The sequence below is a fragment of the Euleptes europaea genome, chromosome 14 (assembly GCF_029931775.1).
Source record: "Euleptes europaea isolate rEulEur1 chromosome 14, rEulEur1.hap1, whole genome shotgun sequence".
Classification (NCBI taxonomy): domain Eukaryota; kingdom Metazoa; phylum Chordata; class Lepidosauria; order Squamata; family Sphaerodactylidae; genus Euleptes; species Euleptes europaea.
This window is the reverse complement of record NC_079325.1, coordinates 7,057,393-7,201,571: the sequence shown is the minus strand read 5'-3', so window position 1 is coordinate 7,201,571 and position 144,179 is coordinate 7,057,393. Positions and strand designations below refer to the sequence as shown.

Sequence of the window (144,179 nt, the reverse complement as noted above, 5' to 3'; positions counted from 1 at the left end):
AAAAGAACTCCAACATTCTCTTTAAATTTTGCTTTAGGCAAAATTTTAATGGTCAGATGTAGAAAACTGAAAATATGCTAGATTATCATGCAGTGATAGTCACAATTTGGATGGTGTATATCTTGGAGAAAAATTCTATAGAATTGATTCAGCCCATTCTGCATTGTTGACTGAAGATGTGGGATGTCATCCAAAGACTCTAAAGACTGTTATTACCAATTATGAATGGCTATGTCTCTCGATCTGCCTTTCTTCCTCAAATACGCTTCTCAAAGTTTAGCTTCCTTCAAAATCTCCAGAGCTGACCAAGTAATGGCCTTGACTTGTCATATTTAGTCACATCCATCACACACTGCAACATGATATATCAGTCATAGAAATGCAAAAAGAAGCAGCTTTCTGTCTGTTCTGATTTGCCAGTGAGAGGAAAGCAATGCTTTTGGAGAGAAAATACCCATATCTTAAAATCTCCGGATTACATGCTGCCAATATATTCTTACTCTCCAAGGGAAAAAATAAATTCTGCCTAAAACCTAATCCAAGATGAAATTTACAGTTCTTCTAATGCACAGTTGAATGTCCTTTCATTCCACACTAATGTAGCAAAACCTACATTACACATATTGCAATGTACCAACTATTGGTGGACACGCTTCCCCTCCTCTTGTAAGCTTAAAATACATGTTAACTGTGCTTGCGAGCGCACACATATATTTACACTGTATAATAGGTTTTGTAGTTGGAATACTGTGCATAGTTAACATGTATCTTAAGCATACAAGTGGAGAAGCATGCACACCAATAGCTAGTACATTATATATAAGATACAAGATGTATACACAGCAATTGTAGACTACAAAATCCACACTGTGATGTAAACTAAGCCCATAATAACATCCCAAGCATTTAACTGAGCAATCATAAATATAAAAAGAATGGCTGCTTTGGTGGATGGACTGTAAAGGATTATACCCTACTGAGGTCCCTCCCCCTCCCAAACCCCGCCCTCCTTAGGATCCACCCCCAAATCTGCCAGAATTTCCAATACAGGGTTAGGAATCCTAGGGTAGGGTGATTTTCAACAACTCCCTACTGTCACCACAACCCCCTCTCTTCAACTGCCATGATATTTTTGCAAGTCATGGGGGTACCATTTTCAGGGGGCATGGAGGACTGGAGCTTAAGCAGGGAGGCAGGACAGTTGCTGTTTACACAGCACAACTCTGGATGCTCCAAGCTGTAATGTCTACGCTGTTTTTAAATAATACTGCAGAGTTCTTCAAATAATCTTGTCCCAAGCCTAGTCTAGTCTTCTAATGGGTCACTGACATGACATTCTCAGGAACAACACCAGATGCTAATTTTCTGATAAGTAGGGTTGCCAACCTCCAGGTAATAGCTGGTGAACTCCTGCTATTACAACTGATCTCCAGCTGAAAGAGATCAGTCTACCTGGGGAAAATGGCCGCTTTGGCCATTGGACTCTATGGCATTGAAGTCCCTCCCCTCCCCAAACCCCGCCCTCCTCAGGCTTCACCCCCAAAACCTCCCTCCAGTTGTGAAGAGGGACCTGGCAACCCTACTGATAAGGTTTGGTCTTTGTTGAAGCGGTCAATGGCGTGCTTGCTCATCTTAAAGGTAAAGGTCCCCTGTGCAAGCACCGGGTCATTCCTGACCCATGGGGTGACATCACATCCCGACGTTTTCTAGGCAGACTTTGTTTACGGGGTGGTTTGCCAGTGCCTTCCCCAGTCATCTTCCCTTTACCCCCCAGCAAACTGGGTACTCATTTGACCGACCTCGGAAGGATGGAAGGCTGCGTCAACCTTGAGCCGGCTACCTGAACCCGACTTCCGTCAGGATCGAACTCAGGTCGTGAGCAGAGCTTGGACTGCAGTACCACAGCATACCACTCTGCGCCACGGGGCTGTGCAACGGGGTTGCTCACCTTACCAGTCTTTTAAGATGGGACGGCACTCAAGAATTCTCTTGGTTATGCCATCCAAATGCCAAGTCGGTGTAACGAGGCTATGGGGAGAGGAATTTCGAGCAACTTCCCCAAAGATATGTGAAACTCATTTGCGAAAGGCTGCATTTTCTCTGGTCAGAAACCCATATTTCTGTGCATAACTGTCTTCTTGAATTTTGATCAGTTCACTTTGCAATGGTATTTTCTCCAGCAGAACTGGAGATCGGTTGTCATTCCAGGAGATCTCCAGGCCCCACCTGGAGATTGGCAACTCTTGCCCACTTCTACAACAGGAAGTGCCTTCCACGAGCAAAAAGGAAATTAGGATTCAGACCTATAAGTTATGAGAATTTTCATTTACTCTTTCAACCAGCAAACAAAATCACATTGACTTCTTGGGGAAAGGGTGCAGCTGGTTGACTTGTTCTCTTCTCAATACTAAGCAGTAACTTACAAAGCCACCCTGTGATGTATGTTGAGTCCTTGGCCAAGTAAGAACTAAAAATCTTCCATCCCGAAGTCATGCATGGATTGCCATGTCTGTATTCATTATCTTTCTTCAAGTACGCATTACTGGAGGGCAGGGCTTCTGAAAGTCCCATTGAACATGTAATATTAGCAGCCGGTCTGGGAACTGTTACCCTGAGAAGCAGAGATTGAATGTGTTTCAATTTTCTAACAGAGTGGTTCCTCAGTGGAACAGGCTTCCTCGGGAGGGGGTAAGCTCTCCTTCTCTGGAGGTTTTTAAGAAGAGGTTAGATGGCCATCTGTCTACAATGCTGATTCTATGACGTTAGGCAGATGATGAGAGGGGAGGGCACCTTGGCCATCTTCTGGGCATGGAGTAGGGGTCACTAGTGACAGGTGGGGGGGAAGGTAGTTGTGAATTTCCTGCATTGTGCAGGGGGCTGGGCTAGATGACCCTGGTGGTCCCTTCCAACTCTATGATTCGAAGGTCCTATTACGCAACAGCTGGGCCAGCTGATGTCTATGATGGTAATAATCAATATGCCACATCTAAAATGTGCCTGCAATCTGCACAGAAGCGCGCCAGCCAGGTCGTGTTCAAATATGCTCATTGTTATTTTTTAAAAAAACAAACAAACCAAACGCACCATTCTTTCAGATGGTTTCATGTTCCTCACACGCTTTCCACAGCAAACGACTGCGGCCAACTAATATCACAGGAAATGAAAAGCTGACAATTGGATTGACAGAAAGTGCGAGACGATTTCATTAACCAGCAATTCTGGGTTTTGAAAAATAATGCCACCTCACCCCGCTTGGAGCCGGGCCAAAGGCTGCCGCTGGCAACTTCTATTTCTTAGTTTTATTTTCTAGAGCCGTGCATACGTACCTGAAGCCTCTTCATGGCGGTGTGCAGGGAGGAACAAATGTTTTGTTTCTTTTTATATCCATTTTTATTTTTTTGGCTAACATTTTCACATCACTGCTTTTAGCTGTTGGGGCTGAAGATTTGTTTGTATACCTGTTTTCATATGTAACGTTTTTGTTTACTGGGTATGTCATTTGTAGATATGAAGGGTGTAAAATGTATAATGTTGATTTATGGATTTGTTCAAACCCACTGAATAGAGTGTACAGTTTATGGGGGGTGGGGGAGTTGGGTGATGATGAAATAGGAAAATAGCTTCAATTTGCACAAGAGACAAAAACAAAACTGGGATTTTCAAGCCAAAATAACAGAGATGAGAACTTTGAAATCATCGAATCACAGAGTTGGAAGGGACAACCAGGATCATTTAGTCCAACCCTCTGCACAATGCAAAAAATTCACAACTACCTCCCCCCACACACCACCAGTATGGTTGCCAACCACCAGGTGGTGACTGGAGATCTCCCGCTATTACAGTTTCCCAATCTGGAACCGGCAACCCTAACCCCCAGTGACCCCTACTCCACGCCCTTTCCTCTGAATATGAATCCTTGTGGGTTGATGTTCATTCTTCCTTTGCAGTGAACAGATATCAAATCCACTGCTTCTTCCGCCTCTTTGGAAGGAACAAAATCTTTCTGCGGGAAACACATGACCAGATTCTGCTTTTAAATAAATAAATTAATAAATGGTGTGCTCTTTCACTTCGAGCCTCCCTTCGGGTGCACAAGCCATGGTCTCCTCCACCACCTCCCATGCCAGACCAAGCGCTCTGAATTTTTATTGGGAAAGTATAAAAGAGCCCCGCATTCTTACCTCTCTTTCAAGACCTCCTACGTGAAACAGGAAAGGTAAACATAAAAGCTTTAAATTAGTCGAGGGGGCCTATTTTCTCTCTCCTCCCCCCCCCCACTATAGTGAAACAGCTATTTTTCAGAAGGCACACAAAGACTTGAATTTCAATACACTGGAATAACAGACACATGGTTTTAATGTACAGTCGCGGGTCCCCTCTACCGTCGTCACCCCCTCCTTTCCCCCTGCATATGAATCCTATAAGCAAAATGTGTTGCTACAACGAATCCCACCGGGAGAGTCTGGACTAAAGTCGAGAAACAGCTGGACAGCTACGGTCCACAAACGTCTGCTCCTGACACTGATATGAATTATTGGTTTAGTCATAGAAATACTACGTTGCCCCCCCCCCCAAAGGCAATCACATACAGCACTTGGGAAGAACTAAAAACCCTCGCTTCACTTCTGGCCAGGAATGGTTAAACGAAGACTCGTATATTTTTCCTTTCCTACCCTTCCCCCCACTTTCCACTGCCTGCTTGTCCATCCTTATTTTAATTTCCCTTCCAAACTGGACATCAAAATCCCTTCCTCTCAAAATAATCTCACCTTCCTCGTTTCTGTTCAAAGCAACCACAGAGCTACCAAGAAGAGAGAACAAGGAAGGAAGCGTCAGTATAAGGGCACATAATCCATGCGGCTTATGCACAACAAACCCTGCTTTTAGGGTTGCCAGGTCCGTCTTCATCACCAACAAGAGGTTTTGGGGGTGGAGCCTGAGGAGGGAGGGGTTTGGGGAGGGGAGGGACTTCAGTGCCATAGAGTCCAATTGCCAAAGCAGCCATTTTCTCCAGGTGAACTGATCTCTATCGGTTGGAGATCAGTTGTAATAGCAGGAGATTGCCAGCTAGAGCCTGGAGGTTGGCAACCCTACCTGTTTTGCTATTGGCATTGGGATAACTACACATCCAAATCTGGGAGATCGTGATCCCAGACTTATTCTTCTGAGATCCCCAGACTGCAAAAAGAAAAAGAAAAAAGACAACTAAATCAACTTCCTTTAGCTGACTATCTTGGGGTCATTCAAGGGCCACTGTGTTTCCCTACAGAACTCCACACTCCACCCACCAGAAAAATATCTTTCACACACACAGCTATTTCAGAGCAGAAGAAAAGTAAGCCAAAGCATGCTGCTTAGGGTGGTTGAGCAGAAAGCTTTCTTGTATCCTCTATAGCAGTGTCAAGGAACTTCAGCAGGTGCCCATGTGATGATCAGTATTGGCCAAAATCCTTTCCTCTGGTGGTGGCCAGCTGACTTATGGTGACCCCATAGGGTTTTCAAGGCAAGAGACATTCAGAGGTGGTTTGCCATTGCCTGCCTCTGCGTAGAACCCTGGACATCCAAGGAGGCCTCCCAACCAAATTCTAGACAGGGACGACCCCGCTTAGCTTCTGAGATCTGAGAAATAAGGACCCTTGGGCTGGATCTAAACTGGCCACCGATTCCCCCGTTTCCACTTCAGACCTCCCTCACATCTTTCCTCAGAGTCCGCTATAACCTAGGAGCAGTATCTCGAGGAGATCAGAGAGCCACAATGAGAGGGATGAGGCAGGCAAGTTCCATTCTGCCATTGGAAAGTTTAGTCTAGATGCAAATTCTTGCCTCCTTTGCATCTGGTCATCCTGCCTCTGGGCTTGTCGGGGTTGACTCTTTTTAACTCCCTTCAGCTTTGGATTCACCAACATTGAATGCGGAAGTAATAAAAAAATATATAACCAGAAGAGTCCCATGACATGGGGATGGCTGTTGGTTGAGATGTTTATTCCAAAAATAGCAAACGGATGTGATTTCCAATCCATTTATGAGGTCCACTTTGTACTCCCAGCCATTTCGAGGCTTTTAAAAACAAAATCTTGGACCTGCAACCAATGCTGCTTTATCTCATTATCTCCTGCTTTGCATTTTAATGTGCCTCGGTCTAAAAAAAAAAAAAACCTCATTGGTATTCTGTTCCAGCATGTGTTTGTTTGTATCTCTTGGGGAAATTTGCTACAGTTATTACTAAGTCAAAAGTACACCCAGCTTTCTTAGCTTCTTTGTAATTTCTCTCTCTTATGGAAAACAATCCAATATTTCATGCTGGGGTGGGGGAGAGAAGAGAAGGATGAGTGACTGCCCTGGGATATGTACATCTCTTGCTCTTTTGCAACAGCAGAAGTCAGAGATGGGTAGGAAGTGGGTGACCCTGGGCAGAAACCTGGGCATGGTTGAGGGATTTCTTTCCAGTGAGTATCATTGGGATTTCTGTAGCATAGATTTTAAATGGAGCTGCAAGTTTGAATTGGTCTTCAAACGTGTTAATGACCATTATTCATCCAGGTTTACTGCAGAGGCTATCTTCAGTAGCAATAAATCTCCCCAGCACTGAATACCAAGCTGGGAATCATAGAATCATAGAGCTGTAAGGGACCACCAGGGTCATCTAGTCCAACCCCCTGCACAATGCAGGAAATTCACAACTACCTCCCCCACACACACCCAGCGACCCCTACTCCATGCCCAGAACATGGCCAAGATGCCCTCCCTCTCATGAACTGACTAAGGTCACAGAATCAGCATTGCTGACAGATGGCCATCTAGCCTCTGCTTAAAAACCTCCAGGGAAGGAGAGCTTGCCACCTCCCGAGGAAGCCTGTTCCACTGAGGAACTGCTCTAACTGTTAGAAAATTCTTCCTAATGTCTAGATGGAAACTCTTCTGATTTAATTTCAGCCTGTTGGTTCTAGTCCAACCTTCTGGGGCAACAGAAAACAACTCGGCGCCATTCTCTATATGACAGCCCTTCAAGTACTTGAAGATGGTTATCATATCCCCTCTCAGTCTTCTCATCTTCAGACTAAACATACCCAGCTCCTTCAAGCTTTCCTCATAGGACTTGGTCTCCAGACCCCTCATCATCTTTGTTGCCCTCCTCTGGACACGTTCCAGTTTGTCTACATCTTTCTTAAATTGAGGTGCCCAAAACTGAACACAGTACTCTAGGTGAGGTCTAACTAGAGCAAAGTGATACCATCACTTCACGTGATCTGGACACTATATGTCTGTTAATGGAGGTCAGGAATGGTAGGGGGAAATAGCCCAGACTACTCTAAGCTTGGAAACTAAGGATTGGCTATGGTCAGTACTTGGATGAGAGACTATCAAGGAAACCATGCTGAGGAAGGCAATGGCAAACCATCTCTGCTCATCGCATGCTTAGAAACCCACACGAGGGGTTTCCATAAGTCAATTGTGACTTGATGGCACTTGATTATTATAATTATGAAGCTGCCACAGACTGTGGGACCATCTAGCTGGCTGTGGTTCTCCAGCGTCTTTATTGAAGAAAGGTCTTTCCAGCACCTGATATCCTTGTATTGGCAACATCAAGGATTGAACCTGAGAACCTCTGCAGGCAAAGTATACCTCAGAGCCACACTCAGCAGGCACAGCTGTTACCATGTCTACATGCAAGAATTTTGAAGGGAGCAAAAAGCATCTTGATAAAGCTCGCAATTTTTCTCAGGAAGGCTTCTGCACAATTCCAGTTTTAATACACACTCAGGAGATGCATCCAGATGTTCATTGTGTTCCTGGTTTCTCCACCATGATAACTTGCACCATGCAAACTCATAGTAAATCCTTCCTGTAGGACCCATTGCACTGCCTACAAATTCTTGCTTTTGCGCAGCAAACTCTATGACCAGTTCTTCTAATTTAATGGCCTCTTCTACACCTTTGCATGCCAAATAATTTATAGTCTTCCAGATGAGACAGCTGGACAATCTGACTTGTCACATTATCATTGTGCTGGAGAGCCAGCATGGTGTAGTGGTTAGGAGTGACGGACTCTAATCTGGTGAACTGGGTTGGTTTCCCCACTTCTCCGTATGAAGCTTGCTGGGTGACCTTGGTCTAGTCACAGCTCTCTTTGAGCTCTCTCAGCCCCACCTACTTCTCATAGGGTTGCCAGGCCTGGGGTGGGAAATACCTGGATATTTTGGGGGCAGAGCCTGAGGAGAGCAGGGTTTGGAGAGGGAGTTCAATGCTATAGAGTCCAATTGCCAAAGTGGCCATTTTCTCCACATGAACTGATCTCTATCAGCTGGAGATCAGTTGTAATAGTGGGAGATCTCCAGCCATCACCTGGAGGTTGACAACCCTAACCTCACAAGGTGTCTGTTGTGGGGAGGGGAAGAGAAGGTGATTGTAAGCTGGTTTGAGACTCCTTAAAGGTAGAGAAAATCAGGGTATGAGCACCAGCTCTTCTTCTTCCTCCTCCTCTTCTTCCAAGGCACTCGGGGTAGCTGTTATAGTTCTCCCCTTTTCCATTTTATCCTCACAACAACCTTGTGAGGTGGGATAGGCTGAGAGACAGTTTACCTAAGGAGATTTATGGCTGGGGGGGATGAGTCCAGACCTTCCCCTGTCCTATTCCCAAATGCTAACCACTAGGGTTGCCAGGTCCCTCTTCCCCACCGGCAGGGGTTTTTTGGGTTGGAGCCTGAGGAGAGCAGGCTTTGGGGAGGGGAGGTACTTCAATGCCATAGAGTCCAATGGCCAAAGCTGCCATTTTCTCCAGCTGAACTGATCTCTGTCAGCTGGAGATCAGTTGTAATAGCAGATCTCCAGCTAGTACCTGGACATTGGCAACTCTACTAGCCACTGAACCTCTTCCCATTGCATCAGGTGCAACCCTTCTGTTCCTCTTCAGAAAGGACATCAAAAGGTAGTTACCTCTCCCTGTTCCCTATAGTAGGCCAGTACTCCATGGTGTATACCTAAGGCATACAGCCCATCAGAGAGCTCACACATGACTGGAGGTGCTGGATTGTTGGTGTAATCGGGGGAAGAAGAACAGGGAGCTACAGTTTGTAGCAGAGGTGCCCATGATAGGGGCAAGTGGAAAGAGATGTAATGGAGGGGCCCATTCACCACCTGTGCCCATAAAAATCCACAGCTATCCCCTCCTCCTTTCTGGCCTTTCAGACTAAAGAGCCCTCTGATGGGCATCTCTTCATTCCACTTCTCGAAAAAGCCTGGACCATCATCTATCTCCTGTGAGCTTGCCCAGCTCTGACAACGGGCATCCCTTTTGTTATATTTCTGGAAGATACAGTGGATTTTCCCCTATTCTTTTGACCTTTGTATAGGGTTGCCTCTTTACCACTAGCGGGAGGTTTTTGGGGTGGAGCCTGAGGAGGGCAGGGTTTGGGGAGGGCGGGACTTCAATACCATAGAGACCAATTGTCAAAGCGGTCATTTTCTCCAGGGGAACCGATCTCTATCGGCTGGAGATCAGTTGTAATAGCAGGAGATCTCCAGCTAGTACCTGGAGGTTGGCAACCCTAGCTTTGTAACATTTTTATAGTTGAAGCTTTGGCTCAACAGTGGAATCGGAGACAAAGAAATGCAACAGGCAGGCAGTCTTAAACCTTTTTGGCCATGATTACCTTGATTGTCTTAAGCAAACTTCAAATCCCTCTGATTACCTTGCTTAAGACAATGTAAATATATGCCATGCATGTTTAGGAGTGTTTAAAGCTTAAATTAGAAGCAGATTGAAGCTGTGTGTTTTCTTGTTTATTTTCTGTCGCTATTCATGCCAATCCAGACCACCACACACACGAACATGCTTCTTCCTTCACAATGAATGGAGATGGCCCAGCTGATGTGCCGATGAGAGATGGAAGCTCCGAACAATGTGCTTAAAAGCGCTGTTGCCCACCCCAAGCCCTTTGACGGTAAAAGCTAAAATCTGCCACGTTGATCTCACAGATAGTCATGGATAGCTATATTGTTCAACAGCTGGTGGCTTGAGATGAAGAGATGTGTCCAAACTAGGGTTGCCAGGTCCCTCTTCGCCACTGGCAGGAGGTTTTTGGGGTGGAGCCTGAGGAGGGCGGGGTTTGGGGAGTGGAGGGACTTCAATGCCATAGAATCCAATTACCAAAGCGGCCATTTTCTCCAGGAAAACTGATCCCTATTGGCTGGAGATTAGTTATAATAGCTGGAGATCTCCAGCTACCACTTGGAGGCTGCCAACCCCAGTCATATACCATAAGCACTGTTGACTCTGCACTATAGCACTACTCACGACTAAAGTCTCACATTGAGCCCTGGAGTGTCACAATACAGGGTTGCCAATTCTTGGTTGAGAAATTCCTGGAGTTTAAGGGGTGGAGCCTGGGGAGGGTGGGGCATGATTCCATAGAGTCTGCCCTCCGAAGCTGGCACTTTCTCCAGGGGAACTGATCGTTGTAGTCTGGAGATCAGTTATATCTCTGGAGGATCTTCAGGGCCCATCTGGAGGCTGGCAATATGCATTCTTAAGGGGGGGGGTTGCATTTAGCCACGTCAGGATTATGATTTGCAGTGTTTTAAAAAATCGACATTGATTTCCATGCTTTAGATTGGTGGTGAGGGAATATTGCAAACAGGGGTGGAGGCTTCAAGGTCAGGGGGAGGAGCTTAAAAGCTGCAGGATTTTGTGAAGCTGGCAGATACCTGGTTTGGGGCCAAGTGTCAAAATTCTCCCTCTCACAGGGCAAAAACCCCAGCCAGGCTCTTACCCACTGCAACTGTATTCCTCTTGAGTGACTGTAGAAAGGGGCCAGATGATGGAGTCTTTTTCTTTCTTTCTTTCTTTCTTTCTTTCTTTCTTTCTTTCTTTCTTTCTTTCTTTCTTTCTTTCTTTCTTTCTTTCTTTCTTTCTTTCTTTCTTTCTTTCTTTCTCATATCCCGTGGTGCCAGAGTAAAATTGCAGCCAGTCTATTTTCAGAGGCCTTGGTGAGGGAATGTGGTGTGTGTTTTTTTCAAACTGCAGATACAATGACCGTCGTCCTGTGGCCTGCAGTTCCCATGCTGGTGCTGCCAGGACCTTATGAAAGCAAGCTTTATGAGTTGCTCTCGCAGGTGTCCGCAGGAGGTGGGGGTATGTGTGGTGTGCGCGCGCATGTAATCATTAGTGAATAGTCGAGAGAGAGAGAAACTCTAGGCAGGCTCTGGCACACAGAGCTAGACCAAACCTTTATCCTTCTGTGAAAAAAAACTGTGTTTCCTTTTCTCTCTCTCCCTTTCTCTGCATATGGTCATGCCCACAACTCACCCAGCCTCTGCTTTGTGCTGGGTAGTCACCGGCTCCTGCTAGTATGATGGGCTCCAAGCCTCCGATAGATGTTTTGTGGCCAAAAAGGATGTTGAGGTCTGTGGCTGGAACTTGGAAGTGAACGGCAGAATAGCAGAGGGGATTATGAAAAGCACTGAAGGGGTTATGCTGGGGACATTGTGCATGCGTTGGTCCTTCTGACTGTCTCTCATGCTGGTATGTTTCTGAGAAGTTATTAAAAAAGCATATAGCTTGTTGGAGGAGGAGGAGGAGGAAGAGGAAGAAGAAGAAAAAGAAAGAGTTGGTTTTTACATGCCGACTTTCTCTACCACTTAAGGAAGAATCAAACTGGCTTACAGTCCCCTTCCCTTCCTCTCCCCACAACAGACACCCTGTGAGGTAGGTGGGGCTGAGAGTGTGTGACTAGCCCAAGGACACCCAGCTGGCTTCATAGTAGGAAACCAGCTTGGTTCAGTAGATTAACCTCGGCCGCTCATGTGGATGAGTGGGGAATCAAACCCAGTTCTCCAGATCAGACTCCACTGCTCCAAACCACCACTTTTAACCACTACACCATGCTGGCTCCCCACTAGAAGGTTTGCCATTTGCCCTCCTATGGCCAGCAAGCACCTGCTGGCGTTGCCTGTCCCTTGTGCTCACTCAGCGGAGCGACGGGGGGAAATGGGTGGGGGATGACATCACCTCATTAAGTGACTCTTAAAGAATCCCCCCACTCTCTACCATCTTTACCATAGAGAATGAGGACATTGCTAGAGCGCCACTTCACACAGTGATATCACTTCCAGGTTTTCATTCAAAAGTGATGTCACCACATTGCGTGATGCTTCTCCCTCCCCACCAAGCCTCCCGCTACTGCCTGGCAACCCTAACCAGAAGTGATACATAGGCTTGCCAATTGCCTGGTGGGGGCAGGCAAAAGCCCATCAATCCACCGGGCTACCCGCTGACCAGCTGAGGGTCAGCAGGCAAAAGAGAGCCAGATAGAAGGGGAGGAGCATGATGTGCAAGTGTGCGACTCACGACGTAGACGCTCTAGCAATCTCCATTGAAATTCTATGAAACTCTATGAAAACTCCATTGAAACTCTATGAAACTCTATGAAAACCACAGAGTTTCAGCTGAGATTGCTAGAGTGTCTGTGTCGCTTCCAGGAAAACCTGGAAGTGTTGCTGTGTCGTGTGGTGTGTGTGTGTGTGTGTGTGTGTGTGTGTGTACATGCGTGCAAAGCTCATGCTGGTGGAGCAAAGAGACCTGGCAACCCTAGTGATACTACACATGAATATGGAAAGCCTGTGTTCATAGTAGGGCCGCCAAGCCAGGTCCTGTTGCTTGCCACCACTAGAAGTGGCAGCAGGAGAAAAATTAAAAAGAAAAATAAGGCTTCATCTGCTTATAGGAAGTTCCTACCATAGAGTTTCTGGCAATTCCTAGAGCTACCTAGAAGTGGAAAGGGAAGCTCTAGGAGTTGTCAGAAACTCTCTGGTAATAACTTCTCATATTACTGTAGAATTTCCGATGTCTAGAACGATCATTTTCACTTCTGGGTAGCTCTAGGAATCAACTCTATGGCAAGAACTTCCCGTAAGCAGATAAGGTCTTCTTCTTGTTTTTAATTTTTCTGTCAGGATTCTGCCCCCCACCCAACCCTCCTGCAAGGTAGCTCATATAGATCCACGGGCAGAAGGTTCTGGGCTCACTCTTTGACATCGTTAATTAAAATGCCACTGGGCTAGGAGAGGCCCTTGGCAAGCAGCTTCCAATCAGAATAAGTTGCACTAGGCTAGACGGACCAATGGCCAGACTTGGTGTAAGGCAACCTCCCGTGTTCCCTTGCTCATTAATTTATTAACAGTTTTCTAGGCTGCCTTTCCCCCATTAAAGTGTGAGCTCATTTTACAATATAAAAATCAATACGAGCCATAAAACACTACATAAATTTCAATAACCATATACTACATTTCCACATCAGAAAGTTTAAAACAGCAGTAAAACAGCAATAAACTCCAGCCACTCTTAGAAATTCAGCTATATCGACTGTGCTTAGCTACAGAGCACTTTCATGCTGAACTTCAAGGGGTTATAGGAATCCCGGTGGATCTGTGTATGGGAAGGGATGCATGTCAAAAGATTTTTTTTCTAAACCGTTGTATAAAAACAGCCCCCCCCCCAAGCCCCGGAAAGATTCCCCATAGGATAACATGGAGCCGTTCCCTTTAAAAGTTTAAAAGGTACAGCTCCTATGTTAGTTAATAGGAAAACATTGTGGGGCTGTGGGGGAGATTTTTAAGGTAGAGACGGGGCAGCTATGCTGCAAAAAAAACACCTTACAAAAACCCCTGAGTTTGGTGAGGTTTGGGCCAGAGGATCCAATTTTATGGGCCCCCAATTTTTTCTCTATTGTTTCCAGTGGAGGATGGATAGGGCACCCTCTTTGGGGGCACATAAAATTGGACCCCCCCCCCGATCCAATCTTCACAAAATTTGGGGGTTATTGTAAGAAGAGTCACCTGAAGCTATGCTGCAAAAAACCATCCCCTTTGAGCCCCGCAAAGATAATGGATCTAAAAAGCACCCCCCCCCCAAATTTTAATCAATTTTTTTTTCAGCTTTGCCTTTTCGGCTCCATTAAAACTGTGTTTCTTTTTTTTTTTTCAGCCGAAAAAAGCCAAAATGGCTTTTTCGGCTTTTTGGGTTCGGCATATCCAAATGCACACCCGCTAGTATCCTAGCCCAAAACAACCAAGGTTGTTTATGCATGGGTACTTTCACTCACCTTCTCCCCTGGTCTGTCTCGGTTGTTCCTTGGAGTTATGCATGAGTCTTCTGTCCATTAGAGATGACCTTATGCCCAGCCTTCGCAATGTCTGGGTCTTCCCATTCCTCTATTAACCCTACTCTTCCATCTTTCCTGAGCAAAGCCCAGGTGGAATCCCCATGTGTAAAGCAAAGTACAGGGCACACAAGCTTGGTTTTGCTCACAGCCAATTACAAAGCAGCATGTCCAGAGGTGGGAATTGAAATACTTCCTGCTTCCTTGGAGCTCTTCGAGCAGAAGAAAAGTTTTTTAAAACCAAGGCTTGGATTTCTCCCCCATCCCCTCCTTTCAGATTGCTCCATTTTTGTTGTTGTTCTTAAAATGCTTTTTATGCGGCAATTGGGTTTATGGGGGGGGGATTTTCTCTCTCAGTGAGCAGTATAGTAAGCCAATTACAAAGCAGCATTTAAAGGGCCGGGGACTTGATTCGAGCTTGGAGACTGCTGGTGCAGAGATTCCCAACAGAAAAGCATGGGTCCAGCGAGCAACAAACCTCAGGTAAAACTCCCATGCATAAACGGCCCAAGTTGCTCTATGTGTGCAGTTTGTTAACCTTCTCCTCAGAGAGTTCCCGCTCAGATTTTTCAGTTTGGTTATTCAGAGACCATGAGACACTCACAGGGCAAATGATCTGAGGTTGTTATCAGAGGTGTCCCTATCAGGAAAAATCTGGGTTCTGGATCAAAATACCACACTTGGATTTTCAGAAGTTGGCAGGTATGCTGGTAGGGGATGGAGATTTGTTTTGTGACTTCTGGCAAAGATGGACTCTGCACATTTTTAGTTCCCTACGAGGCTGCACTGCTCAATCCGTGGTGTAGTGTGGTGTAGTGGTTAAGAGCAGTGGTTTGGAGCGGTGGATTCTTATCTGGAGAACTGGGTTTGATTTCCCCACTCCTCCACATGAGCGGCGGAGGCTAATCTGGTGAACTGGATTTGTTTCCCCACTCCTACACATGAAGCCAGCTGGGTGACCTTGGGCTAGTCACAGCTCTCTTAGAGCTCTCTCAGCCCTACCCACCTCACAGGGTGTCTGTTGTGGGGAGGGGAAGGGAAGGTGATTGTAAGCCAGTTTGAGTCTCCCTTAAGTGGTAGAGAAAGTCAGCATATAAAAACCAACTCTTCTTCTTCAATCCAAAGGCCTGTCCCAGAATCTCAATGCTCAGTCACATGATAGAGTACAAACCCCACAAATCGTGTAGAGTAACATGCTCCCTTAAGGTTGCACCTCTGTGACATTGAGAAAGGTGATCTGGCACATCTCTCAGACTGTGCATTCAGGGGCATGAACATAATGCTCTCACCGCTTCCCCCCCCACACACACACACATTATTCCGTGTGCAGTTGGGCAGACTCAGGGCCCAAGGTATACGCAATGATTTCCTGTTCGCAATCTAGTTAGCAATCTCTCCTTTCTCAGTGTTGCTTTCCCATCAAACAAATAAACAGAGCATCACATCCTTTTATTTAATAAAGAGCTTTATTGAAGCCAGATGGTATGAGGACAACAACAGTCTTGGTGTATTACTGGATAAACCTTTGCACAACTGCTCAATGTGAATGTAACTTCCCTGGCCTCTTGATTGAAAGGTGGCCTCTGGCTCTCACCTTCTCAGTAATTTGGCTCCTAAGAACATAAGGAAGGCCATGCGGGATCAGACCAAAGCCCATCAAGTCCAGCAGTCTGTTCACACAGTGGCCTACCAGGTGCCTCTAGGAAGCCCACAAACAAGACGGCTGCAGCAGCACCGTCCTGCCTGTGTTCAACAGCACCCAAGATAATAGGCATGCTCCTCTGATCCTGGAGAGAATAGGTATGCATCATGACTAATATTCATTTTTACTAGTAGCAATGAATAGCCCTCTCCTCCATAAATATGTCCACTCCCCTCTTCAAGCCTTCCAAGTTGGCAGCGATCACCACATCCTGAGGCAGGGAGTTCCACAATTTAACTATGCGTTGTGTGAAGAAATACTTCCTTTTGTGTGTTTTGAATCTCTCACCCTTCAGCTTCAGCAGATGACCCCACGTTCTAGTATTATGAGAGAGGGAGAAAAGCTTCTCCCTGTCTACTCTCTCCATACCATGATATCCATGCTCTATGCTATCTTTTCCATTTCTGTGTGGTGGAAAGTCCTGCAAAGTCACAGCCGATTTATGATGACCCTGTAGGGTTTTCAAGGCAAGAGACAAAAAGAGGTGGTTTGCCATTGCCTGCTTCTATGTAGCAACCCTGGATTCCCTTGGTGGTCTCTCATCCAAGTACTAATCAGGGCTGACCCTGCTTAGCTTCTGAGCTTACTTGAGGCATCCTAGTCAGGGCTTTCCATTTCTGGCCAATCCCATGGAGGCTATAACCTTTATCCACCATTCAAGGTGGTGGTGGCTGAAAGACTGAGCTGAGCACCTAAGAGCTTGCCTTTCCCATCCCAAAGCTCCTTGCCTCTATTTCCTTCCTCCACCAAGCCTTATCGAGTCATGCCTATTCTCTCCAGGATCAGAGGAGCATGCCTATTATCTTGGGTGCTGTGGAACACTGGCAGGATGGTGCTGCTGCAGTCGTCTTGTTTGGGGGCTTCCTAGAAGCACCTGGTTGGCCACGGTGTGAACAGACTGCTGGACTTGATGGGCCTTGGCCTGATCCAGCAGGGCTTTTTCTTGTCTTTTGCATTATTACCATTATTATGATCACTGGCACAAAGTAGAGAGGCGGAACCTCCAACCTTACTCCCAGCTAGGGTTGCCGACCTCCAGGTACTAGCTGTAGATCTCCTGCTATTATAACTGATCTCCGGCTGATAGAGATCAGTTCACCTGCAGAAAATGGCCACTTTGGCAATTGAACTCTATAGCATTGAAGTTCCTCCACTCCCCAAACCCCACCCTCCTCAGGCTCCACCCAAAAAATCTCCAGGTATTTCCCAACCTGGAGCTGGCAACCTTACTCCCAGCCCCTGGTACATTCCAAGGCAGAAAAGAAAGTTGGAACTGAGGCACTCAGGCAAGTATTTTGCTGCATCAGGAGGTGCCATCAGTCCAAATGCTCGGCACAATAACGGAAGGGAACTTGATGGAGAACTGCACGTAAGATGGATCTGTAGCTCAGAGCACTCATGTGACTGCAGACTCCAGTGAAGATCCATAAATGCAACCTTTTTGCTCAAGGCCTGGCTCTGTGTGCGTCTGTGTGTGTGTGTATGTGTGTGTGTGTGAGAGAGAGAGAGAGAGAGAGAGCGAAAGCTAGCACTTTCTCCTCCCTGTACATTCAAAGATGAGAGTGATATTAGAGACCCTCCAGAGGTCACAATGGGTACTGGCATCAGTTCCTCCCTACAGCAACAATTCTTTGTATCTTGCATTCTGCAGAGGGTCTCCCCCCACCCTTTCAGTCAGAAAACACAAGATGGCACATCTAGTTCAAATTGCAAGAATGATTCTTCAAGGGTTCTTATCTTGTTGCAATGACTAAAATCAAATACAAGTAGATTTCCCCCTTCTGATTTGCACGACATTTCTTTACAGTGAACAGTTTAAACCTCACTACATCTGGCAACGTTTCCTTTGTCCCAACTTAACACCTTTGCAGCTGGCTGCGATCCTCTTGCCTACTAATATACCATGAATCCTAAGCTCCAGGATGATGTATGGTCAGTCAAGGCTCTCTCCTTAAACTGTCTCCTTTTAAAGAGGGAGGAGAAGGCAGCACTATCTTTCTCTCTCTCTCTCTCTTTGGCATTGCTATAATAAAATCTTTGCTGATCCCAGCCTTTCCCCCTCCTTTCGGAAAGTACAATGCAAATAGGCGGGGTGGGGGGAGCGATTCTCCACAGCTCTACCGGCAGCTCTGCCTTCATTAATAAAAAATGATACCCGGGAAAGGAAGGGAAAGAGTTTGATCTTCGTCTCCAGAAGCCGTGTGCAACCTGTGTCAAACCTCCCGGTGACTGATTTAAGACTGTTGTGCACACAGAGCAACCTTTACCAATCAATTCCTCCTTCCACAATATGTGAGGCAGAGCCAGAGCAAATTACAAGGCAGAAGCAAGTACCACAAATAAAGATCTTTTTGTAATTTTAGCTCGATCTTCCTTCCTGTCCCACCCCTCCCCTGATCAGTGTTTAACCATTCCTTGGGCTTGTCTATTCCATTTTTATCCCAGCCAAGACCGAGGTATGTCTGGGAAAGGGCTAACCAAATGCATAAGGTGTGAATGCAGATTTTGTTGCAAGCAAAGTAGGAGAGAGGCAGTACAGATCAGCAACCATTTCAGGGCTGTATTGCTTTAAGAATCTAGACGGAAACACCTTAAATGAACTCTGCAGCAGACAGATTTTTTTTTAATGTCTTGGCCCTTGTTGCTTGGCTTTTATTCATGATGTAATTTTTCAGGTGTCAGTTTGCTAGAGAAGGATTGGAACAGGGCTTGTTGCTAGGACATGAATGGCAAAGACCGTCCTTATTGGTTCTCGGGGATTTCTTGCGAGCCAATCGTGGAGCAAAAGTTGGAATAGAAATGAGAAGCAGAGAAGCTTGGCTGGCTTTTACAATTAGTGCTTTTTGCAGCGTCAAAAGCAAATTGTAGAACAAAGTGATGGATGCTTCAAAAAATCCTTAGGAAAAAAAATGAACCATCTTTGCCCAATGTCAATAGATGATGAAGCCTTACTGGAAAAAAGTAATTAAAATATGTACAGTCATATGCTGAAGTACACGATCAGAGGCAAAGACAAGTGCAGGGAAAAGCTATATACCACAGAGCATTATATAACACTTTTTTTACCTTTTTATTTTTGCTCCAATGGTGCAGATTCGTTCTGTGCTGGCTGCCTTGTAATTCATGCATGTGGCTTTCTTTCTTCCTCTCCGGTCTTCACCGGGAAACTGTAAAATACTAAGAAGCTGCCACCAATGAAAACTCCCTCTCCGGTTCTAAAATGGTGTCGGCAAAAGCATTTATTCACCCTGGTCTGGTTTCCCGTCGTTTTGCGACTGTAAGGTTTAAAAAGGGTGGAGATGGTGGTGGATGAACAGGGCAGAAGGTCGAAGGAGGGGGATAGGACAAGACTGAAAAGGGAAGCCAACCGGAATTTTCCCTGCAAAGATACAGTATTTGATGTATAAGAGCGTTGTGCTTTAAAAAGAGACACTGCTCAAGTTTATGCTATTTCTGTTTCCAAGAGGGCTATAAAAAGCTCTCTCACTTCAGCTGGTACACAAATGAGGCTGCCTTGACAGACGAATATCACTGCGGTACGCCCATCGTCCTTAATTGTTAGATTGCAGTGAATTTCTCTCATAATATACAAGAGAAAATGGTGGATTTAGTGTCATAGATGTGGGTGAAAACAGATGACCTACAAAGATAAATGTACGGTGTATCAGTTCGATGGGTGAACCATTTTTACCATGCTGTGTGGAAAGTTTTGCCACATTTCTGCTCTCGATTGGGTTAAACATAGGGCGAAAACGCATGGTCGCTTTAGCCTCCTTTATTCCCTGTCTCAGACAGGATTCAGCCAGGATCGAACGCATGGGTTTCGCTGAATGTGCGTTCGATCCTGGATGCATCCTGGCTGAAACAGGAAATAAAGAAGGCTAAAGTGACCATGCGTTTTCGCCCACAGAAAAAATATACCCCACAACAACTGCCATACCATTGGCCCAATTACTCGAGGGTGAGATCTTGGTCATCCTGTAGGGTGGAGATACCACATATCAACCACAGGTGTACAGTAGATCCTAAGGTAAAATGATCAATTGAGTGGTAATTTACCACAGTGTGCAGGTAGCCTGTTGGTAGGGTGGTTGATGGTCTAGATATGGATGATAATTTCTGACACATTCAAACCCATCTGCACATGATACGTTGTAAAGTTCTCCCTTGATGGGGTGATAGAAATGGAAAAAAAAAACTGACTTATAGGGAGAAAGCTCACGTTAGTTGGTGTGGTCACCTTCATGGCCTTCCTGTAAACTCATGACAAGAGGTGAGGCAAATTTGTTCACACATCCATGCCTGCTCAGACACCGAAGAGAGCCAGGGAGGAAGGAGTGGTAAAATTCTCCTAATCGCTTAGCAGGCCATCAGTAAATCTTAATGACTGCCTTTACCAAGGTGGGACACATGAACACTGTGTTAAGTAACCACTTAGAAAGACATTTGATGCATTTATGTAAGAAATATAAAGACACAGGAGAATGGTAAAATTCTGCTCATGCCTTGGCAAAAGATGGCCCATGGTTCCACAGTTCAGTATAGAAGAAGAACAGATGGTTTTTATACCCCACTTTTCTCTACCTTAAAGGAGTCTCAAAGTGGCTTACAATCACCTTCCCTTCATCTCCAGCATGGTGTAGTGGTTAAGAGCGGTGGTTTGGAGCGGTGGACTCTGATCTGGATGACCGGGTTTGATTGCCCACTCCTCCACATGAGCGATGGACACTAATCTGGTGGACCGGGTTGGTTTCCCCACCCCTCCTCATGAAGCCAGCTGGGTGACCTTGGGCTAGTCACACTCTCAGTCCCATCTACCTCACAGGGTGTCTGTTGTGGGGAGAGGAAGGGAAGGAGATTGTAAGCCGGTTTGAGTCTCCTTAAAAGATAGAGAAAATCAGCATATGAAAACCAACTCTTCTTCTTCTCTCCCCATAACAGACACCTTGTTCACCAAATTAAGAGTCCGCTGCTCTTACACGGAGCTCCCAACTGTTTTATCGCATATTCTGCCACACATATTCTCATAGCATGCTAGATGCTATATGGTACATTTCCTTAGAGCAAATCAAGCCTGAACTGACCCTAGAAGCTTAAATGACTAAACTGAGGCTATCGTATTTTGGTCACATTATGAAAAGTCAAGAGTCACTGGAAAAGACCATCATGCTAGCAAAAGTTGAGGGCAGCAGGAAAAGAGGAAGACCCAACAAGAGATGGATTGACTCAATAAAGGAAGCCACAGCCGCCAATTTGCAAGATCTGAGCAAGGCTGTCAAAATTAGGACATTGTGGAGGACTTTGATTCATAGGGTCGCCATCAGTCAGAAGCGACTTGGTGGCACTTAACACACACACACACACACACACACATTTCCTTATCACTTGGGAAGAATAATATTGAAAAACAACCTACCATGGCAGGGGTCTTGAACCTTGTGAAGCCTGTGGGCACTTTTTAAATATTTGAGAAAAGGTAGTGGGTACCACCACAAAACGGCCACCGTGGGATGCAGGACCAGTAAAATCGGGTATGCGGCCCACCCCAGGGTAGCTTGGTCATCGGTTGTGGTTCACTGGAAGAAGTTATCACTTGGTAAAGGGTCCTTCCAGAGGGGTGCGACCTATCTGTTCACTCTCGTGTGCTGTATAGCCTGCAATGGAATATATCTGACCTGCATAATTTTTATTTACAGTGTACAAAGATTAAGTTTGATATTTGTTTGAACAAAAAAGTAGTCAACGCAATCCTTTAGGCCATTTATAAAACCAGCCTTTATAGTAACATCAAGCAGCCAATGTGGGGCCCTAAGCTTATACAAATCCAAGATTCAGATTGCTTGGTTGGGTGGCTTTACGCCAAAGGAATTCATTCCTCTTTGTAACTGGAGCACATCCTCAAACCGCAGGCAGTTGAGTCCTTTTACGATCCCTTCTTCTGACAAAAGATGCATTGCACTGCCCCTGTGTTTATGTAAAGATCCCAAACGGACCTGGAACACTCGGAAACTCAGTTCCCTTTTTGCCAGGGGCCTACTGGGGGCCAGATGAAGCCTCCTTCTGTCCCAAAGCTACAGCCTTTTCTTCACCGCCAAGACTGCAGTTCCTTCCCAGTTAGCAAGAGCTATATAACCAATAGGACCACCTGCTATTGTCAAGTGGGGAAATAGCCGTGCAATGCACCTCAGGATTGTGCAATTATCTCCAGTGCACTTGTATAAAGCTAAGACTGTACAGAAGAAGAAGAAGAAGAGGAAGAGGAGGAGTAGGAGTTGGTTTTTATATGCTGACTTTCTCTACCTTTTTTAAGGAGAATCAAACTGGCTTACAATCTCCTCTCCCCACAACAGACACCTTGTGAGGTAGGTGGGGCTGAGAGAGCTCATCACCCAGACCCTTTTCAGAGTCTCATATAGAGGCATTTCATACCACCTTTGGGCCTGATCCTTTTACGTTGAGATGCCTGGTAATGAACCCCGGATCTTCAGTGTGCAAAGCAGATTTTCTACCACTGAGCCAATGCTGGAAGGTGGGATAGCACAGACAATTGGGGCAGCACCTTCTCTAAACTCAGAACTACCTGCAAGTTTTGTTGCTATGCAAAGTTCCACAGGTACACAATAATTAAGAAACCAAGCTTGGAGTTCGAGAATGACCAGGGGGTGGGGGGCAGCAAATGGAAGGACTGCTGTACTTGGGAACAAAATACTTGAATTCATGTTTTCAAACTTTATATACATAGAAGAGAATTCCAGCCTATAATGGCACCTTTTCTATTTCTATCCTGCCTCCCTTCTCTTGTGGACCCCAAGGTGGTGTGGGGGCAGGGGTGGTCTTAGTGATTCTGGGACCCTGGGCAGAATTCCAGGATGGGGCCCCAGAATCACTGCCACCACCACATCACCACTGCCCCCCACTCTGAGGCCAAGCAAAGACTGGTCCCCATCCCATGTGAGGCCACCAGAAGGTGGCTCCAGAGGGCTATTGCTGTGAGCAGGTAGCCAGAGTCCCAGACAGGTTGGGTGACAGCGCTAGCGGGAGGAGCCTGCTCATTTGCTTCTTTTTTCTTGCGAGGGGGGGTTATGGGTAGTTGACACCCCCCCCCCAAGCATGGGGTATGGGGCAGCTGGCTCTGTTCCTTCGTGGTATCTGACAAAGGGAGCTTTGACTCTCAAATAGGATGGCCAGCTCCGGGTTGGGAAATACCTGGAGATTTTTGGGGTGGGGCCTGAGGAGGGCGGGGTTTGAGGAGGGGAGGGACTTCAATGCCATAGAGTCCAATTTCCCAAGTGGCCATTTTCTCCAGGTGAACTGATCCCTATCAGCTGAAGATCAGTTGTAATAGCAGGAGATCTCCAGCTAGTACCTGGAGGTTGGCAACCCTACTCTCGAAAGCTTATACTATAGGAAATCCTGTTTGTCTTTAAGGGGCTACTGGACTTGAATCTGGATCTCCTACTGCAGACAAACATGGCTAACCCACCTGAGACTAACTTCTGATTAGCTACCCTGGAAGGCAAAGAAAGAGTCAGGGCAGATTTCCAGCATATGATGACTTCAGAAGGGCAAAACTGGACCCAGGTGGGGGAAACTGAAATGTAAAGGCTCAGAAAGAGACAAGATTTTCTACCGCCAGTTGGGAAATGAGCGAGGGCATTTATGGCATGACATTATTATCACAGCCCTGTCATTATAGCATAGAAAAGGGAAGCGTGCTCGGTTTGGGCACAAGAGGCAGAGAGAGCCACGTTTGGGATCGGTCCCATTTCTAGCCTTGACCTCAGGTCAGTCCCTTCCTTCTGCTTGGCCTTTGGTTTCGTTCTCTTGAAGGAAGGGAGATGTTTTTTACTTGAGAAGGAGAGACCCATCATAAGAGCACTTGAAAAGCACACAAAGTTCTTCCTGCATGCCTATTCTCTCAGGTTTACATGTGCAGCCCAATGAAGCCTGACACCCATGGCATCTCTTTGTTTGGGTGGTTTATTAATCTAAGGACCAGTTGGCATGGCTTCAGGCACTCTCTCACTTCCATTTTTAAAAATATCAATCATGTGCAGAATGGGAGACTGGTTTGGAGGTAGGGTTGCAACCTCCAGGTGGTGGCTGGAGATCTCCTGCTATTATGACTGATCTCCGGGCAAAAAAGATCCGTTCCCCTGCAGAAAATGGCCTCTTTGGCAATTGGACTCTATGGCATTGAAGTCCCTACCCTCCCCAAACTCCACCCTCCTCAGGCTCCACCCCCAAAATGTCCAGGTGTTTCCCAACCCAGAGCTGGCAACCCTATTTGGAGGGGCAACCGAATAGTAGCCCGTTATGAAAGTTATGGCATGGAATCTGGAAAAAAATAGGCAGGAAACCAGTGGGATGACACCACTCTAGAATAAAAACATGATTTCCAGACACACTAACCTCCACACCCCATTTACAACACCATGCACATATTTATATTGATGAATGAATGAAGAAGAAGAGTTGGGGGTTTTTCTCTTCCTTTAAGGAGTCTCAGACCAGCTTACAATCATCTTCCCTTCCTCTCCCCACAACAGACACCTTGTGAGGCAGGTGTGGCTGAGAGAGTTTGTAGAGAGCTGTAACTATCCCATGGTCACCCAGCAGGCTTCATGTGTAGGCGTGGGGAAACCAACCTGGTTCACCAGATTAGAGTCTGCCGCTCATGTGGAGGAGTGGGGAACCAAACCCAGTTCTCCAGATTAGAGTCCACCGCCCTTAATCACTACACCTCGCTGGCTCTATACATACCTAGCAACATTCACAGGAACACACAGACAGACATGCCTCACAAACACAGCTCAAACACTGCAACGAGGACACTCTAGCAATCTCTGCCAAAACCATATGGAAACCATAGGGTCTCTTCTAAATAGCAGTAACTGTCCAAGTTCTCAGGCAGAGCAGTCTTCCCTAACATCCCTCAAACTGGAGATACCGGAGATTGCTAGGGTTGCCAGGTCTCTCTTAGCCACCAGCGGGAGATTTTTGGGGCGGAGACTGAGGAGGGTGGGGTTTGGGGAGAGGAAGGACTTCAATGCCATAGGGTCCAAAGGCCAAAGCAACCATTTTCTCCAGGTGAATTGATCGCTATCGGCTGGAGAACAGTTGTAATAGCAGGCAATCTCTAGCTAGTACCTGGAGGTTGGCAACCCTAGAGATCGCTCATGAGATGTTCTTCACGCAAAGCAGATGCTCTACCATGAAGCCATGTCCTTCAATCCTCCTTCAAATCTGAATTTTTTTTGCATCATTCCTGCCAGCATTTGTCCAGCCCAAGAAGTAGGCAATTATCAATCACTAGTGACAATCCCTTATGCCTTTTGGCATTAGAGTAACTACAGAGGGGGTCGCTGTGTTAGACTGTTGCAGCAAAAATAAACAGAAATCCTATTAGGCTTTGGCTTTGCCCACCAGCAGTGAGCAATCCCCCACCCTCAATTATTTGAAGAGCATTGAGAAAAAATGTGGGGGAAGGAATAGTTGGTGATGCTCTAGGAACTTCCCTGATGGTCTTTACCATGGAGATTAGAGATTAGAGGGTATTTCCAGAGCATCACGCAGAAGTGGCATTGTATCCTCCTGGAACTCCACCATCCCCAGGAACTGGCACAAAAATTTCCCCGCATTTGCTAGCGCAAAGCTGGGAATTCTAAATTTTGTGACTCCGAAGACTAACAAAATTATATTCCAGCATAATCTATACAAATTAATGAACACATGAACACATGAAGCTGCCTTATACTGAATCAGACCCTTGGTCCATCAAAGTCAGATTTGTCTCCTCTGGCTGAGGTCTTTCGCATCACCCACTCGCCTAGTCCCATTAACTGGAGATGCTGTGGATTGAACCTGGGACCTTCTGTATGCCAAGCAGATGCTCTACCATTGAGCCACAGCCCCTCCCTGACAGTTAGATTCGAGTCACATGAACACATGAAGCTGCCTTACAATTAATCATACCCTAGGTCCATTAAAGTCAGTATTGTCTACTCAGACCGGCAGCAGCTCTCCGGGTTCTCAGGCAGGGGTCTTTCACATCACCTACTTGCCAGGTCTCTTTACCTAGAGATGCCGGGGATTGAACCTGGGACCTTCTGCATGCCAAGAAGATGCTCTACCACTGAGCCACAGCCCCTCCTCAAAATACTGGTATACTGGTATATAATACAGGTATAATGTTTGTTGCAGGCACCGTGTGACTCCTGTTTTTATTATTATTATTATTATTTTGCTGTCAAGGGATTTGTGCCATGAAACTCATGAGCCAGTTATCAGCAACAACATTCGCCAACTTGCTGCATCAAAGGTACACCTGATAGAAGTTCGCTGCAAACACAATTCCCCCGAGCACAAAACCCGGCGAAAGGAGTTCCACTTGGCTGCCTTGCGCCTGTATAATTGTGTGTAGGATTACAATATGTGTGTGGTTTCTATACACACATATACCACAGCAGCCCCAAGGCTATGTTGCACTCTGGTAGCAAATCAATGCCAAACAGCGGAACAAAGGAGACTGCAAAGGCGCAGGGGGGAGGAACAAGGAAGATGGAGAGGTGGAACCCTGATAAAGTAGTAACGGCTAAAACAATGCTGGGAAAAGAAGCACGAAAGAGCACAGCCGGTGTTCATCATTCCGCTGGCATTGCCTACAAGGAGACTGGCAAAATGTATTACTGCATTAGGTAGAGGCGCAGGGATGGCTGACAGCCCTTGCTAGGGAGGAGCTGTGCTTTGCATGCAGAAGGTCCCAGGTTCAAGCCCGGGCATCTCCAGCTGAAAGGTTCAGGCAGGAGGTGATGTGAAAGGCCTCCACCTGAGACCCTGGAGAACTGCTGCCAGTCTGAACAGCTACATTCAAGTCCAGGAGCACCTTAGAGACCAACAAGATTTTCAGGGTATGAGCTTTTGAGAGTCAAAGCTCCCTTCATCAGATACCCTTTGAGCTTTGACTCGCAAAAGCTCATATTCCAAAAATCTTGTTGGTCTTTAAGATGCTACTGGATTCTAATCTACCTGTTCTACTGCCAACCAACATGGCTACTCTCTGAAACTGCCAGTCTAAGGTGCTAGTAGACTCAAATCTAGCTCTTCTAGGAATCCACTTTCCACTTTCTCCAGGGGAACTGATCCCAGAAGGTCCCAGGTTCAATCCCCGGCATCTCCAGTTAAAGGGGCTAGGCAAGTAGGTGATGTGAAAGACCTCTGCCTGAGACCATGGAGAGCTGCTGCCAGTCTGAGGAGACAATACTGACTTTGATGGCCCAAGGGTCTGATTCAGTAGAAGGCAGCTTCATGTGTTCATGTATGTTCATGTGAGATCTCCAGGTCCCTCCTGGAGATGACCAGGCAATTGCATAGAGGAAGGGGGTGGTGCCAGCTTGCTTGTGCCCACTGTTCCTCCCTGCCCTTCAGCGAATCTGTGGGGCTGTCATGAGTACTAGGCTTGTTTGCTTATATGAGTCAGGCCTAGAGTTATTGAATTTTCGCCTAAAGTTAAATTTGAAAGTGATTTGAACGTTCCTGCTCAGGAGAAACATCTGAGAGCTGAAACTCATGTGATGCTGGCCAAACACTTTCCCCTACAAATATTCCATGCTCCAGACTCTTCAAAGCCTCTTTACCTTGGCCTGCTCGCATGTAGTGTTATTATTCTAGCGATCAGCAGCTTGGGTGAGTGTTTGCTAGCATACTAGAACTTCATTCAAATGGGCTAGTTGCCTATAAGAACATTTCAGCATGGTACAAAGAACATTTCCACAAGTGACGGCCGTGCTCTTAGTCCACCCGCTATCTTCTTTTTTTTCTGGAGTAGCCAAAGAAGGTTCAAAGAGATGAGCACATTCATTAAGGAGATTCCTAGTCATATCCTTTGTCAAACTTATTCAATCCAACCCCTCTATCCTGCAATTCATAAGAACATATGAACATAAGAAAGGCCATGCTGGATCAGACCAAGCCCCATCAAGCCCAGAAGTCTGTTCACACAGTGGCCAACCAGGTGCCTCTAGGAAGCCCACAAGCAAGACAGCTGCAGCAGCATTGTCCTGCCTGTGTTCCACAGCACCTAGTATAATAGGCATGCATTTTTATTACAGAATTCCTTTATTACAGAATGCATCAAATTCTCCAACTGGGGAATCCCACCGGTTTCAGACCTCATACAATAATCAGTGATTTCTGCCAAAAGAATTTATTTTAAATATAAAAGAAAATAAAACCTGAGAGAACGAGGGAACTGAAACAGTACAAATGCTCTCTGTGTGTGCAGTTCTAGCCCTTGTTTCTCGTAGAAAGCAGAAAGACAGCCTTGAAAGCAGACAAAAAAGAGAAAGGTGAACTCGGTGAAAGCCAAGTGTGTGGTCACAGTCGAAAGGCAGCCGCACAATAGCGGCGGACGTGACTCCCCGCACCCCGTCCTCATAAGACGGACTGTCCCCCTGCTTTGACTTAGTAGCGCTAATCTTCAAAGAGAAACCCAAGCCAGGGAATCCTGGTTCAATATGTACAGTCAGTTCCACTCCGGTAATATCCCTGCCACAAAGTGCCATTGTTATGGCCGGCTACATATCCTCCATGCTCAAAAAGCTGAGCGGCTTTTCCCCCTCGCCCGAATGCAAACTGAAAACAGTTGGCCCTTTAAGAACCGAGGCACTAGTATATGAAAAACTCAATATCTGTCCTCGCGCCGACTTCGCTCAGAGTGGGTCGGGTTAAACCAAATATTACAACAGCAAGAACTCATCTGGAACAAATAATTTTGCGGAGGCCACCAGAAGTATTACCAAAAATGAAAGAAAGAAAGGAAAACCTACTTTTGGTCTGGCCTGCTAAAACATAAGGTCGACACTGCCACCTGTCGCACCTGAGGAGTTCTGCAACAATAGGAATCTCCCTTTTAGTATTTTCGTTTGGGGAAGGTCCTGCTGATGCAGCCCTAATAGCCCAGACTATGCCCATCTCATCACAGCTTGGATGCTCAGCAGAGTTGGTAGTACTTGGATGGGAGACCGCCAAGGAAGCCTGGGGCTGCTATGCAGAGAAAAGCAATGGCAAACCACCTCCGTGCCAGCGTGGTGTGGTGGTTAGGAGCAGTGGACTCTAATCTGGAGAGCCGGGTTTGTTTCCCCACTCCTACACGTGAAGCCAGCTGGGTGACCTTGGGTTAGTCACAGTTCTCTTCGAGCTCTCTCTCAGCCTCACCCACCTCACAAGGTGTCTGTTGTGGGGAGGGGAAGGGAAGGAGATTGTAAACTGATTTGATTCTCCTTAAAAGGTAGAGAAAATCAGCATATAAAACCCAATTCCTCCTCCTCCTCCTCTTCTTCTCCGCACATCTCTTGCCTTGAAAACCCCATTAGGTGGAACTTCATGGGGTCGCCATGGGTTGGTTGCTATTCTGTGGCACACGTTACCTTATTTTCATTTGGGGTGGGTAGTGGAGCATAACTGGAGGCTAGGGAAGTGGGGTGGCGCAGTCCACTTTAGCACAATTTGACTGAACCGACAGAATCATCTACTAACTGGTTTATTTCCCACACAATCCATCATACACAATTCGATTGCTTGCTGTTTGATAGCCCTGCTATGACAAAGAAAGTTTTCCAAAAATTTCCTGCTTATTTCAGAGGGTCTTTGGAGTACCACATTGAGGTGTGAGTTACAAGCGTTGTGTCTCGTTCTCCTGCTGTAATGTTTAATTGTAGCTTGGTTTTACATGTCCGACCTTCTTAAAACCATGGATTGGTTTCTATTTTTCATTGAATAAACGAGTTGCTGGAGCCATCATGCAGACTGTCGATTAAATAATAACAAAAACTGCTTATTCCAGCTCATTTATTGATTGTTGCTGTTATTAATTTTGTTACATGCTTGCATCAGCGTGCAAGGCATTTTGACAAAGTAGCGCACTAGCAGAGGTAGGTTCCTCATCACAAAGGGCTTACAGTCCAAATCTCAACAGTTGGGGAGGGGGGATCCATGAGAGAAGAAAGAGTAACAGTTTCTAGAGAGGGGATAGAAAGGGGGGGGGTAGGTAAAGAAGAATGAACGAGACCAAATACAGCCAGGCCTATCAAGGCTTTGTTTCAGTTGGGGATAAGAATAAAAACCAGGGAGACAAAGTCATTGTGCTTGTCTGGGGGGGGGGGGCACTGCTTGTACCTCCCCCCCCCCAACATTGGGGAGAGCTTGGACTTTAATTTAGGAAATGCAAACCAAAGCTCTAGGCGATTGGCAAAGAGCTGAAGGGGGGCCACATCTGGTTTTTGTCATTCACGGGACACGCTGGATGTCTTCGCTTGCTCTTCGGCGCCACCTGCTGAAAGGCAATCCCGAACAGCCCTGTCAGCCAAACAATGAAGTCAGCCTGCCTCTTTGTGAGGATGGAGTTCAGCAAGTGGGGATTGCATTTATCACTCCCCGCAGTCAATAGAGTTAGTTATGATCATCATTGCCATTAGTTCCGTGTTTGGTCATGTAGTGACCAGGATTTCTACATAGCCACTGGGCTCCTATCCATCTCGAAGGCGATGGCTCGCTGCAGTATATTTAGTGGCAAAAGACGTGAGCTGCATACAAAGCGCGTTTCCATGGCGTGTTGCATTTGGCAGGTTAAAAAGCTTCCCCTCTCAGACGACTTCTCCTTTTTATCACAGCTTGCAAAACGTCCTTGCTTTGACTCGCAGCTGGAAATTACTTGCTCATAATTTAACAATTAGACTTTTCCTTACGCTTGTAGGATTTGTTATAGCCAGGATACTTATTGATAGGGTTGCCAACCTCCAGGTGGGGCCTGGAGATCTCCAGAAGTTACAACTGATCTTCAGACTACAGAGATCAGTTCCCCTGGAGAAAATGGCTGGAGGATGAACTCCGTGGCATTATATCCCACTGAGCCTTCTCTCCAGCGTGGTGTAGTGGTTAAGAGCAGTGGACACTAATCTGGGGAAGTGAGTTTGATTCCCCACTCCTCCACATGAGTGGCAGACTCTAATCTGGGGAAGCGGGTTTGATTCCCCCACCCCTACACATGAAGCCTGCTGGGTGACCTTGGTCTAGTCACAGCTCTTGGTCTAGTCACAACTCTCTCAGCCCCACCTACCTCACAAGGTTCCTGTTGTGGGGTGGGAAAGGGAAGGCAATTTTAAGACTCTTTAAAGGTAGAGGGAAAAGTGGGGTATGAAAACCAACTCTTCCTGTTCTTCTTCCTCCCCAAACCCCACCTTCCTCAGGCTTCATCCCCAAATCTCCAGGAATTTCCCAACCTGGAGTTGGCAAACCTACTTATTGGTGACACATAATACCCAAACTGGCTGGCCAGCTCTCCTCCACTTCAGGTCTTGGTTTCTATTTGTGATATTCTATGCACATCACAAGGGACTGTTAAAGTATTCATTATTGTGCACTGGGAGCTGCCGTGTTCACACAAATGCAAGCCATGTTAGTGATGTTTGCAGTAATTACATCCTTGTCCTATGATCCATTATGGAAATATTCGAGAACCGATGCTAAGCTGTCTGCACCCAGGCATGTTGTGTGTTGTGGTACTACGCCAATACTGAAAATATTCAGCAGGCTATTCAAGGCAAGCCCTGACCTAGATAGGCCAGGCTAGCCTGCCTGATCTTGCCAGATCTTGGAAGCTAAGCAGTGTCAGCACTGGTTAGTAATTGGATGGGAGGCCACCAAGGAATGTCAAGGCCTCTATGCAGAAGCTGGCAATAGCAAACCACTTCTGAAGTCTCTTGCCTTTAAAAACCCTATGGGGTCACCAAGAGTCAGCTGTAACTCCACCACCACTCAAGGCAATGCTGCTGCATTAATAGGAGTCGAGCGTTGTCAAGGAACTGTAACGGTGCGGAAATGAAAGGTAAGCAGTGTTGGGTGCTATTCTATCAATGGGGCAAGAGAACTAGAACTAGCGCTGCCAGTGGGGTTGCCAGCTCCGTGTTAGGAAATACCAGGAGATTTTTGGGGTGGAGCCTGAGGAGGGCGGGGTTTGAGAAGGGGAGGGATTTCAATGCCATAGAGTCCAGTTTCCAAAGCAGCCATTTTCTCCAAGAGAACTGATCTCTATCGGTTGGAGATCAGTTGTAATAGGGGGAGATCTCCAGTTACTACCTGGAGGTTGGCAACCCTAGTTGCCAGGACTCTGCCCTCAGCACCAAGGTGCTTTTGGGGGAGGCGCATGGGAAAGGGAAACATTGATTGTCATCTATGAAGTCTCTGAAACTCTATGGTTTTACCATAGATCTGACAAGATCTGACAGTATGGTTTTACCATAGAGTTTGGGGGGATTCTGACGGAATTGTAATACCTATCGAAATCCCCCCTTCCAGTCATTTGAGCACCAGCGGGGGACAGGGCAGCCTGGGCAAGAGTTTACCCAGGAGAACTGGGCAAATGGTAAGCCCAGCCAGGACCAGGTCAGAACATTATCATCGAGTGGCAGAATGGGGATTAGGGTAGGATGCAGACTAGTATGTAGGCCCAGAAAGCTTGCTGAAATTTGCAGTCTTAACCTGTTGTTTTGCCCTGACCTGGAGGGCCCACGTTGGCCCAATCTCTTCTGATCTTGGAAGGTAATCACTTGATTTGGAGACCACCAAGGAAGTCCAGGATCATTATGCAGAGGCAGGCAATGGCAAACCACCTCTGAACAGCTCTTGCCTTGGAAACCCTACAGGGTTCTTAGTAAATCAGCTGTGACTTGAAAGCACTTTCCACCACCACCAATCTCCAAAAATGTTGCACCCAACTGTCAATTATCTGGGGTCGTTTGCAGGTCAGTGAGTGCTTGCAATGAATTCTGGTGCATTAATTGTGGTATCAGTATCAGCACTGAAAACCACATCAGAAATATTTGCCATCACATAGGACACACAGTCAAGAAAAGGTTAAGCAAGTTACCCTCCCCATAATGCCTTTGCTTTAAAATATGGGTCCAAATCAAAGACTGGCCATGCGTCTTCAGTGAAATCCCTTGGCCAAAGATAAACCTCAGGCAGGTAAAATGCCTCTGATTATCCAGGGGCTCTTTTTCCCCTGGAATTAATCCATGATTCTAGGGAGGGAAGGGGTTATCATCAAAGGATAGCATGAAGTAAATAAGCGCTACGTGCATACCTAAAGGGCTTGTGAATATTACCAATACGTTCATGCTACTGGGATTTTCAAAACTGTGGCAGCAGGACTACCACAACACTGATAGAGAAAATAATGAAGTCTTTGTTCAAGAAACAGGTTTTTAAAAAAAAGAATAAAAAGGTTCATTTTAAATGTAGCCCCAAGCAAAACATTAATGAACTGCAGCATCCCACCCAGGAGGCCTGCCTGGCGGAATTAGTTATGTCTACCTTGCTCTTGTGTTGCCTTCCCGATTATGTTGGCTGTGAACACACATTCGCGAAGTTTGCTCCCTCCTCATTATCTCGGATCTGTGGGGAATACCTCGGTGCTCTTCCTTCAAACTGTGTGGGTGTCTGGCGCATTTGCATACAGTAAATTACATCTCAAGCGCCGGCAACGAGAACCCTCGGTGCAAGCAAGCAAGCTAGAGGCTCAATGGTTGGCTGCAGAATGCAGCAGAAACTCATTAGGAAGGGAGGGAAGGCACAATTAACAGCCTGGTTGTGCAAGCTCCGGTACTGGCCAAGGGGTGTTTACCAGCAGACTTTGATGGCAGAAGCAACATCGGGGGTGCCACGTTGCAGCCACTTTTGCCAAAAGCAGAAGGCTAGGAGAGCCAGAGTGGTGTAGTGGTTAAGAGTGGTGGTTTGGAGTGGGTGGACTCTAATCTGGAAATCCGGGTTTTATTCCCCACTCCTCTACATGAGCGGCGGAGGCTATCTGGTGAACCAAGTTGGTTTCCCCACTCCTACACATGAAGCCAGCTGGGTGACCTTGGGCTAGTCACAGCTCTCTTAGAGCTCTCCCAGACCCACCTACTTCATAGGGTGTCTTGTTGTGGGGAGGGGAAGGGAAGGTGATTGTAAGCCGGTTTGATTCTCCCTTAAGTGGTAGAGAAAGTCGGCATGTAAAAACCAACTCTTCTTTTTCTTCTTCTTCTAGGAGCACATAAAGGCAATACACGGTGGAACATTCGTCAGATAAAAAGTGTTACCCACCTGGTTCTTGAAGACACATGAAGCCGCCTTATACTGAAGCAGGCCATGGGTCCATCAAGGTCAGTATTGTCTTAAGACTGGCAGGAGCCCTCCAGGGTCTCGGGGGGGGGGTCGTCTTTTGCATCCCCTAGTACTTGATCCTTTAAAATGGAGATCCTAAGGATTGAGCCTAGGACCTTCCGCATGCCAAGCAGAGGCTCTTCCAGTAAGCCGCAGCTGCTCCTTCTGCTTGTTTAGATTTGGGACTCAGCAAATTGTGCACCTGAAGCATATCAGGAAGGGCATTCACCAGTGCAGTGCCTTGGAGGTCATGGAGCAGTCTGCCCAAATCGAAGCAGGCCGGATCTTCCGATGTGCTAAGAGGGTCTTATGTCTGCAGGGGGTGCCAAGTCAGGCTTATGACTTTGGCAACAAGGAGGAGGTCCCTTGTAGCTGCCTGCCCCTGTAGAGCCAGCATAGTGTAGTGGTTAAGAGGGGTGGTTTGGAGCAGTGGACTCTGATCTGGTGAACTGGATTTGTTTCCCCACTCTTACACATGAAGCCAGCTGGGTGATCTTGGGCTAGTCACAGCTCTCTCAGCCCCACCTACCTCACAGGGTGTCTGTTGTGGGGAGGGGAGGGGAAGGTGATTGTAAGCCAGCTTGAGTCTCCCTTAAGTGGTAGAGAAAGTCGGCCTTCTTCTTCTTCTTCTTGGGCAGACAGTGCCTCATGCCCCTTTCCACCTAACACCGCCCCCCCTTATGCTTCCCTTTCCACCCAACATGGGGGTCCCCCACCTTACTGAGCATCTTCCCTTGTTCACCAGCCCTCCAGCTAGCTGTTCCACCAGCGCCAGATTTATGCCCTTTCCCCTTTAGCACTGGCTGATGCATACAACTAGTAGTGCTGTCTCTGTGCACCACCCACATGTACCTCCCCATTAGTGCTGGGAAGCATGGGTCCTGGATCACTTGCAAGCAAATGGGCAGTGACGGCACATGGACAGGTGTTAGGGCAGGTGCACAGGTAGGGGGTCAGAAACACCAGGCCCCACCAGAATCCCTTGACCCTGCAGCTGCCCCACCTGAGGGAATTCCAACGCCAGCCCTGATCACTATTTTTGGGGGACAAAGCTGTAATGGAAAGTCCAGTTCTTGTACTAACCCCTAAGGAACCAATACACACAGACCCCATTTTGTTAACACAAAGTCAAAATGCTAGTCAACTAAATTTCATGAAACTGAAACCATGGCACTGAAAACTCAACAGCCATAATTATTTTTTGCAAGTCTAAATTTCCATGGCCAGATTTAGCAGGCATCCAAAAATTAAGATCTGAAGGTTCCTAGAGAAAAGTGCTTGCCTTAAATGTTTTTACTTTTTTTTTTCTTAGTAACAGGCAAAAGATTTATACGATCTGAATGGAAACCAGAGTATTGGCTAGGAACTGTAAAATTAAAGGAAGGAATTTTTTCTTGGATCTACACTGGACTAGCTGTTTTTCAAACAATGCAAAATCAATAATATTAACATTCCCATAAGATGTTCTCAAGTGTCTCAACTTGATTTTTGCACGCTTCAAAATTAATTGACGTGTGCACACGTTCAATTTGTTTGGCCTTGTTTTATATCAGATTCCATTAGTTGATAGTCAGGTGACCACAGAAGACAAGAACCGTTAAACAGGAATATTTCCCGTTGTAAATTTTATTAAGACATTTCCTCCTCCAACATTTTAGTTTTTCATTAGCTTTCCTTGATTCAAATGAAAGTTAGTACAGTTGTTTCAATAGTTCTTTGAAAACGGAGAAGAGTTGTCCGTACCACATATTTCTAATTTTGTTCCCAGGCAGAAGAGCAGTTTAGCTAAGGCTGTTCCCCTGCTTCAGCCCAGGACACGAGATGAGGGTGATGACAGAGAAACAGCATCAGATTGAGAATTCCTGCGGTCATCTTTCCTGCGGTCATCTTTTTTTGTTGCCTCAAATTCCTTCCCAGTCCCAAAGAGCTGGAGACGACAGGTGCCACGGCAAAGAAGAAAACTCGCTGGGTCAGAACAAACCAGCAAGGGGAGACAACACTGGATTCCAGCTACCATGAGACCGAATCTGGACCTCATGTTGTTGACTGCCCTCCGCAATTCTGAAAAATGGCCCATGGGACCTGCGTGTTAGAAGGACCATTTCCTTCCATATGTCCCTGTGCGCCAGCGGCAGTCTTCAGGCAGCCATCTGTTATCTATCCCACGTCTTACAGCGACCTATCTGGCATCGACCAGAGCCCCGGCCTTTTCCATCGTGGCTCCCGCTCTGTGGAATGGTCTCCCTGAAGAGGCGAGGGAGGCCCCTCCTTGGAGATCTTCAAGAGGCGCTGCAGGGCTTGTCTGTTTGCCAGGGCTTTTCGGGAGGTTTGAACGGCAGGCATCTTTTAAAGTGGAGAGGGAGGTATTTGGGGTTTGCTATTTCACTCTGGTTTGAACTGGAATGTTTTTAAAACTACTATCATAAGCCGCCTTGAACCATGAGGAAGAAGGCAGGATATAAATGTTTTAATAAATAAATAAATTTGCTCTGCCATTTTGCATTGGCCTGATTCCACTAGCAGCCATGGTCAACAATCCAAGATTACAGCATTGCTATCTGACCTACCACTTCTTGTACTCAATCTTTGGTCATTTATGCATGGGTACTTTCATTCAAGTTCACCCCCCATCTGTCTCAGTTGTTCCTTGGAGTTATGCATGAGTTATGCAATAATATCCATTAGAGATGACCTCGCTGCCAGCCCTCACAAATCCTGGACCTTCCCGTTCCTCTGTTAACCCAATTCTTCCCTAAGCTCAGCCCGGGTGAAATCCCCACGCATAAGGCAAAGTGCAGGACACAAAAGCTTGGTTTCGCTCACAACCCTTTACAAAGCAGCATGTCCACAGGTGGGGACCGAAATACTTCCTGCTTCCCGGGAGCTCTTTCTGAGCAGAAGAAAGACTTTTTAAAACCAAGGCTTGGATTTCTCCCTACCTCCCCTTCAGATTGCTCCACTTTTTGTTTTTTGTTCTTAAAATGCTTTTTTATGCGGCAACTGGGTTTGGGGGGGAGGGAACTTTTCTCTCACTACAGCCAATTACAAAGCAGCATTTCAAGGGGCGGGGATTCAAATACTTCCTGATTTGAGCTTGGGGACTGCTGGTGCACACACTCCCAACAGGAAAGTGTGGCTGCAGCGAGCAACAAACCTCAGGTAAAACTCCCATGCATAAACGACCCTTGTCTTCCTACAGGTTATCTTGGGGTTCCAGGCCTCAGCTAGTGCTTAGACTAGACTGCTGCTACTCTCTAACTGGACTTGGTGTTGGGCCCCACTGGTATCGGTGTCTTGCCACACCTGAGAGCCTGCTGTAGATGTACCCTCCCCATCGAACTGGCTCCTAACAGGACCAGTCTGGAAAATGAAGTGAACTGCCCCGTCTCCTCATGCCCTTACTGGAATTGGGGGTTCAGAACACCACCCACCAGACTACCTCCCACTTTTTGAAGTGATTTATAGCTGGTCATCTCTAAACTAAAGCTTCCGACAGCTTCCCATGGAACATTTCCCAAAGCTTATGTCATGTTTCCAAAACTATAGACACGGAACAGAAACAGGCATCTGGTATATTTACAAAAACAAACACATACAAACCCAACAGGGACTCTCTTCCTTCAGTTTTGTGCTTCAGACGTCCATTAAAATATACAATTTACCCAAAACGGCATCCATCCCACTCAACATGTCAAAAGCTGAGAATGCCAGTCTTTATATAAAATGAACTAGCCCTGTAAGGAATCTTCTCACAGTGGGTTTTTTTTTTTTTTTGCATAAAGTGTGTGAGTGTGTGTGTGTGTGTGTATCTTTAATGGGTTCAGGGAGTCTGTTTGGCATAGTATTAAATCACAAGGAGCAAAATTGGGAATCAGTGCTGAGGACTCTATTGAAACCTTCTGAGATCTTCCTCTAGCCAAGCAATTCTTAAAGTAGGTTCTGGGGTCCTCAGGAGACTTATTAGGGGCTCCACAAAACCAGTAGTAGAACACAAGGTCCCCTGAACAACAACTTATCCACCACAACTGATGTATCACATTGCAGTGTCCAGCCACAGTGTACATGTGTGTGCACTGCTTACTGTATCCTAGGGTGTCTCCTGATGACATCGGTTGGACCAATGTGGCCACCCCACCCCCTGCTTCAGTTATACAGGAGGAGCTGCCTCATACTTGCTCAGTCCATCGGTCCATCTAGCTCAACAGTGTCTGCTCTGACTGGCAGTGCTCTCCAGGGTCTCTCTTTCCCATAATCTCTGACCTGATCCTTGTAACTGGGGTTGCCGGGGATTGAACCAGGGACCTTCTGCACACAAAGCCTGTGCTCTACCACGGAGCCACGGCGCCTCCTTAACTCACTCTGAGACCTAACAGCATCGACCAACATTCTTTGCAATGACTACAGGACAGATGTCCAGGCTTTCCTTGAAGGATGAGTCATTGAGGAAAGGGTTTGCTGGAGGTAGGAAATCTGAAAACCAATGCTCTGACATGAGAAATACACAGATGACATTAAACCACAGTGCATAACTGAGGCATGGCCGACCATACCTTTGAGCCTATCTATGGCAATGTAGGATTGAACAGAAAAGGAACACAGATATACAGAGTCTTCCACACTCTTTCCAGTGTAACTATTATGGGAATTCATTTGCTTGGAAAAATCAAAGGCAGAAAAAGGGCATCAGCAAGAAATCACAGAAAGTCTTCGCTGTCAATGAAACCACCACCAATTACTGGCAGAGAGGGATGGGAGCAGCAGAGACCATTACCAATAGTATATCGTAGCTATGCTTGGCCCCTTCGCATGAACACATGAAGCTGCCTTATACTGAATCAGACCATTGGTCCATCAACGTCAGCATTGTCTACTCAGACCAGCAGTGGCTCTCCAGGGTCTCAGGCAGAGATCTTTCGCATCACCTACTTGCCTCTTGGAAATGCCGGGGACTGAACCTGGAACCTTCTGCATGCCAAGCAGATGCGCTACCACTGAGCCCCTTTGATTTATACTCCAAGAAGACTTAAGTTACCAAGCACAGAGATACTTTTGGTTTCAAATCAGTAAAAATACTTGCATCATAAGAACATAAGAAAACATCGAGAGAACATGAAGATTTGAATTTTACCGATGTGGAGCAACGAGGTTTGCATATACAGGAATATTGGTAAGCAGGAGGATAAGGCTATCCACAGCAGTTCTGGAGGCCTCAATTCAAAAAAGGTGTGGACAGAATGGAGTGGGTGCAGAAGAGAGGATGATCAGGGGCCTGGAGACAGAGCCCTAGGAGTAAAGCTGAGGGAGTTGGGAACATTTAGTCTGGAGAAGAGGAGGTTGAGGGGGGACATGGTTGCTCTCTTTAAGGGCCATCACTTAGAGGAGGGCAGGGAGCTGTTCCTGTTGGCAGCAGAGGATAGGACTCGCAATAATGTCACTCCATTCTATCTTTTCTCTCTCTCAAAACACAGAAAAATATTCAATAATTGTGTTATTTGTTTTTGTTTGTTTACTATGTTAATACCTGATTTGATCACAGGACAAGGAAAAAAAATCCACTCGATTATGTTGCAAGAAGATAAAAGTGGCACACCCTCCCACGCAACAAGTGTGCATACATGACTGAGAATTTTGGAACTCTGACCCAAAGCAGACTTCCCAATAAATTAATCAAGCAAACAAAAGGTGGGGGGAGAGATCCTCATGGGAAACAAAATCCAAAGAAGTCTTTAAGTCAATGTAAAACCTTCAGGAACTAATCTCTCTTTTCATATATATTTGTAATTTCCTGAATATTTTTTAAATAAAAATTTTCTCTTAGAAAAAAAAATTTAAAAAAAGAAGAGCCAGTTTCGACTCTGATCTTGAGAGAACCGGTCCTTTTCGGGGTCTTGCATACCACTGCACACAAGAGCCCCCAAAGCGAGAGGGTTATAGCAGCAGCAACTGGGGGGATATCCTTGGGGAAATCCATGGCCTAGCATCTCCCCTCCTCCTCCCATTTTCAAACCCCTCCTCCACTGTTTGCCTTCACATAATGAAGGTGAGAAAAGGACCACAGCTTCCTCTCAACTTGCATCCATCCATGGATAGATATAGACACTGCTAAGCACTGCCACAGAAAATGGCAACCCCGTGTCGAGAATCGTCTTCTCTATCCCATTACTCTCCTCACCCAACCGAGTGGGAATGCCTAGCCTGATGGCGTCACTTCACACCCTTTCCATTCATGAGCGTTATGGGGGTTTAAGAGGATGCGACTGTCCGAGGATTGTTAATTTCGCAGGTAGCCCTGCATTCTCCATCTTGACTAGTTAGAACAGAGCTGGAACCAGGACCCAAAGGGGGGTTCCTTAAGCGCTCACGAGTTCTCTGAAGATCGGAGTCACAGTCAACAGAAGACATCTCACAGACTTAAAAGCATGCCCAGCAAGCACAGCCTTGTAAGACTAAATTAAAGTGTTAAAAAAAAACATTAACAGAGATTGTAACTAAATCAACCTGGTTTGAATGTTCACAGCTGTGTACTACAAAGTGTAATAACTGTTTCTTCTTCTTTTTTTATCGGCCCATACAAAAATAACATATTGCAACTCAAAAGTGCATTTTTTGTTTTTTTGTTTTTTGTTTGTTTCTTTTAAAATAAACAGTTGGCTATTTTTATCAAATAAAATATTTACACCATTTTGGTTTCCAGAGTCGGGAGCGCTCTTCATGCTATCACCATGGGGACGTCGTCTGAAAAACCCGTGATCATGGGCGCTTCGTCATCCTCGTCTCCTGGGAAATAAACGTACAGTGCTAAAGAGACAGGGCTTTCGCAGTGGCGGCCCCTTGTTTAGGGAATGCCTCCACAGGGAGAAATCTGCTTGGTGCTTTAGAATTTGATACAGTTTAGGAAGCAGGTCTTTCAGTTCAGCTGGACTTTTGGCTAACCCTGTTTTAAATTCTTGTTATTGAGAAACGATTGCAGTCCATCTTATTGCTCTTTGTTATGATGCCATTCTGATCATTTATGCCATTTCTAATCCATTTTATATTTTTACAAGGTTGCTCTGATGCCATTCTTTTGTATGCTGCTTTTGATTGGATGTTTTGTTTTGCTTTTTGTCACCTGCAATTTTATGGTTGGGATATTTTAGCGATCTTTATCTCTTTCATTGATCGATGTCTTACTGCGTAACTGCTTTGAGCACGATACATAACCAAGCGGCTAATAAACAATATAAATAAATAATGCTCTGGGACAGTGATAGATTCCTTACATTCCCATGCACGCACCAAGCTCTTGCTTGCGCAGGCTGTGCCATTCATTTTCAATGCGCATGAGGGAATCTTGCAGTGGATTCATTTTCTCCACTAGAACCGTCAGTACCAACATGGGTATCCAGAAGAATAGGATATACAACCCACAAGCAGAAAGAGGTTCATCCAAATGGGACCTTCACTTGATCCCAGAAAGGTCCCTGATGCACCTGGAAATCTGACCTATGTGCCTTTAAACTAGAATCAGTGGGGAAACAAGATTTTCCAATGGCATTATCTCCTATGCTAGAGGAAAACATAACTTTGTATGGTGTTGCTTGTGCAGCCAGCGTCTCTACTTGCAGAAAGATATTACGACGACACTGGCCATTTTATGTTCACTTTCTAATAAACTGTATCTTGGAATTTGCCTTGTTCATCATCCCTGTACACTGAGCTGATGTTTTCATTAAGTGCAACATCTGCACCAGCTGTCTGAAATTTTAGATTGTTTATATTAGTGTGTGGATGTTTTTTAATTACTTCACTAATTACTGATTGTCATAAAATGGTCTTGGGCACAGGAAGAAGGGGAAATTTGTATTTCTAAATATAAGTAAGTACCTTCAGTGTTTTCCAGGTGGAAAACTTGACAGGGAGAAGAAGTACAATAACTTCCCGGACAACCACAACCACCTGTATTTTGTGAATGTTTAGAGTGGGCCATAAGAAGATCGAGTAAACATATTACTTCCACTCCCTTCCTCGGTGCAAATGTATAAGGGTGCTGGGTACTGAAAGATCTGATTGCTGAAAACAAAACGCCCGCCCCCCAGCAAACTGTGATTTCTGCAGCATAATACAACCCTGCCATAGAGTGCTCTGACAATAAAAAAAATAAAATCGGAGTCTTAAGGACATGGCAACACTTACCCAAATCGTCGCCTGACGAGAATATGGCTGACCCCAGCCGGGAATTGTAATGGCTGTTGGCAAAGGCCGTGAAGCTATTCTGCAACCGTCTGTGCCTCATGTACAAAACGACAAACCCTACGCCCACAGTCACCAGCAAGACAAATAATATGGGAACCACTATGGCAGCAACATCCGTAGACTTGCCCCTTTTAGAAGCAGCAGGATCTTCATCTGCGGGATGAAGAGGAGGATAAAGGAAAAAGGAAGACACACAACCGGAAGTGATAGAGACGGTTTCCTGACATATACTCGGCTGTTAAAGGAATCAAATTGGATTGGGATCATAGGGTTGGATCCAGACTAAATTTTCTGCTAACCAAAGCGGTGGGGTCATTCCCACCAATTCCCTCTTCCTGCTGCAGAACCTTGATTTGCCTCTCATAATATTCATGAGGGTCCCCTGCCCCACAAGAGCAGGAGGAGATCAGTGGGCTGAAATGGGAGGGAGGGAGAGGAGGAGAGTTGGTTTTCATATGCCAACTTTCTCTACCACTTAAGGAAGAATCAAACTGGCTTACAATCACCTTCCCTTCCCCTCCCCACAACAGACACCCTGTGAGGGAGGTGGGGCTGAGAGAGCTGTGACTAGCCCAAGGTCACCCAGCTGGCTTTGTGTGTAGGAGTGGGGAAACAAACCGAGTTCACCAGATTAGCCTCCACTGCTCACGTGGAGGAGTGGGGAATCAAACCCAGTTCTCCAGATCAGAGTCCACCGCTCTAAACCACCGCTTTTAACCACTACACCACGCAGGATTGTCCTTCTCCACTGACCAAAATGCCTTGCATGAACAGAAAAACTGGTCTGGATCCAACCCACGCAAGGCAATTCTTAATACAGTGATATGCTGTTTGACATAGCCCCTGTGAGATGTCTTTGACCTCCGTTCCCCGATGTGGCACCTGCCCCGTGTTTCAGGAAAGCGGGCAAGGGCCTTGCCCAGTGGAGTTGCGGCTGGCAGGTGGTTCTCACCTTGAAACTGCCAGCGGCAGCAGAACAGGTAAGCTGCAGCCTTTCCTGAGGTACAGGCCTCCTGCCAAGGATCAAATTCAATGTGGCTCTTTTGGTTGACGGTAACTGCCAGCGTAGCTATTCCTAAGCTGCAGAGTGACTACCCGTCTTATTTTTATTATCCACCTGCACATGGATTGTGCCTTCACAGAGTACTCCTCCATGTATCTTTTGCAGTAACAGAAGAACCACTTTTCTTTTGCTCCTTCCTATACTGACAAGCCCAGAAGCAACCTATCAGGTCTCCAACTCATGCGGGGCTTTCCAACTTCACACAACACATAGTTAAACTGTGGAACTCCCTGCCCCGGGATGTGGTGATGGCTGCCAACTTGGAAGGCTTTAAGAGGGGAGTGGACATGTTCATGGAGGAGAGGGCTATTGATGGCTGCTAGTAAAAATGGGTACTAGTCACGATGCATACCTATTCTCTCCAGGATCAGATGAGCATGCCTATTATATGAGGTGCTGTGGGACACAGGCAGGATGCTGCTGCTGCAGTGATCTTGTTTTTGGGCTACCTAGAGGTACCTGGTTGGCCACGGACTGCTGGACCTTGGCCTGATCCAGCATGGCCTTTCTTATGTTCTTATGATCATCAGTTGGCCAGAACGGAAGGAGACCAGTCAACAGGAAGGATCCATGTGACTGGCCTGGCCAAGCATTTCCAGGGAGTGTGGCAAAAAAGCCATGGGGAAGCAAACATAACCTACGAGAAGACCCTGAACTGGAAGGAGTACATGTTTTCCTTACCCGTTCCTAGGCTCGGGTTCAGTAGCACCTTAAAGACCTACAAGATTTCCAAGGGACTGTCAAAAGCTCATCCCCCAAAAAATGTGGTTGGTCTCCAAGGTGCTACTGGGCTCGAAACTAGATCTTCTACCTCAGACCAATACAGCTAACCTCTGAAACTTACCCATCCCTAGTTCATCGTAAAGTAGCGTAGCAGGCTCCCCGCACATCTGTCCACTGTACAGGCATCTGGCTTGGACAGTGAAGGAGTAATTATGGCCTATTTTCAGGTTGGAAACTTTGAAGACTGTCTCTGTCGTGTTCCCCAGGTAGGCGGTGACATTCATCATTCTGTCAAACATATGTATTTCATACCCCTGATATCGAAAAGAGAGCAAGTCATTTCAGCTGCTTAAAAAAATAGTTATTTAAAACATTGGTAGTCTGCCTTCTCAGCTCTCTCAAGGCAGATTGCAACAACACAACATAAAATATATGCTCATGCCCAGGAGATTAGAGGGGGTGGTCCTCCTGACTGTCCCATCAATCAAAAAGAAAGTGCAGAAAAGAACAACCAAAATGATGAGGGGACTACAGCAACTGCCCTATGAAGAGCAGTTAAAACACTTAGGGCTGTTTAGCTTGGAAAGAAGGCAATTAAGGGGACACATGATAGAGGTCTCTAAAATTATGCAAGATATGGAGAGAGTGGACAGGGAGAAGCTTTTCTCCCTCTCTCATAATACCAGAACACAGGGTCATCTGCTGATGCTGGAGGGTGAGAGATTCAAAACAGATAAAAGGAAGTATTTCTTCACACAACACATAATTAAACTGTGGAACTCCCTGCCCCAGGATGGGGTGATGGCTGCCAACTTGGAAGGCTTTAAGAGGGGAGTGGACATGTTCATAGAGGAGTATTAATGGCTACTAGCAAAAACGGATTCTAGTCATGATGCATACCTATTCTCTCCAGGATCAGAGGAGCATGCCTATTATATTAGGTGCTTTGAAACACAGGCAGGAACATGGTCATCTTGTTTGTGGGCTTCCTAGAGGCACCTGGTTGGCCACTGTGTGAATGGACTGCTGGACTTGATGGACCTTGGTCTGATCCAGCATGGCCTTTCTTCTTAAAGAAGCTCCCTTGATGGGTACACGAGGAAAAGCCTTTTTGGTAGCAGCCCTACAATTATGGAACAACCGTGCCAATGAGATGCGCCTGGCCCTCTCACTTCAGGAGGCAGCTGAAGATGGTTTTATTGAGGAGTACATTTGATTTAAAAAGCTGGTTTTATGTATGCTGTTTTATGTATTTTTATTTATGTTGTAAGCCTTGAGCTCTGTAAGGAAGAAAGGCAGCTAATAAATGTTTTAAATAATTAAATAAAAGAGTAAGAATAATAAAGCCCACAGTTAACACATACTGGATGAAAGTCGTGGCAGTTGTCCTTAGGTTTAGGGCCCACTGCAAATTTTATCTGCGTGGCCCTCTGTTTTTATTCTTGCTATTTTAACTGCTATCGTCTTAAAGAAATCACCCTTAGTTTTCAAGAAAAAACGATTTTTAAAAAAATGCCATGCAAACAAGATGCTAACTTACCCGACTTTCGCTGAAATGACTTTCTTTTAAGGCTAAACTCTTCCAAAACAGCAAAATGTGATCATTTTCTGGGATAATCTTTAAGGCTTCTGGGGCAGCCAGGGAAACTGCAAAAAGAGTGAGGGGGGAAGGAGCGGAAATGTTTTGATAAACCTGTTTTTTCTTATCTGGTGTATTCCCCCCCACACACACTTCTTCCATGGAGCTCAGAGTGGTGGACATCATTCTCTCCCTTCCCCACCAATGTTACCTGCACCACAAGATCACCCATTAAGCTGCATGCCCACTAAACTGCAACATTAGATAGTGGACCAAAGCTCCCCCTGAACAGCTCAAAGCCACTAAGAACTGCAGTGTGGAAGAGGGGACCACATTTGGGTCTCCACAAGCTTTTGAGGCTCCAGGTCGGATGCCAGAGCCTCCTGTATCCAGCGCTGGCAGCAGGAAGAGCCAATACCCAACCCAGAGTCCTCAAAGGTGGGCGGAGACTCATTTGTGACCCTTGAGCTGAAAAATTTGCCCCTCTCCATTCTTGATGCTTCTCTGCAGCAGACAGCTGCTGCCCCCCCCCACCCACCCCTCGTGACACCCAACACCACAGGCTTACCTGTGCTAACCTTCAAGCTCGCTTCTTTGCTCATGTTTACAAGTTGGACGATGATGTGGTATTTCCCCCCTGGCTCCAGCTTCTTGATGGTATATTCCACCGTGTTGTTCCGCGTTTTCACCTTGTAGTTCCTGTCTGTTTTTCTGATCAAATCTTTCACTGAAACAGCATATAGCTGAGGAAGAACAAAAAATTATACACAGAGTGCCCAGAGATCATCATCCCCCAACAACCCGCTTCTCTCATTAGGAGTCTCAAATGCACGTCTGAGTATCCAGTTTGGAGCTCGGAGCTCGTTCAAGGTATGCGCCTTGAAGACTTTCTGCTATGCTAGCAATCTGGCCCATGCTGGCATCCTATTCTTAGCCAAGAGCCTCTGGCAAGTAACTATCCAAGACAATCAGTTAACGCTCACGTGCCTTGAGCGATCAGACCAATCGATTAACTGATCCAACATTCTGCTCCCGGCCATGGCTGGATACACCTATATATAGGGTTGCCAGCCTCTAGGTGGTTAGCAGAAAAACGAACAGGCACTGATAGCAATGGTCATTTATGGAAAGCAATAGAATCAAGCAAAACACAAAGACATTAATACAACGTCATGTCCCGAAAATCAACAAACAACTATCAGGCATGCCGGGTGAAAAATCAGTTCACCTGGAGAAAATGGCCACTTTGGAAGGTGGAATCTATGGCATATACCCCATTGAAGTCCGTCCTCTTCCTAAACCCCGCCCTCCTCAGGCTCCACCCCCAAAATCTCCAGGTATTTCCCAACCCAGAGCTGGCAACCCTACCTATATATGAGAAACTGGCTGCCATCTTCTTGTGTTTGCCCACAGACCCTGGCAGTTAGAGGTATGCTGCCTTTAAATAAGCATGTTATGTTTAGCTATCTGTCTGACATACACTGATAGGACTACCCTCTGTGAATGTGCCGTTTTGACAGAATCCTAAAGACTATGTGATCACATGTGATTACGTAAATGCTCATTGAACCAAGTATGCCTATTTCAGAAAACCACCGGTCACTGTTATTAACAGTCCTTCCTTCATCACTAATTGTTTTATTGGTGTTCTTTATCATGTATTATTATGGCTACTGTTATTATTATCTATAATTATTGTTCATGATTAAATAGAATTAAAAGAAATTCTAATTTATTCATGAGATTGTTCGATCTGGAGATAGCAAGGACTGAACCTGGGACCTCCTACCTAAAAAACACATGGTCTTGTCACGTAGGCATGGAAAGAGACTGGGACCCTTGCCGATGCAAGCACAGACACATATAATGGGAAAGCTGCATGTTTAAGCATTGTTGTGTAACGCACATACAGTGGTACAGCGCACTAGCATTATATCACTGGACAGAAGCAAAACAGTCCACGTCACTGCTATCAAGAAACAGGCTTTTAAAAAACTCAGGTTCACATCAAATATACAGAAGGAACCAAATTTTGCATTAGAAACATCAGCGCCATTCTAATTTTGGATCCCCCCATTTTTGCCATCAAGTCCCATCTGACTTATGGTGACCCCAGTGGGGTTTTTAAGGCAAGAGACGTTCAGAGGTGGTTTGCCATTGTCTGCTTCCATGTCATGACCCTGGTATTCCTTGGAGGTCTCCCATCCAAATACTTGCCAGGGTCAACCCTGCTTAGCTTCTGAGATCTGATGAGATCTGGATAGCCTGAGCCATCCAGATCAGGGCATGATAACATATATGCTTCCACACAAATTATTTTCTTAATAAATGCTGCTTTGAGAATAGCTAGTTTTTTATTAACCCTTTGGTTTCTTCATTTATGAGGTTTCGACTAGAAAGCAGCTTGTGAAATCTTCCATAATATCCATGCCTGTGCTTTTCAACCAAAGAAATCCATGCTTGAAACTGCACAATAAACTTACCAAATCTTGGTCGGGAGAATCGTACGGTGACTCCCATTTAATGACAGCAAACGTTTTCCCCATGTGCACAGTGTGAAGGTGCCGTGGAGGGAGACGATTGTCAGGAATCATCTTCACAACAATGTAGTCGGAAGGCGGTCCTTGGTACGGAGACACGACGCGTACCTTGAAAAGAACAATCACTTCTTTATTTGTCATCTGTACTGAACTGTACTGGTATTATTAGCTAATTAGCTGTTTTGCAGCAGCATGCAATGCCAAAACACAAAAATAAAAACATTACAGTATCATGAAATGCACACTCAATCAGTGGTGGATCTGCATTTTTGGGACCCTGGCTTAAACTGTTACAGAGCCCCCTTTGCAACCAGCAACAATAGGGCAACATCCAACAAGGTCCAAAGGGCCTTGTTGCCCTTGTAAGGACCTTGAGGCCCAAATGGCAAAGAACAGGCTGGTGGGGTGGAGTCCTTGAAAACGGGCCATAGAGAGAGCCCCTTCCCACCAGCAACAAGGTCTGGGTAACCATTGTTATCTTCTTCAGTGGGGTTGTTCTAATAGAGAGGTAAAAGGTCATCAGAAGGGGCTCATTAGGATAAAGAAGTGAAAAACTGATTTTTGGTGTTAAAATGCACAAGCGTGACGAGTGCAGCCTAAATTGAGAATTCAGAAGTCATTTTATGGTTCCAGTTGGCTGTAGCTTAAGGGCTGAGCTACAGAACTATTAAGCCGTACTCCAATGAACGATTCAAGGATCTAGCTGCCAAAATGTAGGCTATGACTAGATTCTAGCAAGCTCAGCGAGCCTATACAGCTGGGAGTTTGGGAGCTGCAAGCCCCCGAGAAAATTTTGAACTTTGACCAATTACAGGGACTATTTGAGGCTATATGAAATGGGTATTAGAGCATATTCTAAGGTCAGTATTAAGTACTTCAACCCATTGGCTTATGTTTCTATTACTAAAATAGCCTTATTTTAATAACACACACTTTAAAAAAACTCCGTTGATTTTGTTGAAAAATTCATTCATTTTAAAAAAAAAGTTGCTTCTGGGCCCCTCCAGGATTAGGGGCCCTGAAGCTTAAGCTTCATTAGTTTCATATTGGATCCACCACTTCACTCAATAGAAGGTTCCCAAAGAACAGCCTTAAAACCGCTCTGATCAGAGGTGCCCGTGTCAGCGCCGATTTTTGTTTAGAAAAAAATAGCTCTTTATCCTAGCAACAGGAACATCATCACACACCCAACCAGAGATGTGAACAGTAGCACAAACAAATGCTAAGTTTGAGGGGGGGGGGGGAGAAGGAGAAGGAGGAGAAGAAGAAGAGTTGGTTTTTATATGCCGACTTTCTCTACCACTTAGGGGAGACTCAAACCGGCTTACAATCACCTTCCCTTCCCTCCCCACAACAGACACCCTGTGAGGTAGGTGGGGCTGAGAGAGCTCTAACAGAGTTGTAACTTTGCCCAAGGTCACCCAGCTGGCTTTGTGTGTAGGAACAGGGAAACAAATCCAGTTCACCAGATTAGCCTCCGCCGCTCATGGGGATGAGCAGGGAATCAAACCCGGTTCTCCAGATCTGAGTCTGCCGCTCCAAACCACTGCTTTTAACCACTACATCACATTTTGATCCCCCTTCCTGCCCCATTTTCAAGTCAGGAAATATTCTTCTCTACCCGAATATAAAACCCCATGTAAGAGAATTGCTGTGGTATAGGAAAGTTTTCACTTGGTAATGAAAGCTGCGGATCTTATTTGGGAGCTAATTCCCCAAGATGGGTGCCATGACAGAAAAGGCCCTTCTCCTTGGCCTCTAAAATGGAAAAAATGGAAGACAAGAGCAGACCCTCTCCAGCAGATATTGGGGGCATAAAAGAGGTCATAATTTATGGGGCACCATAGGGCACAGACTGAGGGGGGAAAGGCAGGCACCTGCCCCAAGGAACTTAAAACACAGGTGCGGGATCAAATCAACGATCGCCAGAGCTATATTTGTTTGGGGGAAGGAAAGAAAATGAAAAGTAACATCCCTACCAAAAATAAGTATTGCTCATCTCTGTTGACAATGACGGTGATGTTGTGTAGAGTGGTGTTAGCACTGCGGGGGTTCCTGTACAACTCTAGGAAAGATGTGGCATAGAACACACCATACACCTGCCAAGAAGAAAAAGCAAGAGAGAGAAGCAAGTTTATTTTATGCCTAGTTTAATTTATATCCTGCATATCTCCCTTATAACATTGTTTTCCCCTTCTCCACTTTTTCCTCACAGCAACCAACTTATGAGGTAGGTTAACCTGAGACTGTCATAGGCCCAGGGTTCCCCAGTGAGCTTCCATGGCAGAGTGAAGATTTGAACCTGCTTATCCCAAGTCCTAGCTGGTTTCCACACAGGGAATAGGGTTTTGTGGTTTCCCCGTTGCCGGTGTGGCTGCTGATAACAGCAAAGAGGCTTCCACATAGCAAGTCCCCCCCAAACCCTCGTTTCTTTGCACCAGTTCCCAAGCAGTGGCAACCCCCTCCCATTCCCTGGTCTGTTTTTTTTTTTAAAAAAAAAATCTCAACTAGAATATCATTATAGCAACATAACATTATAACAATAGGTGTAACAGGTTTTCTGAACTCTCAGATTTCTTTCATTTTTTAAAAAGTAAGTCTCTATCTCCTTCCATTGCAGGGAGGTCTCGTTTCCCTTATATAATAATAATACATATTATTAGCCCCCTTTTTTTTTACAATGAAGAAGTCTTGATAGTTGAATCTGTGGTATCCTTCTCACACAGTTATGTCACCACAAATATTCTGTAATGGAACAAAATTTCGTCTTTAACAAGTTTTGCATGAGAAGATGAGAACAGAATCCTTACAACGTTCCTTGGGCCAGTCCAGTTACACTCAACAGCAGTCTGATTGACTGGTTTGGCTTTCAAACTGGGAGGGGGTGGTCTTGTACCGCTGGTCACCACATGTGCGAAAGACAGAGGACTGTCACCCAGTTCGGTCTTGGCCCAAGCTGAAATCTCGTATGGTGTCTGAGCAGTCAAGTTACTCACTAAAGAAGAAGAAGAAAAAAATTGGCTAAGAATGGATGACTGGAACTCCCTTCCCCCAAAAGCACCCCCCCAGCAAAAATTATTCGTGCTTATTTAAAATACAAGAAAAATGGTTCCATCAGGAACCTCCAGATTTGCCTCATAATTTCATATGAATTATTATAACACTTCATAGCTGAAAGCTCTCAAACTGGTGTACAAAAGAGAACACAGACTAAAATGCATATTAGTCATTAAAAAAATCTATTGAGATCAGTACAAACAATAAAACTAACAACAATCAATGCACATAGAGAAGTTTAGCAATAACAGCCACAACAATAAATTTCTAAAATGCAATATAGCGTTTAAAATAATATGTTATAAAAAGCAATCAATAAAACAGAAAAAAAAGTTAATAGCAGACAAATGCAGAAAAACTTCTAGGTTAGATCAAAATGTTGGCAGCGCATAAAACAATCAATCAGAACAGAATCAAGCTGGTGGCTGGTTCCCTCAAACAACAGTTTTAAATGCCATATTAAATGACCAATACCAAATGAATAAAAAATTTTAACTGGCCACTTGATATGCTACTAGAGTTGCCAACTCCAGGTGTGACCTGGAGATCTCCTGGAATTACAACTGATTCACAAACGACAGAGATAACTTTCCTGGGAAAAAATGGCTGCTATGGCATTATATTCTGCTAGGGTCACTCCCCTTCCCAAACCCTGCTCTATCCAAGCTCCACTCCAGGAAATTCCCAACCTGGAGTTGGCAACCTTATATGCCAATGGTATTCCTTGGAGGTCTCCCATCGAAATACTTGCCAGGGTCAACCCTGCTTAGCTTCTGAGATCTGACAAGATCAAGCTACCCTGGGCTATCCAGATCAGAGCCTGTCTTAACTAGGAAGCCTGAATTCCTGTTTAACTGGAGACACCAGAGACTGAACTGGGTTGCTTCTGCAGGCAAAGCAAGGGAACTATCGCTAAACAATGACCCCCTCCCAACCAGGGCCAAGGTGGCACCCCCCTCTGACCCCTCACCCCCCCTAGATCTGTCCCTGCTCCTGACCCTGCCATAATTCTAGGTCAAGAGCCAGCCTGTGGCTACTGAGAAATGGCTGACTCAACAGGAAAAATGTCTCAGCAAAGCTCTCCTGAAACCCAGGTTCCCACACCTTATGAGATGACCGCATCTTGTATGGGATACTCTCAGCTAAAAGGTTATCTTGTCAACAAGACTCACCTGTTTGAACAGACTTCCCCCCATCTATGAACAAAATTCTTTTTTCTTGTCTGTGTGTGTCGAAGGTCCAGAAAATGTTCACAACGTAACCATACACCTGTCATCCAAAAGAACAGAAATAATAATAATAGCAACAACAACAGCAGCAATAGTAGCGCTAAAAAAAAGAGCGTAAGAAGAGATGAGGCCTGACCACAGGCTGTATGAAAATAAAACCCACTAGGAGGAAAGGGCCCTGACCTGGATGGCCCAGGCGAGCCTGATCTCATCAGATCTCAGAAGCTAAGCAGGGTCAGCCCTGGTTAGTATTTGGATGGGAGACCACCAAGGAATACCAGGGTTGCTGTGCAGAGGAAGGCACTGGCAAACCACCTCTGTTAGTCTCTTGCCATGAAAACCCCAAAAAGTCGGCTGCAACTTGACGGCACACACAGGAGGAAAGGGGCACAAAAGGAAGGACGGAAAAGGAGAGGCAGAAATTAGAGGCCATGGTACCTGAATATCAGCTTCCATTTTTAGGGTGAAAGTTATGGAATCTTCATGATAACTCTCAATATGGACTGTAGGTGGTGGAATCACTGAGATGGCGAAGAAAGAAAGAGAAAAGGCATCAGAAGCATGACTAAAGTCAGCACTGAACTGCTTCACTGAAGACTTCCACAACAAAATTCTCTTGCCACTTTAATTCACTCTGTGGGACTGTCATTGTTGACCATACTACAAATATGCCCAAGGACACCAGTCTAAAATTGAGGATGGGGTTGTGAGCCATAAATAGGCTTTAGTAGTATTGCTCCACCTTTCTTTTAAAGAACAGGGTCTGGTGCACACAATACATCAGTTGCTCCTGAACCATGGTTAAAAGACTGGAAAGAGACTCTGGGATCTCCCCACAGCGCCCTTCACATACATGATGTGAAATCATAATTAAAAGATGGAAATCTGTACCTAGGGTTAATCATAGAAAAGAGCCAGAGTCCAGTAGCACCTTAAAGACTAACAAATTTTTTTGGCAGGGTATGACCTTGTGTGAGTCACAGCTCACTTCTTCAGATACCAATCATGTATCTGAAGATATAAGATTAACCATGATTTGCTAGTGTTTGAAAACGGGCGTTCCGAGGTTAGATCTAACCATGGTTGACCTCACTGTAAATGAGATTCTGAACCATAGTTAAAGAAGGCAAACAACAGGAGAGACTGGGGGGTGGCTGGGAATAGTGCACTCCCTCCACAGAAAAAAAACAGACAGATAAGAAGGGGAAAGGAAGACATGCATGGCAAAAAGTTAAGTGTGTACCCCACATTACAAGCCAGAATTAAACTACAAGGTCTTGCAATCTTTTGGGAAAGCTAAGGGAAGAGCTGCCCTGACCTGGATGGCCCAGGCTAGTCTGATCTTGTCAGATCTCAGAAGCTAAGCAGGGTCAGCCCTGGTTAGTAATTGGATGGGAGACCACCCTGGAAGTCCAGGGTCGCTGTGCAGAGGAAGGCACTGGCAAACCACCTCTGTTAGTCTCTTGCCATGAAAACCCCAAAAGGGGTCGTCATAAGTCAGCTGCGACTTGACAGCACTTTACACACACACAAAGGAAGAGCTAGTCCATAAGGCACTCTTTAATTGTATTGCCTTGCAATTACTTCTCCTATCTGTTGATGATACTGCTCACATAAGGGTGAGGCAAATAGGGCTTTTACACGGAAGGTGTGCAATGGTACAGGGGTTCATAAACGGAGAGGTATGCTGGTCTTGAAGCTTATACACCACAATCTTGCACGGGACCCCCCCCCAAAAAGCAGAAGTACCCACAAATCTGGTTGAATACACATGAAACTGCTTTATACTGAATCAGACCCTCGGTCCATTAAAGTCAGTACTGTCTACTCAAGACTGTCAGTGGCTCTCCAGGGTCTTGGGCGGAGATCTTTCACATGGTCCTTTCAACTAAAAATACCAGGGATTGAATTATGGACCTTCTGCATGCCACGCAGATGCTCTACCGCTGAGCCACGGCCCGTTGGTTGCAAGACCTTTCCAAGACTTTCATTTCCTCCCAATTCCAGTAATCTGGGCAGGAAGCAGCCAGGCCCTATTCTGCCCAGACTGTGCTCCCCCCGACAAACACACTTTTTTGTAGCAATAATTGTTTTACCTTTTTAACAACACAAATTGCTTTTGCACAGTAGTGTACAAATGCAATAAATCTCCAAGCAAATGTTGCTCTGGCAGTGTAGATGGTTTTGTAACCGGGGCAATGTTCCCCAGGGGAACATGATGAATATCCCAAAGCCGGCCAAAGAGCTTGTCAGTATTAAAAACGGCAAAGGCGAGTGATTCGTGAATCTGTTATTAATGCTCAGCTTTATGGATTTGGGGTTGGTGGTTTCTTGCTTTAAGCAACAGCAAACAAGAGAAATTAATCACTGGTTTACCTTTGCCTCTTACGGTCTGTATAGATTTGGAATCGCTCCAGTTTCCCACTCCCCGGCTAGTTACTGCGGCAACCTTTTCAAATCAGAAGAGAAGCACGGCGTCAAAATGGCTTTTAAAATGAAAACGAAGCAGGTTTAAAAGGGGATGGCTGGAAAAATAACGGTGCTCAGGGCAAGGCAAGGAATGCTTCATCACTCCAGGTGGTTGGTAAAGAAGAAGGACAGCACGAGGTTCACAGTGAATAAATTCTAAAACACTGTAATAATGCAATTCAAATATACAAATTAATAATAATTGCTCACAATTCAAATATACAAATCATGAAATTGAAACTTAGAACAAATCATCTAAAGTCCATAACAAATGGTCAGTCAAATCTACGTTTGTGTAGCTGTGTACTTGCTGTAAGGCAGACTTTGCTGGGACCTGCCCAGCTGCCCGGAGGGCTCTGCTCCCCATTTCTGGCTACTTACCTGCTGTGATCTGCCCAGCTGAATGGAGGACTCCGCTCCCAGCTTCTGGCCAGTCGGGTTCACGCCCGATTTTTTGCCTCCATTGTGTTTCTCATCACACCAGCTGAGCTTTGTGCGCCGCACTGCTGCCGCCCGGAGCTTCATGACTGTTAAGAACTTCTCCGTTTGGTCTCGTCTGCCTTACAGCAAGTACACAGATACACAAACGTAGATTTGACTCGGTTCTTGTAGGTTATCCAGGCTGTGTGACCGTGGTCTTGGTATTTTCTTTCCTGACGTTTCGCCAGCAGCTGTGGCAGGCATCTTCAGAGGAGTAACACTGTCAGAAGATGGCCAAGGTGCCCTCCCTCTCGTGATCTGCCTAAGGTCATAGAATCAGAATTGCTGACAGATGGCCATCTAGCCTCTGCTTAAAAACCTTCAGAGAAGGAGAGCTTACCACCTCCCGAGGAAGCCTGTTCCACTGAGGAACCGCTCTAACTGTTAGAAAGTTCTTCCTAATGTCTAGACGGAAACTCTTTTGATTTAATTTTAACCCATTGGTTCTGGTCCGATTTTCTGGAGCAACAGAAAACAGCTCGGCACCATCCTCTATATGATAGCCCTTAAAGTACTTGAAGATGGTTATCATATCACCTAGTGCTATTATATCACCTGTAGTCAGGAGATCAGCTATAATTCCGGGAGATCTCCAGATCCCAACTGGAGGTTGGCAAGCTCATCTACATGGCCCTGGTTCAAGCTCTGCAGTGTCCAAATGTCTTTCCCACTGACCATCCCAAGCCTTAATAGTGAGGTTCTGCACACACTTATGGGTGGCCTTCTACTCACGCATGCTGCCCCATTCATTTCAATGGCTGCAAAGGACTCCATGAGTAGCCCCATCGTTGAAGTGAATGGAGAAGCCATTGTGGGTGAGGAATTTAGAGCCCTTGTACCTGCATACTCAATCTGCTGGATGAGGGGAGGGAGGGGACTGCCAGGAGTATGATAAAGCAATCTGGAAAGGAATACTCACTCTGAAAGTATACAATGTGTTGACCTCTAACCTCTCGATTTCCGAATAGTTGCTGGTGGCTCTCACAGATGACCATTCCTTGGAACCGGTTCTGCTGTACTCCACCTGATGGGGCAGAAAGCAAGTGATTCCAAGCACAGTGCTGAAGCTGAAGTCATTGAAACTGCTAAGACCTTCCAAAGTGGAAAGAGAAGGAGCTTGGCAAGGCTGTGCATGCCCAGGGCAAATGCCCAGCTCTTTGGCATCCCAGATAAACAAGCTAGGGAAGACTGTTGGCACTCTCAATAAAGAAGTACGTAATGTGGGGGGGGGGGCTCTCCAAAGGGCAGAAGAAGATGTGTAGCAAACAGATTTTCTTTTTCCAACCCGGCCAAAATCAGAGAGAATGGCCATACGCATGCCTTTCAGGAATTTGCTCTCAGGCAGGATGGAACACGGACTCCCCAAACCATTTCTTGTATTTGTTTTGAGGCATAGTTGCCCCATGGTCAGGCTAGAAGCTGCACTGAAAACATACAAAATGGAGAGACCACGGATAAGAGACAACCAGGAGAAGCCAAAACACGTATGGTCCTGTATTGGTCATGCATATTGAATGTGTATCAACTGTGTATGATATTTTTGTAATTGATGTTTTTTATATGTAGCCTATATTACAGGCCCTGTGTGTCAAATTTTTTTTATAATGTACATATTGTAATAAATATAATTATTTTGTTATAGTTCAAAGTTTTCAGCTCAACCTTTGAGGCTCCCTGTACTTTTCTGGTTGAGTTTTCCCCCCTTTTTTTCTGTTGTCCTACAATTAGTTTCCCTGGAAAGTTTGCAAGACCTCTGCATTTTGCTGCCCCCAGACACCTCTCTTTTCATGAAAGAGGCAGGCCCGGCTGTTTCCATACAGGTAAGAAGTTTCTGCCCACAGTGGCCCCCTACTAAGCCACCGTGGGCCGGCTTCCACAGAGTGTACCCGACTGCCCAATGTATTCATTTATGGAAATATTTACACCCCACATTTCTTCCCGCCAATTGGCGGCGCAAGGCAGCTGAGAAGGGCATGTACCTTTCCCCAAGACCCGCACTGCACTTTGAGACCAAACTGGGAACACATGACCCACCACATAATTGGAGGACACAGAGCTGGGCTTCCCAGCAATGCTGTCGTAACTTCCTCTGCATTTGCAGAGGTCTCTCGCTGGGGATGGCATCAGAAAGCAGCTTAATGATACCTACAACATATTCTCTTATCAGGCCATGGGTATTTGCTGGCGGTGCCCACTGGCAAACTATGACATCTTCAGCTTCTCTCTTTGGCGACAATTGAAGATGCTGGGGAGGATCCGGCACTGGCAAAAAGAGTTTGGGAGAGATATTAGTGGTCAGCTCAACATCTTCCCCATTTAAATCTGCACACAGATTTATTTCCTGGACCAGAAAATCCTGCAGCAATCTGGGCTTTGAATTTTCCATTCATCACATCTGTAATCCAGTTGCTTCCAATGTATCCAAAACATCACCATAGCCAGACACAGACAATTGCTGAGGATATGGCACAATACAGTGCAACCTAGATTCACAACAATATGCTCCCTGTACAGATGTTGGTTTTTACGTTACCAAGACCAAAAGAAAGTATGCAGTTATACTAGCAATTACCAAGGAGGATGCTCATTAGCTAAGAATTTGCAAAATCTGAGATGGTTTCATTGTGACAGCCTGTGATATTACAAACTGAACCTGGATTTCTTACAGTATGCTACCAGATCCCCTATGTTTTGTGACTTACGTCCTTCTGGGGTCCGCAGGGTGATGATGTCATTGGTGTTGTACCCCTTGGTCAGGCACTGGACCTGAACTTTGACTTGATATGTGCAGTCTGGCTTCAGTACTTTCAAGATGCTGCTGGTTTTGTTACTGTGGGTTTCTAAAGATTTCCACAAGCTCTCTCCAACCATCCTGGGTTTAGGAATTCGAAAAGACAAGAACAACAAGGCTTTGCAATTGGGACAGAAGAAGAAGAAGAGTTGGTTTTTATATGCCGACTTTCTCTACCACTTAAGGAAGACACAAACCAACTTATAGTCACCTTCCCTTCCCCTCCCCACATCAGACACCTTGTGAAGCAGGTGGGGCTAAGAGAGTGTGACTAGCCCAGATGGCTTCATGGGGAGGAGTGGGGAAACAAATGCAGTTCACCAGATTAGCTTCTGCCACTCATGCGAGGGCGTGGGGAATCAAACCCGGTTCTCCAGATCAGAGTCCATTGCTCCAAACCACTGCTCTTAACCACTACGCCACACTGGTGTCACCTGGATAGCTCAAATTCTGAAACGGGCTTCAGCAGCCAACGACAGTCATTTGTTGAGACCCATTCACTTCTATAGTTTTCAACAATGACATCCATATAGAAGTTTAGCAAGAGTTCAATAGCACCTTAAAGACTAACAAAATTTCTGGCAGGGTATGAGTTTTTGTGAACCACAGCAAATTATGAAAGCCACAGCAAATCACTAAATCACAAAAACCACAGCTCACGAAAGCTCATACCCTGCCAGAAATTAGGTGCTACTGGACTATTGCTCTTTTCTACTGCCATTGACAGACTAACACAGCTACCCATCGTGATCTATCTCCTTCTACGTGATTTGCAAATGCTGACATGAAGAGGACGAGTCTTAATTACGCTGTCCTGTGGACACCTAAACCTTTTGATGATTTTGGACCCTAGCCAATCCTTCCTTTGGGAAACTCAGAGTTCCTTACAAAGGTCGCGCTCATGGTCTCCCATCCAAGCACTGACAAGGCTGAGACCTGCTTGTCTCTAACAACCTCAGCATGATGTGCCCTCAGACCTTTCTGGACACCCTTGGGATGTTATGTTGTTCTTCCATTGAGTCATGGCTCCACCTCAATAACCCAACAATACCTTCCACTAATGAAATGCTACAGACATGCTCACAAGCTCTTACTGTGGGACACACAAAGCTCTAACCCTTCATTAAAACAGTGGTGAACAAACAGGTTTGCAGGGAAGCCAATCTAGGGCAGGGAGCAAAAGCAAGAGAATCTTGAGATAGGGCTATGGCTCAGTGGCAGAGCCTCTGTTTTGCATGCACAAGGTCCCAAGTTCAATCCCCGGCTTCTCCAATCAAAAGAATCAGTTAGTAAATAATAAGAAAGACCTCTTCCTGACGTTCTGGAGACCCACTGCCAATCAGAGTAGACAATACTGATCTTGATAGACTAATGGCTTACTTCAGTATAAGACTGCTCCATGTTCTCTTATTATCCTTGCTTTTCATCTCCCTTCTGCTACTTCTCACCACTATCTAAATTTCAGCTTTTTGGGTTTTAGTCGTTACTTGTGTGTGTGTGTAAAGTGCCTTCAAGTCGCAGCCGACTTATGGGGACCCCTTTTGGGGTTTTCATGGCAAGAGACTAACAGAGGTGGTTTGCCAGTGCCTTCCTCTGCACAGAAACCCTGGTATTCCTTGGTGGTCTCCCATCCAAATACTAACCAGGGCTGACCCTGCTTAGCTTCTGAGATCTGACGAGATCAGGCTAGCCTGGGCCATCCAGGTCAGGGCAGTCGTTACTTAAGCTACTGTAATTTGCCATATACACTGATGGTGCCATAGTAATTACTGACATTTGCCACTCAAATAGTTGTTCATACACATGTGGCCTGATTTTAAATACAAGATCGATCAAAGCAGAAATCAGGGCTACTGGAATGCTAAAACTGGCCAGGCTACCTGTAATGGATATTGTAGACACAGGATCCAACTGGCATCTTTTTAGGCCGAGTCCATGTTAGGCTGATATCCCCCGAGAAGTCGGCTGTCCACTGGAGGTTCTGCACTTTATAGACCAAGGTATCATCTAGGGAACAGAATATGAAAAATATTAATTTGGGGAGGGGATTGGAAACACAAAATCACAGCTGCAAAGACATGCAGTGTACTCCAAGCCAACCAAAAGTCACACCAATGGTTCCACAGATCAACTCTGATGTTAAGTCCCCTGGCATGAGTTTCAGCAACCCGGCAGTACAAAAATCCTCACTCTTTATTTCAAGCTGCTTTGCGCTCATGCCCTGAAAATCTCGTTGGTCTCTAAGGTGCTACTGGAATCAAATCTAGCTGTTCCCCTGCAGACTAACACAGCTACCCTATGAAACTCAAAAATCTTGTTGGTGTCTAAGACACTAATGGATTCAAATGTAGCTCTTCCTTTTAACTGAGTCTTCTATGCCTCTTGGAACATGCTCAATCCACCTTAGGCCATTTTGGGTTGGTTTCTTTTTTCCTGCTTTCTTTTGGTTACATACAAAATCGTAAGTTCCTGATTATGTAGAAATCCCGATGTTGACTTTTGTTTTGTTGTTGTTGCTTTTGTGAAGGTCCCATAGCCACATCATTATATTATTCAAAGAAATGATGATATGAAGTAAGAAAAAAACACCCTAATAATCTATAGATGCAGGTAAATCATGTGGTACAGGTGAAAGAAGGCATAGAATCACAGAATCGGAAGGTACCACCAGGGTCATCTAGTCCAACCCCCTGCACAATGCAGGAAATTCACAACTACCTCCCCACCCCCACAGCCCCTGTGACCCCTACTCCATGCCCAGAAGATGCCCAAGATGCCCTCCCATTTTCATCTGCTTAAGTTCATAGAATCAGCATTGCTGACAGATGGCCATCTAACCTCTTCTTAAAAACCTCCGGGGAAGGAGAGCTTACCACCTCCCAAGGAAGCCTCTTCCACTGAGGAACCGCTCTAACTGTTAGAAAATTCTTCCTAATGTCTATCATGTTTGATTATTCCCCCACATTCAAATATCATACTCGCGGCACGTAGAAAATTAAGCTGAAGTATAAAATATTTCCCTAACATACTAGTTTTCTAGGGACGAGATTTTGATGCAGGAAGGAGTGAAACACTCAAGCATGCAGTCTTCCCAGTACTGTTCCTGAAATTTTGTGTTGTGTGATTTACCTGCTCTGCAGATAACTCTTTCCAAACCTCAGGGAAGGTAGCAAAGTACCAAAAGGTACACCTATCCACCCTGAAAGAACCACACTTCTCTTTAGAATTCTGGCCAGGATGGTAAGTCGCGGTGGTCTGGTGAACAGAACGTGGGCAGTCTCCCCAGATCAATATTTAATTAAAGAACTAAAAAGTGATTGATGTTCAGCAGCCTCTGCGCTTTAGAAGAAAATGGTTGAATCCCAAGGCACCAGGATGGGGGTGGGGGGGAGCGATCGATTGCTATTAGTGTTGTCATTATCTAAGCTGGAATGAATCAAGGGCCTGGAATTTCGCTGACAAAATGGCATTTTGTCTGTAAGGCTAATACCGGGAGGATGGGAGAAAGAAAAAGTTGGAAAAACAGCATCCAAACACATCTCTCTGAAAGACCTGTGACTCGCGGTGCAGAACCTGAACAATGGGGTCGGGGCACAAAACCAAATGCAGCTTGCCAGCTATGTATTGTGGCTTGTAGGGATCTTGATAAAAGTTCCATTTTTGCTGCCTGCCTGGGACTTAAGGAGGTGAGAAAAGCCCTGCTGGATCAGACCAAGGCCCATCAAGTCCAGCAGTCTGTTCACACAGTGGCCAACCAGGTACCTCCAGGAAGCCCACAAACAAGACAACTACAGCAGCATTGTCCTGCCTGTATTCCACAGCACCTAATATAATAAGCATGCTCATCAGACCCTGGAGAGAATAGGTATACATCATGACTAGTATCTATTTTGACTAGTAGCCATGGATAGCCCTCTCCTCCATGAACATGCCCACTCCCCTCTTAAAGCCTTCCAAGTTGGCAGCCATCACCACATCCTGGGGCAGGGAGTTCCACAATTTAACTATGTGTTGCATGAAGAAATACTTCCTTTTATCTGTATTAAATCACTCAACCTCCAACTTCAGCAGATGACCTTGCATTCTGGTATTAAGAGAGAGCGAGAAAAGCTTCTCCCTGTCCGCTCTCTCCATGTCATGCATAATTTTATAGCCCTCTATCATATCTCCCCTTAACAGCCTTCTTTCCAAACTAAACAGCCCTAAGTGTTTTAACTACTCCTCATAGGGCAGTTGCTCTGTTTGCATCTGAAGAAGTTCCTATTTGTATCTGAAGAAGGGAGCGTTGACTCATGAAAGCTTACACCCTGGGAAAAGTGTACATTGCTAGTAGACTTGAATTTTGTTCCATTACTACAAACTAACACAGCTACTCACCAGAATACCAAATGTTGCTGTTCAAGGGGAACATAAGATCAAAAGGACTGAAGAGGTGAGATATACATTTTCACAGAAATGTATACATAAAAGAGAAAGAAAAATTAAACTGGAAGGAAAAGTAAGACCCCTGCAAGTGCAAAAGAAAATGGGCATTTATAGATGCTCTCCTCTGCCTACGAGATATGCAACTCCACATAAACACACGAGATAATTCAGGTAGATTTGAATTTTCTGTGGCTGCACACTAACTTACCAGTACAATTTCTCTCATCACTGCTATCTGAGCAATCCAGGAAACCGTCACACCGCTCCGCCATCTTGAAGCAAGTCTCCCCATCTTCGCATTTAAACCCGCTAGGGCATGTCAAGGTACTGTGCGTAGCTGGAGGACAAAAAGAAAATATAATGCTTCCTGATGCCATCAAACCCCTGGTTCATCCAACCCTACTGTCTAATCTGAGTGGTAGCAGCTCCCCAAGGTCTTAGTCTGGGGGTGGGGGTTGTGCCTCAGAGATACTACCTGAGGTCCTTCAACTGTGGATTGCACTAGCATGAACACATGAAGCTGCCTTCTACTGAATCAGACCCTTGGTCCATCAAGGTTAGTATCGTCTACTCAGGCTGGTAGCAGCTCTCACGGGTCTCAGGCAGGGGTATTTCACATCACTTAATTGCCTAGTCCCTTTAACTGGAGAGGCCGGGGATTGAACCTGGGACCTTCTGCATGCTAGGCAGATGCTCTACCACTGAGTCACAGCCCCTTTGTGCATCAACGAAAGAAGGCAAAACAGAATCATCATAATGGTCCTCCCTGACTCCTACACTATGAAACTAACACTCCAACCCAGAGATCAAATACATGCCTACATCACTAAGACAACACATTAGAAATGCAAAAGATTCATTGCCCTTCATCTCAAACACATGCAGATAAATATCCATAAGTCTCTATCGCAACAGAACCATATACATCTGGACTAGTTTTCACCTCAATTGCTATTTCCAAGTCTGCATTTAGCTGCAGAAAAACCACCAGATCAGTGTCAAGTGACTTGGGGCCCACTCTCCATGTTGCTGGGTAACTGCCAGAGCTGGGTTGATAGTTACACACAGCACAAAGAACCAAACAAACTGGGATTCCAACTATGTCTTCCATATCACCTGGTCCTTTTAACTGGAGATGCCAGGGATTGAACCTGGGACCTTTGGCATGCAAAGCAGAAGCCCTTCCATTGAGCCATCACCCCAATTTAAGCTGCCATATATTAAGTTAGACCCTTGGTCCATCCAAGTCAGTACTGTCTACTCAGACTGGCAGCGGCTCTCCAGGATCTCAGGCTGAGGTCATTCACATCACCTACTTGCCTGGTCCTTTTTAACTGGAGATGCTGGGGATTGAACCTGAGACCTTCTGCATCCCAAGAGGCTCTCCCACTGAGCCACAGCCACTCTCCATGGTCTCAATGCAAAGCACATATTTGACCCTTGGCCTACACGCTCCCTTGTAAAAAAAATTCAATGGACAGGCTCCTGCTTGTCTTTGGCAAGGAAGAGGAACAAATGTCAACTTTCAACTCTGCAAGCACAGTCCTAACAAAAACAGCATTCTCCAGCATTGCGTAACGGTTCAAGGATCAGAGTCTGGGTATTCCACATCCTTCTGTCAGGCTTCTGCCACAGCCAAATTTAATATGCCAATAACTTGCTTTTAAAGAAGAAGAGTTGGTTTTTATATGCCGACTTTCTCTACCACTTAAGAGAGACTCAAACTGGCTTACTTCCCTTCCTCTACCCACAACAGACACCCTGTGAGGTAGGTGAGGCTGAGAGAGCGTGACTAGCCTAAGGTCACCCAGCTGGCTTCATGTCCAGGAGTGGAGAAGCAAATCCAGTTCACCAGATTAGCCTCCACCGCTCATGTGGAGGAGTGGGGAATCAAACCTGATTCTCCAGATCTGAGTCCACTGCTCCAAACCACTGCTCTTAACAACTACACCACGCTGGATATAGCCTGAGAGCTTCTAGATGCAGTAACCCGGCAGCACAGTAACTCCTACCCAACGTTTTGGGAGTCCAGTCCTTCTTTACCGGTCTGCCACAACAACATAAAATCTTCCAGATTCTGCCAAAGGGGGCCAACCCACTGGAATAGCAGCCATATAAGACTTCCAATCTCAAAACTGGGTCTTTTAAAGTATAGAACTCCAAATTGTCAGCACAGATGAATGAACGCGTTCACCGATGACACCAACCTATTATAATTTGCACAGCAGCAGCTCCAATATGCCCATTGGAGATGTCTTGAAAATTTGGGGCTGCCCATTTCACCAGCAAAAACAGTTTCTCTGTATTTGTATGGGAGGGGGGCATGTTGTTGTTGTGTGATCCACATTGGCTTTTAAAGGAAAAAAAGAGGAGGTGGAAAATGGAATGCCCTTGACCCAGGGAACAGGGGTATGTGTTGGGGTGTGTGTGAGCAGGATAATGTCCCTACTCACAGGTTATCCATATTGCAATCCCTACGTCAAATATGAACACATGTGAAACTGCCTTATACTGAATCAGACTCTTCTCCATCAAAGCCAGTATTGCCTACTGAGACGGGCAATGGCTCTCCAGGGTCTCAGAATGAAGTCTTTCTCATCACCTACTTGCCTAGTCCCTTTAACTGAAGATGCCGGGGATTGAACCTGTGACCTTCTGCATGTAAAGCAGAGGCTCTTCCACTGAGCAACAACCCCTCCCTAAAAGGGGACAATTGTTCCTAGCCTGCACAGAAATATGAACTGTGGCTTGGATACCTGCGAACAACCACTGCTAACGTGAAGGAAGGCATGAACAGCCAGAGAGATAAAGTGGCAGCAGACACATCTTATGGTCTTGTTCACTGATCTGATGGATGGGCAGGGATGGTTCATGGAGGAGCAACTGAAGGCGACCGCTGTTATTCCACTTACGGCAATTCAGCTCGTCCGTGCCATCCTGGCAATCTTTCAAGCCATCGCAGCGCTTCCAATTGGGGACGCACTTCTTCATCTGCTGGCACTCAAACTCGAATCGACTGCAATGGCCGACGGAGCTGGCTGACGTAGAAGATGCGCCGATTGCTGGGCAGCAGGAAGAGAAAGCCGTTACAAAGGATTCATTGCTTGATGCAAAACTGGATACACAGTCAGACTTTATTCACAGTCATAGACCATCAAGTCTCCAGACAAATCAAAGTTAAATACGTACATACATACATACATACATACATACATACATTCCTCCAGTATACATAATCAGGGAATAATAATATACATGAACACACAAAGCTGCCTTCTACTGAATCAGACCCATGGTTCATCAAAGTCAGTATTGTCTACTCAGACCGGCAGCAGCTCTCTAGGGTCTCAGGCAGGGGTCTTTCACATCACCTACTTGCCTGGTCCCTTTAACCGGAGATGCTAGGGATTGACCCTGGGACTTTCTGCATGCCAAGCAGATGCTCTACCACTGAGCCACGGCCCCTCCCCAAAATATAATATAAATAATAAAAATATAGTAGAAATTAAAACTGGGGTAAAAAGATAAAATCCTCCAAAATACACACAAAACAGTACAAATTCTAATCACAGATTGATTATTCCAGAGTCTTAAGCATGTTTTGTCTTATTTTAGTTGCCAGCCAGGCAAATCTGGCCATACTAACAGATAAATTTAGTATTGTATCTGACAAAAGGAGCGCTAGCCAATGTTTTCTGAGATGTCTGGGGCAATCCACTAACAAAGGAATCAAAAAGCCTGTGCGTATATGATCGTATAACATGCACTCAAAAAAAACGTGTTCAGTAGTTTCTAACACGTCCTGGTTGCATATACATTTTCGTGCATCCATTGGCCATTTATTATATATCCCTTCGAGAAACTTAGAGGGAAGAGCATTATATCGAAGAAGCATAAAAGCCCTACGGTATTCATGGTTTGTAGTATGTGTTTGCACAGAGCTGTACCTCTTTTCTGAAAAATTTTGCAGTTTTCGTCCCCTTTTTCCGAAAATTTTGCCACCAGAGGGCAGCCTCAGCCTGAGCATGAGACGAGGAAGCCCACGGCAGGCTCAGAATACTGAGCAAACTCTTCCTCTGTCCTTTCCTGATGATTTGCTTTAAAAGGCTGAAGTGCAGGAAAGCTTCTGATCTGCTATTTTAGTCCAGCAGGACCCAACAGTAGCTTGGTTCAAATGGTAAATGAAACCAGGGTTTAAACAAACAATCCGAATAATTTCTGACCATCCAAATACAGGCCACCCCACTAACTACGGTTAGTTGGGGGGGGTCCAGTGAACCAGGATTTGAAGCTGTGGTCTGAATATATTAACCAACGCCAGACTTAATGACAGCTTTGCATCATGTTCAAACCTGAACATGCTGGCTTGTTCCAGGATGTCATACTCCCCTGGCTACAGATACCTGTTGAGAATCAGAGTGAAACCTAAATTGGGTTAGCTAGATTAGAGGGGAAACCTAGATTGGGATAGCTAGATTAGAGTCAAGTATCACCTTAGAGACCAACAACGTTTTCAGGGTATGAACTTCTGAGAGTCAAGGCTCCTTTTGCTTTGACTCTCCAGAGTTCATATCTGGAAAATCTTGTTGGTCTCGAAGGTGCTACTGGACTCGAATCTAGGCGTTCTACTGCAGACCAACATGGCTACACTCTGAAAACTTTGTGGCACAATAAATATATGAGACAGCAAGGACCAAAATACACCTTATCGGGAGGGGGGGCTGTGAATGGACCTCCAAATGTGTCATTTAGGCCATAAAAAGCAGCTACCGGAGAAGCCGAAATGAATTGGGGGTATTGGACTGGGAAGGATTGGGAAAGATTTACTCTCCGCTTCAGGCTGTTTCCCAGATCAAAACTGTTCCTTCCACCAAAGGTGGCTTTTAGGTGTGTGTGTGTGTGTGTGGGGAAATTAACACAATTTTATTCAGGGCTTCCCCTCGATTCTATACTCCCATAATTGTTTGTCAGTGCTGTTGAATGAGTTTGACTTATAGCTGTTCTCTAAATCAACAAGAGCTTAAGTATCAAAGGGGGCAAACTGGAAATTATTCTGGTCACCTGGCTAATACAGTCCACATCAAAATTCAGTGTAGGACAAGCTATTACAGATAAGAGCTGAAGTACCATATGCAATCTTTGTGGATTTGAGTGATGGACTACAAGCCAAAACTTGGTTTCACAAATGAACCATAGTCCAAAATAAACCACAGGTTCATGTTACATTTGAACTGAGCCAGAGAGAAGGAAGGTAAACCAGCATTTGTTGAGGCAAACCTGGATGACTGATCATCTGTGAGGCAAATCCTGGTTTCACTAACAATCCGTAATTAAAACCAACTGTGGCTTTGCATTGTCTCCAAATTCAGCTAGAATCATTTCCTCTGTTACCACCCAACTCTCCCCAAAGCAACACAACACAATGTTGAATTCATTAGCTTCAGGGATCCCTTTCCACACCACTCTGTCTGTCAAGGGACCTCTGAGAGTAGCAGAAGATTCTGGAAAGTGTTCTAGATAGATGCTCACTCAGTTGCTAGAGTGGGAGGGTGCGGACTAGGAGTACTTGCTTAAAAGCGCATCCCAGAATATCCCAAGCACACCCCTAAAAGAGACAGCAGCAGTCAATCAACAGATACTTCAGGCATGCTGATAATTCACAGTGGGTAGCCGTGTTAGCCTGTCTGCAGTAGTAGAAAAGAGCAAGAGTCCAGTAGCACCTTAAAGACTAACAAAAAAATTTTCTGGCAGGGTATGAGCTTTCGTGAGCCACAGCTCACTTCTTCAGATACCTGAAGAAGTATCTGAAGAAGTGAGCTGTGGCTCACGAAAGCTCATACCCTGCCAGAAAATATTTTTGTTAGTCTTTAAGGTGCTACTGGACTCTTGCTCTTTTCTACTTCAGGCATGCTGGTCTGCTGTTATTAATCTTTGTACAGGCAAATCCCACATAAGTTTCTGATCAACCCCAAGACTCCCCAGAATCATACCCGAAGCCACCTTGTGGCTTCCTAGAGGCACCTGGTTGGCCACTGTGTGAGCAGACTGCTGGATTTGATGAGCCTTGGTCTGATCCAGCAGGGCCTTTCTTACGTTCTTATGCACCTTAGCTGCAAACCTCTGACCTCTCTCTGCACCTTAAATGTACATCCAACCCAGTGTAGAATGTAAGCCCTCCAGGGCACACCACCTAATGCACAGATGGAGTTTTATAAAGACTGCAACGGGGAATCGAATCAGCAGCTAGCAGCGGAGTCTTACAAGCAGTGGGGCAGGCTTCCTCGTCCGAGCCGTCCGTGCAGTCCCGGTACCCGTCGCAAGCCCAGCTGTTCATGATGCAAGCCCCGCTGTTACACCGGAAGTGGTTAGGCGAACACGTGGCAGGAACCGATGTAGTGACAGGAACGATTTCGGAACCTTGGAATGAAGCCAACAAGATTGGGTTGTGTTAAGAATGCATTAAGGATGCCCTGATCTGGACGGCCCAGGCTAGCCTGATCTCATCAGATCATAGAATCATAGAGTTGGAAGGAACCACCAGGGTCATCTAGTCCAACCCCCTGCACAATGCAGGAAATTCACAACTACCTCCCCTCCCCACACCCCAGTGACCCCACACTCCATGCCCAGAAGATGGCCAAGATGCCCTCCCTCTCATGAACTGCCTAAGGCCATAGAATCAGCATTGCTGACAGATGGCCATCTAGCCTCTGCTTAAAAACCTCCAGGGAAGGAGAGCTTACCAACTACCTCCAGAGGAAGCCTGTTCCAATGAGGAACCGCTCTGTTAGAAAATTCTTCCCAATGTCTAGACGGAAACTCTTTTGATTTAATTTCAACCCGTTAGTTCTGGTCTGACCTTCTGGGGCAACAGAAAATAACTCCGCACCATCCTCTGTATGATAGACCTTCAAGTACTTGAAGATGGTTATCATATCCCCTCTCAGTCTTCTCCTCTTCAGGCTAAACATACCCAGCTCCTTCAACCTTTCCTCATAAGACTTGGTATCCAGACCCCTCACCATCTTTGTTGCCCTCCTCCGGACACGTTCCAGCTTGTCTACATCCTTTTACAACTGTGGTGCCCAAAACTGAACACAGTACTCTAGGCGATTCTCTAGATCTCGGATGCGAAATAAACAGATGCAAAAGCATCACTCAGAAGTGATGGCAGAAAGATGCCTTTTCCTGCTACAAGGTCCCAAACTGGACTGAGTCACCTGGAATGGAAGCCCGCTCGCTCTTACCCCCGCACTCCTTCTCATCCGACCAGTCTCCACAGTCGTTTTCTTCGTCGCACCTCCACCTGTTTGGGATGCAGTGGCCATTCTCGCACTGGAACTGATAGTACCGGGAGCAGTTGGGGGCTTCGGTTGGGTTTTCTAGCAAGGGAAAGTTGTGACAGTTAGGTCCAACCTACTGAGCAAAACCAGAGGCTGTACTGATTGTGTTACGGGGATGAGTAACTGCAGATGATCCTTCCATCTCCTGAGTAATGTTTTGTAAAAGGAAGACGTGACATCTTGGCATCGGGCATTTCCCCACCCCCAGCACATGGTAGCAACCAATGAGCTTGGGCGACATCACACCATGACTTTCTTTTACTAGATCCTACTGGGGAGATGCAAACTGACAGCTGTCGTGCATTTTTCTCCCCTGCCCCCAACATCATTGGGTCCTCATGGATTAATGGTGTGACAACCAGAAGTCATCCAACTACCAAAAGGGCCCATACCTTAAATTAGACATATAATGCTCTCTTATACTAAATCACTCTATTGGCCTGGTTTATAGCCTAGTTAGGTCCTCCATAAGAACATAAGAAAGGCCATGCTGGATCAGACCAAGGTACATCAAGTCCAGCAGTCTGTTCACACAGTGGCCAACCAGGGGCCTCTAGGAAGCCCACAAACAAGACAACTGCAGCAGCACCATCCTGCCTGTCTTCCACAGCACCAAATATAATAGGCATGTTCCTCTGTTCCTGGAGAGAATAGGTATGCATCATGACTAGTATCCATTTTTACTAATAGCCATGAATAGCCTTCTCCTCACGGAATAATGGCATGATAGTTGGAAGACGTCCAACAAAACCATCCAACAGCAGATAGAGGCTGAACACCAGAGCCGAGCCCTTGCTGTTTGGCAATTGCAGGATTCTGTTCCGCCAGTTGGCATCTGAAGAGCAAGCCAATGGTGTTTTCAGCTGGCCGACTCCTTTCCCACCTTACCTATTGGAGGAATGGGGCAAGGAGAAGGAAAAGATCTGGGCCTTGCTCTAAAAGAGCAAGATATGCCCCATTGTTGTGGAACAGCCAGGACTGGAGTGGGAGGTGTTCTGTCGACCAGAGCATCCCCGTCTCCCTCCATTTTCATGGCCCTGAAATGAGGAGGAGCAGCTTCGTCTATTGATGGTCAAGCGTCTAGTCAGGAAGCTTGTCTGAATCAGGGCTGCATCTTCACACTTAAGGAGTCTGACGGGGCCTCAACCCAAGTCCCGCGCAACTCCAGCTGCAAAAATGTTGTGGGAGAGGCCGTGGCTCAGTGGTAGAGCATCTGCTTGGCATGCAGAAGGTCCCAGGTTCAATCCCCAGCATCTCCAGTTAAAGGGACTGGGCAAGTAGGTGATGTGAAAGACCTCTGCCTGAGACCCTGGAGAGCCACTGCCAGTCTGAGTAGACAATACTGACTGTGATGGACCAAGGGTCTGATTCAGTGTAAGGCAGCTTCATGTGTGTGACCAAAGAGAGTAGGGAAATCTCTTGCTGTTTATCTGAAAAAAGGCCTCCCACTCACCACAGTTGGCCTCGTCCGAGTAGTCCCCGCAGTCATCCATGCCATCGCATTTCCACACCAAGCTAATGCACATGCCGTTCTGGCACTGGAAGCTGAAGAGGTCACAAGTGCGGTGAAACTCCGGATCTTGGGCTGCAAAGAACACAACTGACTTAATTTTTAATTTTAAAAAAATCCCATCCTCCTATCCATGCTTGCGCCTCACCCGAGAACTGCTTCACCTCCCCCACACAGCCTCTAGCATACTCTAGCATTTCAGGGACTCTGTTCTAAAGCAATGGCTGTATTTATTTAAAAAGAAGAAGAGGAAGAAGAATTGGTTTTTATACCCCGCTTTTCTCTACCTTAAGGGGTCTCAAAGCAGCTTACAATCGCCTTCCCTACCCCTCCCACAACAGACACCTTGTGAGGTAGGTGAGGGCTGAGAGAGTTCGGAGAGAACTGCGACTAGTCCAAGGTCATCCAGCAGGCTTCATGTTGAGGAGTTGGGAATCAAAGCTGGTTCCCCAGATTAGAGTCCACCACTCTTAACCACTATACCATGTGGTCTTCAGCATCCAGATAGTCTAAACTCTGTGCCATTTTTCCTTAAACCAGGGGTCTCAAAACTGCGGCTCCAGAGCCGCATGTGGCTCTTTGGCCCGTTGAGTGCGGCTCTCCGAACTTGGTAGGAGCCCCTGCTCTTGCGCCCGCTCACGACGGCAGCCGGGCTGTGGAGCCGGCGCGCCTGAGAGAGAGAGAGAGAGCGGGCGAGCGGGTGCGCTGTCTCCCCCCCCCCCCACCGTGGAAAATGGCTGGGTCCCCCTTTCCATCAATGGTTGGGAGGCTAAAGCCTCCCCTCCCCTCTAGCCGCGCGATTGCTGGGTGGGTGGTTCCTGGCCCCCCCGCCTATCAGCTGTTGGACGGGGCGGGCTTCCTTTGGTAGACCTGGCCTCCGACTGAATCCCATTGGAAGCCCATGTCTACCCACTGGCTTTCTTGGCAGTAGACCTGGACTCCGAGGAGGGGAAAAAGTCCCCCTTCAGAGGCCAGGTCTACCAATTGGCTTCTATGGGCCTCCGGAGGCCAGGTCTACTGCCAAGAAAGCCAATGGGTAGACCTGGCCTCCCAATGGGACTCAGCCGGAGGCCAGGTCTACCAATAGGCTTTTATGGTGGTAGACCAGACCTCCAGACGAGGACTCTGGACGGGGAGGGGGAAATGGCAGGGACTTACAATTTAATTTTTATCAATAAATAAGATCACTATTAAGTATGATATCAAGTTTTATTCAGTGTTAAGACTTAAAATTTTAATTAAAGTTTATTAAGTTAATAAACAGTGTACCTACCTATATAGTTTAAGTTTAAGAAATTTGGCTCTCAAAAGAAATCTCAATCGTTGTACTGTTGATATTTGGCTCTTTTGACTAATGTGTTTGCCGACCCCTGCCTTAAACTAAGGGCCAAACCAGACACAATGCATGGAGCAATGCTGATTCTATGGCCTTAGGCAGATGATGAGAGGGAGGGCATTTTGGCCATCTTCTGGGCATGGAGTAGGGGTCACTGAGGGTGTGGGGGGGAGAGGTAGTTGTGAATTTCCTGCATTGTGCAGGAGGTTGGACTAGATGATCCTGGTGGTCCCTTCCAACTCTATGATTCTATTCTATGAGTTCCATGAATGGAGATTCTAGTGTTGTGCTTTTCCCCCAGCCTGGTTTAGCTCAATACTGACTGACTATCTCTCCAGGATCTCACGCAGAGAAACACCTTTCTTGGCACTGACTACCCAAGATCATTTAACTGGAGCTTCCAAAAATTGAGCCAAAGATTTTTTCCATCCCAAGCACGGGTTCTACCATGGATCCCCAAGCCCTTCCTCCATGCTTACCACACCCAGCGTACTTGGGGTCTTCATCTGAGCCATCTTGACAGTGTCTGGTGCCGTCGCACACCATGGAACGAAGCAAGCACTGTTTCCGGTTCTTACACACGAAATCCATGTAGCGAGTGCAGAGGGGCTCTGCAGGGAGTCGAGCAAAGGAAAGGCGGAAGAGGAAGAGGAAGAGGAAGAAGAGGAGGAGGAGTTGGATTTTATATGCCGACTTTCTCTGCCACTTAAGGGAGACTCAAACCGGCTTACAATCACCTTCCCTTCCCCTCCCCACAACAGACACCCTGTGAGGTAGGTGGGGCTGAGAGAGCTCTAACAAAGCTGTGACTGGCCCAAGGTCACCCAGCTGGCTTCATGTGTAGGAGTGGGGAAACAAATCCAGTTCACCAGATTAGCCTCCGCCACTCATGTGTAGGAGTGAGGAATCAAACCCGGTTCTCCAGATCAGACTCCACCACTCCAAACCACCACTCTTAACCACTACACCATGAAGAAGAGGAAAGGGGGGGAAATAGGTCTAAAAGGGGGGGGAACAAAACTTAACCCTATAAACAGAATTAAGTACCTAAAGGGTCAAGCAAAAATCAGCTAACAAGGCCAATGATATAATTAAAAGCTAAACCATTAAAAAGTTGTCTAAGCACATGTAGGTTTAATACAAGTTAAAATCAATGATGCTAATGACTCCTATATGGCCTTGTTTGGAAGGCTCCTTGCAAGGCCATATAGGAGTCATTAGCATCATTGGTTTTAACTTGTATTAAACCTACATGTGCTTAGACAACTTTTTAATGGTTCAGCTTTTAATTATATTGTTGGCCTTGTTAGCTGTTTTTTGCTTGACCTTTCTGGTACTTAATAAAAGGTGGGGGAAATAGCCCACAGTTTCATGCATGACACAAATCAGTCCGTTGACAGATGGCTGTACAAAGGGGGTAGTCCAGGAGCTGTGCTTCTTCCTCCAGTTTTCTTCCTGGTCCTTTGGTTCATCCCTTTCCCTGCCTGCTGGGCAGCACAGCTGGAATCCAGCATGGTATAAAAGTGGAAGGAAAGTGGGTGGATGACTTTTGGGGCAGGAGGTAGCAGAAGACACAGCTCCCGAGTCCCCAGTTTCAGTGGGGAATTTAGTGGTATTCTAACAATCAGGTGGACAGCAGTGGATCTGGATCCAGAAGATCTGGATTTACAACCCTGGGATTATCTTCATCCCCTCCCTGTCCCACCCTGGATGCGTGTACACATGTATACTAACCACAGTGCTTTTCGTCAGAACCGTCCGCACAGTCCTGGGCCCCGTTGCAGTGCTTGCTGGAAGGAATGCAACTCCCGTTCGGACACTGGAAGCCGTTGCACTTTTTCTCTGCAATTGGTTTTGATTTTAAGGACAGCAACAAGAAAATCAGCAAAGCAAACCTTTTGACGCCGGACAAGCTTCAATACGTCTGTATGAATGTTAAGTGTTCCTCTGGGGCCAGGCGTGGTAGAAAACGCACAGGCGAAATTAATGGGAGGCAACGGCTTGCTCTGGCAGCAAGAGAGAAATTCCAAACACAAACAAAACACTTATGAGCTTGAAGAACGGGACTTTTTGATGGCCCTGTCGGAATCACGGGACTCCTAATTAACTGGAAGAAGGATAAATCTTGTATCTGGGACTCTTGTCCTTCTATTCCCCAGCCAAAGAAAGCCAGAGAAAAGAGAGGAAGGGAGGAAATTAAACAGTGCCAAAGAATTTGAAAAGGCCAACCAATGAACATTTTCTTGGCTGCAGGTCACACTCGAAGAAGAGTTGGTTTTTATATGCCGACTTTCTCTACCACTTAAGGAAGAATCAAACTGGCTTACAATCTCCTTTCCTTCCCCTCCCCACAACAGACACCCCGTGAGGTAGGTGGGGCTGAGAGAGCTCTAAGAGAGCTGTGACTAGCCCAAGGTCACCCAGCAGGCTTCATGTGGAGGAGTGGAGAAACCAACCCAGTTCACCAGATTAGCCTCTGCCGCTCATGTGGAGGAGTGGGGAATCAAACCCGGTTCTCCAGATTAAAGTCCTCTGCTCCAAACCACCACTCTTAACCACTATACCACGCTGGCTCTAAGTCACAGTTTGTTTCTAAGACAGGGAGTAAACTTCCCCACTGGCTGGAAACGTTTGCCGTACCACAGATGGTAGGGTCCTCATCAGATCCGTCTTGGCAGTCGGCATCACCGTCACACACCCACCTATGTGGGATGCAATGTCCGTTGTGGCACTGGAAACTGGAGGCTTCGCAGGTGTGGTACACTGCTGAAAGCAAAGACATCCAGGAGACCGATGAGAATGGAGATGGAGCAAGATGCCAAAGGTCAGAAAAGGAAGGACAGAAAGGAGTCAGGGGGAAAGGTGGGCCGAGGGATCAGTAAGCAACAGGGGGAGAAGGTATCAGTTGTGGGGAAGGGGTGGCTGAAATGTGGAGGAGCAGGGAAACAAATCCAGTTCACCAGATTAGCGTCCGCCATTCATGTGGAGGGGTGGGGAATCAAACCCGGTTCTCCATATCAGAATCCACAGCTCCAAACCACCACTCTTAACCACTACACCATGCTGGCTCCTCAGTTAAAATTCCCTACGCATTTTGCCAGTATGCTACTGATCTTGAACTCCTTTTGGGAAATCACTGCAAGACTAACAGATCCGCCTGAAGAAAGCTCTTGGTGAAACACATAGGGAATTTTGGGGACTTTAACTGAGTAATACAATATATTTTTACTTTATTTTGCACCATCAGCCTTGGCCTTATTGTTTTTATCTCCTATTTTTATCAGCAAAACAGGGGGGAGGATTAGTTTCCCATTCCTCCCCAAACCACGGCCCCAATCCACCACCACCACTCTGCTGGCTGTTTTTTACAGTTAGCAATTACTCTGGCCCTGTATTTCCCATGTTATCATGGACCTGGCCACATACTGGACTTTTAAGAATACCTGATTATCAGCAGGGAGACAGTTAGGGGCAACCAAACATTTACCTGCCCTGAGTGCCAAAAGAAGTACCTGGCTCTCTAAACCCAGAAAATGGGTTTTTAATACCATTTTAATACCACCCAAGTCTGTGCGTACAGTCACCTATTTTTTTTAAGAGATCTTTTTATCAGGCAAGCAAACCATGTTCATCTTAATTGAATTGCATGCTCCTTACTGCTGACAAACCAGTGACACGCTCAGCCACTGTTCTACGCCACCACACTCTTCGGGCAGTAATATTCTATTAAGTATTCACTGTGAAATGTAATTATTTTCGATAAGAGGCATAAATGCAGCCTACACAGCTGCCAGATTAATGGTTGCTAAAATGACTGTTATCCTCCGAAAATTTCAAACCGGGGATTAACAAAATAAAAAAATATATATTAAAAGCCTACTAGGCTTTTTGAAGAAGACTTCCCTCGCCTATAATCACGCACTCTTGGAAACTCACCGGAAAGATAAGCCACCGCTGGGAGAGAACCTCCCTTACATATTCACACTGGTAGAATACCAACTACCGAGGCATGACGGGCACTTGAATGCAAATATAGCCAACCTTCCCCCACCCCACCTAGCAAAAAAATAAAGCAACTTCAAAGGGAGATGCTGTGGTTGAGTGGCAGAACGCACTATGCATGCAGAAGGTCCTATGTTCAATCCCTGGCACCTCCAGTTAAAAGGCTGCCTATGCCAGGAAGAGGGGGGTAAAATCTAATAAAGAAAGAAAACAGCTGAAGAGGAGGAGGAGGAGGTTTTCTGTTCATCTTTCAAGTCTTGTCCCTGGGCTAAAAAGCATCTCTCGTGCTCCTTCAATGGAAGAATCAAGCCTCTGCCAGCGAAAGGGTTGTTTACCCCTTACTAGACAATCATTCCCACTGTCTTTTTAAATAAAAGTGGTCCAATTAATGCCAAAGAAACTACTGATCCATCACATTTTAATACCATCCTTCCTTCAACATGCTCAGGGAACATTCTCACCTCCCTCATTTTATCCTCCCAACAACCCTGTGATGTAGTTTAAACCAAGAAATAGTGGCTGGCCCAAGGACACCCAGTATATTTCACAGCTGAGCCTACAAATGTTCAGCGCAGTGGTCACTTAGTCATTCACAATCCCCATCAAGGGTTTACAGAACACGGACGAGTGTAGTACAGTGGTTCAAGTCCCAGACTGGGATCTGGGAGACCCAGGTTTGAGTCCCCCCATGCCAAGGAAGCTTGCTGGGCAACCTATGGCCCATCACACACACGTTCTCGGATTAACCTACTTCACAGGGTTGTCGCGAGGTTACAAAACAGAGAAGGGGAAGCCAACGTTATAAGGTGCTTTGGGCTTCAACTGGGGAGAAAAGCGGGGCATAAAGTACTCACTGGTGCAATTGGCCTCATCTGACCAGTCCCGACAATCGTTGTCGCCATCACACTTCCAAGAAAGGCGGATGCACATCCCTGAGCTGCAGCTGAATTCGTCGCTCCGGCACTGGTGAGCTTCTGCAAACACAGGGTGCAAAAGGCCCAGCGAAGAAGAGTCAAACATTCCAACAACTCTCTGTATTTTTTCATCCTGCCCCTCTGCTCCTCTCCCCACAGGCATCCAGAAATTTGTACAGTTTGACTGACAGGACTGCTTTTATAAAAGACCCAATGGCGATCCCGTAACCGCCTGCAGCACTGCTTCCCTCATACGGATTGCAAGGGGCTATTCTGCACTCTCATTTTCCTCGCTTGTAAGTTCCTGTTTTTTCTGGGGGGTGTCAGTTCCACCTGTGTTTCACTCCCTCTAGTGGTCGATTCAATATCACACAGGTTTATATCCGGCATAAAAACCTGGAGTTTAAATCTGCAGGGAGGTACGCTGGACTTAAACTTGTGTGATATCGAATTGACTACTGCAGGGAGCAAAACATGTATGGAACTGGATCTTTTTTGGATCTTCTTTCCCCACTTCAGATGGCTACACTTTATTCAAGAGGAGGTACAAATGAAGAGAAATCCCACCACTGGTTGCTATTTTCAAGGAATGACTGTTCCAATCTACTGCTATTTGGAAAATGCTACAGAACCTTGGAATGTTTCTTCAAAGTTCTGAAATCTCCCAGTGGTTTTCTTTGCAGGATCTGCCTGGTTTGGAACCTCCCGTTAGGTTCTCAGAGGCATATGTTAGGCTAGTTACGTCATACCTTTGCACCAGAGTTAAGAGGCCCTTAAGCAGACTGTAGCTTCTCTTAGATGGGATCGGCCACTCCCTCCAGCTCCTATTGTGTTATCTGAAATTACTATTACTAAGGAAGACTAGATCCTGTCCAAACAGGCCACGGTCTGTACCAAACATGAGAAACTGTATGAGTCATGCGGTACTAGTAGCTAAAGAAGTGCTACAATCCTACAAATTTATCTGCTTTTTCATGGTACCCATTTCGCTCATTTCCTGTACTTCCACTTTAATACAGAAACACAGAACTGAGAACATAAAGAACTGTACTGCCAATGCTGTAAGCATGGCGAATCAGACATACAAGCATTCACTATCTCTTGGGGAGGGGCCATGGCTCAATGGTAGAGCACCTGCTTGGCATGCAGGAGGCCCCAGGTTCAATTCCTGGCACCTCCACTTAAGTGTCAGGGAGTAGCAGGGGATGTCAAAGACCTCTGCCAGAGACCCTGGAGAGCCACTGACAGTCTGAATAGGCAATACTGATCTTGAAGGACCCTAGGTCTGATTCGGTGTAATCAGAGCCATGTGTGTTCATGCAGGAACATGGAATGGACACAAGTAGAGAACTTAGCCTGTGTCGAAAGGCCCTAAGAACAACTTTGTGGCCGCACTTACCGCAGTGGTTCTCATCACTGTTGTCACCGCAATCATCCTCCAGGTCGCACTTATAGGACAACGGGACACAAGTCCCCGAGCTGTGGCAGCGGAACTGCGTGTCGACATCACATATGGTCGTTGCTGTTGCATGGGAAGGAAAGAGAGTGATTTTTCAGGCCGTAATCAACTAATCTTGAGACACCAACAGACTTATTTCAAACAAACCCACAGAGGAGATGAGTGATATATTTTCTAATCTGACAAGCAAGGACATCTGCGACTGAATCAGAACTGAGGTCACCATTATCTGTAGTGACTTCCCCAAATCTGACAGGCCAGAGATCATAGTACAGTTGCAGTTAAGAAAGCCAAAATTCACTTTTTAGCATCTCCGGTTAAAAGATCTCAGGTAGAAGAAAACGAGCTAAGACTTTGGAAGCCATCGTTTGTTGGGGCTAAACAAAAGCCCACAAGCAAGATGGCTGCAACATTATCCTGCCTGTGTTCCACAGCACCTAATATATTAGGCGTGCTCCTCTGATGCTGGAGAGAATAGGTATGCATCATGACTAGAATCCATTTTGACCAGTAGCCATGCCCCTCGGGGGAAGGGACTTCTCTGTTTTGCACACGTTGCTCTCTAAAGCACCATGTATGTTGACAGGGCTATGGAAAAACAACCAGGTAACGTACGGCAGTTCTTCTCGTCACTCATGTCCCCGCAGTCGTTGTCGTTGTCACACTGCCAAATGCTGTTGATGCAGTTCCCGTTCGAGCATCTATACTGGTTGGAGAGACAGGTGTTTTCTGGGATGCAGCAGCCGAGAAGGTGAGCAAGAATCCAGCACATAGCAAATGAAGAATTTTAAAGAAGGTACAGTCAGGGTCCAACTCAACAGAGAACATCAATTTATCTATAGTTAAATCTATGCTGGTTCCCAGCATTCTGCCACAATTTAGCATGTCCAAAAAACAGAAGCCAAGAAAGGAGCTAGAACTCAATGGGAGCCACTGAAAACCTACAGGGTAAAGCAAAACAGTCTGCCATCTGGGACCTAAGCATGCGTTTACAATATTTATTCCCCGATTCTGAAGCGTATAGTGTGTGAAGTGCCATCAAGTCGCTTCCTTATGAATCAATGTCCTCCAAAACGTCCTGTCTTTAACAGCCTTGCTCAGATCTTGCAAACTGAGGGCCGTGGCTTCCTTTATTGAGTCAATCCATCTCTTGTTGGGTCTTCCTCTTTTCCTGCTGCCCTCAGCTTTTCCTAGCATGACTGTCTTTTCCAGTGACTCTTAGCATCCACGAAATGATAAAATAAATAACGAAATTGGGATGGGGAGAGAGAACATGCTCCTCATTCCAAACACGACAACAACAGTAGGAAGCAGTTTCGTAAATTCACTTCATGAGCGTATGTGCAAATTACAGGCCCTCTTTTTGTACCCACGGGCTCCATTGCAATGGGGCTGCTTCCATAAACTGTCCATTATTTCTAACGCTCTCTTTTTTTGGCATGCTCTTCAAAGCTGAAGACTCCATCATGGTTTTGTAATAGACAAACAAATCAAATGCAGGGTAGGAATACGCAGATAAAGGGGTGGGGAGATACAGATTAGTCCCATGTCTGTTCTCAGTGGCTCCTATTGAACTCTCTGGGACAAAATTAACTGACTGCATTCTGGGATGGGCATGGGAGGCCAAAATCTACCACTCAAGCCAGATATTGGCCATGACATCCCAGGTGATGTCCTTCAAGTGCCCTGGAGTGGATTCTTTTGATGTAAAATAGAAAGCATAATATGTACCCCAAATAATTGTATCCATCTTTATACCAAGTTAATCTGCCGTGGGTGCCTCCCCAATTGACTCCTGGGATTTGTAGTCTGTTAGAATCACCAACCCATACCTCATATTACTACAGTTCCCAGAATCCACTACTAGTTTCCAGGATAATTACTCAGTTTAAGATTATATCATAGATATGAGTTGAGTGTAGATAGCTGAATTGTGGAGTATTGCATTGCAGCCCCAGGACAACCTCAGAATGCAAGCACGTCTTCCTTACCTTCCTTCACGCAGGTGATGTTTTTCAAAAGATAGCCAGGTGGGCAATCGCACCTCTCCTCCCCTGACGGGAGAATGTGGCCAGGAACTCCCTCGGGGCACTTGCAACTTCGGCTGCTGTTGGATTTCGGCAGGCACAGCAGGCTGCAAGGGTTGGTGCTGCAGGCATTTTGCCCTGTCAGGAGAGAGAAAAAATGGTAAATGCCAGGGTCCAAGGTGCAAATCGCGGCCAAGTGGTACAGCATGCGCTTTGCACGCAGAAGGTTCCAGGTTCAATCCCCGCCATCTCCAGTTAAAAGGATCAGGAGTGAGTGAGACTCTGCCTGAGACCCTGGACAGCCACTGCCATTTAGTGTAGACAAGACTGACTTTGACAAACCAAAGGTCTGACTCAGTCTAACGCTACTTCAGGTATTCATGAGTTACATCTTTCCAATCTGCCTCTCCAACTGGATAGCCTTGCTATTTCGATCTTCCAGTCACTTTCAGCAAGTATAATAGTGGTGATAAAACAAATGGGTTTTATCTCTTCTCTTCCCCGCCCTCCCACAAGCCCAGATGTGCGGATCAGGCTCATTTCCTATCCCGAAACAAAAATTTGGTATCCAGAATGCACCATACCCAGCTTTCTTGTTCTTTATTAATGTTCCAAGGAGTTCTCAAAATACAAACAAACAGAATAAATCAGAAAACACTAAACACGGTCCCAGGAATACCTGCCGTCTTTCCTCGGTAGAAGATTTTCATATCCATCACACCAGTGAGGTGGCCAACCAAAATCTCCATTCTGGACCCACTGTATTTGGAGGCTCTGAATATGCTCAGCTGAGACCAATCATTCCAGTAGATTTCATTCTGAAAAGCAGACCTCTTATCTTTTAGCAGTAACACTCGGTGGAGAACCGCAAGTATAGACAAGCTCATGCGGGGTGGGGGGAGACCTAGCAAAACATATCTCCTTTAAACATATGCATTTATTAAAGGTAGTCATTATTGCCCTGACCTGGATGGCCCAGGCTAGCCTGATCTCGTCAGATCTCAGAAGCTTAGCAGGGTTAACCCTGGTTAGTACTTGGATGGAAGACCTCCAAAGAATACCGGGGTCGTTACGCAGAGGAAGGCAATGGCAAACCACCTCTGTTAAGTCTCTTGCCTTGAAAACCCTACTGGGTTGCCATAAGTCTACTATGACTTAACGGCACTTTACACGCACACATGCATATGTGCGTACACAGTCATAGCAAATAGCATTTGTATAATCCATCTCAAAGGTTCAGAGCACGTTACATACTTTACCTTGTTGAAAATCTTACAACTCTGCAAGGTAGGTCACTATTATTTGCTCCATTTTGCAGATCGAGCAAGGAGGGTGAGAACTGTGGTTTTGCTTGAGGCCACCAAGTGAACGAGTGGCAAAAGTGAGATTTAAACCAGGGACTTCCCAGCTCAAATTTCTGCTGCCCCATCTCTCAATTTAGAATTTGATCTAGACACGCAAGGGGCAAGGATATCACTAAAAAACAAGAACAAGCAACAAGAAGTTCAGTTTAAGAAATGCACTTTGAAATCCCTGGAGCAGAAAACCAGCCATTAAAATTCCTGTTCCTGATGAAGGTCGGACTTTGCATGCAAGGACATCACATCCTGTACAGAAGGGCATCTCTCCCTTATCAGTTGCTAGGGGCAACCCCTTAACCTGGATTTGAATGTTAGAAGACCAAAGGGAACTGGAAACTAGATAAGCTTTATGGCTCATGCACATATTAAAGACCTTCTGCAATTGCCCCGGGGGGGAGATTAGTTTGCTTTGACTTCAGCAGCCGCTTTTAAAATTGGCAGTTAGTTGCCGTGCTCAGAATGATGAGAGCTCTTAAAGGAAAGGCTTGGCAAATTGTGCAGTTACCATCTGCCCCTACCCAAAGGAAGGCTGTATCTGGCTCTGGAAGATTTGCAGTTACCTTTAATACGGGGTGTCAAAGTCACAACACATGAACACATGAAGCTGACTTATACTGAATGAGACCCTTGGTCAGTATAGTCTATTTAGACTGGCAGCGGCTTCTCCAGGATCTAAGGTAGGGGTCTTTCACATCACCTACCTGCCTAGTCCCTTTAACTGGAGATGCCAGGGATTGAACCTGGGACCTTCTATAAGCCAAGGAAGTGCTCTACCACTGAGCCACAGCCCCTCCCCAAATTATTGTCGAAGGCTTTCACGGTCAGAGTTCATTGGTTCTTGTAGGTTATCCGGGCTGTGTAACCGTGGTCTTGGAATTTTCTTTCCTGACGTTTCGCCAGCAACTGTGGCAGGCATCTTCAGAGTAGTAACACTGAAGGACAGTGTCTCTCAGTGTCACCCTTGACACTGAGAGACACTGTCCTTCAGTGTTACTACTCTGAAGATGCCTGCCACAGTTGCTGGCGAAACGTCAGGAAAGAAAATTCCAAGACCACGGTTACACAGCCCGGATAACCTACAAGAACCTCCCCAAATTGTTTGTTAGGAATGCTGGATCTGACCAAGTGTAATTTGGTTGGTCCATTTGTGGTGGCAGAAAGTGCCATTACGTCTACTAGTGCAGATCTTTAGTTCAAAAGCCCTACTTGCCCCCTTCCCCTTGTGTGTCTAAAGTGCCATTCAGTCGCAGCCAACTTATGGAGACCTCATAGGGTTTTCAAGGCAAGATACAAACTGAGCTGGTTTGCCATTGGCTGCCTTTGGTCATTCATGCATGGGAGTTTTACCTGAGGTTCGTTGCTCGCTGGACCCCCACCTTCCTGTTGGGAATTTATGCACCCGCAGTCTCCAAGCTCAAATCAAGTCCCCACCCCTTTAAATGCTGCTTTGTAATTGGCTTACTTATAGTGCTTACTGTGAGAGAAAATTCCCCCCAAACCCAATTGCCACATTAAAAAGCAGTTTAAGAACAACATCAAAAATGGAGCAATCTGAAACGAGTGGGGGAGAAATCCAAGCCTTGGTTTTAAAAAGATTTTCTTCTGCTCAGAATGATCTCCGAGGAAGCAGGAAACAAGAAGTATTTCAATCCCTGCCTCTGGACATGCTGCTTTGTAATTGGCTGTGAGCGAAACCAAGCTTGCATGCCCCGCTCTTTGCCTTCTGTATGGAGATTTCACCAGGGCTTTGCTCGGGGAAGATGGAAGAGTCAGGTTAACAGAGGAATGGGAAGACCCAGACATTGTGAGGAGTGGCAGCGAGGTCATCTCTAATGGACAGAAAACTCATGCATAACTCCAAGGAACAACCGAGACAGACTAGGGGTGAACGTGAGTGAAAGTACTCATGCATAAACGACCTCTGTGTAGCAACCCTGGTATTCCTTGAAGGTCTCAAATCCAAATACCAATCAGGGCTGACTCTGCTTAGCTTCCAAGATCTGACAAGACTGGGTTAGCCTGGACTGTCCAGTTCAGCACAAGTAGCTCCTTAGATCAGGGGTGTTGAATTCAATTGTTATGAGGGCCAGATATGACATAAATGTCACTTGGCTGGGCCAGACCATGCCTCGCCAGCCCAGATTGAGAGTGGGGGGTTGGTGGCTGCCTCAGCTGGCTCGAGGGCTGGATAAAAACTCTCAAGGGGCTGGATCCAGCCCACGGGCCTTATGTTTGACACCCCTGGCTTAAATGATGGAGAGAGCCATGAGGTTGCAGCCGACCTTTGGCAATCTTGTAAGGTTTTCAAGGCAAGAGACATTCAGAGGTGATTTGCCATTGCATGCCTTGGCGTAGCAGCCCTGGACTTCCATGGTGGTCTCCCATCCAAGTACTAACCAGGGCTGACCCTGCTTAGCTTCCAAGACCTGGCGAGATCCAGCTAGCCTGGGCCATCCGGATCAGGGTAGTCCACGTGTACCATAACACAAATGCAAATTGAAAAAAGGAGTAATTTTACCAATACTGATAAGAAGGATGGACAAGTCACAACTCACTGAAGAAAAGGAAGAGTTGTTTTTTACATGCCGACTTTCTCTACCACTTAAGGAAGAATCAAACTGGCCTACAATCCCCTTCCCCTCCCCACAAGAGACACCCTGTGAGGTAGGTGCAGCTGAGAGCTGTGACTAGCCCAAGGTCACCCAGATGGCTTCATGTGGAGGAGTGGGGAAACAAATCCAGGTCACCAAATTAGTCTCCACCACTCATGTGGAGGAGTGGGGGAATCAAACCCGGTTCTCCAGATCAGAGTCCACCACTCCAAACCACCGCTCTTAACCACTACACCACGCTGGCTCTCAGGTGTGCAGGAACCCTAGGCAGCTATAAGTCTATCAGAAAGTGATCTAGCCAGAGCTACTGAGCATGTCCCTCTCCATTCTCCAACTCCTAAAGCAAAGATCAATCCCGATGCAGGACTGGAAGGCTAGACCAAAGCAAGTGCAGCGGATTCAGTCAGAGGCGCTTCCTTACAGACTTACATTGCTGTCACCGGGTTTGATTCCCCACTCCTCCACATGAGCGGCGGGCTCTAATCTGGTGACGCAGCTTGGTTTCCCCACTCCTACACATGAAGCCAGGTGGGTGACCTTGGGCTAGTCACAGCTCTCTCAGCTTCACCTACCCCACAAGGTTGTTGTGGGGAAGGGAAGGAGATGGTAAGCCGGTCTGATTCTCCTTAAAAGGTAGAGAAAGTCAGCATGTAAAAACCAACTCTTCTTCTTCTCATTCTCCCACATACCACTCTAGCCTTGTTAAAAAAACTGTCCTCTCTGGAATGCCATAATCTGTATGTTTTGACACTCCTGATCTAGTACATTACTCAATGGACTTTGACTTGGAACACAACATCACAGGTGGATCTAAAGACTCATGCAAATCCAGGTACTTTTCATAGAATCATAGAGTTGGTACCACCAGGGTCATCTAGTCCAACCCCCTGCACAATGCAGGAAATTCACAACTACCTCTTCCACACACAACCAGTGACCCCCTACTCCATTCCCAGAAGATGGCCAAGATGCCCTCCCTCTCATCATCTGCTTAGAGTAAAAACATCAGCATTGCTGACAGATGGCTATCTAGCCTCTGCTTAAAAACCTCCAGGGAAGGAGAGCTTACCACCTCCTAACGAAGCCTGTTCCACTGAGGAACCTTCTGTTAGAAAATTCTTCCTAATGTCTAGGCATAAACTCTTTTAATTTTAACCCGCTGGTTCTCGTCCGACCTTCTGGGGCAGCAATAGTAAACAACTCGGCACCCTCATCTATATGACAGCCCTTCAAGTACTTGAAGATGGTTATCATATCCTCTCTCAGTCTTCTCCTCTTCTAAGTACCTTAAAAACAGCAATGGCATAGGGATGAGGGAGGCTATCCAAGATCACCGATCTCTGCATGCCGCTGAAATCGATTCGCTCAATCCTGTCCATGTAAGCCTCGGTCCAGTAGATCCAGCGGTCGTCCACGGAAATGCCATTAGGCCATCGCACCCCCTCGGAAACAATGCAGGTGGCTGAGGAGCCGTCCATCTCGCTTCGATAAATGCCAGCCCTGGAATCCCCCCAGTCAGTCCAAAACATCAACCTGTGTGGATACAAACCAGAAAAATCGCATTACTTAGAAGAGGGAAGAAAACAAACCAAGTTGAAATTCAGGCCTCCTGCGGGCTGCAAAATATGGTTGGCAAGTTGAACTCATCTTGGTGGGTCAGATGTTATACAGGCATCCCTACATTCAGACCAAATCAGATAAACAGCATGGTTGTGAAGATATATTACCACTACACCACGAGAGCCAGTGTTTGTCTTCACACAACGAATAGTTAAATTGTGGAACTCTCTGCCCCAAGATGTGGTGATGGCTGCCAACTTGGAAGGCTTTAAGAGGGGAGTGGACACATTCATGGAAGAGAGGGCTATCCATGGCTACTAGTCAAAATGGATGCTAGTCATGCTGCATAACTATTCTCTCCAGGATCAGAGGAGCATGCCTATTATATGAGGTGCTGTGGAACACAGGCAGGATGGTGCTGCTGCAGTCATCTTGTTTGTGGGCTTCCTAGAGGCACCTGGTTGGCCACTGTGTGAACAGACTGCCGGACTTGATGGACCTTGGTCTGATCCAGCATGGCTTTTCTTATGTTCTTATGGCTCACACTTACCCTTCTTTAGGGAGCAGAGTCAAGGCCCGGGGCCGCTCCAGCACAGAGGAATTCAAAAGTGTGAGTCGTAAGTCTCCGTCTGGGTTGGCAACCTAGTAGAAGCAACACAAAGTGGGGAAGGATGAGAGGGCTGCTTGTGAGAGCAACAGAAAGCAACGATTATGCTGCTCGGGTCTTGATTCAGGTCCCAGTCCCAGTAAGAGGGCTGTTTTCCAGGTAAGTAGCGGCTCCCTGCAGTTCCAACCTGACATGGGGCGGGGGCTGAATCAACCCTGGGAAGCAGGCAGGTGCCCTTTCATTGGGCAAAACCCCTTGTGAAGCTAGTAAGGTGTAGTGGTTAAGAACGGTGGTCTAGAGCGGTGGACTCCATAATCTGGAGAACTTGGTTTGATTCCCCACTCCTCCACATGAGCGGCAGACACTAATCTGGTGAACCGGGTTGGTTTCCTCACTCCTACACATGAAGCAAGCTGGGTGACCTTGGGCTAGTCACAGTGCTCTTAGAGCTCTCTCAGCCCCACCTACCTCACAGAGTGTCTGTTGTGGGGAGGGGAAGGGAAGGCGATTGTAAGCCAGTTAGATTCTGCTTTAAGTGGTAGAGAATGTTGGCATATAAAAACCAACTCTTCTTCTTCTTCCACCGTGGTATACCACCAGCTCTACCATCGTACAAACACCAAACAAATGGGTTCTCTAAAAGCTGGGAAAATAGCTTTCCGCAAGTAATCTGTGATGAATCCATTCATTTATTCAGCTCTGCCAGTTGCTTGCAAACCAAACCTTATTAGAGCAAATGGCTTTTGTTACCAGGAAGTAGCTGGGTGCTTTTATGCAAACTGACATCAACCCACAGAACAAGTTCATAAATGCGGTGGGGACGATTGCTTGCAAGGTGTAATTTGTCTGCTGCGGCACAATGCATGGCCCTGTTTCTGTTCTGCGGGTAGACGACTGAAGCTTTTCTTAGAAGAACACGGTGGGAATAACAAAGTCTATTCATGCACACAAGCACATTTATAGGAGGGAGGACTTAATTTCCCTGCGGAATCAGTCCAAGGTGCACCTTGTCTAGCTATCTGGCTTCTGGGAGCTCTTGAAACAGAATCTGGTAGGGAGAGCTTTGCCCTGCAGGTTTATACTTTTCCTTTGGCATTCAGAGATTGGCTGCATCTATGCCAGGAGGATTCATTTAGCTATCATAGCTAGTGGGAGCAAAGTCCTATCCTCCTTGAACTCAGCCTAAAACGGTGTAGAGTTTCAAAACTTATGAGCAGGCAGTACAGAAAAGTGTTTACTTGTGTAGGGACCCGAGGAATGTCTTGCGGAGATTCACACCCAACTCTGGTCAAAGGAGGGAACTGCACGGAAACCAGCCATACCAGCCAAGCCAGCCTTTTTAAACCAACAGGCCAACATGGGTCACCTAATACCCCCTGACCCCTATAAAAGCTTCCAGGTCAGCTTGCTTGTTGTTCTGTGCCACAAATCCTGCTTCTGACAACTGTCTTTGCTTCAAACCCTCTCTTGCCTTGCAGCACAGGAGACAGGTCTGACGGCGTTGATTCTTATCATCCTGGTTGTGCAAAAGCATACCTCGATCTTTGGGATACCAGCATTCACCCAGTACAGCAGCTGACTGATGGGTTCAAAGGCCAAGGCTTCGACTGTCTCCAAACCAGTGCTGATGATAATTTCCTGTCCAGAACTCCCATTGAGGCACAGACGCTAAAAAAGAAGCAATGAGAAAACACCAGTGAGTTCAGTTCTTAGGAGGAGAGTTGGTTTTTATACCCCAATTTTCTCTACCTTTAAGGAGTCTCAAAGTGACTCAACTTCAAACCTTCCATTCCCCTCCCCACAACAGACACCTTGTGAGGTAGGTGCGGCTGAGAGAGTTTGGAGAGAACTGTGACTAGCCCAAGGTCACCCAGCAGGCTTCATGTGCAGGAGTGGGGAAACCAACCCGGTTCACCAGATTAGCCTCCGCTGCTCATGTGGAGGAGTGGGGAAATCAAACCCGGTTCTCCATATTAGAGTCCGCTGCTCTTAACCACTACACCACGCGGCAAGTGAACTGAAGGATCGATTAAGGGGACAGTTGTTATAAGTGGGTCACCGTGACGATGATGGCCACTGAGTAGCTTTCCCACCCAGGTTGAGCACAGGAAACAATGGGTCCCCTGTCAGGACAAACTTTGGATAGCAAGAAGAGTTTTGCAGAGGAAAGGCCAATTCAAATCGGTCACATTTTGAAGGTCAAAGTCATATCTTTCTATCCTTATTTCCCCAAATGATTGTTGCTCATCCAACGCTAATCACCCCCGGCAGCCATAAGGCCTTCTGTCCTCTCAAAAAACAACAAGAACCCACACACTTCCCTTACATCCAACACCACCACCCTGCCCCAAACACTTACACATATGAATCACATGAAGTTGCCTTATGCTGAATCAGACCCTTGGTCCATCAAAGTCAGTATTGTCTACTCAGATCGGCAGCGGCTCTCCAGGGTCTCAGGCAGAGGTCTTTCACATCACCTACTCGCCTAGTCCCTTAAACTGGAGATGCCGGGGATTAAACCTGGGACCTTCTGCATGCCAAGCAGATGCTGTACCACTGAGCCACAGCCCCTCCCCTACATGGAACAGTGGTAAATAAGTGCCCTTTGGAAACCCTGAAGGACACCTCACCTGGATAAGGTCAAGCGTGATGTCTGCCCAGTACAAACAGTTGTGGTCGTAATCGAAATCCAGCGCCACTGCCCCTCGCAATCCATTCAGAGGCAACTTTTCGCTGATCCCAGAAGAAAGGTCATATCGGTGGATGGAGTACCGCGTAGCATACAGAATGAATTCGTTCTCCTCTACAAACGGGGAGAAAGGGTTGTTGAAGGAACATTTTCTAACACCTACTTAACACCCTATTCCCTATGTATGGGTGTGAAAGCTGGACATTGAAGAAAGTTGATAGGAAGAAAGTAGATTCCTTTGAAATGTGGTGTTGGAGGAGAATGTTATGGATACCATGGAATGCCAAAAAACCCAATCAGTGGGTTATAGATCAAATTAAGCCTGAACTGACCCTAGAAGCTAAAATGATTAAACTGAGGCTATCGTATTTTGGTCAGATTATGAGAAGACAAGAGTCACTGGAAAAGACAATCATGCTAGGAAAAGCTGAGGGCAGCAGGAAAAGAAGAAGACCCAACAAGAGATGGCGTGACTCTAATAAAGGAAGCCACAGCCCTCAATTTGCAAGATCTGAGCAAGGCTGTCAAAGATAGGACATTTTGGAGGACATTGATTCATAGGGTCACCATGAGTCGGAAGGGACTTGACGGCACTTAACACACACACTTAACACCCTGGTGGCTGGAGTTCCCTGATCCAGAGAGAAAAGCAAGGTAGCCAATTACAGGTGTTCTTCAGAAAGTTTGACGTTATCTCATTATACTTCAGGTAAGGCAACGGTTTCCCATTGCACTATAGGCGTTAAATTACCCTCAGTCTATCAAGAGCATTATCACTGCTGTTGTGAAAGGTCACTAGGCTTATAGGGTATGCACCTAAGCCTTGCATAGAAATGTCGGAGGCTGTACCCTCTACCTTTGTTGTCTACCTTTGAACCCAAGATTTATTTATTTATTTCCCTTTTGTGCCTGCATGTGAGGATGTGCTGACTGAAAATGCACTTCATTAATCTGAAGAAATGGGCTCTAGCCTGCGAAACGTATGCCTCAATACATCCATTAGTCTTTAAGGGGCCACGAGGCATCTTTCTGTGTTAGCTGCAACAGACTAACATGGCTACCACTCCGGAACTAAAACTGTGCAGATGAAATCTTGCTCAGTGCAAACAGAGATGATAATTTTGGGATGGGAAAAAAGTTATCAGATCCTTTTTGAGGGACAACACAGAAGACAAAATCATCATCTAGAAAGGAAACAGGGAAACTGAGGCAATAAACCGGAGCTATGGGGGGGATTTTCTCACCCGTTTCATGGCAACTTACCCCCTCCCATTTACCTGCTAATGGACACGGCACCAATTCCCCTTCTAGACGGGCCTCAACGTCTCCCCCTGAGCAGACGTCTCCAGATATCTTGCGATAACTAGTAAAGATAAACAAAATATTTTTTGATGTTGCAAAAATCGAATCCACTGTCCACCTTCCATGTATGACCAACTGTTCTGTGAATTGTTTTATTTTACGTTAATGCATCAAAAAATATTTTTAGAAAAACTGCACACAGAAAATCCTTTTGTATAGGAACTAGCTTGCAATCCCAAGGTAGATTCTCAAACGACACAATCACAGGTTGCGCACACAGGGATCCATTAAGCTGGTGGAGCACTCCTTGGCGGTACATAAAAACACACTACGCTACCATACTTTCCTCAGGGCAAATCTACACATTATCTCAGCAAGCACATGTTTGGAAACCTGTATCTGCAAAAGTTACATTAATATGTGGGTGGTGCGGCTGACGTATCTCTAGAGAAGAATCAGCAGATGGGGATTCAAGCGTCCTCTGCCTACCGGTTCATCCCTACAAATGCCCCCCTCCAGCCCCAGCGTTAGTGTTACGGCACAAAGACTCAATTGGAAAACCTATTTTTATCTCATAGTACATCGTTCAGGGTTTCCCAACACAGTGCCTGTCGGTGCCATGCCACCTGCCAGTACTTCCCCGGGCACATGCTGAGCTTTTCAGGAAGTAGGTGAGGCCATTTTAAGGTAAGGTTTGTTATTGGTTGCCCTCATTCAAATGAAAAGGTTTCCACTGGAGGAGGAGAATCAGCAATTTCAGGAGGGTGCTTACCTTCCCTTCTCAAAATTCAGATGGTGCCCCCGGGCGTAAAAAGGGTGAGGATTCCTGGCATAGTTCCCCCCCCACTGCCTGGGAGCTTCTTTTCCAGGCAACTGTTTTAAACCTGAACCCATGACCCTCGCCCGGCTCCTTACCCTCTTGTCTTCCTGTAAGATGAGCCAATGGGACACGGTGCAGGGGGAGATGAAAGCTTGCCAGCAAATTCGGGATCCGGCACGCAAACTTCTGATGACAAATCGTCACTAAGCTTGAAGCCAAAATCACTGCGCAGAAAGGGGGAGAAAAAAAGAACGAGGCGGATGGAATATTATTTTCAAGAGCGGTTGAATTTTCTTCAAAAGCCATTTCTAACAGCAAAGGAGCTAAAACCCAGTGTGGCAAAAGTGTGAATGTTCGAATGGCTTCATTTGTCAACAGAATTCAAGTCATTCACAGAGTAGAAGATTTAAATTAGTGACAGAAAGGACTGCCTACGAGTGTCCCTTGAGCCAAATCTGGCTCCTGGAACAATTTTATTTCCGCCCACACTTGCAAAGCCATGCTAAATTTTAATTAAAGTGTGGTAAAAAGTGTCATTTGTAAAGTACAGATAACGTCTGCAATGCCCACAGGTGGGGCTGCAGCTCGTTGGTAGAGCATCCTCTGGGCATGCAGAAGGTCCCAAGTTCAGTCCCCAGCATCTCCTTTTAAAAGAACCAGATAATAGGTCACGTGGATCTCTTTTTTTTTCTTTCCCTGAGAGACCGGAGAGCTGCTGCCAGTCTGAGTAGGCAATACTGACCATGATGGACCAGTGATCTGATTCAATAGAAGGCAGCTAAAATAGGGGGCTGTAGCTCATTGACAGAGCATCTGGCATGAAGAAAGTCCCAAGTTCAGTCCACGGCATCTTCAGGTAAATGAATCAGGGAATGTGAATCACCTGCCACTGCCAGTCTGAGTAAACAATACTATGATGGATCAATAATCTGATTCAACATAAGGCAGTTTCTTGACAGCCAGTGTGGTGTAGTGGTTAAGAGTGGCCGACTCTAATCTGTGGAAGCAGGTTGGTTTCCCCACTCCTCCACATGAAGCCAGCTGGGTGACCTTGGACTAGTCACGGCTCTCTTAGAGCTCTTTCAGCCCCACCTACCTCACAAGGTGTCTGTTGGGAGGAGGGGAAGGGGATTGTAAACAACTTTGGGACTCTTTAAAGATAGAGAAAAACAAGGTATAAAAACCAACTTTTCTTCCTCTGCTGCTTGAGTAATGATCACCCTTTACTGCAGCACCTCTATCTGCATTATACGTGAAATGTCTCAGCCAATGTGAGACAACAGAGTGCTGGAATGAGATCTGGGAGACCCAGGTTCAAATCCCCAGTCTTGTGGGGTGTCCTTGGGCCAATTACCCCCCCTCTCAGCCTAACCTACCTCATAGAATCGTTGTGCAAAAGAAATATTTGTGTTGTATTTAACTCCTTAGAGACAGGGTAGAAAGAAAATGGGCAAGACAGCCAGACTACTCAGTGGAGAATACAGCTGCTCCAGAGAATCCAAGTACTGGTTGTAGTTGAATTGCTGTCTTTGGTATCTGCACAAACCCTGGTCACTTTAATAGGGCTTCTTCCAGTGAAGTCCTCTGAGTATCAAAGTTGTAATTTGCATTCTACTCAGGAGTTATGTTCTTTCTGCAAGGCTAGTAACCCCCATCCTTGCTAATGAATTGCAAGATTCTTTTAAAAGTTAAAATACTGAAGCCAAAAAAAGCAAAAAGCTGCCTAGAACTGTAATAAATTATTTTTATTATGTAATAAACCCAGTGAACTCCTAAAATCCATTCCAGCAGAATTGTATGCTATTTTCAGTGCTATTGTACTATCAAGTCTGGACTGTACAACATCTCTGAAATTTTTTTGGAAAAGCAGGATAAGAACGTTTTGAATAAATACAATAAATTTCATATTGGGGTGAGTTACACAGAACTCTAATAATAGGGTTTGGAGGGGAGGGAGAAGAATACCTAACAAAATTCTAGCCTTCAAAATCTGGCTGCAAAAATTCATTTTGTGGTACCAAATATGCGTTTCCCAAAACTGGGATTATCCCCACATTAACAAGTTACTCTGCCCACAGAATATGTGGATCAGGAACACATGAAGTTGCCTTATACTGAATCAGACTCTTAGTCCATCAAAGTCAGTATTGTCTACTCAGACCGGCAGCAGCTCTCCAAGGTCTCAGGTAGCGGTCTTTCACATCACCTACCTGCCTAGTCCCTTAACCAGAGAGAGCCAGCGTGGTATAGTGGTTAAGAGAGGTGGTTTGGAGTGGTGGAGTCTGATCTGGAAAACCGGGTTTGATTCCCCACTCCTCCACATGAGCGGCGGAGGCTTATCTGGTGAACTGGATTTGTTTCCTTGCTCCTCCACATGAAGCCAGCTGGGTGACCTTGGGCCAGTCACACTCTCTCAGCCCCACCTACCTCACAGGGTGTCTGTTGTGGGGAGGGGAAGGGAAAGTGATTGTAAGCTCGTTTGAGCCACCCTTGAGTGGTAGAGAAAGTCGGCATATAAAAACCAAATCTTCTTCTTCTAACTGGAGGTGCCAGGGATTGAACCTGGGACCTTCTGCATGCCAAGCAGATGCTCTACCACTGAGCCATGGTCCCTCCACTGTGGCTCCAGGATACAGATTCTGCTTTGCGTGCAGAAGATTTGAGGTTCAGTTCCTGCATCTCCAGTTAAAGGATCTCAGGTACCCAGTATGTGGAGAGACCCTCCTCTACCACAGACTCTGGACAACTGCTGCTAGTCAGAATACTGGAAACTATTATCAGATTAATCATGGATGGTGTTAGAAGGATAGAAGATATCAGAAGGATAGAACTGGAACTAAATTTTGATATCTTTATCGATTATTTTTTTAAGCAGGGAAAGCTGTTTGGGTCTGGGTAAACCAAGTACCGCGAAACACAAACACATGCATGTAACAAATTGTTTATCTTTTTTTTGTATTTTCTTTATTTGTCGACTTTTTCCCTTTCCCTGTACTTTCCTTTTCTCTTTTCCTTTATATTAAAAATAAACAAAACATTAAAAAAAAAGAATACACACTGCTAAGCTAAACAAAACAATGGTCTGACTCTGTGTAAGGCAAGTTTGTAAACCAGGTACAACCATCGAAGGAAGTAAAGCGATACAGCGCAACCAGCAATGCAAAGTGAAAAGCAAGGGTGGCAGAGACTAACCGTGCAATCCTAAATAGAGTTATGCCCTTCTAAGTCCACTGAAGTCAATGGACTTAGAGGGGTGTCACTCTGTTAGGATGGGACTGTAAGCTACAAACCGGGAAGTCTCCAGTTCAGATGAACTCATTTGGTATCTTCAGGCCAGCCATGCACACTCAAAGTCAGCCCTCCTATTTGTGATTTGAGGGTAATAATGCTGGCCTGCCTTACTGGGCTGTTGTGAGAACAAGACAATGTTTAGGAAGCTATTAATGCTATTATTTATCCACTGTACACCAAGCCCTTGTTTTTCATGGAAGTCACACACTGCTACAGTAAGTGCACAAAGGATTGCGGCCAACACTACAAAGGGAAGCCATCTTTTTTCTATTGAAAGAAAAAGTGATGATAAAACTTCAGTTTGTCTTAAATTCCTACCTGGCCCTTCCTCCAAAGAGCTTCCCCCCACCCCCACATCTACATAACAGCCAGCATGGTGCAGTGGTTAAGAGCAGTGGTTTGGAGCAGCGGAGTCTGATCTGGAGAATCGGGTTTGATTCTCCTCTCCTCCACATGAACGGCGGAGGCAAATCTGGTGAACTGGATTTGTTTCCGCACTCCTACACATGAAGCCAGCTGAGTGACCTTGGGCTAGTCACAGCTCTCTCAGCCCCACCTACCTCACAGGGTTTCTGATGGGGATGGGGAAGGGAAGGTGATTGTAAGCCAGTTTGAGTCTCCCTTAAGTGATAGAGAAAGTCAGCATATAAAAACCAACTCTTCTTTATTTTTTATTTATTTTGTTACATTTCTACCCTGCTCTCCCCAACCCAAAGGTCAAGCTCAGAGCAGCTTCTTCTTCTTTGAGGCAGTTCTTGCTGAGAGATCCATGATAACCCAGGATTATCCAATGAGCTTTGTGGCTGAGTGTAGATTTGAACCTGGGGCTCGCCAGTCCTACTCTAATATCTAACCCTTACAATAACAGGACACTTTTCATTGAGAGGGGTTTCAGAGTGATCCTGATAATCCTGGTTACACTTCACCACTGCTGGTAACGAATGGGATGCTTCCAATCCACTGCTGCTTTCTTCCCTGCTGTCCAAGCCATCAAGCAGAGAAGCTTACATAAATTGGACCAGGACGTTCACGTTCAAAGCCTTTAGACACCAACGATAATCTTAACAAATGGAAGTCCTTAACGGGGTACTTGACATATTTACCACTCAAAGTCCTCTCTGGTGCAAGAGCAGTTGGAGACCACAACCGGCCTATCAAAATCTTCCCCGTTGAAGCATGTCGCATGGGAGGTTCGCCTTTTGAAGACCGTTTTCCGCCCCAGGAGACATTCGTTGCCTCGCTCGTCCGAGGGGGACCACGATTTGTAATCGTTTTCGGTGCAAGGGACGCCTGTGTGATAAAACAGCAGGAGGGAATATTGGAAAAGGGGGTCAAAGGCAACAGATTGTGAGGTCAAACCTGGCAACCGGCTGGATGGCTGGGGGCAGGGACATGGAGTGGGTGCAATGCTTGCAACACTGCTCACATCACTTCTGGGTACAACCTCGAAGTGACAAAAGGTAGCTCCAGGAATCGTTTCCAGCAATTCCTAGAGTTACCCTTTGTCACTTCAGGGTTGTACCTGGAAGTGATGTAGTGACATCAACACCATTGCTGTGTTTTGTTTTTCTCCCACTGCAGCTGAGAGAGGCAACAGGTGATACTACAAGAGGAGCCCTCACAAACCTAGCAGCAGAAGAAATAGAATACCTCAGCATCAAAGTACAATACTCAGATTTCTTTGCTGGGTATTCATTATGACTGTTGAACTGACGGAAAAGTGTGTAATAGCTGAGCTCTCATCTTGCATGGGCACGCATCTGTCTGTACGAGAGCACTAATGCACTGGGGAACTCCCTCACCAAGCACATCGGTGGTGTTGATCTGCAGGATGATCCAGCTGTGCCCGTTCTCTTTGTAAGAGCCGAAGATGGTGAAGATGGTGCTTTTCTCTCCAGGCTCCGTCAGCAGGCCATAAACAAAGACCGGCTTCTCTGAGAAGGTAAATGTTTTCCAGGTCTCCCCTTCATTTGTGCTATATCTGGAGAGAAAAATAAGGTGCCAGGTTTACCTGAAAGGAAGACTAGGCAGGGTCTATTTACAAATGCACTGTCAAGGAAAAAAAGGGGAGGTCTTAAAAACACGTAGTAGTAGGAGGAGGAAGAGGAGGAGAAGGAGAAAGAGGAGGAAGAGGAAGAGGAGGAGGAAGAGGAAGAAGAAGAGCTGGTTTTTATATGCCAACTTTCTCTACCACTTAAGGAAGAATCAAACTAGCTTACAATCACCTTCCCTTCCCCTCCCCACAACAGACATCCTGTGAGGTAGGTGGGGCTGAGAGAACGCTAAGAGAGCTGTAACTTCCCCAAGGTCACCCATCTGGCTTCATGTGTAGGGAAACCAATCCAGGGCCGGTTTGATTTTTCCTTAAGTGGTAGAGAAATTTGGCATATAAAAACCAACTCCTCCTCCTCCTGTTCTTCTTCTTCCTAGTGAAATGGCTTCCCTACATACACACACACACACACACACTTGGTGACTGGCAAGTGAAAGTGTGAAAGGCATGGTGTTTGAAATGATGAGAGAAATGATGAGATGGTGCAAAGGCCTCCCGATGCATTCGCAAACCAGCCCTCAGCCTCTTCCTAGAGAGGACACACATGCGGCTTTAGGAGCTCTTTTTATGACAAGCGCTTTGCTTCGGGTCTCAGCCTGCTTCTTTGGTCTCGGGAACAAGCCACAAGGAATCCCTCTTGCACACACCACAATGAAATTCCAGACGCTCCCTTCCACCCCCTCCCCAAAGCTCTGTGGTTTGGAGGAGGGGAGGAGTTGAATAATTTCTCAGAGCCTCAAATTCTCCATCAATGGAGACGCAGCTCAGGAATCTCAGGATTCCTTTCCGGCTCAACTTCCCTGTTTGGCCAAAAGAAAGTCATCTGACGACTGATTATTTGCTATTTTCCCACATTCCATCTCGGGTAAATTCCTTGGGTGTTTTTTTTTTTTGCAGGAACTTACTTGAGCTGGTCTGTCTCTGTACCCTGCGTTACTGCCATGAGGATCCCTCCGTGGTCTCCCCAAGTGTAATAGTGCGGCCCAGTCAGGACCTGAAGAAAGAAGCAACACACAGAAGCGCATGATAAGAAAACTTGAGAGGATGCAGACGTAGCCCACACACACACACACACACACACACACACACACACACACACACACACACGCTCCCCTAAAGATCTAGCACAGTTTCTACGGCCATCCCAGAGCAGCTTTTCATAATCCCGTGACATGTCCTAAGGATGACAAGATAAACGGTACCCAAATGAAGGATGCCAGTTTTTAAGACATCGATCCGCACTAACCCATGAGCCTACTGAATAGTTCCAGTTTAAAAGTCACATTTCTAGGAACTATCATTCAAATGTGAAATGACTCATTCTTAGAAAAAGAAGAAGAAGAAGAAGAGTTGGTTTTTACATCCTGATTTTCTCTAACTTTTTAAGGAGAATCAAACTAGCTTACAATCTCCTTCCTCTCGCCACAACAGACACCTTGTGAGGAAGGTGGAGCTGAGAGAACTGTGACTAGCCCAAGGTCACCCAGCAGGCTTCAAGTGTAGGAGTAGGGAAACCAACCCAGTTCACCAGATTAGAGTCTGCCGCTCATGAGGAGGAGTGGGGAATCAAACCCAGTTCTCCAGATTAGAGTCTACCGCTCTTAACCACTACACCATGCTGGCTCTTAGCGCATGTGGGGCATAAACCCTATCTACGTTCCAAATAAAAACATATTCACATACCCAAAGATATACAAAGGTAAAGATACACACACAAAAGTCCATGCTCCGCTCTACAAGGATAGATTCACCTCCCCGACCACAACATGAAATCCTTCCAAAACAAGCTCAAGTAAACAAAGGTACAAGCCCATTATTCCATCCATATGAATGCCTTCTTGTGCTATCTTGAACTGTTACCCTCTACTGCAGTTAAGGTTGCCAACCTCCAGGTGGGGCCTGGTGATATCCCAGAAATGAAAGGGATCTCCAGACAGAAATCAGTTCCCCTAGAGAAAAAGGCAGCTTTGGAGAATGGACTCTACGGCATTACACCCCACCGAGGTCCCACCCCTCCCCAAGCTCCACCTCCCAAATCTCCAGGAATTTCTCAACCTGGAGTTGGCAACCCCATTTCAGATTCATACCCTGAGTTTTCACTGTTGGCTGTACGAATATCCTGCTTTTGGACTTCCCTAGTGACCAGCTGTGCTCCAAATTTCAGACTTCCAGGTCACTTGGAAGTATCCTAGCAATCCCTATATTCTCAGGAAAAACTAAGTACGTCCACCTCTGGCATCTTTATTATACATCTGTATTACACAGCCTGAGGCAAGATTCCTGCCTGCTGCCATCCCGGCAGCCTCAATCTCAGCCAAACCAAACCACGCCACTCAGAGAGGAAAGGGAGATGGTTCTGTTCACAGCATTTAAACACATTGCAGATGTCAGAGAACAGCCCTAGACTAACATCAGTCTGGAGAGGCCTACCGCAAACCCCTCTGCCGACCAGACCACCCAATCACCCTCCAGCAAAGAAAGCGTTCCTGAAATTGGGACCAAGTCCCACTCGAATGGGAGATGCCAAGAGTCCTTGGCCGCTCGCATGAGCAAAAAACAAAACAAAACAATCCCACTGCGTCTTGGCAACGTTTGCAAAGGGCAGCAGCCAAATGCAACATCTAACCCTTACATATGAAAGTAAACCAACCCACCCTCTTGTTTCGAAAGCTGTAATTTTGTGGGAAACTCTACTTGCAACAGATGTACGCCGCTCTCGTTGCCTAATCTGAAAGGAGTTGAGCTTAATTTCTTAAAGGCGAGGTGCGGAGGTGCCAAGCCTGCTTATAAGCCGTGCACTCTAATGAAAGAGGCCTTTCCCCCTAAATGGAGAGGAGGTGTGGGAGCAGGTGGCAAGTACTCTGCCAGGAGGGGACACGGTACTCAGCACCTGCTACAAGGAATTCTGTCCCTGCCCAGGCTCCCAATCCTGACTGCCCCATCAACCAAAGAAGCTCATTCAGTGGATACACAAGAGAGGGGCTTTTCAGTGGCAGCCCCACGATTATGGAAGAGCCTCCCCAGGACAGGGAGCGGCGGACTCTAATCTGATGAACCGGGTTTGTTCCCCCACTCCTATGCTTGAAGCCTGCTGGATGATCTTGGGCTAATCATAGTTCTCTTAGAGCACTCTCAGAACCCCCTACCTCACAAAGTGTCTGTTGTGGGGAGGGGAAAGGAAGGAGCTAGGAAGGAAGGAAGGAAGGAAGGAAGGAAGGAAGGAAGGAAGGAAGGAAGGAAGGAAGGAAGGAAGGAAGGAAGGAAGGAAGGAAGAAAGAAAGAAAGGAAGGAAGGAAGGAAGGAAGGAAGGAAGGAAGGAAGGAAGGAAGGAAGGAAGGAAGGAAGGAAGGAAGGAAGGAAGGAAGGAAGGAAGGAAGGAAGGAAGGAAGGAAGGAAGGAAGGAAGGAAGGAGCTGGTTTTTATATGCCGACTTTCTCTACCACTTAAGAATCAAACCAGCTTACAATCACCTTCCCTTCCCCTCCCCACAACAGACACCCTGTGAAGTAGGTGGGGCTGAGAGTGTGTGACTAGCCCAGCTGGCTTCATGTGGAGGAGTGGGGAAACAAATCCAGTTCACCAGATTAGCCTCCACCGCTCATGTGGAGGAATGGGGAATCAAATCCGGTTCTCCAGATCAGAGTCCACCACTCCAAACCACCGCTCTTAACCACTACACCACACTAGTTCTGTACAGTATAAAAACCAACTCTTCTTCTTCTTCTCCATTTTTGCAAGCAACTGAGATCCTCGCAGGGCCAGAAGAGCGAGTCTTTGGCAAGATCTGAAGAGTTCTTGGTCCGTGTCAACCCTGTGTGAAGCTGTACCAACATAACCAACACCCAGCTAGGACATTTTTGTGGCCCATCAGCTGCTCTGTCCTGGGATCTGTAGGGTTCTCTATTCATGTTCAAATGTTTTTATTGTTTATGTGTGTTTTCCTCTGTATGCTGCTTCAAGTCCCCAATGTGGGAGAAGAGCAGAACAAATAAATGCATACAATGCTTTGGCATATCCATCTCCCACAAGCTGTAAACATCTGTGCTGATCGAATTCATTCCCTGCCCATATACACTGCAGTCACGGGTGCAGAACAGGAAAGACAAAGTCCGAGAAATGGTAGCCACGACACATCATGGGGGTTTTCCTTGGGGTTTTCCCTCCTATGGGGAGGGGCCGTGGCTCAGTGGTAGAGCATCTGCTTGGCATGCAGAAGGTCCCTGGGTCAATCCCCGTTATCTCCAGTTAAAGGGACTAGGCAAGTAGGTGACATGAAAGACCTCTACCTGAGACCCTGGAGAGCTGCTGCTAGTCTGAGTAGACAATACTGACTTTGATGGACCAAGGGTCTTATTCAGTAAAAGGCAGCTTCATGTATAATGTGTAATTCTTCTACAGATTTATATTCTATACTTTCTTTTTAGCATTCAAGCATAAGGCCAGGGGACGTCCCCACGTAGACACAGGCCTCACCTCTCGCCATCGAACACCCGCGCTGCTCGAAATGTACACGTTCATTTTGCTTGCCATGTTCTTGCCAACAGAACCTACAAAGAGAAGCACAGAGGATGGGGTTTTTAAAACAGAAAAGCAAGTGAAGCCAAACTCCTCATATTCTTCCATCTGCAGCTTTCAAAGGTATGCAGCAAAAAAATAGAGTTCTGACTGGTAGGGCTGTCAGCAGTACATCACACCAGGCTTCCAGGGATGGAACCGGTTTCCTAGTGCTTTTTGAGTTGAATTCAGTGTGCTCAGGAATGCTCCATAAAGGCATAAACAGCCTAGACCTTGTATACCTGAAAGGTTGCCTCCACTTCTACATTTCATCACAACCTCTGATACAGAAACTCCTGCATAAGTAGACCATCTCTGTGTCGTCTGGGCAGCGAGAGCAAACAGAGAGTATCTCAGTGGCTACCTGTTAACTGGAAAACTCTGGTCCCTTGGAGATCTGCCAAAGCTAGAGCCTGTGCCTCTTCCAAGAGTGTTGCAACATATGGTAAAATGAGGGATTAATCACTATAACTGGGGTTCAGTCATATTGTTACTCACTCCAAGTGCTTGAGATGGAGGAAGGTAAGAACATTAATTAAATCTATTTTTAAAAAAGCAACACCTGTACCTAGAATCATAGAGTGAGAAGGGGCCATACAGGTCATCTAGTCCAACCCCTTGCTCAATGCAGGATCAGCCTAGAGCATCCCTGACAAGTGTTCGTCCAGCCGCTGCTTAAAAACTGCCAGTGAGGGGGAGCTCACCACCTCCCTAGGGAGCTGATTCCACTGCCAAACAACTCTTACTGTAAAAATATTTTCCTAATACCCAGCCAGTACCTTTCCACCCACAATTTAAACCCATTACTGCAAGTCCTATCCTCTGTGCCAACAGGAACAGCTCCCTGCCCTCCTCTAAGCGACAGCCCTTCAAATACTTAAAGAGAGCAATCATGTCCCCCCCTCAACCTCCTCTTCTCCAGACGAAACATTCCCCACTCCCTCAGCCTTTCCTCATAAGGCTTGGTCTCCAGTCCCCTGATCATCCTCATTGCTCTCCTCTGCACCCGCTCGATCCTGCTCACATCCTTTTTGAAGTGAGGCCTCCAGAACTGCACACAATACTCCAAGTGCGGCCTGACCAATGCAGTGTACAGCAGAACACTGGAACATTACCTGTGGCGATGATGAGTCCTGGAGCAGATTCTTTAGAGAGGATGGGCATCCGACGCAGCTGGAAGTTGAGGATCTGGCTCAGGCGTTGGGCCAGATGAAGAGAGCAGCCCTGGGAAAGCTAGGAGAGTCCAAGCAGGCAAGCATCACTCGCTTTGATCAAAGGGATTCACCAGACAAAGATGCTTTTCTCCCTCTGGAGCAGGCGACTCGGGTTCAACACTGCAGGTCCTTGTTCCAAATGGATCCCACGCCAGAGGGCCACAACTCAAAAAGTTATCATGATGACACCATTTATTTTCCTTAACCCTTACTAACGTGGGGGGGGGGGGGTTTCCCACAGAAGGCAAGCAAGAGGCCTTTACACTGCAATTCTAAGGAGAGTTACTCCAGTCTAAGCCCATTCATTTCAATGGGCTTAGACTGGAGTAACTCTACATAGGATCGCACTGTTAAAGGCTAACCAGTGTGTTCTGGCATAATTTTTCATGAGCTAAAGACCCCGGCCTCAGATAAAAGAAGTGATGTTCTCAGCTGGCAGGGGTGGGTTGATTATAAATTTCTTAATTTTTTTATCCAGCCCATAGGTACAGAGGACAGGTTTCACACAGATGGTCAAAATGCCCCAGTAAATATTTGCTTCACGTGTTGGTCCAACTGGGTAGGAATTATCTTGTGTGTGTGTGTGTGTGTGTGTACCTACCTGCTTAGGGGGCTGATTTAAGGTAGCACAAAACTCTCTTTTTTGTGGCGGGGGGGAAGGGGTTTGCCAACAGACTCCGTCCAAGGAATGAAACCCTTTGCTGTTGGGAAAAGAGGGGGTATAGAGTATAAAGGTTTCTACTGCACATGGCTTTCCAAGTGGGGGGGGGGGCAATGGAGAATTAACATTTCCTTGGCCTTAACTAGGGTTGTCAGCACTCAGTGTTGCGGGGAGCATGCCCGGAAGTGATGTTACGCATCACTGGTAACATTGTGGCAGCTAGACAAAATTCTATGGTTTAACTATAGACCTTTGGATGAATTAATCAAGGAACAGAATCATAGAGTTGGAAGGGACCACCAGGGTCATCTAGTCTAACCCCCAGCACAATGCAGGAAATTCACAACTGCCTCCCCACCCCACCCCACCAGTGACCCCTACTCCATGCCCAGAAGATGGCCAAGATGCCCTCCCTCTCATCATCTGCCTATGGTCATAGAATCAGCATTGCTGACAATTGGCCATCTAGCCTCTGCTTAAAAAACCTCCAGGGAAGGAGATGGTAGAGCATCTCCAGCAATATGCTGGTATCAAATCCGGTTGTTTACTTTAGACCCCCCCACCCCACCCCCCATTTCCCTCTCATTTTTCTCCCACCGCCCAGTTAAACATCAGTGGGAAGGATGCTCTGGGGTGGGACATTCCTCCACCCCAGCAGGAACTTGGCAAGCCTAGCTTTCACACAGAGCGTCAGACTTTCCCAAGGAGCCCCAGATGAGCAATTCACAACTAGGCAGATAAGATGTGCTCCTGCCATTTCTACAGACCCCTGTAAGGGGACAAGAACTTCCCAACCTATTTAAAAGCCCTTAAAGACAAAAAAAAATTCTTTCCAGCAGTGCCATTACCTCGCAATTTATCTTTTCGCCATAGCGAGTATACTCTGGAGGCTGGAGAAATTCCCAAGTCCCTCCTTTGTCGAAGGTGATGACAGATCGCATGTTCTCCTCACTGAACGAGCCATTGATCAAGGTGGCGATATAGATCCCTGGCACCCCCTCGACCCGGTGGAAGTCCGCAAAAGGCTCGTTTGCAAAATACCTGCAAAGAAAGAATAAGCGCCATCAAGCATTAGCAAGAAGGCCCCATTAACAGCTTTGCTAAAGAAGCAGGAACCAAAGAAAGTGTCACCACCAAAAGAGCTTTCTGTGCTGTGAAAACATCCAAACCAGCGAGAGCCAGCGTGGTGTAGTGGCTAAAAGCGGTGGTTTGGAGAGGTGGACTCTAATCTGGAGAACCGGGTTTGATTCCCCACTCCTGCACATGAGCGGTGGACTCTAATCTGGAGAACCGGGTTTGATTCCCCACTCCTACACAGGAAGCCAGCTGGGTGACCTTGGGCTAGTCACAGTTCTCTTAGAGCTCTCTCAGCCCCACCTATCTCACTGGGTGTCTGTTGTGGGGAGGGGAAGGGAAAGGTGATTGTAAGCCGGTTTGATTCTTCCTTAAGCGGTAGAAAAAGTCGGCATATAAAAACCTTCTTCTTCTTCAAACCAAATGGAAACCGGAGAGGGCACTGTGGTAGGTGGGAGAATTGTGCTCTGCCCCCTGATATCAGGCTTGACAAAGGCCCTGCTGATTGGGCACTGTCCCCTGCATCCCCTGCACTGTCCACTGCGACTGCTGCTCAAAGAAACCACAACAGGCTGTTCGAGATCAGGAAAGCGCTCATTCATAAAAGAGCTCATTATTCTCATAAAAGAGCTCATAATGTCAGGTGACATTACAGAGCTGATCTGGTTGAAATTAAATCAAAAGAGTTTCCGTCTAGACATTAGGAAGAACTTTCTAACAGTTAGAGCGGTTCCTCAGTGGAACAGGATTCCTCGGGAGGTGGTGAGCTCTCCTTTCCTGGAGGTTTTTAAGCAGAGGCTAGATGGCCATCTGTCAGCAATGCTGATTCTATGACCTTAGGCAGATGATGAGAGGGAGGGCATCTTGGCCATCTCCTGGGCATGGAGTAGGGGTCACTGGTGGTGTGGGGGGAGGAGGCAGTTGTGAATTTCCTGCAATGTGCATGGGGGTTAGACTAGATGACCCTGGTGGTCCCTTCAAACTCTATGATTCCATGGTGCCAGCACCTACCAGTCTGGTGCCTATGGGAGACAGTGGGAGACAGTAGCGGTTAGTGTCAGGCTAGGAGACTTCGGTTCAAATCCCACTTAGTCATGACTCTTACAGGGTGAGCTTAGGCCAGCCGCTTTCTCTCAGCCTGACCTGCCTCAAAAAGGTTCCTGCAAGGCTAAATTGGGGAGAAGGAAAGGTCCATGCCCTCAGTTTTTAGGAAGAAAGGTCAGGATACTGATTTAATAGATACACAGCCCTTTGACCTGCCCAACACCTGACCACTAGACACCTAACCTACCTCACAGGGTTGTTGTGATGATACAATGAAGGAATGGAGAGCCACCTATGCCATCCTGGAGGAGGGGTGGGATAAAAATATAACTGATATGTCAGTCACATTTACAAAATTCATCACTGTAAGTGAAGGCCGCCAAATCATATGGCTTTAAAAAGGGAATGTGACAAAGTCACAGAGTCAAGGACTAGCAGCTACAACTGCCAAATGGAACCTCCCTATTCAAAGGCAGTGTGCCACTCAACACCAGAGGGGGCGGCGAATCTACAAAGGAGGACTGCACTTTCGTACCCTGTTTGTGAACTTCCTGGCTGGCCACTGTGGGAAACTGGAATCCTTTGGTCTGCTCCAGCGGGGCACTTCTTATGTTTTTATTAAAACAGTTTGTTAGCTGGAGACTCTTTGTTCCACACTGTTACTACTTAAGCAGGATCCCTTTGTTCTCTTTGACAAATTGTGCAGCACAAACCGAGTTTTCCTCCTTCCCGTGCCAAGTAAACACTCCATGAAGTCGTCTTCCCTTGACTGATCTGCGGCGCTCCGCTTACCTGACCAGGGTATCGCTTCCCACTCCCCCGGGGCTGTAGTAAAGGATGTTCTCCAAAGTCAGCGAAAACCTCAAGCCATCCGCTTCGGAGATGTAGAGGTTGGTGCGGTTGTTGCTGTGACTGACGCAAACAAACACCTGGTCTTCCGAGGCATCCGCGATATAGTACTCCTTCCAGATGACAATGAGGAAAAAAAATCTTTTGATACTCAAAAAGAGTGCATGAACACATGAAGCTGCCTTCTACTGAAACAGACCCTTGGTACATCGAAGTCAGTATTGTCTACTCAGACCGGCAGCGGCTCTCCAGGGTCTCAGGCAGAGGCCTTTCACATCACCTGCTTGCCCAGTCCCTTTAACTGGAGATGCCGGGGATTGAACCTGGGACCTTCTGAATGCCAAGCAGTTGCTCTACCACTGAGCCATGGCCCCTCCCCAAATGAATACTAGTCACATGAAGCTGCCTTATCCCTTGGTCTGATGGCATCATTAGGTCAGAGCAGAACCAGGAAGCCCCTGATTCAAATCTCGCTTCTGCAACCGATTCAGGAGGAGAGTTCCTCAGGTGAGTTATTATTCTCTTAGCAGCAGCTCCTGGCTAGCACTACAGGGATAACAAGAGCCGCCAACCTTGCAGGTGAGCGGCGGTGACCACTCAAAAAGACCCCCCACACACACACACTATTTAACTGCAGCTGTTACTGCACAAACATTTGCTGTTTCCAATAGATAAACTGTGTGTGAATAGGGGGATGTTTTTTTAAAGGAAAACAAAACAATGCTTACAAAAATAAAATATGCATTTGTTTAGTGTTAACTGATACAGTGTGAGATTCTTGCTTTTTATGTTCGTTGGGGGGATAAAATGGGACTTCCCTCTGAGAAGACTTGCTTAGACTGCTCCCTTGGGGAGCGAGCTTCAACTAGCTATGCAAATCGATCATCTAAGAAGGGGATTAAAGCACTATCACAAGGCCTTTTTGCGTGTCCCCCCACCTTCTGAGATGGCAAAGGATAGAAGCCACTTCCTGGCTTTGGAAAGCCTCTCCCTCCCCACGCTGATAATAGCATCATTCAGCTGGCATTTTACTGATTTGTGGTTTGGTTTTTCCCCCTCCTTGTTTCCCTGCCTTGGCTGCATCAAGATTTTTTATCAGCTGCTGACTGGCCTATTAAGTTTTCATTTTACTGCTGCTGTTGTTTTAAATCATTAACTTTAATAGGTCCAATGAATGCACTTTTACTTAGATTTTAGTTTTATTCAAGCTGTTTCATTGATTTTTGTCATGCTCTGGCTCTTTGGTGGAAGGGTGGCATAAAATATTTTAAATAATCAAGCAGATTTTCTAAAAATATATATGGAAATTATGGCTACGGGTTACATCTTAAGAGGCATTCCTCCCTCTCTGTTCAATAGCTGGGAATGCCTCTTCTAAGATGGCGTCCGTGACAGCACCTAAAAATAACATTGGCTTTTTTGCTGCATATTTCCTGTTTCATTTTATGAAATGCATGCAGAGCCAATAAATTAATCAGTTCAATTCCATATGATTTGTTGGTCTTGAACTGGGCAGTGGCCCTAAAAAAACAACACAGAAAGATCTTGGATTATGCAATCTTGTTTTAAGATTCCAAAAAGGCACCCTGTGCTTCTTTAAAGGTGCTCCTAGGATTCTTGCAGTGCAATTCTAAGCAGTTAACATCAGGAGCCTTGTGGCACAGAGTGGTAAGCTGCAGCACTGCTGTCAAAGCTCTGCTCACAACCTGAGTTTGATCCCAACAGAAGTCAGTTTCAAGCAGCCAGCTCAAGGTTGACTCAGCCTTCCATCCTTCCCAGGTCGGTAAAATGAGTACCCAGCTTGCTTGCGGTAAATTGTAGATGATTGGGGAAGGCAATGGCAAACCACCCCATTAACATAGTTTGCCTAGTAAATGTCATGATGTGACATATCTCCATGGGTCAGTAATGACCCGGTGCTTGCATAGGGGACTACCTTTATCTAACATCCTTTTAAGTTTTACTTCACTGGATCCTTCTAACTCCACTGAAGTCAATGAGCTTAGATGTACAGTTTAGGACTGCACTGATCAACAAGTTTGCATTTTTCAAAATACCTTGATGGGATGCCTGGTCACAAACTGGGCAGCTTGCATTGGCTTGCGATTAAAGGACACCCAGAGCTGAACAGAAGGCTGTGGTTGAGTGCCCAAAAGATGCTGCAAAAAGGAAAGAGGGGAAAAAATCCGTAAGGATCTCTTTAATCCTAAATTCCTAACGGTTCATAAAATGCCTTTATGACTACAGCAAACCCGTCATTCATGATACAGCAGACACCCATCTCCCACAATGATGTATACGTGCCACCAAAACAGAGACTGAATTATAATAGAGTACAGTTTAAGTTTTTTTTTTAATTCCCATGTCGATAAGCAATTTGGCAAAGAGAGAAGCTGTCTAGTGAGGCTGCTGGCGTCTCTTCTCTGAGAGGTTTGCAGGGTCATATTTTCCTTTCTGAACTTCTCCTTCTCCAGCCCTGTCACTCAGCGACTCACCAGGTGACCAGGATTTGGTAAACCAAACCGGAGTCATCTCTTTAGGATTTATTTTCTCTTTTCAGTTTTCCAATATGCTACAAATCACTATCACAGGCATGTCTGGGCAGGCCCGCACAGAAGGCTGTCATGGATGTACCCATTATTTTAACAGGTACACAAACACTTTGCAGCTTTTCTTAAAACAAAAAATAAAAAAATAAAAACCACACCTGTGCGAGTCTGCCAGGAAGGACTTTGCCTCTCCAAAATCTCCCCAACCCCGACCCAAAATGACTCTGTTGGCTTTCCTGGAATGACTTACATGGCAGTGGTTTTGGGAATGCTTCCTAAGCTAACATTCTCTTTCCTCTCTGGTTGCTATTCAATTAAGAGAAGCCACAAAGCTGAAACTTGGCAGTGGGCTCTCTCCTTCGATTGGCTTAAACATGGTACGCAGGGGAGGATCTGTAGGGGGGTTTCCCTACAGAAACCTTCCCTACCAGAAGGCTGCTACCTGGCCAGTAGCTTCTCCATCACCACCACAATGTGGAACCTCAGAAGGAGCGAACCATACTAGGAAGGTCGGACCAGAACCCACGGGTTGAAATTAAATCAAAAGAGATTCCGTCTAGACATTAGGAAGAACTTTCTAACAGTTAGAGCGGTTCCTTAGTGGAACAGACTTCCTTGGGAGGTGGTGAGCTCTCCTTCCCTGGAAGATTTTAAGAACAGGCTAGATTGCCATCTGTCAGCAATGCTGATTCTATGGCCTTAGGCAGATCATGAGAGGGGGGGCATCTTCTGGGCATGGAGCAGGGGTCACTGGGGGAGTGGGGGGGAAGTAGTTGTGAATTTCCTACATTGTGCAGGGGGATGGACTAGATGACCCTGGTGGACCCTTCAAACTCTTTGTTCTGTGATTCTATTCTATGATTCTACAGGGAAAATGCTGGAGACCTTGCCCAGGAAATTCTGTATGTGGACAGAGGTACCCATTGATACACCTGTGACTGTGTTTCTTCTACATTATTTTAAACCCAGTTATCTGAAACTGTCCTGTGCCAGGCTGCCTGCCAGAATCCCCTGAAGCGGTAATAAGCTCAGGTTACACAACCCAAGTCAGAGGAGACCCTCAGGATAAACCGCATGTTCCCTTCTCATTGATCAATAGCTACCAGAGTAAGCCTCACCATGCACTGTCTGGTACAGAGCGGTACCTTCAACACTTTAAAGGAGTCCCTCTTTTTGCCGTCTTGACCTCTGTCAAGATTTGACCTCCTTAAAGGGTTCAAAAGGCCGCTGCCTCCACGGGTCTTGGATTCCTTACCACTGACTTTGTAGCAAAAAGATATTTGTCCCTGAGTTGGAAGTCTTCGACCTCCTCCAGAATGATCTCTTTGTTTTCCCGGGTTTGGAAGAAATCCGTGCTGCGGAGGATGGTGGAAGAGCCCGTCGGTTCGTGCCGCTCTATGTAAACTGTGTTTGGCAGGTCGTAGGGTTCCACACCCCTATTGAGGAAGGGGAAAAGGCAGTAACAACACCTTTCTATGTCATTTTCAGTGTGCAAAGTGCTTCATGCGCATTGTCTGTGCTCTTTGCAACAGCCCACATAAGGCAGGTTGATACAATTTCCCCCATACAGCAGAAGACAGTGGTTTGCCAGATATCATCTACTAGACACAAGATTTCCACCGGGAACCTCCTAGATCAGGGCTTCTTAAACTTTTTCCACTCGTGACCCCTTTTCGCCCAAGAAATTTTTACGCGACCTCGGGTATATAGGTATATAAAATAGGCATACAAATAAAACATTTACTGATAATAAATCATAAAGAAACCTTTTACTGTTGCCAAAAATTTTGCGACCCCCACATTCAGTTACGCAACCCTATATGGGGCCGCGACCCACAGTTTAAGAAGCTTTGCCCTAGATCGCAGTCAACTAAAGGTTGCAAACCTCCAGCACACACACCCCGGCCCCACTGTGAAGAATTCCAAAACTTACCAAGAAAATGATTTCACATGTTCGTGTATCATTATCCATGTCTGTCCGAAATCATCTGATTTCCAGAGCTGAAAAATTAGAACATGGAGAGAGACACTGAGATCCTGTCAATCAGCTGAAACCAGCCGAGTGGTTCATCAGAGCATACCGAGAAGGCCAGTAACTGGGGTTGCCAACTCTGGGTTGGGACATTCGTGGAGGTTTGGTGCATAGGGAGGTCATGGTTTGGGGATGGGAGGGACCTCAGTGGGGTATTATGCCAAAGACTCCACCCTCCAAAGCTGCCATTTTCTCCAGGGGAACTGATCCCTGTCATCTGGAGATCAGTTCTAGTTCAGGGAGGTCTCCAGGCCTGAACTGGAAGTTGGCAACCAACCCAGTGACAGTGGTAGATGTTGGAAAGTCAGTGTGGAACCTGGGGTTAAAGCACTGGGCCTCTTTAATTTGAACATATGAAGCTACCTTATTCTGAGTTTGGCCCTCTTTTGGGGAGGGGGAGGCGCTCTACACTCAGTCTGTAAGGAGGAAGGATGTATTTGAACAAGGATTAGGATGCACCCCCTCCATTTCCCTGTCAGGCAAGTCATGGGAAGCAATTCTTCAGGTTGCCAGCCTCTCAGTGGGGCCTGGAGATCTCCCAGAATTACAACCGATCTCCAGATGACAGAGGTCAGTTCCCCTGGAGAAAATGGTTGCTTTGGAAGGTGGCCTTATATCCGGCACTCCCCAGGTTCCTCCCCCAAATCTCCAGGAATGTCACAATCCAAAGCTGGCAACCCTAGCTCTTCTGCATTAATCTCGAGATACCACCTGGACTAATGGAAAGCAACAAGGAGGGAAATTATTAGTTCTTGGCTCGAATGAGAACTACAAAGCCTTGATGTTGCTGGACTAGACTAACCCAGTGTGAACAGAAAGGGGAAACCTCGGAAGCACGTGCTTCCCCAGAAAAATGACAATAACAGTTCCTTCTTATAATTCTAATCATTCCTTCTCTCTGATGTTGCTGTGGAGGATTGCCAGATCTAAATGCTTCAAGGCGGACCAGGCATGAAAAATGAAAAATTGTTTCCACATCCTTCCACCACTACAGCATAAACCATCCGCTAATTATGACATAGCAAATATCCAAACTGAAGAGGAAAAAAAACACTGTGCCGGTATGTGACCATCCAAGACAAACACCGGCATTTCTGCCAAACGGCAAGCCAGCACCGTCTGCTAACTGTCTGGCATTTCTTAGCTTCTCAGTTCCTTCTCCATTCAAGCACCCACGTGAGAATAATGTGAACAGCTACCAGGCCTAGAGAGGGACAAAGGCACACTTCTGGCTGGAAAGCAGTTGGCCTATTTTCTTATTTCAATGGCCTTGCTCACAATGCGGTCGGACAGAGGAGAAGCTAAGTTGCCAGAGGCCTTGTTTCCACAAACACACAAAAAACCAGGCAAGCGTTAAAAACCTAAAAGGCTTGGAGAAACTGCCACTGACTATTGGACAATTTACTCTGCTGCGGTCAGAAGCAACTGCGCATGGAAAGAAGGAGCGAAGGCTCTTCTACCACTTATCCCTGGCTGGAACAATGTTGTACAAAATACGTGGCTGCCACTGAAAATGGCAGCTCCACGTGCCATTTTCCTCTGTGATGTTTTGTACGACTCACCTTCTGTTGCAATGTCACAATATGATGCATTTATCACATCCCTTCCTCCAAAGCAGTACATGAGCATGCATGCACAACTGTTTTTTTGTTTTGTTTTTTTGTACAAACATGTTCAAACTGTTCTGACACAGGAAAACAGTTCAACCTGTGCTTAATGTTCCATGCCTTGTACAGCACGCTCAGTTCTCAGCAGGCAATTTGGAGCAATTTTTTTTTGTTTTGGGTCATTTCTAAAGTTTCAGCATACCTATGGAATCCCCACCAAGGATGCAGAAAACCTTTCTCTTGTCTGTGTGTTTCCGTGTTTTACTACCCTACTGATAGGCACTTGACTATGAACCTTTGTATTTGAGGGAACAAGTTGGGACCTGCAAAGAGGTCCCATGGCTCAGGGGTAGAGCATCTGTTGGCATGCAGAAGGTTTCAGGTTCAACCCCCTGCATCTCCAGGTAAAATGATCTCATAGTAAGTTAGGTGAAAGAGCTCCACCTGAGAACCGCTGCCAGTCTGAGTAGACAATACTGACCTTGATGGCCAGTGTTTCCATCTAGACATTAAGAAGAATTTTCTAACAGAGTGGTTCCTCAGTGGAACAATCTTCCTCGGGAGGTGGTAAGTGCTCCTTCCCTACAGGTTTTTAAGCAAAGACTAGATGGCCATCTGTCAGTAATGCTGATTCTATTACCTTAAGCAGTTCATGAGAGGCAGTTCATGAGAGGGAGGGCATCTTGGCCATCTTCTGGGCATGGAATAGGGGTCACTGGGTGTGTGTGGGGGAGGTAGTTGTAAAATTCCTGCATTGTACAGGGGGTTGGACTAGATGACCCTTGTGGTCCCTTCCAACTCTATGATTCTATTATTCTAATGGTCTGATTAAGTACAAGGCAACTCCATGTGTTCACAGAACAGATGGGAAATGGTTACTTATCTGCTTTCACAAAGAATCCTCTTTTTTATTGTGCTCCCTCTAGCGAGGGACATTTAGCACTCACGTCCATAATGATCCACTCACCTGTTTGTTGGGGTGGGACCTATCAAAGCCCAAGACCAGGTTTGGAATTTGGCTGTGCAGCAACAGGTCTGCTGCTCTGAATGGGACAGAGAAACCCTGAATGGTGTTGCAGAAGTCCATGGTGAGCCAGAGGTACTGGGTGGAAGCATTGATGAAGATATACTGGAGAAGGGGAGAGAAAGAGAGAGCAGAAAAGAAGGGGGAAAGGCAACTTAGCAGTCACAAATTTCAGACAGTTCTTTGCAGAATGGTGCAGGATGGAAAAGATGTATATTGGAAAGATAAAAACCCACCTCCAGTAAATGTATGGATTAAGGACCTTAGAACTCTATCAACATTTGAACCCGTAGCATATAGACGACAATGGTTTATTGACTTATTTTTAGACATTTGAAAACCGTTTATAGAAACTTATGTGCAGATCCACCACCCCTGTCGTTATATTTTGTCTCTACTTTATCTTTATTTTCTTCTTTTTAAAAACTTTATTTAGTTGCTGAGTTTTAAGGGTTTTTCCTCCCTTGTTCTTTTCCCCCCGTTTGAGTGTTTTTGTTTTAAAGAAGGAGGGATGGGAAAGACGCAAGAAATGGAAGATGGGGCAAAGACTTCTTTCTCCCATTAACTTTTTTGCCTGTAAGCATTGTCGTGATCTACAGATTTTCAACGTGCAGCACAAATCTCCAAACAAAGAATTCCTGCACACTGTGCATAAAAATATATATACAGAATGTCTTCCTTCATTGATTAATTCCCACTTACAGCAAGGTGGCCACCAATATCACCAATCTGGGATTCAGGGTCACAGTGCCCAGCATACAGCCACATGGCATGGGTAACTGGTGAGGCTTTTGAATTTCATTATACCTCAGGGGGGTATAATGCCAGAGCCCCGTGGAGCAGAGTGGTAAGCTGCAGTACTGCAGTCAAAAGCTCTGCTCACAACCTGAGTTCGATCCCGACAGAAGTTGGTTTCAGGTAGCCGGCTCAAGGTTGACTCAGCCTTCCATCCTTCCGAGGTCGGTCAAATGAGTACCCAGCTTGTTGGGGGTAAAGTGTACGTGACTGGGGAAGGCAATGGCAAACCACCCTGTAAGCATAGGGCACTTTCACACATCCCGAATAATGCACTTTCAATCCACTTTCAATGCACTTTAATGACGGTTTGCAAGTGGATTTTGCCGTTTCACACAGTAAAATCCAGCTGCAAAGTGCATTGAAAGTGGACTATTCAGGATTTGTGAAAGTGGCCTAAGTCTGCCTAGTAAACATTGGGGTGGGTCAGTAATGACCTGGTGCTTGCACAGGGGACTATCTTTACCTTTTACCACCCTGCAAAGCATCCATTTTCTCCAGGGGAACCTATCTCTGTTGTCTGGAGACCAGTTGTAATTCTGTGGGATCTCCAGGCCCCACCTGGAGGTTGGCAATCCTACCCACGCCCCAACACAGAGTACAGAAGTCACTTCCCAGTGGCTTCCCTCTTCAGAAATTCAGAGAAAGGAAAATCACCTGGTCCTTATTTCTGAGAAAGAAGGAAAGGGAGCATCCATCTGAGGCTTTGTTTCTCATTCTCCCCCCCCCCACCTCCTTGGAAGCTGCTCTGTCAATTGTCTTGATCAAATGCATTATCCCCAGGAGACAAATATTCACCCTCCGCTGTGCGTCTTCTTTAATATTAAATGAACAGCTGCTTATTTACCAGGGTTCATGCTGTTTTGCCTGCTTGAGCCATCCACAGGCCTTCTCGGTAGGCTACAAATATACATCATTGGGGACCCTGAGCTACTGAGACCGGGTCATGAAATAAAGATTTACAGAGTTCTGTAGAGAGGAAATCCTAAGTAATGGTTTCTTCACAAAGTGAGTATCACCCATAGCAGGCTTATTTCAAGATGGAATTATGCAAGACAATGAAACACACAGCTGCTGCCAAAAATGGAACCTTCCTCGTTACTTCTAGTACTGAAATCTAGACGACCTTATTTCTGGTGTCATTGGGGTCAGGGTTTCCCCTGCCCGGTTTCCCAGCGCTGCCTGGGAAACAGAATCATGATCTTAAAGCACCAAGAAAGTTTTACTTGACGTTTATAGCGAGGGAGGGGAGGAATCTACACTCAGCATCTATTTTCAGCAGCAGCTGTGTGATTTTTGTGTGTCATGTCTTTGTGAGAAGTGAGTTTTCAAGAGGGGTTTAAAACTAAGACTCAGCCGAAATTACAATTTTTCCATAGGCAATGCCAAAGCAATTTCACAGCTGTCCTTGAAACAATTGGTCACGTTCATTTGTACTGCCCTCTGCCTCTGCTGTTACTGATATCGCTGAATCTGATTGGTTATGGTTTTGTTTACCAATGTTCTTCTTCTTCTTTACCAATGTTCTTCTTCTTCTTCACCAATGTTCAATGACGTCATTACATCAGATGAAGCAGTGTGACCTCATCCCCTTCACCAGGTGATTCCCGACTGGGCCATTTCATCAGTGTGACTATCAGCCCATTCCTGAGGTTGGGGGCCGAATAGGCTTAGGAGGTGGCATGGCCCCTATGCCGGCGTCTGTGCCACTTGTGCCATCTAAACTGGCATGGATGCCAGTGTAGGGCCACTTATGCCGGCCGGCCCTTCTGGACTGCAGCGGCAGAGCAGCCCTAGGTCGCTGGCTCGGCCTCCCGCTGGCGTCCTCCTGGCACAAGTCCTTGTGCCGGCGTTCCAGGGGGTGGAGCTGCTGTTAGGCAGCTTCCTAATCCCTTTCGGCCTGGGAACGCCCCCTTAAGCAACAGCGGTGCTGCACCACCCTTTTGTTGGCACATCACCGCTGTTTTCAATGGGGCTTTCACTCCCTTTTCCCAATTTTTATTTAAAAATAGCCCTTTACCCCCAGTGCTGCAGTGGTGGAACCTCTTTGGAGGTACCGCAGCACCGCCATGGCCACACCGTCCCCGGCCGCTGCAGATCTCAGGAATGGGCTGTAAGTCAGCAGCAGCCACCATGTGAAAATCCGGTCCCAAACCAAATGGAGAAAACTGTAAATATTCGCCCAGTCGCCAAGTCTTTTTTAGGAATAATTTCTAGCCTGCCAAAACCAGTCCATTCCAACCGCCAAATTGGACCTGGCAAATATTCAGAACACCCTTTACTTAAAACTAGGACACAAATCCTTTGTTTATTCATTCGAGCGTGTTCATTTCTTACCCTTTTGTTGTCAGCTGGGCTGTGGTAGAACTGAGTAATCACCACTTGGCTGGTGTTCCCTGGGCCAAAACCGAACCTGTCTGATATCTTTTTAAATGTTTTCCCGTAATCGTAGGACACGTAAACCTAGCAAGGAAAGGGGTCAGCGTTACAAATCAAAAAGCTTGGCTTCTCAAACCATCACGCTAGGGGCCCCGATGTGTGCCAATTCGACATTAGTTGCCATCATAATACAAGGATCTTCACTGTATAGAGGGTGTCTATTTCTTGAATGTATGTATAATCTAGCCTGAACAATAGAAAGAAAAAATAATGTTGTCTGCTTGATTAGCCTCTAAGATGTTTATGCTTATGTTTATCTTTTTCTTTATGGCAAGACAGATTCCTTTTATCTTACCCATTCCCTTTTCCCCCTTTGTATTATAAAACTAATAAAACATTTTTTTAAAGGATCTTCACTGTATGATGGAAGGTAAGCTGTGAATATGCAAGATAATGTTTTTAAATAATACGTTTATTTTAAAAGGCATCCTGTTCTGCAGAGCTTCTGCCTGAAATGTTGATGAGCTGCTATAAAAGTTATGAATGACCTCACTCCCTGACATTTTGGGCTTGGCGGGCTCCGCCTCCTGTGGCGGCCATTTTGAGGTTGCACCCACCACCCTGTGCCAGAATCCCAAAGGTATCAAAATTGAACAGCACTATGGCCCCAATATGGTAATAAATGAACCAAAAGTCCTACTACATCTCAATACATTCTACAATCCAGGTACAGTATATAATTCAACATTTTTTAAAAAAAAATTAAAGTGCCAGTCCACTCTCCATAACTGCAATAATATGCGGCTAAAAATCTGCTACTCAATATAATCATCAATCTTTCGGTATTCAGGCATGAAGTACAATTGCATGAATGCAATCATCCCAGGCAGTCTCCACGCATATTATTCCAGCTTTGGAGAGTGGACTGGAACTTTAAAAATCTAAGAAAGTGGCTACATAGTCGGGCATTGAGAGTCTGTTTGACACTTATCGTTCCAATGTACTTGTGGTTTATTAGTGGTTTACAGCTAGATAGGAATTGTTTAGGTAGAATGTTATGTGTCTAAAAAGACAAATTATTTGCTTAAAAAGATTTCTCACAATATTTCTGTAATTAATGTTAAAAAACATTGAATTGTATACTGTACCTGGACCGTAGAATGTATTGAGATGTAGTAGGATTTTTTGCTCATTTATTACCATATTGGAGCCATGGTGCTGTTCAATTTTGATAATTTACAGATTTTACAGCACGATTGCATATATTGTTTATCTTGGTAAAGAATTCCAAAAGTGCCTGCAAGCCTAAAGAGGTTAGGGACCCCTGCATTTCACCATCTTTTTTTTTTTTAAAAAAGATCATAGACGCTAAGAATCCTATTTCTTTAACGGCCAGAAGGACGCTACAACACAGCAACAGGCCCTAGCACTGCGCTGGATTTCTGCCTTGCAGGGCTATGGCAGTGCCCTCTTAAATGAGGAACCACAACATCGTCTCGATTATTTCTTAGGAAAGAGCCCAGACTTTGGCGGCTGCTCAGTTTGGCAGGTGCAAGGGGAAGTCGGGGCAGCAGGAGAGAATCTCCCACCCCGTCCAGGTAATTACTTACAAGGTGGTACCACAATGCAGCATCAAAGACTCTTGCTCCCAAATAACAGCACAAACATTTTAGGTTTTTTCAGTATTTAGCCCATGCTTTCGATTCTTGGCAATTTATAGGGAAATAGAATTTAAAAAACAAGAAGTCGTCCCCCCCTTAAAGAGCTTCCAATTTAAATTCCAGTTTTGGGTAGGTGACAGATAAGTGGAACTTTCATGTTTCTGAATCTTCGTTAAACTGAGCTGACATGCTAAACAGGTTTCTACCTGAGATGTCATTTGTCAACCAAATACATAAAGCTTCTGCCCCGCCCTCAACTGTCAGGCGTTCTATCCATCCCTTTATCACAAGCTAAAGCTATAAGCCTGCTTGGCCAAATTCTATCTGCCTTTCAACTCCTGGAGCACTCAGGATGTTGTGAAGTGAGAATACATGAGAAGAAACGAAAATGCAATTTCAGGAAAGCAAACTAATAAAAACCAACAAAAAAAATAATGATTTGCACAAAACACTAAAAGCAGCAAAGCCAACTGGAAGAGGTAAAAAAAAAGATTCAGCGAGAAGATACCTTCAAGTTATTTGAAGGCAGCAATAAAGTAAACACAGGATCACAAAACAGCAAAACAGAAGCAGCATAAAATCTTTATATATACTGATTCAAATATTTGTACCCCTACCTTCCCCCCATTCCAAGGGGGGCCACGTGACAGAATAATAAAACAAATCAAAACTAAAATCCACCAAAAATATTAAACACACTGCAAAGAGTGGGCATTGTTACCACACACAAAAAAAATCAGTCATATGTTGCCTGTAGTTAGCCAAAGTCCTCTTAAGCATGCCTTACTAAAGACCAGCAAGCCAGATCTAACACATTAGTAGCCAAAGCCTGCAACCTAAAATCCCTTTAAGAGTACTTCTCCCCACATTGTCCTCTAATTCAACACCTTGGCATACATCACTAACATCTGTGCATCATGGGACCATATCCCAAGATGCAGAAGTGCACCTGGTTGCTATGGGGAAGGGGAAGGCAGAGAAGGGAGAATGCTGGGAACAAACTCTCCTTCTTGAGAAGCGGGAATACCCAACTATAGCAGCTCTAATACATTACTGAACCCTCTGGTGTCATGGAAAACCTCTGTGTAATAACAGCAAAGCCCCAAACGCAATCTAAATACTCTATCAGGTGCCAACAAAGCATAGCGGCAGCAGTGCAATCCTGTGTGGAGTTACTCCAGTCTAAGCCCACTGATTTCAGTGAGTTTAAACTGGAGTAACTCCACACAGGATTGCTGCAGCGTAAGAGCGGGAGCGGCGATCCGGGAGGCTGCTGGTTCTAATCTCACCTCTGTTACCTGGAAGCATTTAGCAAGCCATCCTGTCTCATCACTGACTCCCACATCTGCAATACTGGACAACCTCCCGGGGCTATTGTTAGGAATTCTGTAATAGTGTATTTACTTAGCATATTTACATGCCACTTTTCCATTCAAAAATAAAAAGGCAGTATGGGAAGTCCTTTGGGAGGGAAAGAGCTTTATAGATGCTTGGTGTTATTACCAGCTCAGTTCCAATCATGTTCTGCAAAACTCTGGTTTAATTAAACTAACTATGGTTAATGTGACTGTCTGAATGAGGGCCCTTCCAGAAACAATGGTCAGTTAGGGCCCGTCAAACCAGGTTCTGAGGTTGGTTTCATAACCACAGTTAGTCCTTAAGGAAGGGGCTGTGGCTCAGTGGTAGAGCATCTGCTTGACATGCAGGAGGTCCCAGGTTCAATCCCTGGCATCTCCAGTTAAAAGGATCAGGCAGGTGGTGATGTGAAAGACCTCTGCCTGAGACCCTGGAGAGCCTCAAAGGAACTATGGTTTGATTCAGTATAAGGTAGCTTCATATGTTCCACTATGGGTCTCTATGTTGAGTAATTCACAGTGGGTAGCCGTGTTAGTCTGTTTGCAGTAGCCAAAAAGGGCAAGAGTCCAGTAGCACCTTAAAGACTAACAAAAATCTGAAGAAGTGAGCTGTGGCTCACGAAAGCTCATACCCTAACAGAAAATATTTTTGTTAGTCTTTAAGGTGCTACTGGACTCTTGCCCTTTTTGACATATGTTGTGTAAGACATCCTGCTTTAACCCTGGCCTGTTCCCTAGCTATGCCCCCCCCCCCCAGAAAACAGAGAGAAGAAAATGAAAGCAGCACCTATCTAGGCAAACCAGGACATGAGAGATCACCTGTGAGCTGAATCCTGTGTTCAAATCCTAACTGTAGTTAAAATAAACCACGGTTTTGCAAGATGTCTGAACTGAGTCACTAGCTTTCAGTGCAAAAAAGAACAACCATTAGTAGCTAGATTCAAGTGCACCATCTATGATTCTCCCCTTCCCTCTATCCCCACACCTCTCCAAAATCCACAAACAAACCCACCACCACACATACTTACATCACTTAGTTTGGGTCCCACCAAGGCTAAGCTGTCTCTGGCCAAAGCAACGATCACGTTACTCTTCTCTCCGGCCCAGTGAACCACCATTTGGTTATGGGAATCGTTCAAGCTGACCTGAAATAAGGTGCGGGGGGGGGGGGGAGACAGAGAATTTTGAAAATGTTAAAAAGACTTGGCATAGTGGTGCAACGGCGGCAAAGAGATTCAGTGAACATCCGAGCAAAGTGAACTAGCTTCTTCCTCCTCTGCAAGCCAACCAGAGATTGAGGAAGAGGATAGAGTCTTATTCACAAAGGAAAGCATTCATCTAGCATTTGACTCGGAACCTTCTGTTTGGTAGGAAAAGGAAGAAGAGTTGGTTTTTATATGCCAACTTTATCTTCCTTTTAAGAAGAACCAAATCACCTTACAGTCACTTTCCCTTCCTCTCCCCACAACAGACATCTTGTGAGACAGGTGGGGCTTAAAGAGTTCAGAGAGAGCTGTGACAAGCCCAAGGTCACCCTGCTGGCTTCATGTGTAAGAGTGGGGGAACCACCAGATTAGTGTCCGCCGCTCATGTGGAGGAGTGGGGAATCAAACCCGGTTCACAGATTAGAGTCCGCCGCTCTTAACCACTAGACCATGCTGGCCCTCAGGGCTAATAATAATAATAATAATAATTCATAATAGGCTTTTTCCTCTTCCCAATTCATTTCATTTCTTCAGCTTTCTGTCTCATTGCCATAAAAAACATAACAGCCTTTCTGGACCAGATGAAAGGTTCTTCTTCTCTAGTATCCTAATTCACACAGTGGCCAATCCAACACCTCTGGAAGGCCTGAAGCCCCTACACAGGGACCAAAAGCCTCCCCCTGGCAGGTGTCCCCCACACAAGAAAGGTATACTGTCCTTGATCATGGGGATTAGATTTAGCCCTCATGGCTAATGGACACTGATAGCCATTCACCTAGGAATTTGTCTGATCCTCTTTTAAGACCATCCAAACAAGTGGCCAATCACTACACCCTGTGGCAGTGAGTTCCACAAATTAATGATGCACTGCATTACGAATTTCTGCATCTCTCTCATGGGTCAGAGATGACACCCCATGAATCAACCTGATGCCAGTTTGTTTTAGCATGGGGAAGAAGAAGAGCTCTCGAAACAATGGAACATTAGAACAAAACACTCATATTTTGTGCAGGGCGGCCTTATTTTTGCTATGAAAAAAAGCCTCCGCCCACTATTGAATTGTTTTTTCCATTAAAAATCCCATCTGCTATTTAGAAACAGATTCCAGTATTGATGCACAACAAATGCTACAAATGCTACAAACAAACTCAAGGCTGTACAGAGCTACGCTGAAGCAAACGATTGTAGACCCTTACCTTAGTTTCTGCCTTGAGTGAATTCAAGTGGCACTATTTATACCTTATGCACATTTACACCAGTGCAAGTCCCACTGTATAAGACAGAACTTACTCCCAAGAAAGCATGCACAGAACTGTAGTGAATGAAACAAGTATCTTTTGAGCAATGAAAACAGTGTCCCAGATTAATCGGATAAGTTTCTTTTAAAAAAAATGTTCATTATTTTTAAGTACTTACAAATGCAGAGTGACTTTCTAGAAGAGGCATTCCTCCTTGTCGCTTACACAGAACAGCAGAGAATGCCTCTTCCAAGACAGCATCGACTGCAACATGGGTACCTCTTCTAAGGAACAGAGGCTCAGTTGAGATATGACACTACCCCATTAAGGAAGCTTAGCTACGGTTTGTGGGTGACACTGTCAGAATTGGAAAACCTTGGTTTTTCGACCAGCTGGCAAACCAGAACCAGAAACTAAGATTTAAGGTGAATCTGCAAGGCACGGTTTATATCTGCTCTGGCTTAGCATGATACCAAGATTAACAAACAGATATACAACCATTGCTCCACTCCCCAAAAAATGGGGGACAAAAAGCATTGTAAACCATAGCTTGTCCATTGCTTGGCTGGAAGCTGAAACTGTGGTTTTGGTTCTGAACTGTAGTTACTGTGAACCATGGTTTGGCTTGATGTCTGAACTTCAGCAAAGGAAGAACACCTTTTTCTTTAGAAGCATTGTACTGATATGCAAATTTATGCCGATCGATTCTCTTTCATCACAGAATTCAAAATGGTGTACATGGGCTTCCCAGCTGAATTAATTGATTCACTTATCCAAATAATAAACTACAATTTCTGCAGAGCCCTGGAAGTAACCCTTACTATATATACTGCACTGCATCCATAAGAACCTTGATATCTGTGGTAGAGCCCGGCCCTCCTCAGGCTCCACCCCAAAAATCTCCAGGTATTTCTCAACCCGGAGCTGGCAACCCTAGCCTTTGGGGGCCTGAGTCTTTGTATACACAGATGGCAGACAGATGTGGTAATTTCCCACAAAAGAATGAGACCATTGTTTTTTAAAGGTGAATATTTTTATTAACTAAAAACGGATAGATGGAAGGAGAGACAGAAAGGACATTTCGAAGGCAGCTGCCAAGGAAAACAATTGGCAAGTCAAAAATAATTCAAATGTTTAATTTTGGCAAGTCCTAACTACTTAACTAAAAAGGGCAAGAGTCCAGTAGCACCTTAAAGACTAACAAAAATATTTTCTGGTAGGGTATGAGCTTTCGTGAGCCACAGGCTCACTTCTTCAGATGTCACTTAACTAAAATCTCTGATAATTAGGATGTCCAGTTCTGTCTCACTCATAGCAAGTCCATGAGAATGTTGTATGGATATGTGTGTGTCTCCGAAGAGAATGGGGGGAAAGAGGGAAAGAATGAACGATTGGTCATCTGAACGGGGAAATTCTGATGGAGACATGGACAAATGGGAGGAGGGGGGCTGGCAGGAGCCAGAGAGCCAGGGGATCTGGAGAGGGGCTTTTGGGGGGGGGGGGCAAATGGAAGCTCCATGGCAGGAACCAGGGATGAGGACAGGAATGGGGAGGAAGAGTGTCAGGACAATAGGCCATTGCGAGAGAAAAGGAGGAGGAGCTGGTTTTTATATGCCGACTTTCTCTACCACTTAAGGAAGAATTAAAGCGGCTTACAATCACCTTCCCTTCCCCTCCCCACAACAGATGCCCTGTGAGGTAGGTGGGGCTGAGGGAGCGTGACTAGCCCAAGGTCACCCAGCTGGCTTCATGTGCAGGAGTGGAGAAACAAATCCAGTTCACCAGATTAGCCTCCGCCGCTCATGTGGAGGGGTGGGGAATCAAACCCAGTTCTCCAAATCAGACTCCACCGCTCCAAACCACTGCTCTTATCCACTACACCACTACAAGGGAAGGGAAGATTAAGAAAAAAGTTAGGCATTAGATCACCGCTACCAGTCTTAAATAGGGCTGCCAGGTCCCAACTAGCCACTGGAGGGGGGTGGGGTGTCTGGTTGCCAGATCTAGGTTGGAAAACTCCTGGTGACTTGGGGACGGAGTGTGGGGAGGACAAGGACCTCAGTGGGGTACAATACCACAAGATCCACCCTCCAAAGCATCCATCTTCTCCAGGGGGGACTGATCCCTGTAACCTGGAGAGGAACTGTAATTCCAGGGGATCCCCAGGTCCCACCTGGAGGGTGGCATCCCTAGTCTTAAAGCGTGCGCGTTGCCTCCTTAGTGGGAGAGGTAGGCTTAGATGAAGAAACCTGACCCAAAGTGTATGGTTAAATCCCAGACCTCATATACCTAAATTCCCTTCCTTTTCGAGGGGGCGGTATCCTGTGATAGTTCTTGGCGTCAAAATGATCTTATTTGCTAGTTTCAGGCTTTAAAGAAACTTATATGCTTTATTAGTGTTTGCAAAAATTAACTGTGACAGGAGACAGTCCTGATGCACTCAAAGACTGGAAATCTGCTTACAGACGTGTCAGGCTGAAGTAAAGGAGATGAGTTTCGCCCTTATAATTAACTTGGGAAGGAGACTCGTTTGCTGTCTTTGATGTGTTGGACATTGTCCTAAAATCCTGTTAAGTCTTTTATAATACTTGTCCTTCTCTGTTACATACACTGACTTTTTTTTTTTTGGCCAGAATCTGAAATGATCTCAGCTAATCAAGGTGTTTGCTTTTAGGATGAACCTTCTTACAAAGAGTGCCTCACGTTGCATTTCAGCTAATTTAAGATGGCCATTTCCTTTCCTTTTAGTCTATGTGCTGATCAGACTGCTTCTCCCCCTGGCCGTTTGGCATCTGTCTTCGGGGTTAGAGGTGTGGGTGAGGAGGCAACTTTTATGCAGCTCTTTTCCTATGTTCTAGGGCATTATAAGGCACGATGTGACCATAGAGGTGGTGGGCTAGGACAGCCATACTGCCTGTCCATGTAGGAAGGACCAAAATGAATCACAGCACAAAGGGCTTATCAGTAGACAGCCAAAATGAGAAGATGTCTAAACATAATACACTGGCAGCTTTGAGGTCAGGAAGAAACCCTGTGGTGTTTGGGAACAAGCTAGCTGAGTTTTGAAAACAGGGTTAGAAACTAATGTCTAAAGAAGTGATTAGATCATTCATTAATGCACCAGCCATGTGCTTGGTTGACCCAGTTACATATGCAAATATATTTGGATTGCTGTACAGAAAATGGATCTCAAATAGGGAATTAGGTAGAACCCTCAATTGTACTTTCTCTAGGGCTGTAGTCATTTGGGGCTTCTGAACTGTTCCCTACCTCACCTCAATTGGTTAATGTAAGTATATTAACTCTTCCCGTTCAAATCAACCCCAGTCCTTCACAGTCTCTTGACTACCTTTTCTAGCAAGATGATTCGGTCCTCCAACTTAGCCTTCACTGACCCTCAGCTTTTATTTTCCTTCGCCCATTCTCTGCTCCTCAGAAACAGGCCTCACCTTCCACTCCCTTAACCATGGAGTTTTACACCCCTCTATAAACAGATCTGGTTAGTATTTGGATGGGAGACCACCAAGGAAGACCAGGGTTGCTGTGCAGAGGAAGGCACTGGCAGACCACCTGTTAGTCTCTTGCCATGAAAACCCCCAAAAGGGATCGCTATAAGTCGGCTGCGAGTTGACGGCACTTTACACACACGCACACATAAACAGATCAGATACAGTATAATTCTTACAATTCCAGCCCATTTGCCAGATTCCCCCAATTACCACCCAAGCAGATTCCCACCTATCACAAGAGATCAGACAAAAAATATGTCATGAATGTTTATCATCAGCTGGCCATTGCAAAGACATGGTCTTCCAACACAATGACTGGGTTTGCAATTTCTGTTTACAAAGAAGCCTTCTGCGGTTTAAAAACAAAAAGCAAATTCTGGACAAGCACTTCTTGGGGGTGGGGGTGGTAACTGGTGTCTGCACTCTTTAAAAAAGAATCCATTTACTTAGACAAAGATGCACTCATTCCATCCACTGTTTCTGTCTGTCCCAGATCCTGTACCAGCTGGCTGGTTGCTGTCACGTCAGGTCAACGCAGACCCCTGAATGGGCTCAGGGGAATCCTGGTGCTCCGATTGAGAAAGGGAGAGATTGACACATGAATACACCACCACTCAACCAGAAAGACGAGTTGAGAACAAATCACTGGTAGGCTCAGCAAAAGAAACCGGTTGTAGGAATTCCAGAAGCACACTAACATTTGTTTGCAAGAATTTAGACTATTCTATCAACTGTTTGTGACTTTTTAAACAAAGATAAATCTTTGCTGGGGAGGCTCTACCATCAAGAAAATGAAGCCAAATCATTAAAAGTCAGCTTGAAATAAATATGGGGGGTGGAAGAGGCCCTGAACCAAAGGACCATGCAACAAACCGCATGCTCATGGAACTAGCCTTGCAGATAGAGGTTGGGGTTTCTGCCAGGAGCCCATTTTCCCACTACATTTAGTACAAAGAATGCCCTTCCATCTAATTTCAGCAGATTTTGCCATGCCAGTCCATGCTTCTGCAACTTCCAGATTCCTGTAACAAGGGGCTGCTCCAACTCAGAAGCTTCAACTGGTAGAAAAATGCAGCCGCTCACTTACTGGCTATAGATGGGCAATGAATGTGTATCAAACCTGTTTTAAAACCGCGTTATTGGTTTCCAGTCTGGTTACAGCAGCGATACTCAGTGGCTCAGGAGCCACGTGTAGCCACATGCCACCGGTGGATCTTCTGAACATCATTCCCCAAGGTGGCACCTGCCCCCATGTTTCAGCAAAGTGAGCAAGGCTATTGCCTGCTGGGAATGAGGGTTGGCAGGCAGTGTCCACTTAGCACAGAGAGAGGTTCTAAATACCCCATCTCTTGCAACACTAGAGTTCAACTTGACAGATACTTTTGACATATAGATGCTTTTATTTTTAACATCCAGCCTAATAGAGAGCTTTGGAGAAAATGAAAATAGGCACATCATTTTGCGTCATAAGTCTGACCTGCAAACCCTTCCCTTTACTCCAGTTACACAAGACCAGCTCGGATTCAATAGTGGTGGGGAGAGACAACCATACATACTCAGAGGTAATCTGGTAATTTAAAAGGTCAGAGTCCGACAAATTTAATATTAATATTCATATCTCATTTTATGTGTGTATGAGTTTGGTGGGTTGATGCATTGGGCATACAGACTGTCACCGCTACCTTCTTGGCCAAAACGCATCTGGTCCATGTATATTGTGGGCTGTTCCCTCCATCCTCTAAGCATGGACATCTTCTGCAAGAGCACATGCATTTTTGGTGGTGAAACCCAGTTTATGCATTGGACTGCCAGAAAAAAATAAGACTCACTTTTGGTGCTTTGCAGGGCCAGCAGATCAGTTTTTCCTGCATCACTTTCTTGGATCTTAAATGACTGATTCATTACCAATTTTAATCTGGGCTTTTGGATGTTTTTTCAAGCATTTTGTCTTGTGGGGTTTTTTTATTTTGTTTTACCTGGCCCCACTAACCCCCTAAACATTTGGGGGGCCCCAAAAGGTGTCGACAGGCGTAATCGTATTGATTGACTGCTGAGCGGAGTGCAAAGACAGCCGAGATTGGCTTCAGACAACTACCCAAGGAAATAAATATCAGACACTCAACATGCAATTCTGATACTCGTCCATACGTCATTAATGATCAAAGTAGGTCCTCCAGCATCTCTCTGATGGGAAATGTTTGCCCAATGAGACATACCAGGCCCCCAGAGGCCTCTGCTCACACATGCGAATAAAGGATGTGTAACTGCCCACTCTTCTGGGTCTGTACACAGAAACAACAAGAGAAACACCTCCGAATAAGAGAGAGGAAAACAAAATGAATTTCGACAACCAACCACTTCCTAGAAGGGTATGTTTTCAGCAGGAAAAGAAAACAGAGCAAACTGAAGTGGGTGCTTAAAAAAAATAAATCCATCTGGCGTGCGTCTGCTGTCACAGGTTCAAACCTCAATAGGCTTTAGAAAGGTTCTTGGGAAGAAGACTCTTCGAGAAAATTAAGGCTGCTTCTCAGAAACTGTAACTCCTGCCTCGTGAAAAGGCGCAGGGAAGGGCATGTTTTCTTTTCAAGGAGGAAGGAAACAGCTGAGGCCTTATTACCAACCTCACCCAGGTGACATCATTATCTTCAAACAAACATATTTACCGCTGGAAGTTACCCTGAGGTCTTCTGCTGAAAGGGAACGTGCTGATACTGAAGTGCATGTAGTATAAATGTGTTTCCAAAATTTCCCTTTGTTGGGAGAGGGGTGGAAGAGACGCTCCCGGACGATGGAAAATCCAATATTTTCTCCACAGTTAACACTCGCTCGTCCTCCTCTTTTCAGATTCCATGCAATGGCTTTTGGACTCATTATAATCGCTCAAAACAAGGACTTTGCGGAGCCACAAAGATCCCTAACAACATACCCAGAGTCCTGCCTCACATGTTTAAAAAAAGCCGCCTACCAGAACCAGCCATCAGCATGAGGTTTTGGAATGGTCTGTGTTTGTCAATATTTAAACGTGCGTGTTGGAATAAATCCTCGTGAGCCATGCAAGACTAACAAGACTCCTGGTTAGGGTTGCCAGGTCTGGCAAACTTGGTCACTGCCTGCGGGCGCTGGAAACGCCAATGGGAAGAAAGTGGGGGGGGGGGGAATAGAGGCGCAACTGAGCCGGTCCGCTGACATCACTTCCAGCGAAAACCCAAAGTGACGTCATGACATGGGAGGGGGGGATCTAGGATTTGTCAAAATCTCTCCAGTTTATCCCAGGGCTATCGAACTCATTTGTTATGAGGACCGGATATGACATGAATGTCACTTGGTCGGGCCGGGCCATGCCTCACCAGCTCGGACTGGGGTGGGGGGGTGGCTGCCTCGGCTGGCTTGCGGGCTGGATAAGGGGTAGGATCTGGCCCATATGTTTGACGCCCCCTGGTTTAACCATTGAGTTTTTGCAAATCCTAGACCACCCCCCACCAGCATCATAACATCACTTGCCAGGATTGCAAGATGCCAGCATGCCTGTGTCTCCCCCCCCCCCCCGCCCAATGCTCCCAGGGGTTATTTGCTGGCAACCCTACTCCTGTTTATTGCTGTAAACCAAACGGGGCCTTATCCCTAAAACTTAATTCTCCTTGCAGGTCTCTCTCCCTCCACACACGCCATTTAAATATTTTGAAATCTAGCTCGAGCAGTTCCAGGAAAATGCCCCCAGGATCAGTTGTTGCCTGACCAAAGCACGTGGCACAGCTGCTGCTGAATAAATACCGCTTAATGAGGAACGATTTGGTCTCCTCGGAGCGATTAAGCCAGTCTAGGCCTTTTCGGGTGATTGCCGGGAAGGGGAGAGAGGATTTTCGGCATGCTCAATGACCAGCTGTTAGTCATCTGTCGTTGGGATTCTGACATCGTTCCTCAAGACGCGGCTTCCGTTGCAAGGAAGTGCCATCTTCCTGGTAGTGGGAAGACAATATTTTGTCGAAGATGAGTGGGCAGAAGGCATTTGCTTTGTCAGGCCCGTGCTAAGCCAGATTGCGAGTTCCTAACCCAGAGATTGGCATTATGCCTTCAAAACAGGTTACGTGAGGCAAACGTGGCGTCCCCCCACCCACCCTCCATCCTGCGGTAACAAACAACATTCAAAGCGCCCGGTGCACAGCAGGAGTGGGAATGCAGCAAACAAAGGGACGAGAAAAGGAACGCGCATGAGAAGCCACAATTGAATCACCTCATGCTTCGTAACGCAAACCTCTAGGTTAGCATCTGGCCATGTGTACAACAGAACCCCCCACATCCTGAACGCGTACACATATAGGTTTCCCTTCCAAGGTGTCATAGTTTATCCACCCACTAATACAATTAATGCAGGGCTCGTTTTTCTTCACGGACATTCCCGACGCCCGTTTCGTCCTCCAGAGAGCGTGTGTACCACCAGGCGGTCGCCCGTCTTAAGACCGGGACACAAAGCCCGGCCGAGTCCGGCCTCTACTCTCTTCTTACGCTGAAGGAAGGCCCGATGCCTCTCCTCAAATACGCATGTTGTTTTAAAAATACGGAGAGATTATTACGCCGGCGTGACAGACAGCGCTCAGATTGGTGCCAAGGGGATGACGCCTTCACACCTACCCCCAGATTTATACTTAGCTCCCAACAGATTCTGCCCGTCTGAGGTGTTCATTCGGCTGTTAATTAATCACCTGTTTGTGACTCAGACTATGTGGCTGAACCCAGAAGCAACACTCTTAATCAAAAGCCCTGAAGGAATAAATAGAGTTGGCAGCAGGTGTTGGCCTCCAGGTGACGTAAACCCCACACCGAGCCAAATACTCGGCGCAAACGGCGACAGTTCTCCGATAAGCATGGCTGCGGTGCAGGATCGACAGGAGCAGACAGCATCAGAGCTTGCAAAAGTATTGTAGTATTTGTTATTGGCAGATATACAGGTCGAGCAGGTGGGAAGCCGGCAGCCATGGTGACAGCAGTGATCTGAGCAGCACCTACCCCATCCCCCTGAAAAAGCAACTGAATAACTTTCCCGCTCCCCAAGGAAACGTCTTGATAGCCAGAGTGGTGTAGGGATTAGGGTGTTGGACTAGGATCTGGGAAACCCAGGTTCGAATCCCCATTCTGCCATGGAAGCTCACGAGGTGACCTTGGACCAGTCACACACTCTCAGCCTAACCTACCTCACAGGGTTGTTGTGAGGATGAAACAGAGGAGAGGAGAAAGTCGTAAGCCACTTTGGGTCTGCACTGGGGAGAAAGGTGGGGTATAAATGATGTAAATAAACATGAAATATGGCCGGGGGTAGGACCTGCTGAACTGGTTGCAAGTAAAGCAGACAAGAGGGGTGGCAGGATCATTTGGGAATCTGATGTGGAGCAGATTTGCCAACATGTAAGAGAGGAAGACCCAACCTGAGATGGATTGACTCAATCAAGGATGCCACGGCTCTCAGTTTGCAAGACCTGAGCAGGGCTGTTAATGGTAGGACGTTATGGAAGTCATTCATTCATTTTTTTCCTGTCAAGTCACAGCTGACGTTGGTGACACTGTAGGATTTTCAAGGCAAGAGACCTTCCGAGGTGGTTTGCCATTCACGAGCCTGGTGTTCCTTGGAGGTCTTCAATCCAAATACTAGCCAGGGTCAGGGCTGAGAGTATGCGACTGGCCCAAGGTCACCCAGCAAGGTTCCATGACACAAGTGGGGATTTGAACCTGGGTTTCCCAGGTCCTAGTCTGACATCTTAACCACTACACCATGCCGGCTCTCCATGGGTTCATAGGGTCGCCGTAAGTCAGAAGCAAATTGAGAACACTTATCATCCACACATGAGTGTCTCTAACAAAATTTCTGGCAGGGCGTGAGCTTTTGTGAGTCACACAGTATCTGAAGACGTGAGCTGTGGCTCATGAAAGCTCATGCCCTGCCAGAAATTTTGTTAGTCTTTAAGGTGCTACTGGACTCTTGCTCTTTTCTACTGCTAGTGACAGACTAACACGGCTACCCATCGAGATCTTTAAAAGCAAGTTTGAAAGCAAGTATTGCAAAACTGCCCTAATTATAGGATGGGGGAGACTTGTTTGAGCAGTAGTGTATGTGAAAAGGATCTTGGGGTCTTAGTAGACCACAAACACTGAACATGAGTCAGCAGTGTGATGCTGTAACTAAAAAGGCAAACGCAGTCTTGGGCTGCATCAACAGAAGTATAGTGTCCAGATCACGCGAAGTGATGGTATCGCTTTACTCTGCTGACCAGGGTTGACCCTGCTTAGCTTCTGAGATTTGACCAGATCAGGCCAGCCTGGGCCATCCAGGTCAACACACATTAATGCAAGATGTCTGTAAAAAGGCAAACTGCACCACCAAGAAATCTGAGGATCTACAAAAAGTTTCTTTTGTTTTTTTAAAGATGCAAATGCCGATCAACAAAATGCAGATGCTGGAAAGTTCTAAGAAAGGATGTGGGCAAACCCTCTGAAGAGCGGGCTGCATGGGAACGTGGAAGCAGAAGGGAAAACCACAAGTAGGAAAGCCACACATTATCAGACCTTTTTCATCTCTTAAAATCTTTACACAATGCAAAGCCCAATAAACAGCGTCGTTATTTATTTTTAAAAAACCAATCAAGAAAATGTGGCTTTATGACTTTTCCTGACTCACCACTATGGCCCAAATTTATGTCTTCACCCTGTTGCTGAGCAGCCTTTGTTTTGTTTAATATTGTCATAAAAACCTCTTTAAAATGGGCTTGTGAATAGCCGCTTGCTTGAAAAGGATAAGGCCTTGACTTAGGCTTGCCAATTACCTGGTGGGGGCGGGAAAAAGCCCGCCAATTCACTGGGCTGCCCGCCGACCTTCAGCTGGTCGGCGGGCAAAAAAGCACCAGGGGGAGGGGGAGGCGTGTGATGCATGTGCAACCCATGCGACACAAACACTCTAGCAATCTCTGCCAAAACTCTATAGAGTTTCTGCAGAGATTGCTAGAGTGTCTGTGTTGGAGGTGCGTGATGCACGCCCCTCCCCCTCCGCCTGGCCTTTTTTTACCAGACAACCGCCTGGCCCTTTTTTACCCGAGGTGGAGATTGCTAGAGCATCTGCGTCGTTTCTGGGTAAACCCAGAAGTGACGTCAGTGTGTTGTGCAGGTTGCAGCACCCCTGCAAAGCTCCTGCCGGTGGAGCAAAGGGACCTGGCAACCCTACCTGGACTGGATGTGCATCAGAATGAGGTGGTGCATATGAAGGGACCTATACAAAATCAGGCCACTGGTCCAGCTAGATCAGCACTGACTGTGTTTACTCAGAGGGTTTCAAGAAAAAAGAGGTCTTCCTCAGCCCCTGCAGCCAGAGATCCTTTAACTGGAGGTGACAGGGATTGAACCAGGGACCTTCTGCATACAAAGCAGGAGCTCTGCTCCTGAGAGGCATCTCCACCCATCGTGGGGCATCACAAGGCTCTAAGAACCTCAGGAGAGCCCTGCTGGATCAGACCAGTGGTCCACCTAGTCTAGCATCCTGTCTCACATGGTGGCCAACTAGTTACTCTAGAGGTCCAAACAAACAGGGCACAGAGGCCGAGGCCTTCCCCTGATGTTGACTCCTGGCACTGGTACTCCTGAATGTGGAGGTTTTCCTTTAATAACCATGGCTAGCAGCCACTGATAGACCTCCATGAATCTGTCTAATCCCCTTTTAAATCTGTCTATGCCTGGAGAATGAACTGTCCCACTTCACCCTGCAGATGGGGAAGAGTTATTTTTAATGCTCTCCCATATACAATATTCCTTGCATCTTAAAAAACAAAAAAATAAAGCAACCGAGTGGAATTAAACATAAAAGTAGGCCCTAGAAGCTTACGCTTCAAATAAAAACTTGTTCGTCTCAAAGCTCCTGCTTTATTTTTGATAGAATAGACTAACGCTGCAATTGTTCTTATCAGAGAAAGGTTCTATCCCAGCTTGCTCCTTGAAGCAGGGACTTTTTCACATGCAACATTCAAAAATATGATGCACCAGGGGCAGCCTGAGGTGGTACCTCCCATACCTCTTCAGAAGTGCACCACCTCCTTCTACTGCACATGTAGAACAGGCTTAAAAGCTGACTTCCAAGAAACCAGAAAAGGACAACACAGAAAATCGCTTATTTTTCTCCCCTTTTCAGGACGTCAGTGTGCCACAAATAATTAACATGGCTCAGCGCAGGTAGCATAAACAGTTGAGATCTAGTAACTTGAACTTGTTTGCAAGGACGGCTCAGAAAGGCTGTCAGGAAAGGTACGGAGCGAATGCCTGCCGGGCCGTGTCGATTAGGGAAGGACCGTAACAGGGCCGCAAACGCATCAGTGCTGCGTCAAAATTGCCCTCACTGGTCCATCTCCTCCAGAGAAGAGAACATAATTAATCCTCGTGCCGGTCGAAGTCTAAACACTGGCGGAAGCCTGCTGTTATGTAACGAATCCATCCTGGATCCGAATGACGGCGGGGCTGCCTCTTTCTCTTTGAAGCGACGGAACGGAAGCCCTTGTCGGATGCTGGAGCGAAGGCAAGCCTTGGCAAATCTCACCTGCCAGGTTCCAGCTACAATCACAACACGGAGCTCAAAAAGAAAGCCTTTCTCCCATCTCACCGGAAAAGCCTTAACGCTGGGAGGGGGGGTGGCGACATGCCATGTGTCCTCCCAGGCCCAGCCCCCCCTCAACATAACCCAAGGCAGGGAAATGCAGATGAAGGGGTAGGGCTATGCAAACAGCCACTGAGAACCAAACCAACCCCTTTTCATTGGCCTGACGCAGGAATGTAACATTCCAGATCTCCAAATCACACTTTGGAGTTGAAGAACATGCCACAAAGCTCATAGGGATCATCACGAGTTCGTCTGGGATTGCCCAAAACCACAGCTTTGTTTACTTGGTTTCAGCTTATGTGTACGTCCCCCCAATGCCACTTGTCTACTTCTGCAAAGCAGCTCATTGTAACAGGTGAAAACCTTACAAAAAGCAAAAGCAGATCCCATCGGGAAGCTCAGCAAAGATCAATGTAAAAGGCAGAGAACAGAGACAGCAGGTAAATGTTCCTGACTTGGGGGGGGGGGGTGCTTTCCTAAACAGCACCAATTTAACCTGGTACCACACCCTCTTAATTATACAAATAAAAAACTATTTAAAAAAAATAACCTGGTACCACAAGGGAAAGAGCAAGAAAAATTTCACATGAAAGAGAGTTTGATAGTCTCAGGGCCACCACTGACAGGGCCCTATCTTGCATGGCCACAAACCTCCAATGGCAGCGGTGGAAAGGCCTGCAGGTTAGATCCAGCCACAGAGGTTGCCACAGAAGCCACGGCATGCAAACCCATTTAAACTCTGGTTTTAAATTATTGTTTCGAGATGACACGTCCTTTGCCTGCACCACAGTTAGCACCAATGTAGATGCAATTATTATTATTATTATTATTTGCCATCAAGTCACAGCCGATTTCTGGCGACCCCGTAGGGGTTTTCAAGGCAAGAGGTGTTCAGAGGTGGTTTGTCATTGACTGCAATGCTAAACTGTAGTAAAAGCAAAACCTGGAAGGCAGGAGGGAATATGTGTGCAACCAGGGACTGCACTAACCCATCATACCAATCACTGATCCAATAAATGCTTTGGAATAACAAACTACTAAAGATCAAGATAAAAATGACTGGCTATAATGTCTGTAGCGGTCAGTGTTGGACTAGTATCTGGGAAAGCCAGATTCCAATCCCCCCTCTGCTATGGAAGCTCCCTGGGCGACCTTGGGCCAATCACACACTCTCAGCCTGACCTGCCTCACAGGGTTGTTGTGAGGATAAAATGGAGAGGAGAGTGATGTAAGCTGTTTTGGGTCCCCACTGAAGAGAAAGGCAGAGTATAAATGAAGTATATTAGCATGCAGGTGCACAGCGGGGGTGGGGGGGGGAACCCAGGGAAAATAACTGAACTTCTGTCTCCTTTGGAGGGGATCCCAAGTTGAGGCTTCAAATGTCCTTCTCTGCCATCTATTCTACTGGGTGGCCTCAGGCAGGACAACCATTCCTTCTCAAGCCTCAATTTTCCTGTCGGCATAATTAAGACAATAAATCCTCTGACCACTGATGAAAGAAAAGCAGTAAGAACTAACCCAGAGTATGCTAATTTTTGAACGGTGATAAGGAAAAATGTTACCCAAGCTAAGCAGAAGTTTAATGTTTAATGCTGCACTCCTAAAACGAGCCATTTTTATTAGCTGCCAAACAGAACACACCATGCAGAAAAACGGGATACTCGGATCATAAGGTCAGATTGTTCTTGGAAAGACCCCACGGTTGGCAAGCCAGCAAATTAGGTTAAAATTAACTATGGTTCACAGCAAATGCAGAAATCAATTTTCATTGCGCTCACAAAGCTGCCTTCACAAAATAATTTTTTTATGTTGTTAAAAAAAGAGGCAGAAAAAGCTGTTTTCTTGCTTAATTCAGTCTGACCGCGGTTCCTCTTTCGTCACTAATTGTCTGATATTTCCCCGGCACTTATGGGAGCTGTTCTGGCTAACATACGATGCAGCTATCCGCATAGGTTTATGCGAGTGTCTCACCCTTCCTACACAGAGCAAATGATTCTTCCTTCCTCCATGTCACCCTCACAACAATCCTGTGAGGTAGGTTAGGCTGAGAAAGTGTGACTGGCCCAAAGTCAGCTAGTGAGCTTCATAGCTGAGTAAGGATTTGAACCCAGGCCCCACCTGTCCCATCCCATCATTCTAACCACTACCTTATATTGGACTGGAACAGACAGAGAATCACAGATACAGACACAAAGAATCATAGGCCTGGTAGCGGTTTTCGAACCCTGTTCTAGAGGCTCTTATCTGCAGCCCCTTAGTGAAGAGATCAGTAGGGACAGGTGTTCTCACAAGAACATCCTCAAGAAGCTGCCTTATGCCAAGTCAGACCATTGGTCTTGCCTGCTCTTCAGGGTCTCAGGCAAAGGTCTTTCCCATCACCTCCTGCCTGGTCCTTTTAACGGGAGATGCCCGGGATTGAACCTGGGACCTTCTGCATGCAAAGCAGATGCTCTACCACTGAGCCACAAAACCTCCCATCCGCATTTTTATACGCAGTCAATACACATGCAGTTCCATCCCACAACTGAAGCAACTCACGTTTGAACAAGCACAAATTTGGAAGCATTCCTATACGCAAATGAGTGAAGCATGTGCTGACCATGCTCTCAATTCATATAAGCTGAGCGAAGCCCAACAGACTCTGTTGAAAATCACAGTCCTAAGAAGGTCTATCAGAAGAGGAAGGAGTCCTAGATGGAAATATTCAAGACGTCTCAATGCAACTGTGAAGCAGTCGCTAAGACCATGAGAACCTCTTTCCCATGCTTCCTTCTCTGGGTTGGTCAAATTTAAACATGACGTCGATGGAGAAATAAAACGAATGTGAGTTCTCTGCTGCCTCCAATGTCTGCAGCTGATCTCCCTACACCTCCCTTTCATCATATAGACAATGATATGCCCTCCTTTAGTTCCATGAGGGGCTGTGGCTCAGTGGCAGAGCATCTGCTTGGCACGCAGAAGGTCCCAGGTTCAGTTCCTGGCATCTCCATTTAAAAGGACCAGGTAGCAGATGATATGAAAGGTTTCTGCCTGAGACCCTGGAAAGCTGCTGCCAGTCTGAGTAGACAATACTGACCTTGATTGGACCAAGGGTCTGATTCAGTATAAGGCAGCTTCTTGCGTTCATGACGAAAGAAAAGTAAGTTAAAATTGGACACGTTAGCCAGGCGTTTAATAAAAACAGATGTATCACTGCAACAGGGTTACACTGACATATACGTGAGTCACGCAATGAATTCAGAGAACCTAAACCATCTAGTTTGAGTCCTCCCAAATGCCTCTCTAAAACTAACTGGGAGTTTGGTTGTTTTTAACAGGACACCACCCTGGGTCCACTTCTTGTTCTGTTCCTAAACCCGTGACTGTTACAAGTAATAACTTGACCATGGGAAGTTTTCTTTCTGAAAGCACTTCCTTGTACAGTCAAGCTTCTGTAAATCTGCCTCAATAACAAGGACGCTGATCCGATCCCTCGCCCTGCACAAACAACAGGAAAGTAAAAAGCAAAGATTTGGTCTACCGGTAGAAAGGTAGCTATTTAAATATTTTGTTTGTAAATAGCCAAGGAACAAAGAAGCATAAACAGCCACACAAAATGCACACAGGTAGTTCTTATTGGGAAACTGAAATTTACAAAAAATACCCCACAAAAAGGGAATACAACATGCTAATAAACAACAGTGTTCACATACAAGGGACAACAAAGCCTCTACCACCATTGCACAAGATTACAGCGCTACAAAAATCCACAGTTGCAAACGATGCACAGACGTGCAATGAAGAAAGTCATGTGTTAGGTTTTCAGTCCACTGAAGGTACAAATTGTATTTCTTTTCTCGGTCACTTCTCTGTTTTCTTCACTTCTCACTTCCCTCTGTGGCCCCCTAGTCTCATGCCGTGGCCCCCCATTTATGCAATTTTCACCTGTGGCCCCCTTGAAATATCCTGGGGGGGCCCGGGGGGCCATATGGCCCGAGGTTGAGAACCTCTTGTCTAGAGCACGGTTTTTAAAACTTTTTCCACTCGCAAACCCTTTTTGCCCGAGAAATTTTTACGCGACCCACTATATAAAATTGGTATACAAATCAAACATTTACTGATAATAAATCATAAAGAAATATTTCACTGTCGCCAAATTTTTCACAACCCCCACATTCAGTTACACAACCCCATATGGGGTCACGGCCCACAGTTTAAGAAGCTTTGGTCTACAGATCCATTGTAATTCTGGGGAATCTCTGAGCCCCCACCCCCAGTAGGTTGGCAACCCTATATGAAGTCAGCGTGCAGAACATATGCAAACAGCATATTTAGGGTCCGAGTACATGTCCAAGCACATTCTGCTTGGATCAGTCCTACTACCCCAAAGTTCAGGGTTCTCCATTTTTATAGCAAAGTTCACTTTTCCAAAGAGAGCAAAGTCAACAGCTACAATTTCCAGGGTTGGGAGAAGAGGAAACAAGCCAGCATTTGGGTTCCAAACTGTTTGCCACTCGTTTTGCCCCAGAAGTTGCCAGCATGTCCTGTGTTTACAATCTGCTCCACAAATTCACAATCCCTTGGGCCAAACAAACCTATCCAAGGCCAAGATGATTCAGCGGGTGAGGCAATAAAACCCACATCCAATCCACACATCCAATCAAATAATATGCAGCAAATGACAGTAACATTACACGACCGCCTTGTAAATAAGGTCATGCAAGTTACTAGTCCAGAATGACATCTGCCTTGAAAAAGAGGCAGGGAAAGGCCAGCCAAAATTATTTCCAGAAAAATGAGACAAGTGAACACAATAACTGCATAGGAGGCTTGGGAACAGGCCGAAAACATAGCCCATTCTAAATGCTCTTTTCCGTTTCTCCGAAAAACATCAGCTGCCGTTTCTGACCAGAGACCCAGCAGAAGATTAAAAATGCACAGAACTGTGATTTCAGCACAGATAAGAACTGTTTTTCCACAATCATCGCTGTGCTTTTCTCCTGCCTAGAACCTCTTGGAAACAAACACCCTTTCCCCTTCTCCGAGAAGGCAGGTCCTCGCCAACTTCCCTTCTGAAGGACCTGGTCATCATTCACTGAGGTCTCTGAAATTTAAATCTCTCATGCAGATGGAATTTGCCTGATCTGAGAGGTCATGGGGGCCTAGAGGTCAACACTGACCTCTGTAGCCCCCGATACATGCATGTACAGGCTCATACATATTACACACCTCAGCCGCTTTCTGCCATGTGGTGACAGAAACAAAGGGCTCTTCTAAGCAAAGGCCTCCTCTTCTTCTTCCTGCCATGAGACCAGCAAACAGCCTCTCCTTCTTATGTTCTTTCCACGACGACAGTTTCAGAAGGTAGCCGGGTTGGTCTTCAGTAGAACAGTTGGATTCGAGTCCAATAGCACCTTAGTGACCAACAGGTTTTGGGGAGTATACGAACCAGACTGGTGTTGTGGTTAAGAGCAGTGGTTTGGAGCGATGGACTCTAATCTGGAGAACCGGGTTTGATTCCCCACTCCTCCACATGAGCGGTGGACGCTAATCTGGTGAACCAAGTTTGTTTCCCCACTCCTCCACATGAAGCCAGCGGGGTGACCTTGGGCTAATCACAGCTCTCTGAACTCTCACAGCCCCACCTACCTTCACAAGGTGTCTGTTGTGGGGAGGGAAGGTGATTGTGAGCAGGTTTGATTCTTCCTTAAGTGGTAGAGAAAGTCGGCCCATAAAAACCAACTACTCTTCTTCTTTTGAGAGTCAAAGCTCTGACTCTCTGACGAAGGGAGCTTCGACTCTTGAAAGCTCATACCCCGAATATCTCAATGGTCTCTAAGGTGCCACTGAACTCGAATCTAGCCGTCCTTCCATGATGAAGGCATAAAGTTGGGATGCCTGAAGACCTCTGTTACTGTTCACGATGGAGGAAAAGGGGCTTAAAAGCCCTTTGCTGGGTCTTGGCCTGCATGTTTGAATGCAGAGAGCCAAGCATCCCCCACTCCCTTTGAATGGGAAACTCTGGACATCCTTCTATTTGCCTGGTCATTTTAAATAGGGGTCACATTTTAGAACTGCTCAAGGAATGCAGGGCCAGCAACATTCATTCCCTCCAGCAAAGGGCTCTTTAACCCCTCCCTCCCCGTGAACAGAAATTCAGACCCCCCCCCCCAACTTTCATTTTTCAGCATGGAAGGAACATAAGGAGTTGAGGGGTCCTTTTGCTGTTCACGTGGCAGGTCTCTGCTTGTGCTTCAGCATGGGTGGGAGAAATGGCTCAGGCATACACTGCGCATGTGCGCACATTTGCACAGTTCCTAGTACAAGGGCTACGCTGGGGGTCAGAGGGAAAGCTTCCAGGGATCAGCTTTGACCTTTAGCCTCCATTTACCTATGACAGGGCAGGGATATTCCCATCTGCAGAGGTTCTGAGAGAAGTGCAATGCAATCCTAAACAGAGCTACATCCTTCTAAACCCATTGAAGTCATTAGAAGGGTACAATAAGTCTGTTTAGGATTGCCCTGTCAAAATCAAAGAGCAGCACTGAATGACGCTATATTAACCCCTTACTCTGTGGTAATGCTAGCTGAAAATGGACCCGCTCTCTCCTGAGGTTGATGTCAATCCCAGGTCTGCAAACAAGGACAATGACAAAGAGTTCACGACTGAGGGCCCGCTGTGGTGTGGTGGTTAGAGTACCGGATTAGGATCTCGGAGACCCAAGTTCTCATCCCCGCTCAGCCATGGAAGCATGCTGGGTGACCCCAGGCAGGTCAATCTCTCTCATCCTAACCTGGCTCACAGGGTTGTTGTGAGGATAACATGAAGGAGATGAGAACGATAGGGGAGGAGCTGTGGCTCGGTGGCAGAGCATCTGCTTGGCATGCAGAAGGTCCCAGGTTCAATCCCCAGCATCTCCATTTAAAGGGACTAGAAGAGCCGGGTATAAATGAAATAAATAAATACCGTAAGTAAGATTCAGGGATTGTTATCCTTTTGGGAGTCAGTGCAGAGGCTCTACTCCACAGCATGCAGTATGCCACAAATCCACATTAATGCTACAGAAGACCTGGGTTCAAATTCACCATCTACCAAGAAGACCTCTCTCTCCCTCTGCCCTCAGCTTATCCTATCAATGAATAGGGTTGCCAACCTCCAGGTAGTAACTGGAGACCTTTTGCTATTACAACTGATCTCCAGCCGATAGAGATCAGTTCCTCTGGAGGAAATGGCCGCTTTGGCAATTGAACTCTATGGCATTAAGGTCCCTCCCCTCCCCAAACCCCACCCTTCTCAGGCTGCACCCCCAAAAACTTCCTGCCTGCAGCGAAGAGGGACCTGGCAACCTTATCAATGAAAATAAAGGAAGGGAACAATTTATGGTACTCTGAGCTCCTTGGCAGAAGAGTGGGGTAAAAACCTACGAAATAAAGTAACAAATCAGAGGGTCTCTGGGGATAACAAGCCCTGTCTGCACAAACAAGGAATTCCAGCGGGCTTCTGCCATGATGACTATCTTGGGTCATCTGCAGGTCATGGGTGTACAAAAAGGGACTCCAGCCAGATGACACTAGAGTCAGATGTGCCAGACAAGGACTCAGGGTCAGACAGCAGAGTTTTAGCTAGATCTGATGGCTCCAAAGAGAAGAAATGAGGTTGTGACTAATGACGAAAGGCATCAATCAAGCTTGTAAGGATCACTCCCTGCCAAGACTCACCTACAGGCAAACAGGGAAGACTTGCAGAAGTTCTTTCTTCCCCTTCCCTCCTGATTCCAGGCCATAAATGTGAAACTCTATGATTCCTACCTATTTAAATAGTCAATACAAGCAGAGGCTGTTGATCTCCTTTAGCACAACGCAGGACCGCTTCATTGCATATTTAAGGTGTACCTACCTCTCATGCAGATGAGAGGGAGGGCATCTTGGCCATCTTCTGGGCATGGAGTGGGGGTCACTGGGGGTGTGGGGGGAATTGTGAATTCCCTGCATTGTGCAGGGGGTTGGACTAGATGATGGCTCCAGAAAATCAAATATTCTGGACTAGCAGCTTCTTTAGAAGGCTGGCCTGACTTGCACCCATGCAAGAGCAAAATAAGAGTTCCCCCCCTCCTGGCCTTGTAAAGTTATTTGGGGGGGAGTTGCCCACCCGGACCCCTGCCCGACCGGCTGCCCAACCGGTCCAGCCGATGGAAGGAGGCTGCAGGACTCCCTCTGCAGTCCATCCTTTGGGCACTGATTCCCAAAGCAGGGCCATTTCCCAACCACGTCACTTCCAGAGCCACTGGACCTGTGAGTCACCTGGGCTGCAAATCGCCCCCCCCCCCCAAAAAAAAAGCAAAACGGAGAAACCGCCAAGGGTAATAAGGGAAGATGCGGTTTCTTGGGAGGAGGGAGACAGGCAGGGCCGAGGGAAGAGTTAGGACTGCAAGGGAAATCTGAAGAGAGCACGCATCGAAGAAGAGAAGACGCAGAGCCGAGGCTTGCAGCGTCCAGGCGACCTGGCCGGCCGGCCTGGCTCCGACAAAAGCCCCCCCATTGCAAATTGTGGGGGGGGGGGGAAGAAGACACAGAGACGTTGCCAAGAAAGCATGCTCGCTAAAACCGGATCACGCCTCCCCCCCCCAAAAAAAAACACCCCTCCACATTTTGCGTGATGCTGCCCCCCAAAAACTCCCCATTTTGCGTGATGCTGCCCCCCAAAAAAACTCCCCATTTCGCGCGATGCTGCCCCTTGAGAAGCCGCTTTGCACCACCACCCCCCGCATCTCCTCGAGAGGAGGAGGGCCGCTCGACGCCCCAGGTGGCCGCTCACCTGCCCGTACACCTTCACGGGCTCGTGCGGCTGCTGCGGGGCGCTCCTTCCCCCGCGCGCCTGCAGCGGCTGCGGCCCCTCCGGCCGGCGCGCCTGCAGCGCCGTCCAGCCCCGCTCGCCCCGAGGCCGGCCGGCCGGCGCGGCGCGCAGCAGCAGGCTCCTCCGCGCCTGGGCCGGCGGCGGGCCGCGGGTCAGCAGCAGCAGCAGCAGCAGCAGCAGAGGGCCGGCCGCCCGGAGCGCAGAGCCGCGGCTCCCCGTCGCCATGTTCCCTCCCCACGAGCCGGAGCGGGGCGCCGCCGCCAGGAGAGAATGCGCAAGGGGCGCGCCGACCCCCACCCCCGAGCCCGGCCGGGCGCTCCGCGGACAGCAGCCCCCAGACGGGGCGGGCGGTCCGGGGCTCCGCAGGCGCCGCTCCCGGGTCGAGTTCCAAGGACGCGCGCCGCCCGCCCGCCCGTCCGCTCGCTCGC

General features: G+C 46.3%; 1 protein-coding gene and 1 non-coding gene across 2 annotated transcripts; one reads left to right on the top strand and one right to left on the bottom strand.

Moving 5' to 3' along the window:
- Positions 1-40,690: 40,690 nt before the first annotated feature.
- SORL1 (sortilin related receptor 1) lies at positions 40,691-143,723 on the bottom strand. The gene is made up of 48 exons (XM_056861028.1): positions 143,713-143,723; positions 121,369-121,485; positions 117,283-117,408; positions 114,094-114,255; positions 111,421-111,488; positions 110,743-110,923; positions 108,996-109,097; positions 106,882-107,051; positions 104,820-105,012; positions 103,212-103,329; positions 102,016-102,089; positions 98,448-98,536; positions 97,292-97,470; positions 96,593-96,779; positions 92,294-92,422; positions 91,354-91,439; positions 90,018-90,190; positions 88,921-89,052; positions 87,328-87,419; positions 86,504-86,750; positions 81,924-82,062; positions 81,209-81,382; positions 79,833-79,946; positions 79,158-79,280; positions 77,699-77,818; positions 75,483-75,608; positions 74,577-74,684; positions 73,322-73,453; positions 71,450-71,581; positions 69,901-70,035; positions 68,915-69,070; positions 65,566-65,715; positions 62,862-62,990; positions 60,109-60,235; positions 58,140-58,309; positions 57,587-57,699; positions 56,357-56,461; positions 54,865-54,937; positions 52,927-53,009; positions 52,432-52,528; positions 51,013-51,197; positions 50,182-50,301; positions 48,146-48,310; positions 46,231-46,405; positions 45,624-45,730; positions 44,205-44,397; positions 42,238-42,450; positions 40,691-40,839 (listed from the first exon to the last, which is right to left on the bottom strand). The coding sequence occupies exons 2-48, from the start codon at positions 121,456-121,458 to the stop codon at positions 40,772-40,774; spliced, it is 6,330 nt and encodes a 2,109-aa protein (XP_056717006.1). The 5' UTR covers positions 121,459-121,485; positions 143,713-143,723; the 3' UTR covers positions 40,691-40,771.
- On the top strand, positions 120,651-120,722 carry TRNAV-GAC (transfer RNA valine (anticodon GAC)). The gene has a single exon. It is a non-coding gene; the product is annotated as a tRNA-Val (tRNA).
- Positions 143,724-144,179: the final 456 nt, after the last annotated feature.

Coding starts and splice junctions, on each gene's coding strand:
- SORL1 (XM_056861028.1), bottom strand. CDS start 121,458: ATGGTGGTTCACTGGGCCGGAGAGAAGAGTAACGTGATCGTTGCTTTG. Junction 62,991..65,565: donor CACGGACGAGCTGAATTGCC/GTAAGTGGAATA, acceptor TTTGTCCTCCAG/CTACGCACAGTACCTTGACA. Junction 45,731..46,230: donor GAGCTTGAAGGTTAGCACAG/GTAAGCCTGTGG, acceptor CTCTTTTTGCAG/TTTCCCTGGCTGCCCCAGAA.